Here is a 116959-nt window from a genome sequence, read left to right on the forward strand (position 1 = left end):
ATGTCACAGCTTCATGTACTTCCTAATTTTTTCCTCATGGGTTTTCTGGACATTGCTAGTGTTGGGCACCGCTATGTCAATCAGGTAGGCAGCCTTTTCCTTCTTGTCCACAAGGGTTATGTCCAGTCTGTTGTGCGGGATGGTCTTATCCGTTATTATGGCGCAGTCCCAGTACAGCTTGTGGTTTCGGATCTCTAGTACTGCCTGGTGTTCGTACTCGTAGAATGGTACACTTTCTTTGGTCAACTGGTATTTCCTAGCTAGCTTCTGATGTAATATCCTGGCTACGCAGTTGTGTCTACGAGCGAACTCAGTCTGGGTGATCACCTTGCATTCCCACTGATATGTGTTGGATCGTTTCTGAGGCCATGTAGCATCGTCGACGTGTGTCATCTGACATTCCCGGCTCCTTTGCGATGTATTTTCTTCTTATTATTATTATGATTATTATTATTATGGTTGTTGCTCTTATATTATTTCAGCCTGACTGGCGGATTCCACTCCGTGAGGGGTACTGCTACCAAATACACAGGGTGGTTGTAATGTCTGATGTTACTGTTGGTCGAGGAACTCTATGACTATCTACAGGTGTTCAGGATTGCGACTTTCTGGAGTTCCTTGTAGGTGTTCTCTGGGAGACTTGTTGCTGCTAGGCTGCTATGTAGGGTCTTTGGCACCATACCGGGGGTTGACATGATTATCGGGATGGTCGTTACTTCTTGCATATGCCACATCTTGACTTCATGTTTCAGGTTCGTGTACTTCCAATTTTTTCCTCATGGGTTTTCTGGACATTGCTAGAGTTGGGCGCCGCCATGTCAATCAGGTAGGTAGTGTTTTGCATTTTGTCCACAAATGTTATGTCCGGTCTGTTGTGCGGGATGGTCTTATCCGTTATTAAGGCCCGGTCCCAGTACAGCTTGTGGGTTTGGGTCTCTAATACTGCCTGGGGTTCGTACTTGTAGTATGGTACATTTTCTTTGGTCAAATTGTATTTCCTGGCTAGCTTCTGATGTATTATCCTGGCTACGTAGTCGTGTCTACGAGCGTACTCAGTCTGGGTGATCACCTTGCATCCCGCGGTGATGTGTTGGATCGTTTCTGAGGTCAGGTGGCATCGTCGACATGTGTCATCTGACATTCCGGGCTCCTTTGCGATGTATTTTGTATAGTTTCTAGTGTTCATTACCTGGTCTTCGGTGGCCAGCATGAATCGTTCAGTCTCAGGGAAGAGCGTCCCACTTGTGAGCCAAGAATTGGAAGCAATATTATCGATGTGAAGATTGATGGAGGTCATTGTAGTGTCTGCGGTGGAGTGTCTTCTTTGCCCATCTTTCCAGCTTCGTTTCTTGTGCCGTCTGGGCGGGAGGGGTCTCCTCGCTTAGGTTGAGTGGAATATATCACTTATCTATCTTCTTTAAGGCCTGGTGGAGGGGTGCTCTGTGTTGTTCTCGAAGTAATCCTTCAGGTAAACTATCATTGTTTTTTTATTACTCTATCAGGTCTATCAGTCCCCTTCCTCCCTCTTTCCGAGCTATCATTACTCTCGCCATTGCTGACTTCGGGTGGTGTTGGCGACTCTTGGTCATCATTGTCCTTGTCTTTCGCATGATATCTTCTAGCACGGTGTTAGTTCAATCTATCACCCCAAAGGAGTACTTTAGTACTGAAGCTGCATAGGTGTTTATGGCTTTAATTGTGTTCTCTCCGTTCAATTTTGCTTTCAGCAGGCTTCCGAGTCTCTGATGACATTTTTCGATCAGGCACCTCTTGATTTCCTTGTGCTCTAGTTGCCGAGCCTGCATCATCTCTAGGTATTTGTAGGTCTCTCCTTCTGTCATAGCTTGATCTCTTTACCAGTCAGCAGCTGGTAGTTTCGGCCGACTAATTTTCGCAGGTGAAATGCGGGGGACGTTGCATTTGTCTAGACCAAATTCCATCCTGATATCCTTGCTGAATTCTTTCGTGATCCGGAGTAGTTGCTGGAGTTGCTTCTCGGTTGCCACGTAGAGCTTGACGTTATCTGTGTAGATCAGGTGGGAGAGGGTATACAGGTTTTTCCTTCTTTCCTTGAGGTTATATCCATACTTGCTCTTGTTGAGCATGGTGGATAGCCAGTTGAGTGCTAGACAGAACCACAGTAGAGTCGGAGCATCTCCCGGAAAGATTCCTCTTCTGATGGGGATTAGTATGGTTCTGATGTTCTCGACTTTAATGGTGGTACTCCATTTCGCCATTGTTGCTCCTAGGAAGTTTGTCACTATCGGATTGACCTTGTAAAACTTCAGGGTCTCTCTCTACTAACCAGCTATGAGGTACGGAGTCGAAGGCCTTGCGGTAATCGATGTAGGCCGTGTATAGGTTGCGGTTATTCTTGTAGGCTTGCTCCATAACTGCGGTATCTATGGTTAATTGCTCCTTCCATTCTTTGCCCCTCTGCTTGCATCCTTTCTGCTGTTCAGTCATTATGTTCTGACTCTCTAAGTGGTCTGATATCCTCTTGTTTATGCAGCTGGTCAGGATCTTGTACATCGTTGTGAGGCAGGTGATTGGCCTGTATTTCGCCGGATTTCTTGTCTCTTTGTCTTTGGGCTTCAGATATGTGACTCCTTCAGTGAGAAAACTTCGGGATTGTCTCCAGGTGCTTTATTATTCCATTCCATTCCATTCCATTTCCATTTATTTACACGCACACAATTTTATGACGTAGCCCAGTCGTCAGGAGCGAGAGTGCATAGAACGCGTTCCTTGAGTGGACCGGGGTTCAAGCCCGTGACTACTAAATACGATAGATATTTGTATTGACGATTTATTGTAAACTCTACTGACTTGGTTGTCCTGCCGAAGTATAAACAGAAATTTTTTTTATTTATTTATTTACATTCTCATGATATAAACAATTTATATACAAGATTATATACAATTTTTTAGACATTATCATATATATATATATCCATTCTATATAATGGTAATCAAGCTACTGTGTGTGTTTGTGTGTGGGTTCTTATATCGGGGTGGCTCCTAGGCCTTAGCCCATATCCACCTTTGTACTCTGTTATGGTGCAGAAACTCTGCATAATGGGCCTGAAAAGTGTCAGTGTATGCGTGTTGTTTTGTTTGTGTCAGGCTATTATGCCACCAGGGTGCAGCCAACGTATGGGCAGCAGTTGCCTGGTGCCCTTCCCTAGCACCGGGCCTGGGTCAACAGTCCTCCGAAAATCTCTCACCCGCCAGAGGTAGGGCAATACTGGCGAGTGCCTGCAATCCCGCTCCCAGATTGCCCTTACCGAAGAGCCAGCAAAAAAAAATTTGACTGCTGGACGAAAAACTCGGGTTTCTGGGAGAAAAACGATGCCCGCTCTCATCAGACCAACTAACTGAGCAATTATGTGAAAAAAAAAAAAAAAAATGCACAAAAATTACTTGTGTCATTGACAGGTTTTGAACTGAGGTTTCCAACACTTGTATTTTTTTTTTTTTTTCACAAAGAGTTTTTCTTTCTAGCACAGTCTCTGTTTTATTTCTACATTACACTATAGATGGCGTTCTTATTTAATGACAGAAGCGTGTGTTTGGATTTGTAATGTATTGCGTTTAAGACTAATCGTTATTCTAATATTACTGAAATGTAACTTGGATAATGGAAGGAATAGATGAATCTTTAAATTCCACAGGTCAAATACCTAGTTTAGGTGATTGCGGGACGCTACTTTCTGGAAACGGAGAGTCACCTAATTCGACTGACGAAAAAAGATTATCTGGTTCAGTGGTTCCTTACAAGTACAAAGCGGTAAGAAAAGAATATTCCGAATACCTGTACGTTCTTTTTTGCTTACTGGACCAATTTAAACATCTGTACGCGGTATTGAAAATGTGTATGATACGGAGAGATTGTGGATTTAGCCCCCCCCCCCTCCACCCAAAAATGTAATGCTAAAATAAGTTAAATGTAGTATTTCATGACTAAAGTAATAATATCCACTTGGTATCGATGGTTCGACTGTTGGACCTGCTCAGATTATTACTATTATTAGGTATATGGTGCAAGGAAGACTAAGACTTACGCTGCACCAGCCATAAAAAAAAAAAAAAAAAAAAAAATTCCCGAGTTAATTTGAGAGAGAGAGACAGAGACAGACAGACAAAAGTCTACTTTTGTCTGTCTGTCTCTTTGGTGATTTCCTTCTAAGGAAATCACCAAAAAAGAGAAGAATGATGATATCTATCTCAGGACCCTGGGTGTGCCAAGATAGCTGACAAACTGAATGAGTAATTTGCATCTACATTCACACATAAGGAATTCTGTAGAGAACAGAAGCTTATTAAACTCCAGTGTGGAGCTTAATGATTTTGTAATAACTGAGAGCAAAGTGCAGGAGAACTTGAAGTTAAATATAAGACTGGCACCTGGGGTGGATGGGATCTATCCAGTTATATTAAAGGAGGCAGCAAAGGAACTAAGCAAAACCTTAGCCATAATTATGAGAACATCCTTGGACTTGGGGGAGGTCTCTCCACGGACTGGAGATGTGCAAATGTATCCCCAATTCACAAAGGGGGGGGGGGATCAAAGTCTTGTCTGACCAATTTAATTGGATACTATGATGTGGTCACAGGAATGGTGCAAAAAAATAATTTTGATATCATATACTTTGATCTTAGGAAAGCTTTTGATGCTGTTGCATACCGAATACTACTGTAAGATTAGAGCAGTATGGCATTAAAGGCAAATTGCTGTTATGGATAAAGGGAGGTTGATTGGGAGAAGACAGAGAGTGGTCTTCATGGACTAATGTTATTAGTGGTCCATGAGGGTTCAGTGTTGGGTCCATTGTTGTTTTCTGTATTTATTAATGATATTGATGAAGGTATATCAAGCTTAATGTCTAAGTTTGCAGACGATACGAAGGTTGGTAGGGTTGTTAATGACACTAATGACAGTATGCTACTGCAACATGATCTGAAAAAGTTGATCAGATGGGCTGAGAGGTGGCAACTGAAATTTAACATTGACAAATGTAAAGTACTGCATATGGGAAGCAGTAATCCCAGAGTGATGTATAAACTGTGTGGTACTATGCTCAGGGTGGTTGAAAATGAAAAGGACTTGGGAGTAATTGTGCAGGCAGCTATGAAGTTTTCTGAACAGTGCAGACATGCTGCAAGAGTAGCTCATGGTATCTTGTCAATGATATACAGGAATTTTTCTAGCAGGAATAAGGAGATTATTATTATTATTATCATTATTATTAGCCATATGGTGCAAGGAAGCCTGAGGCTTATGCTGCACCAGCCAAAAAAAAAATTCCCGAGTTACCCTGAGAGAGAGATTGACAGACAGAAGTAGAAAGGAATCACCAAGAAAGAGAAGAATGATGATATCCAGCTCAGGACCCTGGGTGTGCCAAGACCATACTTACCAGTGTGAGCCCATTATCCCCTTGTCAAGGCAGTGGTCAGGCACACCTTGAGTACTGTATGCAGGTCTGCAAACCTCATTTTAGAAAGGATGTAGAGATGCTGGAACGAGTACAGAGAAGGGCAACAAGATTAGTGAATGGAACAAAGGATTGCTCTTACGAGGAAAGGCTTAAGTTCTGAAATTACAGTTTCCGGAGACTAGATATCTGCTAGGTGATCTGATTGAGGAGGTGTATAAGACCGTGAATGGTTTAAGCAAGCTCAGTGCTGATGGGATTCTTCCTCTAGCCCAGATTAATTGCCTGAGGGGACATAAATTCAAATTGGGGAAAGACAGTTATAGAATAATGTGTGGAAATTTACCTTTAGCCAGCTGATTGCTGGAAAAAACTTCTGTCTGTTATAGAAGTTAGCAGCTTAAATAAATTTAAGGCAGAACTAGACAAACATTTGGAGTGGATGGATGACTGAAATGGGAAATTGTTGTTTTTTTTTTTTTTTTTGGCAGATGCTGTTTAAACTTGCTTTCTTGCATTATATGCTCTACTAATGCCAATGCTAACACGAGTAATTACAGACCTGTTAGTTTAATTTCTGTTATGGGGAAAATAATGGAATCACTGGTTAAAGAAGCATTGCTGGATCATCTAGCCAAAACTGCAGCAATAATTCACACACAGCATGGGTTTGTTAAGGGGAAGTCTTGTCTGACCAATTTGATTGGATATTATGATGTGGTGACAAAGGAACTGGATGCAAAAAATAATTTTGATATCATATACTTGGATTTCAGGAAAGCTTTTGATACTGTTGCACATGGAAGACTGCTGCACAAATTGGAGCAGTATGGCATTAAAGGCAAGTTGCTACAATGGATAAAAGAATGGTTGAGTGAGAGAAGATGCAGTCAGTCCTCGTATAACACGTGTTTACGCTACACGAATTGGATCATACACGATTTATAAATAGGGGAAGGATATCTTATATAACACGAACCGAATTTGCTTATGCACGATTCGCCTTTGTGTTTACAAGAAATGGCAGTCGAACGCAGAATCACCCCAACCGAACGCAACACGATAGGAATGAAGAGAAGATTCTGAAAATGTATTTGTGTTTTATTTCAGTGAAGGGGAAACACATTTCACCATAATAACGTGAAAACCAACACAATTCCAGCTATCGGTATTATCGCAAATGCAATTAGATGGAGTTTACTACCAGTTTATAACAGATTCCACTAGCAGAAATGCAACTGGAAATTGTTTTTATTGTTTTATGGTAGTAACCCCTAGAAATGTGCTTTAGTAAAATGTGAGGTGTTAATAGTGTATCTCTGCCTTTACGGTGTTGTTTATTCAGTTGCTACACGCGCGCGGCTTTGTTTATGTGTATCTAGCGTGCCTCCTCGTTTTGTAATTGTGCGTTATTCCCAAAAAATGAGTAAAATACTTAAAAGGTGTGAAAAGGAAGCGTCCTGGTGAAGATACTGCAGATTCAGAGAGAAAAAGAAAAGCAATATCGATAAACAGAGGCAGACTGGGTCAAAAAGTCTTACCCGGGAAAATTTGTAGTGGCCTCATACTAGCGTTTATGGCCAAAATCACACCGGCCTCCGGCCCACCGGGGTTTCCCCGGTAAGGCTTATGGCCAGTCCGCCTCTGTCGATAGAGAAAAAATATGAAATTGTGAAACGCTTTGAGCGAAATGAAAGACCATGTGATATTGCGCATGCTGCAGACCTAAATGAGGCAACGCCGAGAATTACAAAAAATGCGGAGAAAATAAAAACAAGTTCATAGCAGGAACAACTCAAAGTGTAATTAAAATCCATTAGATTAAGACACAAAGAATTAGAGATGGAACGGCTGTCATCTTTTTGGATAGAAAATCAAACAAAAAACAAGTTTGCTTACAATAGAAGTAAAAGCATTAGCAATGTTTTATTACGTAAGAGTCGTAATAAAATACTTACGTATTTTATTACGATTATTTATTGTGTTTGGTAATGTTTTGGTTACAAATGTGTGTTCAATCTTGGGTGGTCGGCACCTAATCCCATTTTTCCCATAGGGCCTGTTGTTTATATTGCACGATTTTGCATTACACAAGGGTTTCTAGGAACGCAACTATCGTGCTATACGAAGACTGACTGTACAGTGTTAATCAATAGACATTGCTCTTCATGGACTAATGTTATTATTGGAGTCCCCCAGGATTCAGTATTGGGCCCACTGTTGTTTTGTATATTTATCAATGATATTAATGAAGGTATATCAGGCTTAATGTCCAAGTTTGCAGATGATACAAAGGTCGGCATGGTTGTTAATGGCAGTATGCTACTGCAAAAGGATCTATAAAATTATGGGAGATGGGCTGAGAAGTGGCAACCAAAGTTTAACATTGACAAGTGCAAAGTACTGCATATGGGTATCAGTAACCCCAGATAATCTACCAACTGTGTGATACTACATCCAGGGTAGTGGAGAATGGAAAAGATCTGGGTGTAATTGTGCAGTCAGATATGAAGTTTTCTGAGCAGTGCAGACAGTTACCAGAGTAGGTCATGGGGTCTTGTCAGTGATATACAGCAATTTTTCTAGCAGGGATAAGGAGGTGATTATTCCCTTGTATAGGGCAATGATCAGGCCATATCTTGAGCACTGCATACAGGTATGGAAGCCTCATTTTAGAAAGAATGTAGTTGCTAGAATGAGTGCAGAGAAGGGCAACAAGATTGGTGAGGCGGACCAAGTCCTTTTACCAAGAAAGGCTTAAGTTCTGCAAATTGCAGCTTCTGGAGACTAGGATCACCTTCTCCCAGTCTCCAGAAGCTCCAAATCAGATCACCTCGTAGGTGATCTGATTGAGCTGTATAAGGCCTTGAATGGTTTGAGCAAGCTCAGTGCTGGTGGAATTCTTCCTCTTGGTGAGATTACGAACCTGAGGGGGCATAAATTCAAGTTGAGGAAGGGCAGTTGTAGAAAGATGTTCAGAAATTTGCTTTAGCCAAGTGGTTGATTACTGGAACAAACTTCCATCTGCCCTTGTGGAAGTTGATAGCTTAAATTAATTAATGGAAGAACTGAACAGACTTTTTGAGCAAATGGATGTGGTTAATGGGATATATATTTTTTTTTTGGTGATGCTGTATTAGCTTGCTTTCTTGCATCTTATGCCAATTGTAATATATTAGTTCATTGCAAGAGATAATGATATATCAAGTGCAGGCCAAATGGCATTTATTAAATAAGAATACATTCGTGCAATTTCACTTTTTGTTTTGTTTATTTATTTATTTTTTTAGTTTATTTTAATGATTATTATTATTATGGCAAGGTCTTAGAAACTGCAAGTGTCTGAGCTTACCTGGACCTTTGATAATACGTAATTACACTACCCGACAAAATTTTTTTTTCATCAAAACTCTGGAATGAAAGTTGGTTATTCTGAACAAAATTGATGTCCTGATTATGAAAATAAATTTCAATCTTTTACTTCTGTCATGTCTACATCAAAAAAAGATATACACATTTTTTAAATTCCTTGTTTTTATACAATATCAGCAAAAATGATTGTAATTATTACACGCAATATATGTTACTTAGATACGTTTCCCACTCAATGATTTCCTTTTATACTCTAGATTACTTTCCCCGTTTAAGGAACCAACAGTAATCTCCCATCGTGGCAGAGTCCCAGCAACTTTAGTATCGTTTTTCCATTGCAGATACGTCCTGGTGGAAGCGCTCTCCTTGTTCATCACTGACATCTCCTAAGTTTTTAGGAAAGAAATCCAGATGGGAATGAAGGAAATGCATTTTCAATAACATTTTGCACCCCATGTTCTTGTAACATTTTAGCAAGTTTGTCACCAGTTGCTCATACTTCTCTTTTCTCTTTCCGAGGAATCCGTGTACCACAGCCTTGAAAGATCTCCATACAGCCAGTTCAACATCATTCAGGTGTTTTTGAAATTCATCTTTTAGGAACTTTCTTTTTTGAGGACCTATGAAAATTCCTTCCTTCAGCTTTGCATGAGATAAATTTGGAAAAATTTTCAATAAATATGCGAATCCTCTGCTTTCTTTATCCAGTGCCTTAGTGAAATTCTTAATCAGTCCAAACTTGATGTGTAAAGGGGGGAAGAAAACCTTTTGTGGATCAACCAGTGGAAAATACTTTACATTGCTTTTGCTGGGAATATATTCATCTCTCTTGTCCCAGTGTTGTACGACGTAGTGTTTGGCTGTTGCATGACTATCCCACAAACACAAGAAACAACAGTATTTAGTGAAACCGCCACCCAACCCAACAAGTAGTCCAGTCACTTTGAGATCACCACAAATATTCCAACCATAGTCATTGTAATGTATAGCAGCAAGAATCTGGGACATACTATTGTAAGTTTCTTTCAGACCAACAGCATGAACAAGAGGAATTGATGGTAAAGTATTTCCGTTATGAAGCAATACTGCTTTCAAACTTAGCTTTGATGCATCAATGAACAAATGCCATTCAGAGGTATTGTGATCAATGTTCAGTTTGTGCATAGACCAATGACATCTTTGCAGACACGCATGTTGTTTTCCATTGCAGAATTTCTTGAAAACTCTTCATTTCGCTTACAGTGTATTGTAACGTTTGTACCTTTGGTAAGTAAGTTCCACTGTTGTAGTCTGGATCCGAGTAATTCAGCCTTCTCTTTGGGTAAGCCTAAGTCTCTGATCAAGTCGCATAATTCTTCTTGTTCAGTGTAGTGTGGGACCTTTTCTTTTTCTGGCTCGTAGTCCAAATCATGTGAAGTACATGGTTCCACGACATCTGGTAAAACTGTTTCTTCTGTGCCTTCATCACTACTTCCAATACTCCAAGATTTTGGTGGCACAGGTACTGGCAGTTCTTTACTGTGTGGCACTGGCCTAATTGCTGATGGGATATTTGATGCAGTGCTTGCTCTTTTTGGAAATACCTTTTATTTTTGTCATGCAGAAATAGCAGTCATCGAAATGATTCTTGGGTTCGTGCCACACCATAGGGACGGCAAAAAGTATAAGCTTGCCATATAACCACAGCCTTAAGTTCATTGTACAAGTAACACAACAGATATGTGGAGCCCAATTTTTTTCTTGGTCATCGATTTTGCAGCCGAAGTACAATGAACATGCAACTTTTGTGACGTATATTTTCTTCCTCTGAGTTTTTGGGGTTGAGTCCATAAATGTAGCAGAAGTCTGGGTGATTGATGCAAATTCTGTGCTTTGTCTTCTCCATTTTAACAATGCATTAACCTAAAAACAGTAAAAGCAATTGGTAAATTTGAACAGAAGCTGAATTCTTGTAGCATACTTTATCAAACACTATATATTGAACAGTTGAATGGCGTAATAAAATTAATAAAAATACTGACTTGTCTGGAAAAGTGCATCAAAATCAAGATATACTATATTGCAAGAACAGAATGATGTACTTGCTTAACTTTTAGCCAAATAAACAAAACCAACCAAAAGTTAATAAGTTTAAAAATTGTATTTCAAACAATAATATCTTTGTACAGAATCCAGTTATTTATCTATATCTTAAAACTGAGACGTGATAGGAAATTTTTATGATTGATTTTAAATTCTATACATAAAACTTGACCAGAAACAACCATTGATTTGCTGGAGGTAAAAATCATGTTGGTAGTGTTATAGTTGCTATTTTAGCATTATGCAGAAATTATTTTGAACCTTCATTTTTGGCTTCCAAGTTCGCCACAAAAATGTTGGCTTCAAGATCAGAATTACTTAATGTCATTTCCAAGTCAGAGCAACTGCTAATCTCAATGCCAAGTTAGGTTTGGAACTTTGACGAATCTTGAGCAGTGCAAGATTCAAGTGTTTATACTATAGTAATAAGAAATTAGTAATAGTAAATTTATTTAATTGGTGATATAAAGTTGTGATCATAAATATAGTTTGGATCAGTTAAGATCCCAACTGTATTTCTGATCACAGATTATATGTTAAATAAAAATATTTTCAAATTTTTCCACATTTTGTTTGGTATATTTATTTATTTTTAATTTATATTATTATTATAAAATAATTATTATTATTATTAAGGTACCTGGAATTGGATCTATCCAGTTATATTGGAGGAAGCAGCAGAGAAGGTGAACAAACCTTTTGTCATAGTAATAGTAATAGAGGCATGTGATGCAAGAAAGCAAGCATATGAGCTTATATAGCATCAGCCAAAAAAAAAAAAAAAAAAAAATTCACACAACCTCTAAATGTTTGTCCAGTTTATTTAAGCTATCAACTTCCACAGCGACAGATGGAAGTTTGTTCCAGCAATTAACCACCTGCTGGCTAAAGGCAAATTTCCACACATCTGTTCTACAACTGTCTTTCCTCAATTTGAATTTATGCCCCCTTAGGTTTGTAATCTGAGCAAGTGGAAGAATCCCATCAGAATTCAGTGTGCTCAACCCATTCAAGGCCTTATACACCTCAATCAGATCACCTTTCAGGTGCCTATTCTCCAGCCGCTGCAATTTGCAGAACTTAAGACTCTTGGTAAGAGAATCCCTTCATTCCCCTCACCAATCTTTTTGCCCTTCTCTCTACATGCTCAACAAAAATACATCCTTCCTAAAATGAGGCCTCCAGATCTGAACGCAGTACTCAAGGCGTGGCCTGACCATTGCCTTATACAAAGGGATAATCACCTCCTTTTCCCTGCTAGCAAAATTCCTGTATATCATTGACAAAACTCCATGACCTGCTCTTGCAGCATGTCTGCATTGCTTAGAAAACTTCATATCTGACTGCACAATTACTCCCAGGTCTTTTTCATTTTCTACCACCCTAAGTGTAGTACCACACAGTTTGTATGTTCCTCTGGGGTTATTTCTACCCATATGCAGTAATTTGCATTTGTCAATGTTAAACTTCAGTTGCCACTTCTCAGCCCATTTGCCCAAATTATCTAGATCCTGTTGCAGTAGCACACTGCCATTACTGTCATTAACAACCCTGCCAACCTTCGTATCATCTGCAAACTTCGACACTAAGCCTGGTATACCTTCATCAATATGATTGATAAATATACAAAACAACAGTGGGTCCAACACTGAACCCTGTGGAACTCCACCAATAACATTACTCCACGAAGAGCAGTGCCCATTGATTACCACCCTCTGTCTTCTCCCACTCAACCACCCTTTTATCCATTGTAGCAACTTACCCTTAATACCATTCTGCTCCAATTTGTACAGTAGTCTTCCATGCACAACAGTGTCAAAAGCTTTCCTGAAATCAAAGTATATGATATCAAAATTATTTTTTGTATCCAGTTCCTTTGTAACCACATCATAGTATTCAACCAGATTTGTCAGACATGACTTTCCTTTAACAAACCCATGCTGTGTCTGAATTATTGATGCAGTCTTGTCTAGATGATCCTGCAATGCATCTTTAACTAGTGACTCCATTATTTTACCTGGAACAGAAGTTAAAATAACTGGTCTGTAATTATTTGTGTCACCTTCGATTCCCCTTTGTGAATTGGGGATACATTGGCACATCTCCAGTCCGTGGAGACCTCCCCTGTGTCCAAGGATGCTCTCATAATTATGACTAAGGGTTTGCTTAGTTCCTTTGCTGCCTCTAATATAACTGGATAGATCCCATCCACCTCAGGTGATGAGAGTATCTTTGGATTCATGGGAAACCCCCTATAGATTGGAGATGTCCTCTCTCCTATTAACAAAGAGGGCTCAAAAGGCAAAGTCAATAATTACAGACCTGTTAGCTTAACTTCTGTTCCAAGGAAAATAATGGAGTTAGTGGCTAAAGAAATGATGGAAGACATTTAATTGACAGAAATACAGCATGATACTGCAACAAGACATAGAAAAATTGGGCTAATTCTATAAATTGTTTAATTAGGAACAGGGTGCACACTCCAGACAATCGGTGAGAAGAAAAGGAAGAAGCAGGATCGACCGACAGTGACTTGTGTCACTCACTGTTTTCCCCACTTCTCCTTGCCATATGTTGTGATGGGTGTGAAATGAGAAAATGGTTGTAATAATGAGGAGAAACTCATTTCCTGATGTAAATTTAGCACTGAGGTGTGGGGGTGGGGGAACTCATTTTCCAATTTAAAACAGCATCGGGGAGAACTCATTTCCTGATTTTACCTTTTTGTTTGTCACGTGATATTTTCCTGAAACGTACGGCCAGGAGGGAAGGGCAATTACGTCCTTCACTTCGACCATTCATTGGCCATGCCCAGCAGCACCCTGTTCTGAAGTTAGCCCTAGAAATGTTTAATAATTTGAAATTTGTATATATTTTAATTGCCACACTTTTCCAGCAAGAGAGTAGTGCTTTGTTCGTGGTGCTAAATTTTTTAGGAATATTTTTATTCAGACTTCCTTCAGAAAAGGATTGATTATGCAGACCATCCAGTTTTCAATCTCCGTTAATTGTAATGAATTTTTCCCCTTTTGGACATGAAACATGCTGCCCTTCAAAATATAATAATATGGATCAGCTGAATAGCTGTGAACTAGCATTAGTTGAGGCATATGATGCAAGAAAGCAAGCTTATACAGCATCAGCCCAAAAAAAAACAAAAAATCCTTCCCATTTCACCCATCCGGTCACTCCAAATGTTTGTCTAGTTCAGCCTTAAATTTATTTAAGATATCAACTTCCACAACAACAGATGGAAGTCTGTTCCAGCAATCAACCATCCGCTGGCTAAAGGCAAACTTCCACACATCTATTCTACAACTGTCTTCCCTCAGGTTCTTAATCTGAGGAAGCGGAAGTATCCCATCAGCATTGAGCCTACTCAAACCATTCAAGGCCTTATACACCTCAATCAGATCACCTCGCAGGTACCTAGTCTCCAGATGCTTCACATTGCAGAACCTAAGCCTTTCTTTGTAAACACATCCCTTTATTCCTCTCACCAATCTTGTTGCCCTTCTCTGTACTCGTTCTAGCAACTCTACATCCTTCCTAAAATGAGACCTCCAGACCTGTATACAGTACTCAAGGTGTGGCCTGACCATTGCCTTATACAAAGGAATAATCACTTCCTTATCTCTGCTAGCCAAATTCCTATACTAAACCAAAATGGATTCTGTGCTCTGACCTGAAGACAAACAGTGGTATTTTTGAAATGTTATATGCAAGTGTAATGTATGGATATGCTTAAGAGTTATCAAATTCTTTTTACTATTTTGCTCTATTATGCCTAAAGAAAAGTTAACCTTCTGTGGCTCATGTGGCAGCCTATATACATTTTTTTCTGAATATAGGATCATACCCTCCTTGTACCTCTTCCTGCCAGTTATTCTCCAATTGATAATGTGGTATTTTTCTGTTTTTGATTGGTGAAAATATTTACTTGCCTAGTATCTTAAATAGATTCTAGGAAAGTAAAATACTATCTGAGGAGTGAGAGAATAGATTGAATGAACAATGAGAAGACCCCTGCACAGTTTGCTATCTCAAATTGGGCTCACATTTTTCATAATAGGATATGTTACGTAAATCCTAATGAATAAATCATTTCTAATTCAGCAAAGCAAAAAAAAAAAAACCTAAAAATTAAAATTTATAATAAAAACAGAAACAGCATCTAAGAAATGCAATATAAGTAGTTGTGTTCCATTTAAGGATGTGAGTAATTTGGTTAATATATGAAATCTTGTATAGGGACTTAAAGATTCTATATTAACTTATCCTATTACAACAAATATTTGATGACAATAATTATGAACCTTCATTGTAATTGTTTAATTAGTTTTAGATAATACTCTGTGTTATGTTTAATTTTTATATTATTATTCTTTAATTATTATAAAAACATTACTTTTAGGGAGCAGCAAAAATCGGTGATGATTATACAGATGTAGCCATTACAGTGTTTGATGATTGTACTTTTATCATTATAACCCAGTTTCAGAAAATGGGAACTATGGTAAGTGCCTATTATTATAACTATTGGTTGAAGTGTGAGCATTCAGCAGAGTTGATTAAGAATATTTACTGATGATCTATGTATATTCATTGCTGATGCAGTGATTATTTTTTGATTATTGTTTGTTTTTTTTCAATTTTTACCATTTGCAAACCAGATTTTTTTTTTATTTACGAGAATGTGGTGAGTTTGGATATTCAGTAAATTTGATAACATGATATAAAAAACATTATAAATATCAGCACAGCTCTTGTGGTGAGTTTGGATATTCAGTAAATTTGATAACATGATATAAAAAACATTATAAATATCGGCACAGCTCTTCATTATTACCCTATTACACTTCCCAGCTTACGTAATACTCGACTTATAGAACTTTATGTAAGTTTTAGCCGGATGGTGCAAACTTAAAAAAATTGTGGAAATGTATTTTGCATCCCATAGGAATAAATGTCAGTATTGTGAAAATATAATGCGAACCCAATAACACATTTTTTTTTTTTTTTTGGTAATTCATTCCAAAGCCTCGGAAGTTGAAATTTTTGCTATATAACTAAGCTATTTATCTCTCTAAAAGATCATTTTTTTAATAGAAATTGCACTACACTTTCATCGTTATCATATGTTCCGTTATAACAATCAATTTTGAATGCCTTTGTGATATTTTTCTGAAACACATTTCTGGAGGTCACTACCATAAAACAATTTACGCTTTCCGGTTTTTTGGACTTTTCTATTAGCAGAATCTATTACAAAGGTAGTAAACTCGATCTTATTGCATTTGCAATAATACTGATAACTCAAATTCTGTGGGTTTTTACATTACGGTATTATGGTGAAATGAGTTCCCCTTCACTGAAATCTTCAATCATATAAAAAACAAATTTTCAGAATCTTCTCTTCATTCCTATTTACTTATTACAATGGTGAAGGGAAAGTGCAAGTGCTGGCAGTGCTAGGAAATGAAACAAAATTGATGATTTAGAAATGAAGATGAAAATGATTAAGAAATACAAAGCAGGACAAAGTTTGTCATCTATTGCATGGAATTAGGTCTCATTGCTTCAATAGTGGATACTATTTTAAGGAACAGCGCACATATAAAAGAACATGTTAAAGGATCAACACGTTTAAGATTAACAGTGATCACAAAAACAGCATTGAGGTGCTATATGGGTGGTAGATGACTCTCATCAACCAGTGAAATACCACCACTTTGCTTATTGGAGGCTTGAAGTGGTGGAACCCATGTTTAGTCTCTAGAGCTAAGTTCCGGCAACCCTTCCCTATCTCTTCCATCATGCAGTATGATTGATGACTTTTGAGGTTATGATGAACGTCGTGGCGAGATCCAATATTCCTTACATTTCGAGGGTACAGCTCTAAAACAGTGTTCGCAGGCCGGCCGCTAGTTAGTACACCGGACCGAACCTATTGGTAACTCTCTAGGAGGCTTCCGGATCAGCTAGTGTATAATCTTGCTACCTCTACTCTGCCAGATAGTAACTGGAGGGAGGCCGAGTAGTGTGTATGCTGGGAGCATTGTCGAGGCCACGTTATGTCAAGGATCTGGGTATATTCTTACCACGTGTACGCCATATCCAAAAATTTCATTACTTCATACAGCATGTCCCACCCACTTTTTCTTACTATCGAATACACCATGAATTGTCAAACTAATAGAGCAAGCTTATCTGCGAAAAGATCTAAACCTCCCAAGCACTTCCTAATTCATTTCACAAATATATGTGGTCTCAATTCTAATCTCAACGATGTCCATTTCCACTTGCAGTCTGCCAAACCCCATGTACTTTTTCTGACAGAATCTCAGTTAACGGTTGATTCAACCACTGCTAATCTCAGATGCCCAAATTATTCGCTGTATGATTCCTTTCGCCTCAAAGGTGGTACTTGTGCATATGTCCGTTCTGATATTCCCTGTCAGAGACTTGGCAATTTGGAATCTCCTCTCTTTGATCTTCTGTGGCTTAAAATCTCTCTACCTCATTGTGTCAAATTCATCTGTTGTCTCTACCGTTCTCCCAATTCCACTAATCACTTGGAGCTCTTTGACTTCCTCTCTTTGCAACTTGACTTTCTCCAGTCCAACTTTCCTAACAGCGAGGTAATTTTCCTTGGTGATTTTAATGTTCACAACTCCAGCTGGCTTCCGTTTTCTAGTCACACCGACCCAGCAGGTCGAGATGCTGAGGCTTTTGCAATTACTAATGATCTAGCACAGATTGTTCATTTACCTACAAGAATACCGGACAATCCTAATCATACAGCCAATACACTTGATCTTTTTCTCACAAACAACCCTTCTAAGTACACGGTCGAAGTGAGAGGTCCTTTAGGCACTTCAGATCACAACTTGGTGATTGCCTCTTCTCCAATGGAACCTTTATCTCATGGCTATTCCCAACCTCGTGTTGTTTGGCATTACAAGAATGCAAAATGGGATGACCTGCGAGATTTCTTTTCCTTGGTCGGATTACTGTTTCAAAACTTCTGATGTCAACGTTTGCTCAGATCGTGTCAGTGAAATTATTCTTGCAGGAATGGAATCCTTTATCCCACACTCCACTTTAAAATCTCGTCCTTTATCTAAACCTTGGTTTTCCAATAAATGTGCTAAGGCTGTTCAAGAGAAGAATGTCGCATATCGTAATTGGCTTGTTTCTAATTCTTCAGTTTCATTTTCTGCCTACACCAAAGCTCGCAACAATTGTAAAGCAGTTATTAATCAGTCCAAACTAGAGTTTGAGCAGGCTAAGAATAGAAAACTTGCTTCTTGCCCTAATGGTAGCCGAGCATTCTGGTCTCTGTCCAAACCAGATGGTTCTGTTGTCACTTCAGCCAAGGATAAAGCTGACCTGCTAGCATCCCATTTTTCTTCCAGCTCATGTATTAATGATCTTGGTAAAACACCTCCCACCATTCCCAACACGCTCCATTCAATGCCTCCTGTGGTCTTCCGTCAAAAGGATATCAGAAGGATTTTGACGAATCTGGATGCTAAGAAAGCTCCATGTCCCGATGGTATTTCTCCACTTGTTCTCAAAACCTGTGCTCCTGAACTTCTATTCTTTGCCGCCTTTTTTCACTTTCTTATTCCAAAGGTGTTTTTCCTTCTGCTTGGAAATTTGCTCATATCCAGCAGTTCCTAAAAAAGTGTGACAAATCCCTCCCATCCAATTATCGTCCCATTGCAATTACTTCTACTCTTTCTAAAGTAATGGAGAAATCAATTAACCGCCAACTCTTAAACTACCTAGAAACCTTCCGTCTGATCAACGATCACCAGTATGGATTCCATCAGTGTCGATCCACTGGTGATATTCTGGCTTATGTTACCCATTTATGGACTAATTCAATGGAAAGGTTCGGTGAAACACAAGTAGTTGCTCTTGACATCTCAAAGGCTTTTGGTCGTGTTTGGCATAAAGGTCTTCTAAACAAGCTTCCATCTTATGGTTTGCCAACTGTTTTTAGTAATTGGTTATCCAGTTTTCTCTCTGATCGCTCACTGAGAGCGATGGTAGATGGCTCTCTGTCTTCTGACTTCTCCACTAATGCTGGTGTCCCCCAAGGTTCATTTCTTTCCCCCACTCTTTTCCTCTTGTATATTAATGACCTTCTTCCATTGACTGGAAATCCTATCCATAGTTTTGCTGATGATAGCACATTGCATTCCACTTTCCATTTTGAGAAACCTTGTCCTGCTCAATCAGCTTCAACTTCTCAAAAATCTGCTACCAATTCGTTAAATGCTGATCTTCAGGTAATTCTCCAGTGGGGCAAAGACAACTTAGTTGATTTCAACCCTTCTAAAACTCAGTCTTGTCTTATATCTCGCAAAAAGGATTCTTCTGCTCCTGTGCCTATCTTTAGTGACACTCCGATTTCTAGGCAAAATGGTATATCTCTTTTGGGGATTACCCTGACTTCTAATCTCTCTTGGCACAAGCACATTACAAATATTGCTTCCTCTGCATCTAAAAAACTTGGTTTTCTCTTTCGCTCTCGCCGTTACTTTTCTTCCAAACAGCTGCTCACTCTGTATAAATCGCAAATCCGCCCTGCCATGGAATATTGTTCCCACATCTGGGGGTGGTGCCCCCAAAAGCTCTCTCAGGCTTCTTGATTCCATTCAGAAGAGGGCAGTTAGGTTAATTAATGATTCATCTCTAACAGAGTCTCTCCACTCGCTTTCTCACAGACATACTGTTTCTGCTGCATGCCTCTTCTACAGATACTTCCATGGGTACTGTTCTTCTGAATTGGCTTCTATAATTCCCGCTCTCTCTCTTTCAAAACAGTCCGAACACGTGCCGCCACCAGCCAACATCCATTTACCGTCCAACTTCAAACCCACAGAACCAACTTTTCATCTTCCTCGTTTATTCATTCAACTGCCGTTTTCTGGAACAACCTTCCTTCATACATATTTCCTGAAAATTACAATCTACAGAAGTTCAAGTCCAATGTCAACAAATATCTTCTTTCATCTTCTCAACCTCCAATCCAAGCACGGTACTAAGTACTATAGGTTCTAATACCTCTCGTGTTTGGGGTTCACATAAAAAAAATAATAAAAAATAAAAAATATATAGAAGATGGAAAAGCTATTAATAATATGGATAAAAATCAGATTCAGAAGCAAATGCCCATGAGTCCAATGGCCATTCAAGCAAAAGCAACAAGTATTTATGAAGATATTAAGGATAAGTATAGCGAACCCCAAGCCAAGTTTGTGGGAAGCAACAGGTGGTTTAATATTTTCAAGCATCGCGCTGGTTTCCAAAACATTAAAGTATGCAGTGAAGTCACCAAAAAACCCTCCTTCTCAAATCTCCACAGCCCTCAACTTCTGCAGTGGCATGCTCATCAGCTGGAGAGTTAATTCTAGCAACAATGCTCAAAGGGTAAAACTTGCTGACATTATGCCTGTCTCCTCTCTCTTTTTGTAATTTTTCCTGCATATGAGATAAAAAAATTTAATAAATAATTCTATTTACATGTTCATTGAACCTTTTCTTTTTTGCTTCAATCAAATTTGCTAGTGCTGCATAAGGGAAATTCCGACTTACATAGGGTTCTGCCGAACGCAACCCTTATGTAAGTCGTGGAGTTGCTGTATTTTTACTGAATACTGTAATTAATTTTTTCTATATATTGTACTTACTAGATTTGATAATAGAACTATTAAGTGCTCGATAATTCCTATATTCTATTATATTATGAAAACAACAGGGATTACCTTTATTTTAGATATAGGAAGCTTCTTGGGAAGCAACTTGAGAAGCTTCCTATATCTAAAATAAAGGTAATCCCTGTTGTTTTCATAATATTTTATACAATATTTTATACTGTAAAGTGGGAGTATAAAATATTGTCGTATATAATATACAGTTCCTATAGATTTTAAATATATCAATATAACAAGTTAGGTAATGTATGCAGTGCAATTTTTAAAAATTTTTTTTTTTTTTTTTTTTTTTTTTCAGTAACTAGATCATTTATTATTGAATTAGTGTTTAAATTAAAAAATGTATAAAAAAGTTTGTTCTGTAATCAGAAATCCAAAAAATCCAGATGTCTTAACCTTTTCAGCTGAATCCTGCCAGAAGGTCCAGTGGCCTTCATGGAATATGGTTTGGATAAAAGGCTTTGTCTCTAAAATACCTGCGTGATATGCTTTAACCCCTCATTTGTAGAAATGCTCAATGACACCTTCATAGCTCACACACACATCACTTTTTTGGAAAAAAAATTAATTATAAAAAAGAGAGGCTGCCCACGTACCTTGCAACAATAGGGTTTAAGGACAAAAAATACAGCATCAAAGGGGTTTTTGTGTTTTAGCAATCACTAAAACACCCATAAGGATGATACCAGATTATGTTGAAATACTAAAGAGAACAGCCCAAAAGTCTTCCACAGTGGCCATGCATGAGCATTGTTGTTGTTATTTGGTTTTTAGGAGCATTAGCAACTAAGGCCATATTGCTCCGGGGATATGCGGTGGTTATTCCCTGACCTTTCCGCATCCTTCGTATTTGGTGGGTCATGGACTCGAACCCCGGTCTAATCAAGAAGCGTGTGCTATGCACTGCTACTCCTGCCCACCTGGCTACGGAGGCGCCTGCTTGAGCATCAAGTCAAAAGAAGTCACAATCCAAATAGCAGCATTGCACACCAGTCACAGATGCTACATCATTCATGATGCTGAAACAGTATTCCCTTCAGAGGCACACATTGCTTAGGCTGTGTACTTCAAAGTCTGGATAAATATTCCAAGTAGTTGACCAGCTTCAGGGCAGAGTTAGAAAAGCAATTGCCACTTTTGCTTTCTAACTCTGTACTATAAAAGTATACAATATCCTGCAAACCTTGTCCCAGAATTCTCCATTGTAAAAAATCTTATTGATTCAAACTGTCTTCAGCTCTGGCCAAAAGATTTAGTATAGACCTTACAATATGGAAGTCCCACATTTCAAAGAGTAAATAACCGTGAATATCATCCTAGAAGCTGAACAATGGGCAACTTTAATTTCTCCAAAAGCCACCTTAAGATCAAAACCCAATATCAAGGAGTGACTTCAGATTTGGTAATGTAGCAGATGACCAGATGGCTGAACCATAAATCATTGCCAAATACAGAGAACAAAATCCTTCAAAACAAGTTTTTGATGTGACACATGCCACATTCATTTTAAAATTCCAATAACAAAAAAATCTCTAAAATTTAGTGACAATTATAGTGTATTGCTCTCTTGAATCTACACATTTCCTAGAAACTTTATCAAAGAACTCTGGACAAATTCCTGGTTAAGAACACAGATTTAAGATGAGTGGTGTGCAAGATAAACTAAAAATGAAATACTTAGCATTTTTGAATTGAACTGAGGTCCAAAACAAGACAGATAGTCCATTAAATCACACACACACACACACACACACACACACACACACACACACACACACACACACACACACACACACACACACACACACACACACACACACACACACACACACCTCTGGACAAACAAATTAAAAGCAAAAAACTTAAAATCATGGGAGCTCGAGAACTGAATCATCAGCACCAAATCATCAACATATGAAACGAAGTTACTATCTTGTGGAATACCCACAGAAAAGGATAACATATACCAGGGGTGGCCAACAAGTCGATCGCGGCTTTAATTTCGTTCGATCACAACGAATTTTAAATATATCTAAATGTTGTTATTATTATGCGCTCCACTGCATATGTCTAATACAAATCCGTTGAACCACTTGACTACTCTTGTTGCTGCGCAGCTGCTAGGCTTCTCTTATGAAAATTCACGCAGTTACGTTGTGGAGAGCATAGTGTATGTGTCGAATTCTTATTTAGCTTAATTAATATTAATAACTGGGCAGTACTTATATGTTAATTTAATACACTTTGATTTAAAATGAATACTACGAAAAATAGTAAAACGTATCATTTTCATTTCGAGTGGGAACTAGAATACTTTTTTGTAATGATAAAAGAAACATGTTATTGTTTCATTTGTAATGCTTCCGTGGCTATACCCAAAGTAGGAAATTTAGAAAGGCACTTCAGCGTTCCATGGTAAATACCAATCAGATTTTCCGCCTAATAGTGACCTTTGAAAAATAAATTTAAAGAACTTAAAATCCAGATTATTCGCACAACAAAATTTCTTCATGACACCTAGTTTACAATCTAAAGCAGTAACTGTAGCATCATTTAAAGTGGGTCATCTTCTTGGGGAAAAAATGCAAACCATTTTCTGATGGTCATCAAAGACGCATTTTTAGGAATAACAGATTCTCTTTTTGAAAATGTTAAGAACAAAAATTAAATTAAAAGTGCTCTTCAAGATCTGCAGTTATTTCGAAATACTGTGATGCGACAGATCGAAAAAATTAGTAAAAATGTGAGCGAACAATTGTGTGTCCTTTTCTTTACAACTGAATGAATCTGCAGACGTCAGTGATACAGCTCAGTGCCCGTTTTTTTTCGTATGGTTTTCGATGATTCTGCCACTAGCAAAGAACTGTTGGGTGTGGTTTCGTTGATTCGTTAAAAGAAAGGACTACAGGTCTTGATATATTTAACACATTTAAAAATTTTATTGAAAAAATTAAATTACCACTATTTAAGCTTGTATCAGTAACAACAGATGGAGCTAAAGCAATGACAGGGCATCTTAACGCATTCATCGCATTGTGCCAAAAGGATGATGAATTTCCAATTTTTTTGAGTTACCACTGTATCATCCACCAACAAGTGTTAGCCAGCAAAAGATTAAATACTAAAAGTATTATGGACATAGCTTTCAAAATCGTGAATTCCATCAGAGGACAGTGTCTCCCAAGGAGACTTCAAAATGCAATTCAATATAAAAGAACCAGATCTGATATTACACACAGATGTGAGGTGGCTGAGTCGGAGTTTCTACAGAGATTTCGAAATTTGCTGAATGAAATAAAAAAAATTGTTGATCAAAGGGGAGATGATTTTCAGCAGCTACAAGATACTGAGTGGTTGTGTGATCTGGCTTTCTTGGAAGATTTTAGCAGTAAATTAAGTGATCTGAATTTGGAATTACAAGGAAAAAATAAAAATGTGGGTGACATGATTAGTGGTATTTCTGCATATAAATATCAATTTTTGGCAATGGCTAAGGATCTCAAAGAAAAAAAAATTTGATCACTTTTCAATTATGCAAGATCATTATCAGCAGCTACATTGTTCAATATATTTCTTATCCATTTAATGTCGACTTAGATACAAAAAAAATTGCAGAGATTTTTTACATGAAGAAAATATTACTTGAAAATGAAATTATTACATTGCAAAACGATATCTTCCTCAAAGCCAGATCATCAGAAAAGGACTTTTGGAAATATGTTTGCAGAGAGAAGTACCCAAATGTCAAAAAAATGCAGTGAACATTTAAATTCCTGTTTTGGTCCACATATCTGGGAATCGGCCTTTTTGTATTTGAAACAAACCAAGATGAAGAATCACTCTACTCTTACGGACTTGCATGCAGAAAATTCTTTATGATTGGCCGTATCACAGTATATCCCCGATTTTGAAAGCTTGGTAGATGACATGAAGACACATACTTCACATAAATTAAAAATTTAAATACATATGAATTTAAAATAAGAATTTTGAATTGTATTTAATTTTAAAATTTATAAACAATGTTTTTCAATATGTGTTGATTAACTTTTTTAACCATGTGCAATGAAATTCTTGAGATGGTAATCACGGCACATTTTGAAGAAAAAAAGTAGCTCGCATCACAAATTCAGTTGGTCACCCCTGACATATACTAACCAAATCATTAGAGAACATCAAAAACACTCCAACAGAATATCCTTCAACAGTGACAAAACTGCACGAGCAATCCCAAAACAAAACTGCAATAGATAACAAAGAGGGAACACGAACAAAGTTAAATGTACATCAGAACAAGTTGATGTTCTGTGTGATGGTCCATTCCCGCATTCCAAACCAGGTGGATTCACTATTAAACCATTTATGCAAGATGACGAAATCTCTGTTCGCTTTATACATAATTCCTTCCAATAGCCTCCTTGAGCTATATACATAAACTTGATCATTTTTATGATTAAATATTTAAGAGACAAAAATTTCCTCATATATGAAGAGAAGCAGTCTGTGGATGTTTTCTGTGTAATATAACAGTAACAATTTTCTTTAGGGATTAACATCTTCCTTATTCTCATACGTAAAGCATACATCCCCAGATCTACTTAAATTAAACTTGATGTAGTTTTTGTTTATACTGGAATTAAGGGGTTTAATTTTTTTTAGGTATTTCATCACTCAGCTTTAATCTTATATTTGCCAACATTGTATAGTCTTTAGTCAAATATTTTTAAATTTAATTATACAGTAGAATGTCGGTTATCCGGAATAATTTGAAAGGCTGATTTTTCTTCTTCTTTTTATTAATTGTAGTATTTGAGACAAATGTTTATTATGCTACGAATTTATATTTGTTTTTTTTACGTCGTATATCTGGTGAAATGGTGGATGGGCTTTCTCAGAAACCATGAGTGATAGAGTTTAGTCATTCACTTCCGTGAACCCAATTTTCCATGACATATTTTGTTCTCTTCATTTCATATTATGTTTAGTTTAGCTCCAGATTCGGTAAGAATAATATCAGCCCGAAACTGTGCGATTTATTATTTTTCTTTGTAAAATGTCAACGAAAAAAGCAGCACTTAAAATAGGCAGAAAACTAGAAAGAATGTGATATAATCAAATTGATATTATTAAGGAACTTGAGAGATTTATCAGCAAAAAAAGGTCACAATAAACAAAACAAAAAAAACGAACAATATTTAAAAAAATTACTTTAAATTTTTTTTTCCACATAAAATTTGCAGTAAAATACCTATCCAAATATATGTATATGTAAATATGCGAATTTTTATGTATAAGTTATTATTATTATTTTAATTAAATAAATTCATTTTTTCATGCTGTTTAAAGCCTTTTTTCTCTAAAAAACCTTAATACATTATAACATAATTTATTCAATTTTACCTTATGTTTGATTATCTGGAAAATTTTGCTATACGGAAAAAAAAGGTGTGACATTAATTATTCTGGATAACTGACGCTCTACTGTATATCTGATGCACTAAGTGGTTGGTTTTTACATACTTTATTATATCTTTAGGTTGGCTTGGTATAATGTGTCAGAATTGCACCTTATTAAGTTCAACCTTAAAAGACAGGAGGAATTTGCTGTATTTGTAACATGGTTTAGTATTCCCTTATTTCATAAAACTAAGTGGTCTGTTTTAAAAATGGAAGTTTTCAGTGCCTCTAACAAGATGCTGATGATGGGTATTAATACTACACTGGTGTGCAAAACTTAAGGACCAACACTATTTCTAAAGGTTACAACCACAAAATCTTTACTTAAGGTACTTTTTACTGATGAGAGTAGATTCAGTCTCAGGAGCGATTCTGGATGTCAGCTAATCTGGCGAGGTTGGCACACAGTATCATACTGCAAACATCACTGAAAGGGATCAATATGCCAGTCGAGGTATTCTTGTCTGGGGAGGCGTTATCTTGGATGGACGTACACAACTCCAGATACTGAAAGGCGGTACTGTAACCAGTGCACACTACTGTACTGAGGTAATCCTTCCCCATGTGTGTGTTTCGATGTGCCATTGGCCCCAAGTTCATGTTTATGGATGATAATGCCACACCCCATCACACTGCAGCTGTTGATATGCTTTTGGAAAGTGAAGACATTGTTTGTGTGGATTGGCCTGCCCGTTCCGCCGATCTCAGTCCCATCGAACACACGTGGGATGTTCTGGGGAGACGCCTAGCAGCACGTCCACACCCACCAGAAAATGTGACAGAGGAATGGACGATGTTACCGCAAGAACTTATCAAAGTCGACTTTGCCATGATACAGATGCAGTGATGCATCTGTATCATGGCAGCCAGTGCTATGCTGCCATTTTTGAATAAAGTCCCTCTGTACTGTTTTGTTTCTGTTGTTGTGTCAGTGTTGTTTCCTTCATTTCTGTACCTGTGAGAAGCTACAGGTGAAAACCTGGCTGGTCCTTAAATTTTGCACACCAGTGTAGTTCTATTATATTAGAGCCATCAGTGTTGTAAAATTTTTTAAACAAACTGATTAGAGTGTAAATTTGTTCTCTCTTTATTTCAGTTGCAAATATGTACAGAAAGACCCAAAGACTCTCCAGAAGTTGTATATGATGTGAAAACACTTCTTGGAAAAGATGAAGTAAGGGGCTGCTCCAATATTTTATTTTAATCAGATAGACAATAGAACTGAAATCTTAGCTTTGTCATATTACAAATTAATCAGATTAAGTAGTTAATTCAATAACTTTTAATATTGACAAATTAGCTGCCATCTAAACTTGCATTCAGTTGTGTACAACTGTTGTTTGGAAGTATAGTAGAACCTTGTAAATCCTGCAATGCTGGTACTTAACCTTTGTTGGATTTTTGAAACTTAACATTGTAGGGGAACTGATAGTAACAAAGCACACAGTTGATGAATGGTTATGCAATGTTCTGATGGCACAATGATTGCCACTATGACAATCATAGTGTATCACTTGCTTCAGTAAACTTTTCTGAGCAGTGAATAAAAAAGCTGAACTTTATTTCACAATAGCAGTCTGGGATCCTTTTTTTTTTTTTTTTTTTTTTGGTAGTTGTTGGCGTCTGTGGCCATAGTGCACCTCCCAAGGTTTTTGCAGTACTTTGATCCAAGCCCGAGGCGGGATTCGAACCCGCAACCTTTGGGTTGCCAGGCAAGCACTTTACCCACCTGGCTAGCCCGGTCGGCATCTGGGATCCCAGACTTCTTTTATGAAAGTCACCGAAGAGTGCCCTGCTAGTTTATGTTGATATACTGATGCTATTGGTACATTAGCAGGACAGTTTTTTGACAAATCTTAGTATTCTAGACCCACTACGAGGGTCTAGAATACTAAGATTTGTCAAAAAAAAAAAAAAAAACTGCTGCACCTAACATTGTTGGCAACTGTAAATGGGAGTGGTTATTTGGCAGTTAAAATGGCAATTGTAAATTATTTTAATGAAGGGCAACTCTGTCAGTGTTTCCCAATATCAATAAACATGCACAATGATATATGATAACCAAACTCCATAGTATATCTTTCGTTGGTTGTTCTTATCATGTCTGACAGATGTTCTCATTGAAACTGGACATCATATAAATTTTAAGGCAAGATAAAACTTAGATTGTGATGTGTGGGGAACTCGTGATGCTGTTTCATCAGGTATTGGAAGGTTTGCCAAGCTAAGTGATACACTACAATTCCAAAGCTCACAATTGAAAAAGAGTTTGATTAACATTAGGAAGCTAATGTTAATTAGGAAGCATGGTCAGATATAATTTACACAAAAGCCAAAGCAACAACACTTAAGCCTGTCCCTCCTCCAGCTTACCCTCTGTAACTATCACATCAGTTCATCATATATTATGATTGAAATATAATTTTAAGTTTTCTTGTGTAAAAAACATATTCATAGATTATAAATTCTTTGCTTTGTGTAAAATTTCCAGCAGTTCACTTTTAATCATTTTTTCGAAAGCAATCTGTTTTCTTTTTTTAGAAAACTAATCATCTCCTCTCTTGCAATTTTGTGGATGGGGGACTGTTAAGTCCCAAAACAGACTGCCATAGGAATATTATCATTTTTAAAAAAATGATAACGTAATCTTTTAGTGGTATCATTTAAACGTGGCATAATACCAAAGCATCTGATAATAATATATCCAGTAATTTGATGGCATACACCTAATAATTTTGAAGGCTGCCAGGTAGTGTATTGAACCATTAAAGTTAATTATGAGGGCATCTTTGGATTGGAGAAGTTTCAATGTATCACTAATACATAAAGGCAGTTCTAAGAGTGAAGTTGGTAATTACAGACCAGTTAGTCTGACTTCAGTGGTAGGGAAAATCTTAGAAGCAATGATTAAGAGTGCAGTCCAGGGACATTTAATATTCTGAATAACACACAACATTGTTTTGTTAAGGGAAAATCACATTCAACTAACTTAGTAAGCTATTTTGAGTTACTCCTGGGCTGGATGTAGGGAACAATTTTAACAAAATTTATTTGGAATTTAGCAAGCCATTTGACTCAGTTGCTCATGAAAGGTTACCCTATAAGATGGAATATGTTGGGATTACTGAAAAATTCTAAGGTGGATTGCTGGGTGGCTGCAAGGCAGAGGGTTGTGATTAATGGATATTCTTCAGATTGGTGTAAAGTCAGAAATGGGGTCCCCCAAGGATTAGTTCTTGGATCGTTTCTGGTTTTCATAAACAACATCAATGATGGGATAGAAGGCTTGATGTCAAAATTTGCAGATGACAAGATTGGTAGAGTGGTTAATGATCAGTGCCAAGCAGTGCTCCTTCAGAATGACTTGAAAAGGCTGCAAAAATGGTCAGAAAAGTGGCAGCTATGTTTTAATGCAGCAAAATGCTAGGTCTTACTTGTGGAATATGAACCCCAAAATAAATTATAACTTGGTGGGGTTAAATTAAAAACAGTAGAGGAAGAAAGGGATCTAGGAGTTATATGAGCAGATATAAAGTTTTCTGAGCAGTGTAAACAGGCAACCATGAAAGCCCATGGTGTCCTGTTGATAATTTATCAAACATTACTCTGTAGAGATATGGAGGTCATAGTAAGACCATATTTGGAATACTGTGTTCAAGTATGGAGACCTCATCTGAAAAAATACACTGAGCTTCTTGAAAGAGTCCAAAAGCAAGCAGCTTACACAGTGAGATCAGCAAAAGGGCAACCATGCAAGGAAAGACTGATTATGTGGGCTACAGAGCTTTGCAACCAGGCACCTTAGAGTTGACCTGATTTGAGGTTTATAAGGCTCTGATTCACTGTTATAGAGAATTGGGGGTGTAACTTCATATTACAATGGAAGAGGATTAGATTGTAAGTTTTCTTTTAGCCAGCAAGTTATTGATTGCTGTAGTTGCTTTTGCAGGTAGTTGAGGCTGACAGTTTGAATAAATTCAAACCTATGTGAGGAGGGAAGTAAATAATTTGTAGTAGTAGTAGTAGTAGTGTATGAGCTTACGCAGCATCAACCAGAAAAAAAAAAAAAAAAAAAATCACACCATTCCCTCCAAATGCCTGTCCAGTTCCTCCTTAAATTTATTCAACCTATCAACTTCCACGGCAGATGGAAGTTTGTTCCAGCAATTAACCACCCGCTGGCTAAAGGCAAATTTCCGCACATCTATTCTACATCTGTCTTTTCTTAATTTGAATTTATGCCCCCTTAGGTTCGTAATCTGAACAAGTGGAAGGATCCCATCAGAATTCAACGTGCTCAACCCATTCAAGGCCTTATACACCTCAATCAGATCACCGTGCAGGTGCCTAGTCTCCAGCCACTGCAATTTGCAGAACTTAAACCTCTCTTGGTAAGAGAATCCCTTCATTCCCCTCACCAATCTTGTTGCCCTTCTCTGTACACGCTCAAGTAAATCTACATCCTTCCTAAAATGAGGCTTCCAGACCTGTACGCATACTCAAGGAGTGGCCTGACCATTGCCTTATACAGAGGGACAATCACCTCCTTCTCCCTGCTAGCAAAATTCCTATATATCATTGACAAAACCCCATGACCTGCCCTGGCAGCCTGTCTGCATTGCTCAGAAAACTTCATATCTGACTGCACAATTACTCCTAGGTCTTTTTCATTTTCTACCACCTTAAGCATAGTACCACACAGTTGGTACGTTTCTCTGGGGTTACTTCTACCCATATGCAGTACTTTGCATTTGTCAAACTTCAGTTGCCACTTCTTAGCCCATCTGCCCAAATTATCTAGATCCCGTTGCAGTAGCACACTGCCATTAACAACCCTGCCAACCTTTGTATCATCTGCAAACTTCGACATTAAGCCTGATATACCTTCATCAATATCATTGATAAATATACAAAACAACAGTGGACCTAACACCGAACCCTGTGGGACTCCACTTATAACATTAGTCCACGAAGAGCAGCACCCATTGATTACCACCCTCTGTCTTCTCCCACTTAACCATCCTTTTATCCATTGTAGCAACTTACCCTTAATACCATTCTGCTCCAATTTGTACAATAGTCTTCCATGCGCAACAGTGTCAAAAGCTTTCCTGAAATCCAAATATATGATATCAAAATTATTTTTTGCATCCAGTTCCTTTGTAACCACATCATAATATCTTATCAAATTTGTCAGACAAGACTTTCCCTTAACAAACCCATGCTGTGTCTGAATTATTGCTGCAGTCTTGTCTAGATGATCCTGCAATGCATCTTTAACCAGTGACTCCATTATTTTACCCGGAACAGAAGTTAAACTGGTCTGTAATTACTCGTGTCACCCTTCGATCCCCCTTTGTGAATTGGGGATACATTTGCACATCTCCAGTCCATGGGAACCTCCGCTGAGTCCAAGGATGCTCTCATAATTATGGCTAAGGGTTTGCTTAGTTGCTTTGCCGCCTCCTTTAATATAACTGGATAGATCCCATCCACCCCAGGTGCTTTTCTTATGTTTAACTTCAACAATTTCTCCTCCACTTTGCTTTCAGTTATTACAAAATCATTAAGTATCCTGCTACAATTTGATAACCTTCTGCCATTTTCAAATCTTAATAATTCCTCATGTGTGAATGTAGATGCAAAATACTCATTCAGTTTATTTGCTATCTGAGCAGGATCATCAACACTCAAATCATCGATGTCAAGTGGACCAATCAGATTCATCCCCTTCCTTTTAGAGTTTATATAAGTAAAGAAATCCTTGCTGTTTTTCTTAGCATCTTTTGCCAAGGATTTCTCGTAATCTGCCTTCGCCTGCCTAACCTCCTTTGTGACCTGATTACAGACTAGCTTATATCTGCCATAGGCTTCTGAGTCACTTGATAATTTATATGCATCTCATGCATTTTTCTTCTCTGTCACGAGTCTCATTAGTTCATTTGATACCCATTTAGGCCTAAACCTGTATTTTCTTATCTACTTTTTTTTTTCGGCCACTGCAGCAAAGGTCCGTGGCTTCCTTGCACTATATGGCTATTGCTATATCAAGTTCACATAGCTATTACCATTAAGACCACTACATTTAATAAACAGTTTACCATGTATCACAGAAACATGTGAAAGAGATAGTGTGAGCACACAAACAAGCAGTTCCTTCTAATTTTCATCACATCTGTCTTGAGTTGATTGCACAAGTGATCTGTGCTCATTACAGCTATTATATTCACAAAAGCACAAGAATATATATTTCCGTCAGAAGAATATTTGCAGTTCACTTATTACTGTGTGATTTAGTTTCATATGAGAAGGTGAGGTGAGATCTGTGAAATTTTTTTAATGAAAAATATAGTTTTATTCTTTGTATTTATAAGGTACCACCACCACTACCATTGGTGATGTTTTATATATATTCAGGCAGTTCTACATAAAATAGATGATGGTTCAGATTAGTACTAAGAGTATTCTTGGAAATATCAATCAGTTACCCCTCCACTGATAAATTTCATATATTTTCAAACTATTGTTGAAGCCTCAAGAAGAAAGAGAGAAGAAGAAGATGAATTTCACAAAGAAGAATTTCAAGAAGAAAGAGAGAAGAAGAAGATGAATTTCACAAAGAATGGCCTACAAAGTAGCATATTTTATATATAATAAATGGCTGGCTCTTGTGTAACCATTTATTTTTATAGCCAGACTCTCAGTTTGAGTTTGGCTTAACTATAAGATAAATTTTAGTATTATTATTGGTAAAGTGTGCAAGGAAGCAAGCTTATACAGAATTCTAAAAGACATTTCTTGGCTAAAGCCTCAGAGTAACCCAGGCATAAGTAAACTCCTTTATACAAAATTAGTCAAAAAAACTTTTACCCACCCCTTTTAATATTTCCATTCCAGTCCTTTAAATTTATTTTTAGCACTTGTCTATAAATTAAATGTGGTTAACAGACTGAGAATAGTGTTTCGTGTACATGTAGTGGGTGTAATTGGTTATTTACTATGTTGATCATAATTGTTTCATCTACAGAGAAAATGACCTTGTCAAGCAGTATTTAATTGAAAACTTTTAACATTTGTAAGTAGAATGACATGGCTACATATTCAGATTAAGAAATGTTGGAAATAATTGTGTTAGCAAATGCAACAGAAATGCCAGAGCAATAATGTGCACTTATGCTTGCCCAGCAGGCACGCAGACAGCTGATACAGGCAACATTTATACAAGTAGTGATATCTAAGGAAACAGTTCTGCACTAGAACCTTGCTAAAATCAGTCATGATGACATTGGGGGTGCTTTCACATGTTCTTCCCCACTGCAATTCGTAAGATGCCATCCAGCAGTATTGTGCATAATGCATCAGTACTGAAAATCTTGCATCACCATGCTTCTCAGCCATACCATATTTTTCAGCAACAGGCTTCACCCAAAAAATGGACTCTCTCCTGACCACTTGGCTATGTAGGCTTTTTAAAATACCAAATTTTGATATGGGGCTCACTCTCTCATCACTGAAAAAAAAAAAGTTCTCTCAACTAAATATTTCACTGAACCATCTTATTCTCTTAATGCTCATCATCTAAATAATTGATGATAATAATAGAAGATAATTGCTTGGATATACAGCAGGCCCCCGTTATAACGCGGTTCGCTATACGCTGATTCGCTATAACGCTGTTCTTATATTATAACCCGTATCTGGCTATAACGCTGTCACAGATCACTATAACGCTCTTTTACAGATTACATTTTTGACATAACGCAATCGTTTCATTTGATGGAGTCGATAGCTTGAAAATGAATAGCAAAACAGCATTAAAACGTTTCCCACGCCGACTTGAGAAGTTTTCCCACGCTCAGTGAAATTTTCTCGCACGCTAATTTAGTTTCAGTACAGTGACTTGTTACGTAGTTCCGAGATCAACATTTTAAAAAATGACCAAGTATATTGCTTGTATATGCATTTATCCGAAGTCTAGTCATCACTCAGTAGAGTATTAGACATCGTGCGTAACGGAAAGTTTACTTAAATATTGTATCGTAATTAATTCAACCAACGCAGTTACATTTTCGAAGAGCTAATAATGACTGATAGGAATGAAAAAGCAACAACGTCTGGGCGCAGTACGAAGACTATAAATGTAAGAAAAAGACTGAATTTGAAAATTAAATTAGACGTTTTGAAGCGAATCGATTCCGGTCAACGACAAACGGATGTGTGCCATAATTTAGGGCTTGCAACTTTAACTGTAAGAACAATTATAAAAAAATAAAGAATTAATTTTTGCAGCGGGAAAGATAGCTGTTCCACTGCAAGCAACTAGGACTAGGCCGGCTATTAGGATTGAAATGGAAAGACTAATTTTATTGAAGATAATATTCCAATGCAGAATTCAGTTAAGTTAAATATTAAAAAGAGAGAGAGATAGAGAGAGATTAGCCAATATGATGATCTGAAGAAAACTCGCCTAAAAAAAAAAAAAAAGTGGAACCATTTAAAACTGGTAAGGGCTGGTTGAATAGATTTAAAATCCAGGGAGAAGCCGCAAGTGCAGATCATGGAGCCGAAACTTTCAAAAAAGAACTTTTGTTAAAATTATTGAAGAGGGGTATTATGTGTTATACTTCTCAAGTTTTTAACATAGCTGAAGCAGGACTTTTGTGGAAACGAATGCCTAAAAGAAGTTTCGTATTGAAAGAAGAAAAAAACATGCCAGGTTTCAAAGCGGCGAAGGATCGGTTGACTTTACTGTTGGTTGTAACGCTGCGGGGGATTTAAAATTAATACCCCTCTTAGTTTATTTGGAAGAGGGCCAAAGTTCAACTCAAAATCCACACATTTTTCATGATTAAATTCATCAATTAAATTAAATTCATTATTTTAATTGGAATTTAAATTTACTTTTGATACGCAAGTAGTTACCACATAATTATACGTATGCAATGCAGAATATTTTATATGTGCAAATATTTGAATATTAAATATTTTGACCGACATTTGTGCATCTTTTCATTACTGTTTATTATTCATTAGGAAATATCTTATGGCACCGACCGCAGCTCATAAATACGTATGTTACCTTATGGGAAAGCGGAGCTCGCTTAGCGCGGATTCACTTAGCGCCCTGTTTTTCCGGAACGAATGATCAGCGTTAAGCGGGGGTCACCTGTACTTGAAATCATTACACTTTTAAATATATCAGGATAAATGTTTTATGAAAATCAGTCATTGCATTTAATCATTCAATGGATGTTTTACTAAAAATATAACTTTTTTAAGTTAAATGCCAGTTAAAAAGTACACATGTATTTTTAACAGGTTGAAACTCAAGCAGTAGCAAGATACATGGCAGAAAGGCTTCAGACTCCACCCAGTAATCTGCTTATTAGTTTGGCATTGAAGAACTATGAAAAATCAACTGTAAGACAAGTTGGAGATTTAGTGACCAAAATTTATTTTGAAATTAAATAAAAATACTTAATCCTTATGATTCAGTGCTGTGTATGCGCTAAATCATGTGGATGTCCCGTGTGTAAATCATTTGTTAAATAAAAATAATTTAACTTTTGTAAAGATGGTATTCATTTAAACAAAGAAGGTGCAGGGTTGTTTGCATGCAGTTGAGGACATGTTAAGGCTTAGACGGTTCAGGTAAGTCGATGGTCAATTTAGGTTAGTTGTGTGGACAAAATTACACCGGTATCCTCTCTGGGCGTGCCTGTATGAACATTTAATTACCCTAGATACTGAAAGGGAAACTAATAGGTGCAGAAGCCACAGCAGTCTCAGACCACATCAAACACTTTTTAGTAATTGGCTTGTGATGCTGGTAAAGACTGAAAGTGGGAATGGCTGATATAATATTGTAGTTTACACATTTGGGTGATCAGTTTCAAGTGTCTGCAAGGAAGAATGGGTCAGCATAAAGATCTTGCCAACTTTGAATATGGAATGGTTTTATGGCAAGACGTGCAGGTGCCAGTATCTCTGCAACAGCCAACATAGTTAAGGGCTCCCATTCTGTGGTGATAAGTCTACCACAATTGACTCAGCAGCAATTGAACAACCAAAAGGTCACATGTGGGGCAGCCCATGTGTGGTCAATGCCCATGGTGAGTATTATGTCTCATTTTGTAACAGCAGTGGCCCAGATAACCACTCAGTATAAATAGGAACAACAAGACCAATATCTGCATGGATTAATATAGTGCTTAGTGTCTGGCAGCACCTGCGGTTTTTTTTTTTGGGGGGGGGGTAGGAAAACCCCCAGAATATCTAAATTGGGGGTTAGTAACCCCCCAAATTAGATATTCCAGGTTTTTGGGTGCTTTTAAAAGATACAGATTGATTAAGTCATATACTTGCCTTAATCACTGTGTGAGATAAAGTGTAGCTTTATCTCAACACAGTGATTAAATTTTATTTTTATTTTTTGCAACGGAATCGTTTCCTTGGTTTTCGGCTGTTTTCTTGGCCCCTTCAAAAATAAAATCAGCTTCACTGTATGGAGAAATTGTAGTATCACCAGTTTTATTTTAAAAAAATTTTTACATACAATCAGCTATAGATTCATTCTCAAATAATACAATTCTTATATTCAATGTATGTTAAATGTAATTTATTCAGTGGAAAATTTAGCATATGCAGGAGACTAAATGTCATCAAAGCTGTGAGGGCAGCCAAAAATAATAAAAGCAGCCATTTTATAGTATAATTTATTTGTTTTACAGATAAAACAGTTTTAGGATCTGTCATATTAAAAAAAACTAAATTATATATTAATATTGATATACACAAGTAAAATAACTGTATAGATATAATAAAAATCCAATTTAACTCTACATTTCTATTTACACATTAAGATTAGGTAGACAAAATATATGGTAATTTTGTTATTTTTACTAACAAACTTATTTTAACTGAATTATTATTCATGTTATTCAGTACCTTACTTTATATTTAAAACAGCAAGTGGTGATAAACAATCTTGTAAAAATGATCACTCGGTTTCAGTGGTACATTCAGAAATATTACAATTATTTCTGTGTTCGGTAACAGTGATTGCAAACCAAAACCTCTACATTAAATGGTACACATACATATATGGACAAAAACTTTTTTTTCTTTAAAAAAATTAAAAACTGAGCAATCTAAATGATTCACAATCAGTACTATGTATAAATCAAATTTGTTATGTATTTATATGCATCATACCTATTTAAGATGTGCTTAAATAATATTTTTGTATTAAATATTAATTTTTGCCTTGCTAATTTTAAACACAAAAAGATAGTTTTGGTTTTGTTTATTTTTATTTTTTTTGTTAAGTTAAATATCAGCTACTTATTCTACAGCTTCAGAATTATTCACAATTGTTTAAACTTATACAGTGATTTTAACAAGCTATGAGCCTCAACGTACAGTAGACTGTTGAAATAACGGAACATTCGAAAGCATTCACGTCTTTCCCCTCACCCCGTGTATGTGTATAGTGAAAATGAAATTAAAATGTTCATCAGTGATGGCAAAGAAATATAATATATACAAGATTTTCCATGTATTGTAAAATTTGTAAAAAGTTTTTAAAGTGGTAGGAAATGCATTATAATCAGACATTTGCAAACAAAAAAAATAGTTCTTTTCTAATATCAGTCCAACATCTCCTGACTGGTCGTGAATCACTAAATGCAAAACTGCATGTGCATGCCTTATATTACTCCTAACTGTATGATGATTTATGACAGACTTTCTTGCTCCTCACCAATATTTATGCTCTGAGACATGAAGATAAACAAATACAAAACAAGGAGTCTTATATCACTTTTTTCTTTTTTTTTTTTTTTTTTTTTTGTGAGGAAGTTTGTCTCTGCTGATGTCACCAGGCCTCTTTCTTGTTCATATAGGTCTTTTTTTTAAAGGATGGATTATGGACCGCTAAGTTGGGTCTTAACAGTATGGGAATATTGGTTGGTTGGTTTGTTTTTTTTCCTCCCTTTGGGAATGGCATATCATGCACAGTTGTGACCTGTCTCTTCATGGCATGTACTGGAAAGCAGCTTTGCTGGTGACTGTTGCTTCCTGGTAGCAAAGTGACCAGAAACACAACACATGCAAAGCTAACACTACACTCATTTCTGGACATTTTACAGAGTTCTCTATCAGCACAGTGTCCCATGCAGTAGTTGAATCAGTGTTTAGGGGCTGCATTACACAAGACACCACACACACATCCACATTGGACATTTTGTTTTCAACAACCTGAAACCATATGGGATTGCTTTGAAAAATTGTCTGTCACTTACTGTTGATAAATCTTCTGTTATGGTAGGTCTAAAAATGCAAGAGTATTAAAAGAGGAGACCAACCACTTGGTGGTAATAGGCTATCCTTGTCATTTCATTAACTTGTATACTGAAAAAGAGGGCTACATGCCTTCCTGCTAAAGTGGATAAATATTTAGTGGACATTTACTACTACCTAGAAAGAAGCACTAAGAAATATAGAATGTTTCAATTAATGCATGCCAGTGGAGTAAAAAAGATTTTGAAGCATGTATGTACGTACGTATTGGGCTGCTTTTGAGTAAATGTTTAACCAGACTAGTAGAACAGTGGCAACTCATATTTATTTAAAAACAAGGTTAGAAGCAGTGAGGAAAGCCATATGAGCACTTTTCAGGATTATCAAATGAAAAAGTACATGTGATCACAAGTAAGTGGCTATGACTCCTATCCAAATCCAGTTTGTGTTCCAAAAAAAGTTTTGAAAGATGGCAAATTAATTAACTTGCAAATTGAAAAATGTCCTGCGAAAGCAATCCTAAACAAGCTCAGGATTCTATCTTTTACTTTTGCAGAAAGTCTATTTATGTTCCTCCCTTCTGGTTTTAATACAGTAATTTGTTTATTTCTTTTAAATGTTATGCCAATATTTGAAAATCCAAAGAAGCAGTAATGAGTAACAAACTAAGAGCAATCACAATTCAGACTCGGAGCAGGAATGGGAGGGAAGTTTGGAAGGTTTTCAATTAATAAAAATAGTGGTGATAACTATTCATTGCATGGGTTAAAAAAAAAAAAAAAACAACCCTATACAGCATAAAACCAATTTTACTAAAAGCAGTTAAAAAAAAAAAAATGTTCTAAAAAAAATTTTCCTGGCTAAAGAGCTTACAAGTGAAATTTCAGTATTTGGCAGGATTACTGTTGTCGGTATGATAGATGAAATTATGACTGATACAAATGCAAATATTCACATCAAACAACGCTATAAAGGTATGCAAGAGGCTGAGATGTGAAATTATGGTTTTACTTGGACTCCTATACCTTCTAGGTAAAAAGAAAGCCCGTCCTGCCGACATCATTGAACTATGGCCAAGTTCTGGAACAGGCACCAACATTATAAGGTCATGTATGAGCAACAAACAGGTTTCAGTTTCTCTTGTAGGCAGTGTGATTTGGCAACAGATACACATGAAATGGGAGGGTTGGTTGTGATATGTTTGCTATTGGAGTAATTCAACAGTAATTGCAAAAATTCATCACATTGATGGAAAATGAGCTCTTTAGAGGATGGTGTAGTTTTATACAGTATATTCCAAATATGGAATTAAGATTTTTGCATTGTGATGCCAAAACCTTTTTTACAAGTAATTTGGGAATATACTTGGAAAAAACCTGAAGTCCCTTTACAGGGTTTCAGATTCATCAGTAGAAATGATATGAAGAAACTACTCAAACACGAGGTTCCAACATAAATCTCACGACTGATAACCAGTATACCAGGTATACTTTGGAAGTTTCACTTGTGGAAAAGAAGACAGCCTACATCAGCACCTTGAGAAAAATGAACAATAAAAATTATTTCAAGTAAAAAAATTTGTTTATTTACGCTGCACCGATCTCAACCCCTTCCAGTGGTCAGTGTGACATCACGTTTTGATTCTTATTACTACATCTGTTCACCTTTATTCAATTTATTCATTATGCTGCACCGATCCCAGCCCCTTCCACACCTTGAGAAAAATGAACAATAAAAATTATTTCAAGTAAAAAAATTTGTTTATTTACGTTGCACTGATTCCAGTGGTCAGTGTGACATCAAGTTTTGATTCTTAGTACTACATCTGTTCACCTTTATTCAATTTATTCATTATGCTACACCAAACAGGTTTTGAAAGAATCCCAGCCCCTTCCAGTGGTCAGTGTGACATCACGTTTTGATTCCTAGTACTAGATCTGTTCACCTTTACTCCTTTATTCACCTTTTGATTCCTAGTAGTAGATGTGTTCACCTTTATTCAGCCATTCTTATCATTTCAGAGACTTTCCCAGACACCCTGTAGTTGTATAAATGTAACTTGTAAGCAGCATAGTAAGAAATTTCCTTTGTTTTTATATTTTTTGTGTTTTTATATCTCTAAAATGTCATATTCAGTTAATTCGTATAGAACAGGTATTTTTAATTAACTGTAATAGTACATTCTAGAAGTAACTTTAATTTTTTTTAGAAATTATTAGCGATGGATAAATTTTTAGTAAAACGAAATCAGAAGAGGCAAATTGATAACAACGAGCATGGATAAAATGACAAAACAAAAACGAGCAACCATCAAAATCAAAAAAGAAGAAAACATGTAAATATGATGATTATTTGGCGATGTGATTTTCATATACTGGTAACCAAGATTATCCTCAACCTTTGTTTGGCATGTGGTTTAAAATTGTCGAATGAATCAATGGTGCCAAGTAAATTTATGTTCAAAACTGTGGATTATTTTAAAAGACTGCTGGCCTCTACTAGAAAACAAGGTACAGAATTTTACAATATGGCTAAAATATCTGATAAAGTGCAAGAAGCCAGCTATTTAGTAGCCGAACTGGTGGCAAAAAAAAAAAAATCTCATTTGATTGCAGAAAGTCTGATTTTACCAGCATGTCAGGTAATCATGAAAAGTATTTTGGTAGAGGAAGTTGGAAAAAAAATAATAGCAGTACCACTCTCGAACAGCACAATTAGCAGACATATAAAAGAAATGTCTGATGATATTGAAAAATAAGTTGGGCAACATAATAATTTTGGGCGACTGCATTGCAAGTAGATAATTCTACAGATTTTAGGGGTAAATCCCAATTAATAGCATTTGTCAGGTTATTAATCTTTCTATCACACAATTATTATTATTATTATTTTTATTTTTTTTTTGTAAAAAACTAACTGAAAGAACAACCGGCCAAGATATTTTCAAAGTAATGGATAATTATTTACAAAAGTGTGGTACATTATGGAAGTTGTGTGTTGGCATTTGTACCAACGGTGCTCCCACAATGACAGGAGTGTAAGATCCCAAATCTTACAAATATAAATAAAAGGAATACTTTCATATTAATTAGTTAGAAAAAAATTTTATAACAAAATTTTCTAATTCTTCTTTGTAGTTAGCTACAAAGAATTTAAGATAGGGCAAGCTAAGTGCTCTTTCATCTAAATCTGCACAGATATTCATCTGGAGCAGATTGCTGATTAGTTATGCCAATGTGAGCAAGTACAGAACAATTGTAATGTGACAATGGATGGCAAGTTTGATCTCTAAAAATAATGGTTCGGAATGCAGGCAAGATATGTTGGGGAAGGAATAAAGTCACTGTTTAAAATTATCCATTAATCCTGGTATGTGCATGAGTAGAGTAATGGAAGATAACTTAAGTTTCAGGTACATACAATGAAACTGGCCCTAGAATGCATTTGGGAAACAGAAGGGAGTCTGTTTCTGACTACGAGCATAACAAACCGGATTAAGAGAAAGTACAGTTAGGGGAAAGTTCCAGAAGGAAGTGGCTCTGCAACCTTTGTACTTCGGGGGAAGGATTCCCAGCCATACAGCACACGGCTGAAACAAAGATTTGAGATGAAGGATGAATTAGGATAGAGATGCTGGAGGAGAAGGTGATTGCAATTGGTTAAGAAGAAGGCAGTAGAATGGAAACAAAAAGCAGGAGCACAAGGAGAAAGGAGTGTCGTAGCAGAAAAATTTTGGTTTTGTGAATGTCTGAAAAATAATGGTCATGAAGTATGCCTGTGTTTTGATGCAAAGGTTGGGGAAAAAAAAGATGAGAAGTTTGTCTGATGAACGGCCTGCTGAATGCTTAAGAAGTTCAAGCCTCATCATAATAAGAAAATAAAATGGATGCAAACCATTGCCCGTCGATTTCTCAAAAGGAGAATCTAGGAAAGGAATGCCTGAAAAATCTGTAAGCTAGGTACAAGGAAGATGGCCGTGTAGAAAGATCAGAAGTGGAGGACCATCTGACTGGTGGCTGCTGAAGTAAAGAAAAGTAAGTCCCCCGACAATAGTTTTGTTAATGGTTAGGATTTGCTCAGAACTAATAATTATTAACATTATTTATTTTTTTTGGGTGATGCTGCATAAGCTTGCTTTCTTGCATCACATGCCACTATTACTACTACTACTACTATTGTTATTGACAGATAGCTTGGCATAGGCCAAGAGCACAAGCACATAGTAAGAAACTTGGTTAGATAGAGAAAGAGAGAGAAATACTATCTATCTCTGATATAAAGGCATTGTGTAGAATATATGTTATATGCTCGGGATTACGTATAAGTGCTCTAGGGAGAATATATATATCCCTAAGTTGTATATGTTTGTGAAAGAAAAAAAATAAATGGGTAGATATTTGATTGATAATTGGCTAGAGGAGTAGTATTTTGTAAGGCTAAAAGGATTGTTTTCAGAGTTGTATAGTCTGAGACTGTTAGAGGAAATGTGTTGTGTACAAAAAAATTTGAAAGAATATTTTTAGATTAATTAAAAAAAATGTATGATGAATATGTATAAAGGATGTAGAAGGAAAACTTTTATTGATCCTGAAGTTAACATTAATTAAAAGTAGTGTTGTAAAATTTTCAGAAGGAAGGTGGTGATAATGTTTCTTAACCTTAAAGATGTGTACATTTTGTTGATATTGAAATAAACATTTGCTAATGTTTATAAATTCAAATAAGTGCCTCATTATTCTAAGAGAAATGTACACTGCCCTCAAAAAAAAAAATTTCATTATGTCCTAATCTATTCAGGGGAAATAAAAATATCCTCAGTACCCAGAATTTTCTGTGACAGAAAGAATAAATAAAGCAGTCAGGTAGCTTGTGAGATTTGGAGGAGTGAGGTACCAGTTGTGTTTAAATTGAGATAATACACAACTACCTAAATTGGGTTCCAAAGTACCCAATATAACGACATATAACCATATAAATAAATAAAATAAATAGTAAGAATCCTGGTTCTCACAGGAGCACTAAAAGGATTTGTAAACTTAGTAAAACAACGCAATTCAGATATTATTACAACACACTGTTTTATATACAGAAAAGTTCTAGTAGCGAAGACAGTCATATTCGATTTAAAACTTGTACTTGATCAAGCGGTTAAATCAGTCAATTATATCAAAACTAGACCACAAAAAAATATGCATTTTCGGAAAATTATGCGAGAATCTGATCATTTCTCTTTAATAATGCAATCAGGTTCGGTGGCTATCGAAAGGAAATGTATCTATGCATATGGACGAGCTGCTTGAAGAAATGTTCATGTTTTTTTCACGGGAGCAATCAGAATTTTGTGATTATTTAAGGGATGAAATTTGGTACTGTAATTTAGCTTTTCTAGCAGATTTATTCGCACAGTTTAATGCAGTGTTTCTCAAAGGGTGTGCCGCGAAATCTTTAAAAAAAACTAGCGTCGTTTTTATTTTAACATCATTGTCCGAATATACGTACAATACTATTAATAAGAATAAAGTGGAAGGCCTCCGTAGCCGAGTGGGCAGGAGCGGGAGTGCAGTAGCACATGCTCTTTGAGTAGACCGGGGTTCAAGCCCCTGACTGCTGAATACGGTCGATCTGCCAACCCGCACTGGACCAGCATGGCAGATTATGGTCCATTTCCCTCAACATGAATTGTTGAGGAGGCTTCCATCCTGCAGTGGGTTGATAATGGCTGCACTTTACTTTTTTTTTTACATGAAGGATCTTTTTATGACAAATTGAAATTGACATATCCGAATACAGGGGCGTCTGCATTCAGGCGCCAACACTATTTGAATAAAGACCAATTATCTGTTGCCCGCAGACCACGTGAATCAGACTGACGCGATACTGTATAAGTGTGCAACGCCCCTGAATTACATCAGAAGGTAAAAATACGGGATCCCGTCTCTAGTTCTCTGGGAGTTGTATGCTTAGGCATGCGGCGTATTATGTGTTTATATATATCGTGTTAATATTGTCATATTAAACTGTGTTTGTGTTGTAAAGTAAATAATTTAGGGTTAGGAGATTTCTTAAGGTAATTTAAATGTATATAAAAATTAAAAATTCTACAAAACCGTTTTTTGTTTATTAGAAAAAACTGAAAATGGATATACGAAAATTTTTAAATAAAAACAAAACTTGATGTCGGCGACGGTAGTTCTGCAGCAGATACAAATATATCCATTGAAAATAGTGATAATATGAACAATACCAGCGCCGATGAATCTCAGCCAAAAAGATCGAAAATTAGTACAAGAAAATATAATGAAGATTACTTAAATTTTGGTTTTACGTGGACAGAGGACATAAATTTCCCCTTACCTTTATGTGTTGTATGTGGACATAAAAAAGCAAACAGTGCAATGGTTCCTAGCAAGCTAAAAACGCCATATGGAAAAAGTTCATCAAAATTTGATGTCTTAAAAACAAAAGGTATTTTGAACGATTAATGAAAATTAGTGCAGGTCATCTGAATACCGGTGGTATTCAGATGACCTGCGAGTTGCTCTGTCTGAAATAAGACCTGATATAGCAGAAATAACAAAACATCGTCAATCACATATTTCACATTGACTAATTTTTTAAATAAAAATTCATTTGATCTCTATCAAATATTTGAATAATTTAAAGCTTTGTTGAAGGCATACATATTTTCTTTTTGTAATTATTTATTTAATTATTTTTATATTTTATTTTGGTTGTAAGAATTGTTTGCATAACACAGATATAAGTATAAATAAAAAAATTGTTAATATTATTTTTCGTTCTATTTATTTAATTTAGAAATTTCTTCTTCTATGACTACGTAGGTGTGCCACGAGAGTAAAAAGATTGAGAAACACTGGTTTAATGAATTAAATATCAGTATGCAGGGCCTGTATGAACAGTTACTCACTTCTACTGATAAGTTGTTTGCCTTTAAAGAAAAGTTGAGTATATGGAAAAAATATGTAAATGAAAAAAATTTAGAAATGTTTCCCTTGACTGCCAAAACGAATTATACTAAAATAATTAGTGTAATAAGCGAAACATTAAAGCTGTTAAAGACAAAAATTGAGCATTACTTTCCATCCTTTGATACCAAAAAATATGTGGGGGTAGAGACCTATTTGCAACAAGGAACCTTCCAACAGTAGAACTTACCTGCAAGAGGAAGAAGAATTGGCTGAGATCCATAGTGACCAGTCGCTGGAAATTCACTTTAATAACACTAATATTAGCAAATTTTGAATCAAAATGAATATCCACAAATTTTCGAAAAGGCAATTAGAATTTTATTGCTGTTTTCCACTTCCTACTTGTGCGAACAGGGTTTCCCGCTTTAAATGAAATTAAACAAAAAAATATATTAAAAACCTGTCCTTCCATCAAACCCAACCATCTCACTGATTAAAATGTTATAATTGTATATGTATTTTTTATATTTATATAATTATGTTAATTTTTTACATATATTTTTTTTTAATTTCATACAATTCATGCATGTTCAAAAAAGAACATTAAAGCAACAAATAATAAATGTATTATTAAATATATCCAACAGAAATAACTTTCAATTTGTGTGTGTGTATAAATTTTATTTATAGATATTTATAATATATATTACAAATATATATTATATATATAATATGTATGAGTACAATAGTGATTGTAGTGTGCCACAAAATGTTAGCGTCTTTAAAAGTGCGGCGCAACAACGAAAAGGTTGAGAAACACTGGACTAGAACATGACAAAAAGGTGGTAGTATCGGCACAGTAAACTAGATGTGTGACATAATCTATAGCACATACTAAAAGAAGGTGACCACCAACAACATTCTTTTGTCTGATGAACATAAAGAATAAATGCTCAGATATTATTCAACAACAAATAAAGGCAATGAAAAACTTCTCAAGAAGAATGTTTTTAAAAAATTTATCATTCCAATTACTAAAAGGTCACATGATTGAAAGATTACAGCCTCCCTGGCCCTCTGAAAAAAAAAAAAAAAATTGCCGAACCATAAAAAGGAAGGACCTGGAAAATAGTAGTGGTGAAAGTCAGGAAGGATACAATGAAATGAAAAAGATGCAATTTGTATGTAAAAAAAATATGCCAAAATACTATCATCTATGGAATATATGAGGAAAATGATTCATCTTCCTAACTTTTGTAAATATTTTACTTTATTATATATCTCATTGCTGTGTTTATTTTTGCATGCCAGTAGTCACTGACATAAAAATAAAGAATAGCATTACAGTGTGCATAAAAAAAAATTTATAACCAATATATCAAGATAAAGAATTAAAAAAACAAACAAAAAAAATTAAAATAGCATTACAGAGTGCATCAAAAAAAGTCAAGTTAGGTAATGTACATATTGCGTTACATTCCAGGCATATATATATTTTTTTTATCAAATAACATACCTTGATGGTTAAAAACCTCTATACTGTATTCAAGAGTGTAAGTGCTGAAATTTTACAACAAAAGAATCAGAGTTGCTGTTCCAAATTGATTACGACACTTCTGGCTAGGGTGAGGGTACCATAACTGGTTTTAAAAGCTTCCCAGAGACCACCAAAACATGCTGAAAACTTGTATATTCATCCAAATTTTTCTTCTCAAACAATACTGAAACATTTACAGGTATCTGCAGGTGGTGAGGACTGTCAACTTGGAATCCAAATAATGTATTCAGTATATCAAAATAAAGAATAAAAGTGCAGAAAAATAATAAAAAAAACCCTCCAGATTTCATGTTATTCCCTGGCGCATAACAGTATATCTGTTGTCAGGAAATAACAGAACATACACTGAAAATTGGGTGTCAATCTGACATTTCCTTGTCAAGTACTGGTCAAACATCTGAAACATACTTCCATTTATAGAGCTTGAAATTTTACAGAAAAAAAATTCAGAATTCTTACTGATCCAATTTTAATGAAATTTGGGTGGGTTTGACAAATCGTTTTAAAACCCTACTATAAAATTTCATTGAAATTCAGGACATACAAAAACAGACTTGGTGAAGATAGTAGATGCTTTACACATTTGTTAACATGCCTAAAGAGCATTACAAAGTGCACTGAAAAATGATGGCACCTATACAAAACCACTGCAGTTAGAACAGCAGTTAAAATCACTGTCCTTCTGCACTTGGACAAAAAAAAAAAAAAAAAAAAAAAAAAAAGACAGTAACAATACCAAAACAAAGAACAGTATGACAAAATGCACAAAAAAATGAAATAACTGAAAAATGCTAAGAGAAATTCATTTCTGTATTCAGTATCACAAAATAAAGAATAGTAGTGCATAAAAATTAATTTTTAAAATGTTCTTGTAGTGGTATATCAAAATATTGAGCAGCAGTACAGTATGCACAAAAAATAAGTAATTCATTCTTTTATGGAATATATTAGAATACAGAGAATTGAAAAGTTCATTTTGTAAAATTTATTATAAGCATTTTTAATGTTTTTTTTAAATGTTTAAGAATTAATTTTTAATAATTCTGATACTTTATATATTTATATGAATATTTGGAGGTTTCTAAGTTCGGTTTACTGGTTAAAATTAAAAAAATATATTTTTTTATTTGTTTTCATATTTGAAATAAAGAATAGTATTTACTGAGAGCATTATTTTAAATTATTTCATGTTTTTTTTAGGATTATTTTAAGGAAAGCCCAATGTGCAACAGGCTTTTTAAAAAAAAAAATCTTTTACATAAAGATTTTGTAATTCTGTTTACTGGTAAAAAAAAAAAAATGATTTATTCTTCTATCTGATATATCAAAATTAAGAACAAAATTTAAAAAGTATACAAATTGCATTTTTTTCTCTCATAAATTGAGTGGTAAGCAACATCCAATGCCAAACCTCCATGTGATTTTTTTCAGGTGCCTAATGGAGAATTAAACAGATTTATAAAAATATCTTTTATTTTCTAAGAGCTCCTCTAAAAGTAGGAGCTGTTATTAGGTTCATCAGTATATCATACAGAACAGCCATACCTTCCAGAGCCAACAGAGTACATTATAAACCACTTTAGCTTAAATCTGCTACAAAATAATTTATTTTACAATTAATATTTATCATAATAGATTTTTGAAGACCTTTTTTACTTGTTATTTAAACTTTTCTATATTGTTACAAGCTTGTCCTTCTTATACCAGATAAAATATACACAACATAGGATTTATGTATCAAAATATTAAATTTTTTATACATCATTCTGGTATAAGAAGTACAACTTATACTTCTTATGCCAGATAAAATATACAACTTGAAATGATTTATAAAAATATGAAACATTTATATTTCAAGTAAAAATTCAAATATGAATAGCTTAAAAATATCTCTCTTCCCCCTTCCTACTGATATTTTTATTATTTTAAGGATGAATGGTCTATAACATGCTAATAACAAATTATCCAAAGAATAATGATCTGAGTTTATACTTGGAAAAATTTTTCCCTTCTCTCATAATGTATATCCATAGTGATCAATCCATTTCAATCCTTCTTTTGTTTTTCCTGTAAAAAACAAAGAATAAGAACATTATATACACTTTATGGCTTTTAATATCTTTCATAAATGCTACCACTTATGAAATTATGATATTAAGCAAATTGATTTTTCCCATCAGAATTAATGTATAAACTGGAATTGTTCTTTCAGACATAATCAACGTTCCATTATAATAAATGAATGCACAGAAGCATTGCTACATTGAATAACTTTTAACATAAAAGTACAATCTTTTTATCTGTCAAAATGTAACATCAGAAATGATAGTAGAAACTATGTACTTCCTAAGCACATTTAACAAATTTATTAAAAGTGCTGGCTTGAGGCACCTTTATATGAACTTTTTATGTATTATGGGCACCATATTTGCAGACAACCACCAATCTGGATACTGAGGCAAAGATGGGATGCTATGTAGTGATATGGGGTCTTTGGGGTCAAAAAACTTAGCATCACAGCTAGTACTAGCCATACAGTACAAAAAATCCCTAGGACAAAAAATAATGAACTATTATTATTACATTTCATCTCTCATTTAGGTACCAATCCAGCTGACCCTTGAATTTCCCCCAAGCCATTGCTACCCCGGAGATAACTTATTCCAGTAATTAATACCTTGCTGGTTAAGAAAAATCTTCTTTTTCTATTTTTTCATTTATAACTATAAAGATCTGATCTATATTCATTTGACTCCACAGAAGTTTATTGATCTTAGTCAGATCCTCCTCTAAGGTACATAGTTACCAAGCTCTGTAGCCCACATTATTCAGCATTTCCTCTTGTGGGAACCATTTTCCAATCTCACCAGGCATGCTCCCATCTCTGGACCTTTTCAAGACGTTTGGTTTTTTTTTTTTTTTTTTAGGTGAGACCATGCATAAACATGGTATATTCCACATGCAATCTCATAATTTCAAGGTCTCACATTGCTTTCTGGCTATGACAAAAGTATTTTATACCAGCAACAAATGAACGTAAGGATAATAAGCATATATACAGTTCCTAATGGGATGGTGGTGCTAACATTAACTGAGGGCTGACTGTACCTTGTAAAATTCATTCTCCATGAATGGGCTTAATCATGGCTTAGTTTAGTATTCTATGCAATAAAATTTATTTAAAGTAAAAAAATTTACTGCATACAGCCTTTTAAATATGATCTCTGTTCAGTATTAGAAGCTTCCCTAAGTAATTCTCATAGGAAATAGATGTATACATTCTAACAGCAGGGATATTTTATGGAATTTTTCAAAGACTACAACTGCAAAGATTTACAGCAGCAATAGTCCAAATGATAACACAGTTTGGTCATTTACTGTGATAAAGACCTCAAAGATGGATAGACTAATTGATTTTTTATATCTCTCTCTCTCTCTCTCTCTCTCTCTCTCTCTCTCTCTCTCTCTCTCTCTCTCTCTCTCTCTCTCTCAAGTTACAATGAATAACTGCTATGTTGAAGTGTTCAAATGCAAAACATCACAGTGATCAAGAAAGCACAGTGGTCATTCATTGTGTGGAGCTCTGATCATAATATCAATCTCACAAATACACAGGTTGTTGGATTCGTTGCGTATTTCTATTACAGAAAATGACCTGAACCACTCCTAAACAAGCATAGTACAGTTAGTCCTCGTATAACATGTGTTTACAATACACGAATTCGATCATACACGATTTAATTTATAGATAGGGGAACGATATCTTATATAACACGAACCGAATTCGCTTATGCACGATTTGCCTTTGTGTTTACAAGAAATGGCAGTCGAATGCAGGATCACCCCAACCGAACGCAACACGATAGGAATGAAGAGAAGATTCTGAAAATGTATTTATGTTTTTTATATCAGTGAAGGGGAAACACATTTCACCATAATAACATAAAAACCAACACAATTTCAGCTATCGGTATAATCGCAAATGCAATTAGATCGAGTTTACTACCAAATTCCAATAGCAGCAATGCAACTGGAAATTGTTTTTATTGTTTTATGGTAGTAACCCCTATAAATGTGCTTTAGTAAAATGTGAGGTGTTAGTAGTGTATCTCTGCCTTTACGGTGTTGTTTATTCAGTTGCTACACATGCGCAGCTTTGTTTATGTGTATCAAGCGTGCCTCCTCGTTTTGTAATTGTGCTTTATTCCCTAAAAATGAGTAAAATACTTAATTAAAAGGTGTGAAAAGGAAGCGTCCTGGTGAAGACACTGCAGATTCAGAGAGAAAAAGAAAAGCAATATCGATATACAGAGGCGGACTGGGTCAAAAATTCTTACCAGGGAAAATTTATAGTGTCCTCGTACTATGGTTTATGGCCAAAATCACACCGGCCTCCGGCCCACTGGGGTTTCCCCGGTAAGGCTTATGGCCAGTCCGCCTCTGTCGATAGAGAAAAAATATGAAATTGTGAAACGCTTTGGGCGAAATGAAAGACCATGTGATATTACACGTGCTACAGACCTAAATGAGGCAACGCCGAGAATTACAAAGAATGCAGAGAAAATAAAAACAACTTTCATAGCAGGAACAACTCAGTGTAATTAAAATCCATTAGATTAAGACACAAGGAATTGGAAGAGATGGAACGGCTGTCATCTGTTTGGATAGAAACTAAAAAAAAAAAAAAAAAAAGTTTGCTTACGATAGAAGCAAACGCATTAGCAATATTTATTACGTAATAGTCGTAATAAAATACATAAGTATTTTATTACGACTATTTATTGTGTTTGGTAATGTTTTGGTTACAAATGTGTGTTCAATCTTGGGTGGTCGGCACCTAACCCTATTTTTCCCATAGGGCCTGTTGTTTATATTGCACGATTTTGCATTGCCCGAGGGTTTCTAGGAACACAACTATCGTGCTATACAAGGACTGATTGTAATTCTACAGGGCGATTATAAAATAACTTTTTGGTTTTAGGTGCTATCTTTCAAATAACTTGTTAAATAGAGTTGAACACATTTGAATACTCTTATAGTAGGCATGCACTCAAGGTATCAAATATTAGATTTGCATAACTGCATACTTTGAGTATATTTTTATCTGAAAATTGTTATTCTATGGTTGGTTTTTCTGTTTTCTGAATAAAAAAAAACTCAAATTTCCACAGGGAAAAACTGTGTGCAACATGTTGTGGATGTTAGTGGTGCTCATACTGGATGAATACAGCAAGGTCTATATCAATAACAGTAACCCTTTGTTCCACTCACTAATTTCATGTTTTTTGTGATTTTATGCCATTTCATAAATTTTTTCTAATTAATAGCCATTCTCCACCTGGTGTGGTATAAACTTTAATTACACAAATTAACATTTAATAGTGCCTTAACTCTCAAGTGCCTTAACTTCCAAAATTCCAAATCTTTCAATTACTTTGAATAGTATTAAGCCTCAGATCCTAGAAGTCATTTAACAATCGCCATGTATATTCATTAGAAATCAAGATTTATCTACACATCTAGTCTTTGAAATGGTCATTACCAGAAATTAAAGAAGTTAACCACACAGGGTGCTTTGCATAAATTTATGATTACATAAAAACAGCTACCAGAATTAGCATTAGCAGAGGCATACGATGCAAGAAAGAAAGCTTATATAGCATCAGCAAAAAAAAAAAAAAACCTTCCTGTTTCACTTATCCATTCACTTCAAAAGTCTGTCTAGTTTAGCCTTGAATTTATTTAAACTGTCAACTTCCACAACGACAAATGGAAGTTTGTTCCAGCAATCAACCATATGCTGGCTAAAGACAAATTTCCGCACATTTATTCTACAACTGTCTTTCCTCAATTTGAATTTATGCACCCTCGGGTGCAAATCTGAGCAAGAGGAAGAATCCCATCAGCTTGCCCAAACCATTCAAGGCCTTATACACCTCAATCAGATCACCTCACAGGTGCCTAGTCTCTAGATGCTGCAATTTGCAGAACTTAAGCCTTTCTTGGTAATAGTAACCCTTTGTTCCACTCACTAATTTCATTGCCTGTACTTGTTCTAGCAGCTCTACATGTTCTAGCAGCTCTACTCTTGCAGCCTGTCTGCAATGCTCAGAAAACTTCACATATAACTGCACAATTACCTCCAGGTCTTTTTCATTTTTCCACCACCCTGAGTGTAGTACCACCCAGTTGGTATGTTACTCTGGGGTTACTGCTACCCATATGCAGTATTTGCATTTGTCAATGTTAAACTTCAGTTGCCACTTCTCAGCCCATCTGCCCAAATTTTCTAGATCCTTTTGGAGTAGCATACTGTCATTACTGTCATTAACAACCCTGCCGACCTTTGTATCATCTACAAACTTGGACATTAAGCCTAATATACCTTCATTAATATCATTGATAAATATACAAAACAACAATGGGCCCAATACTGAACCCTGGGAGACTCCAATAATAACATTAATCCATGAAGAGCAGTGTCCATTGATTACCACTCTATGTCTTCTCCCACCCAACCATCCCTTTATCCATAGCAGCAACTTGCCTTAATGTCATACTGCTCCAACCTGTACAACAATATCAAAAGCTTTCCTAAAATCCAAGTATATGATATCAAAATTATTTTTTGCATCCAGTTCCTCTGTGACCACATCATGGGTATCTGATCAAACTGGTCAGACAAGTTTTCCCCTTAGTTTTCTGTAGTCATAGGTCGGTAGTATCCAATTTATTAGTTGCATTCATCACAATTCCTAACCACAGGAGGGGGAGGGCTTTCTACAGAAACAGCTGAAGAACACAGTGATTATTTGTGGTACTAATCCACTATTTTATCAAAGTATACATATACAGAATTTAGCAGGACAGTCTTAATTATATGTAGCAGAGTCCAAAAGTTTCAAAACTTCCGAAAGAGACATATATTTGTATTATGTCACCATTTGTATGTAGGGCATCATTTTTTGCAGACAGATGCACACAGGTACTATGTCCTGTAGTAGTGAAGATGTTCTAATATTTCATCTGAGAAACTGTGCTAATGGTAGTTTGAATTATAATATCACAGTCAATCAATAAATTATACTTATATGAAAGTATTAGGAAAATGATACTTGTTAAAAATATCAGAAAAAAAATGTAGGCGAGACTGTCATGTAAATATTAGTAATAGATAGTGATATGAGTAGAAAATATTCTCTGAAAATTCACCAAAAGACTATTCTCAAATTTTCCATTATTAGATTGAAATGAATTGGAATTTAAATTATATACCTTTAGGTGAATATTCCAAACCAATCCAACCATCATAGTTTAAGTCTTCAAGCAGTGAGAGTATGTAACTGTAATTAATTTCTCCAGACACATCTGGTTCTTGTCTGTGAGGAGCTTGAGAAATCTGAATATGGCCTGTACAAATGAATAAAATGTTTAATTCTTACGAATTGCAAATTATTTAGAGAATCATACACAGTGGGTCATTTATATTTAACATATTTTTTTATATTTCTAAGGAGTAATTATTGAAAAAAGAAAAAAATATTTAAATAAGAAAAATAAATAAGAAAATACGAAGAGGAGGAATAAAATTCATAGACTAGGGCCACTGATACGATAATCAGAGAAAACCCAACGACCATGATGGATATTAGTTTCAATATTAGTTTAGAGAAAAACAGAAGACTGAAGAAAATTAGAAGAGTAATAAATAAGGAGAATAAAGAAGAAACTATTATACAGGGTGTTTCAGTTAAACGTTTCAGAACTTCTAAGAGGGGTAGGGTACATCCTGACAACTCGAAATCATATAGCAATGTGGGGTCGGAAATGCTTTCCTGAAGCGGTGTTGTACACAGAAGCACCATAAAGAAAAGATACCGTAAGTGAGAAATCGTTTTAATAATACATGAAAAGAAGCAAAAGGTACATGGATTAAAGTAAGTGTTCGAAGTTTCTTCCACGGGCTACAATGCACGCTTCACATCTCCGACGCATGGACATCCGAACATTCTGGAATACTCCAGGCGAATTTCTTCGGCAGCTACTGCGATTCTTGCAACCAGCAGCATTGTCCACAGGGGTGTCATAAACTAGCGATTTCATATGACCCCAGAAATAAAAATCAAGACATGATAGGTCGGGTGACCGAGCAGGCCAATGCACGGGACCACCACGTCCGATCCACTGTTGACGAAATGTGACATCCAGGTAGTTACGAACATCTCCGCTATAATGGGCAGGGGCTCCATCGTGTTGGAACCACATTGTCTGTTGCGTCGATGCAGAAATCTGTTCATCTCTCAAAAGTTGTGGCAATACTTGCTGCAGAAAGATCAAGTAGATAGGTCCGGTTAGACGACACGGTAACAGGTAAGGTCCGATGAGGTGATCTCCCATAATACCGGCCCATACATTGACCGAAAATCGAATCTGTGCTGCACGACGTCGTATTGCATGCGGGTTCTCGACCGCCCAGATATGGTCGTTATGCGTGTTGAAAATCCCTTCCCTTGTGAAGGATGCCTCATCGGAAAACAACACTTCAGCAGGAAAAGGGGATTTGTAGCACATTTTCCAAGGTACCACTGTGCGAAAGCAATACGAGGTGCATAATCTTCCGGTTGCTGTGTCTGGACACGCTGCACGTGAAACGGATGCATGTCTTGTTCTCGGAGAATCCTCCAGACGCTGCAATGGGAAACCCCGACTGCGTTTGCTAGACTTTGTGTACTCGTTCTTGGATTCCCCTGTACATGCTGCAGCACATTATGTTCGACGGCTGGAGTCCGTGCTGTTCTTACCCTGTCCCTGTCAGCTCTTTCAAATGAACCTCTCTCAGCTAACCTCTGGTGCAGTCTTGCAAAGAAATTATGACTGGGAATACGCCTCGTCAGATATCGTTCCGAGTACAAACGCTGTGCGGCTGGCCCACTACAATTTGCAGCCCCGTACGCCAAATGCATATCGGCTAACTCTGCGTTCGTGTAATCATCCATCCTACTAACTTGGCGTTCTTGTTCAAGAAATTCGAAATTCGCCTGGAGTATTCCAGAATGTTCGGATGTCCATGCGTCGGAGATGTGAGGCGTGCATTGTAGCCCGTGGAAGAAACTTCGAACACTTACTTTAATCCATGTACCTTTTGCTTCTTTTCATGTATTATTAAAACGATTTCTCACTTACGGTCTCTTTTCTTTATGGTGCTTCTGTGTACAACACCGCTTCAGGAAAGCATTTCCGACCCCACATTGCTATATGATTTCGAGTTGTCAGGATGTACCCTACCCCTCTTAGAAGTTCTGAAACGTTTAACTGAAACACCCTGTATAAAGATCAAAGTAATAGAAGAGTGAGAAAAAAAAAACATCCCCCCTACACTTTTTACATTAGTATTGGCTTTAATTTCCTCAACTCAAGATATATTACTATATTTCTGGGAACATTGATAATAATAAAACAAATAAAATTATAGTCATTATAATATTAATTAATAATTTTAATTAATCATAATATTAAAATTATAAAATAATTGTTAAACTATATGGAGTGAGAAGTACAGAATCCTCCTAATTATAGTTAATACAAGGGTTGTAATACTCACAAAATAATTTCTGAAGTGAAATCTTTTTTTGCAACACACTGCCCACTATTTTTAAACAAATGACATCTCCAAAAGGTTAACCTGTTAACTGCACTAGTTTCAAACAAATGTCTTTGTTTGAAAGTAGTGCAGAATTTATTCTCCTGTGAATAAAAACTTTGCACTACTTTGAAGCAGTTTACAACTACTTTGCACTACAAAGCAGTTTAAATCCAAATGGCCATAAAGCAAACATCATGGCTGGCCATTTGGAGGGAGTGCATGATTGATGTGCAGAATATTCACCTGGAAATAGTAATTTCAAGTACATGATGATTTACAGTTCTTGCAAGTTGCCTTTCAGGGACACAATCTAAAAGATTGTGTCCCTGATGGGAGCAAATAATTTCCAGGGACTGTCCACGTAAATTTGGATATTCTGGTAACCTTACTGTCCATGCAATTTGTAGCAGGTGACCTCTCACTGGCAGAGATTTCAGCTTCTCATTCAGGGAATCTTTCTCAAATTCTAGTTTCTTATTTTTATGGACTGTGAAAACTTGAATTCCTGCATTAAACACTCTGCTTCCAGCCTCTTAATTTTGATTTGTTTCAGCTAATCTTTTCAAAAAACAGTTGCTGTTTTCTATGGCAATATTTAAAAGGGCATCTTATATGAAGGCAAGATTTTGCTTCAGAAACAGTGCCACCATTTTGTGCAATCTGAAGAAGCATGTCATTTAAAATTTTATTTCTGTTTTTTTCACTCCATTTCTCTCTATATAAAGCATTTTTCTTTTCTGGAGCTGATTTTAGAAGTTTTAAAGCTGGGACAGCTTTGGGTATCAAATCTGTATAACTAAATTGGTGAATACTGCAGAATAGTACAACATAATGAAGTTAAGAAACAATCCATAAAATTCTGAGAATATAAGATTATAATTTTTTTTTTTTTTAATAATTTTATCCTTATTTTCCATATAGTAAGCCATTTCTGCTTCATGTCATCATTTTTAGGAAAATGATAGCATTTAACATTCATATGATTACTCCAATACTGACAGTATTGGAACAACCCTACATTGCACAATTTGACATTATAGACTCAAATATATTGCAAATTATCTTAAACAAGCAAATAGTGTTATTCCTGGTTACTGAGAACTGACTGTAAGCTATATAGCTAGTGGGTGACATCGCAGCAGAGCAGTAGGTAAGGCAACATGCATCCCCCCCAATGTAGCTAACAGTGTCTAGTTAGTACATGCACAGTAGTTTCTGTGTGGTGTGGTTCATTTATAAGTTACACTGTTTTAAAAGGAGGCACCTTTGAAAATGCACTTCAAACAACATGCAGTTATTGAGTTTCTAACTACCAAAAAAGTTAGAACTGCAGAATCCAGGCATCAGCACCATGATACAAAACATAAAAGATAGTCCAAGGAATTTCATCATAAAACATCTCCACATCAAAACAAATCTTAAAGTTCAAAATACAACAATTAGCTGACAAAATGATGTTGACTGTTTTTTAGGACTCTGTGGGTGTTTTCCAAAAATTCTGCATGTTTATTTCTGCAGGTTATCCATGCAGAATTTTTGGAAAAGGAACCACAATCAATTCAGTGCAGTTCACCAAGACACTGAACAAGCCAAAAAAGAAAATGTTGTTTAACATGACAATGTGCAACATTGGCAAAAATTTCATCACTGGGATTTGAAGTTTTTTTACAACCTCACTATAGTCCAGATTTAGCCCCAAGCAAACTTTTTTGTTCCCAAAATTTAAAGAATATCTTCAAGGCAACAGATATGCCTTTATGATGAGGGAGTTAAAGTAGCTATGTAGAGATGGTTGACCTCACAGCCTTAAGAATTTTACTTGAATGACATCTAAAAACATAAGTGATAGATGAAATGCATTGAGTTAAGTGTTGCAGATGCAAAACTTTTTTTTCTAGTGAGCAACTTGTATTTTTACCTATGAACACATTTTTTCCTTTTTAATTTATCTATACTACTTCAAAAGTTATGCAATGAGGTATTACATTTTAGCCCACCCTCAATACATCATCACACACTGGTAATACATAAAACAGTTTTATGTATTGCCAATGAGTGTTTAACTTGAGACTGTATTGTGAAAAGTATTGTGAAATACACAATGCTGAAGGTGAGTTTCAGTATCAAAACTCACTGCCCTTTAATATTTGGCACTACAGTCATGTGACATGTATGCCGGGTGATCATTTAATTTGCAGACTGGTGCAAGACTTTATGTTTACTGTGCAAACTTTCCTAACTGCCACTAGAGGCACTCTCCCTGATCGCTACTGAGCAGACTGTTAGTGCATGCCAGTATTTGTCAAACTAGTGTTGTGTGAAGAGAGGTTTTTAGCTGTGTGTCACTGACGATCATTTTGAAGCAAGTATCATGTCAGACATACAGACTGAACAGCAATATGTGATTCGTTATTGTGTCAGATGGGGCTTAAATACATTGGAAACAGTTAAAGAGATGAATGAAGCATATAGTATTGAGTGTCTTGGTAGGATGGGCATATTTAAATGGCACAAGTGATTCAGTGAAGGCATGTCTGTTGCAGATGACCCAAGACCTGGTCAGCCTTCCTCCTCAACAACTGAGAAAATCGCAAAAGCCCAGGAAATCTTGGATGAAGACAAGCAAATTACACTTCATGAATTAGCTGAAAGATCACCTGAAAATATCAGCAATCTGTGCCCGCTAGATTCCACACAATTTGACTCCAGAACAAAAACAGCAAAGAGCAGACTTGTGCAAAGAAATACTTGATCGTTTTGAAACACAGAGTCAAAACTTCTTAAGTCGAATAGTGACTTGCGATGAAACTTGGATTTTTCACTATGAACCAGAGACAAAACAAGCCGAGCGAGTGGAAGTATTCTGATTCACTAAGACCTAAGAAATTTTGAGCTTCTCATTCAGCTGACAAACAAATGGTTGTTGTGTTTTTTGACATAAAAGGCATTCTTGTTACACATTTTGTGCCTTGTGGAACAACTATGAAAAAGGAGGCATACTCTGAGGTTCTCAGAGTCAAACCTTTCCATGTTGTTCATGAGAAACATCAAGAACTTTCAAGAACATTCTCCATCAAGACAATGCCAGGCCCCATATGGCTAATATTGTGCAGCCAGTGATCACTGCCATAGGCATTAGCAGTAGTAGAGGCATACGATGCAAGAAAGCAAGCTGCAGCATCAGCCAAAAAAAAAAAAAAAAACCTCCCATTTCATCCCTCCATTTTTTTCCAAATGCCTGTCCAGCTCAGCCTTAAATTTATTTGGGCTATTAGCTTCCACAACAAAAGATGGAAGCCTGTTCCACCAATCAACTACCCACTGGCTAAAGGCAAATTTCCACACATCTATTCTACAACTATCTTTCCTCAATTTGAAACTGTGCCCTCTAAGGTTCTTAGCCTGAGCAAGATGAAGAATCCCATCATCATTCAGCTTGCTCAACCCATTCAAGGCCTTATATACCTCAATCAGATCACCTCGCAGGTGCCTACTCTCCAGGTGCTGCAATTTGCAGAACTTAAGCCTTTCTTAGTAAGAGCACCCCTTTGTTCCCTCACTAATCTTGCTGCCCTTTGTACTCGTTCTAGCAACTCTACATCCTTCCTACAATGAGGCCTCCAGACCTGTACACAGTACTCTAGGTGTGGCCTGACCATTGCCTTGTATAACGGGCAGCAGTGCGTAGCACACGCTTCTTGATTAGACCGGGGTTCGAGCCCGTCACCACCAAATACGGAGGATGCGGAAAGGTCAGGGAATGACACCGCATATCCCGGAGCAATATGGCCTTAGTTGCTAATGCTCCTAAAAACCAAATAACAACAACTGTATAACGGGATTATCACCTCCCTGTCCCTGCTAGCAAAATTCCTATATATCACTGACAAGACTCCATGACCTGCCCTGGCAGCCCGTCTGCACTGCTCAACAAACTTCATATTTGGCTGCACAATTACCCCCAGGTCTTTTTCACTTTCCACTTCCCTGAGGTACCACAGTTCTGCCACATCCTCCTTATTCAATGGACTTAGCCCTGTGGGATTTCTTTCTGTTTCCAAATCTGAAAAGCAAACATTTCGTGTCTGACAATGATGCTCATAGAGTCACAATGGAATCACTTCCCAGTCTTTCGAAAAATAGCTTGCAAGAAGCATTTAATGCATGGGTACGACGGTAGTGAAAATGTGTAAAATTCAAGGGAGAGTATTTCAAGAAGGAAAAATCCACAGAACATTCAGACGATGACAATTAAGATAAGATCTTTCACCAGTCTACAAATTAACTGATCACCCCTCATAGTTGAGATGAGTAAACATAACCTTTTCAACCAGAGGACAAGTTGATAATTGCAACAATTAACCTTGAAGGATTTATCCATTAGTATTATTTGTTCTGTAATCTTATGGTAACCATCACTCTTTCTGTTTTAATATTTTTTGCAACATTATTTACTTTTATAATGTTAAACTTTATTTATCACAATACTAAAATCATAGTGTGGGGGAAGAGTCAGTCAGTTAGTCAATCTCTCTCTCTCTCTCTCTATAGGAATACTCAGTCAGACCATGATTAGAATAGGAGATATTTGTCCTACAAATTCTGTGTTTGGGCATGCTTGTCTATACAAGATGGCAAAGCATTTTCAATATTTCTTGATAATTTACTAACGGAACATATAAAAAATCTGAAATAACCATATAAGAAATTATATAAAACAAGAAATATTAGGCATTCAGTAAAAATTTAAACATTAAATATATATTAAAAATTACTCACCTACATATGGCATCAGATCTTTAATGTTGTTTGTCAGATTACCAGTAATCATTTGCAGGTGAAAAATATCCTACAATAAGTAGAAAACTACTTATAAACTTGACAAAAAAAATTTGTCAAGTTTATTTGAACAAAATATATATAAATGATAATCAGATATACAAACATAGCAAATAATTATGATATTACTTCAGTATTCAGGCCTTCAAACTATTTAATAAAATATAATAATGTTATATGAACATACAAGGTGTGGCGTAGCTACCATGTAGGCAAGCAAGGCAATTACCTCCGGGCCCTTTAATAATGTTATATGAACATACAAGGTGTGGCGTAGCTACCATGTAGGCAAGCAAGGCAATTACCTCCGGGCCCTTTAGGGGCCCGACGTCTTTGGCTGTCTCCTGTTTTTGCAATTTTCATTAATTAAGTAGGGGCCCAAACATGTTCTTTGCCTCCGGGCCTGAAAAAGTGTAGCTATACTACTGGGTGTGGCAATAAAGTTCCCAGACTGCTGCTGTTGCAGTCCAGTTCGATGAATTTGAAAATAAATGAGAGTGGTATGTTGTAGTTTAAACGATCTCCAACTTCCAACAGATGGTGGTACAGAGATTGTTCAGTAGGCTAACAGTTTGCAAGTAACACCAGGATTGTTAGTAGTATGTCACATTAGTATGTGACATTATGTCACAATTTTGCAATGGAGCAATGAACAAATATCAAATTTTGCTTTAAACTGGTTAAATCTGCAAAAGAAATGCATAAAATGTTAAAATCTATTCATGGTGATGGAACGTTAAGTCATACTAGTATGTCTGAATGGTAGAAGCAGTTCAAAGATGGACATGAGGATGTTCACAATGACCCAAGAAGTGGACGACTATCTAACTCTCAAAACGAGGACAGAATTGCAAAAATTCAGGAAATTGTGACAAGAGATCATCGTTTGACCCCTCAGAATGATGGCTGATGAGTTGGATATGAATAAGGATATGATTTGTCAAATCTGCATAAAGATTTAGGGAAAAGGAAGATCTGTGCAAAATTTGTGATGGACAGCCTCATAGATGAGCAGAAGCAACAAAGAGTGTCATCACGGAAAGACTTCATCCAGACTTGTCAAGACAATCTTAATTACCTCGACTGCATTGTCACTGAAGATGAGCATAAGGTGTTTCAGTACGACCAAGGGACAAAGCATCAGAGCATACAGTGGACTTCAAAATCATCACCAAGGCCCAAAACATTTTGTTTACAGAAGTCCAGGATCAAGACAATGCCGATCGTGTTTTTCAACAAACAGGTTTAATTCACAAGGAATTTTTAGTTGAAGTGGAGAGAATCAATGCTGTGTTCTACATACAGGTACTTCAAAAACTAATGAAGCACATTTCCTGGGTGAGACTGTAATTTTGAGAGAAAGGCAACTGACCCTTGTTGCATGACAATACCCTGCCCATTCTGGACTTGTTTTGAAGACATTTCTGATAAAATATGGCATTGTACAGATTTGATTTGATTTGGTAGTTGTTGGCGCATCGGCTTCTGTGGCCATATTGCACCTCCCAAGGTTTTTTGCAGTACTTTGATCCAAGCCCGAGGCAGGAATCGAACCCGCGACCTTTGGGTTGCCGGGCAAGTACTTTACCCACTCGGTTAGCCTGGTCGGCGCATTGTACAGATCAATCATCAATCCTTTTCTCCCAGTCTAGCACCGGAAGACTTTTCCCTCTTTCCTAAGGTGAAAACTGCCCTCAAAGGAAAGAGATTACATTTTTCTATATGATGGCATATAGAAAAACATAACCACCGAACTGAACATCATCTCTTTGGATACCTTTGTTGAATCTTTTCAGATACTTTTAGAATGGTGTAACAAATGCATTCAATTAGGTGGTGTTATTTTTATTGCATTAGTCCAGGAACTTTATTGCCACACCTCATATAATATATTCATCACCTAAAAATTACCTGATTCTTTTTTTTAAGCACATGTATAGCTGTAAACATCTGACTCAAAAAACTGGAGATTTGGTAATTGTAAGCAAGAGAAAACAGATATTCCATACAAAACAGGCAAAAAAACAGAAGCCTTTTTTGCAAAAAGCAATACTTCACAAAAAAAAAAAGATTTTTTTTTGGAAAAAGGCAGGAGATTTTAAGTCCACATTGCACTAGAAATTAAAATTCACTGACAACGTATATTTTATATTAAAATACAGCTATAGATAGAATTTTTTACCATTAATGCTTTCAAGCATCAGCCACTGTTGTCAGATTTAGGTTTGAAAAAGCTGAAATTTACTGGAATTCATGTATAGAAATTGACAAAACTGAATTAAATGATAAATAAATAGACATAGAAAATACTACTAATACATAAAATAATAAAAGTTTTTTTTCACTAATTATTTTTATGAATTTCTTAAAAATTTCCAATTTGATTTTGGCAATAATTTCACTCTATGTTAGTCAATTAGGCCAATATAAGAACAAATTAATATTTAAAAACATTTAGGTACCATAAAGTTTTCACTGTGACAACCTTTAAAAAATTCACTCCACAGAGCCTGAAATCCTGGAAACTTCATTACCATGAACCTACACACATTCAACAAACTTACTAATGAAACAGTTAATGACTAGGGGAATATAGGAGAAATTATCAAAGTTTGCAGGTAATTTGAAGGTTTCAAGGATATTTAGTTATAAGAACCAGGCTATGTTTCGTCAAAATGAATTGAACTCATTACAAATATGGTCAAAAAAATTACAACTAAAGTTTAATCCTGTTAAATGTAAGATCTAACAAAGAACAGAAACCCAGGAGTAACTTAAACTTACAGAGTAGGAAGGGAGGAGTTAAAAGATTGTTCAGCACAAAAAATACTTAGCAGTTACAATACAATCAAACATGAAGTTTACCATGTAGCGTAAACATGCAATCAGGAAAATACGTGGTGTCTAATCAATGATGTATAGGAGCTTTGTAAGTAGGAACTGGGATGTCATTATTCCTCTATACATGATGATGATGATGATGATGGAAAGCCATGCCTGAAATACTGTATCCGGGTACAGAGGTTTCATTACTAATAACTGTTCCTATGAGGAATGGCTCAGGTGTGGATTGAAAAGTTTAGCAGTCCATACACTGGGGATAGGGAATAATGAAGAATATTCTCATTGGTAGGAAAGAAAAGAACCAATAAATATAAAATCTTACACTGTAACAAAAGGCTGAGGCTCGCAAAGTTTACCTTTGAGTAGCAAGGGGTAACTCACTGAAATAAATTACTTCCTGAGGTGGCTAAGGAAGAGGATTGGGTACATTAAAGATGTATTTGGATGGTCATTTTTTGGTGATGTGGAAAGTACAAATGACATTTTTTTTTATTTGGCCATTCTAATGCCAACACTGAATTTGTCCCCTCTCCTCCTGCAGAAAAAATCTGGCAGATAAAAGTTCAGCAATCATAGTAGCCAGTCTTTTAGAAATGAATCATTCTAAAGATCTTTGTTGTGAAAGTATAATGGGTTTCATCACTTGTCACTCATTTGGAGAGGTTTCGTTCTTAATGCTGTCAGAGACAGAAGGAAATTTTAATGGTTTCTTCAAATGAAACTGCAGTTAGTCAATCTCATGTGTGGGGGGAGACAGAGTACCCCTCAAATTTCAGACAAGTTATACCTGGTTTTTCAGTCCACGGAATATGGAAATTGGCTATGAACGCACACTTACACAGACATAACATACAAGACTGACTGGACTCACATGTGGGACCATAAGAATTCACTGGGATGCATATAAATTATCAAGCGACTCAGAAGCCTATGGCAGATATAAGCTAGTCTGTAATCAGGTCACAAAGGAGGTTAGGCAGGCGAAGGCAGATTACAAGAAATCTTTGGCAAAGGATGCTAAGAAAAACAGCAAGGATTTCTTTACTTATATAAACTCTAAAAGGAAGGGGGTGAATCTGATTGGTCCACTTTACGACGATGGTTCGACTGTTGATGATCCTGCTCAGATAGCAAACAAGCTGAATGAGTATTTTGCATCTACATTCACACATGAGAAGTTATTAAGGTTTGAAAATAGCAGAAGATTATCAAATTGTAGCAGGGTGCTTAATGATTTTGTAATAACCGAGAGCAAAGTGGAGGAGAAATTGTTGAAGTTAAACATAAAGGCACCTGGGGTGGATGAGACCTATCCATTTATATTAAAGGAGGTGGCAAAGCAACTAAGCAAACTCTTAGCCATAATTATGAGAGCATCCTTGGACTCAGGGGAGGTCCCCATGGACTGGAGATGTGCAAATGTATCCCCAATTCACAAAGGGGGGATCGAAGGGTGACACGAGTAATTACAGACCAGTTAGTTTAACTTCTGTTCCGGGTAAAATAATGGAGTCACTGGTTAAAGATGCATTGCAGGATCATCTAGACAAGACTGCAGCAATAATTCAGACACAGCATGGGTTTGTTAAGGGAAAGTCTTGTCTGACAAATTTGATAGGATATTATGATGTGATTACAAAGGAACTGGATGCAAAAAATAATTTTGATATCATATATTTGGATTTCAGGAAAGCTTTTGACACTGTTGTGCATATAAGACTATTGTACAAATTGGAGCAGAATGGATATTAAGGGTAATTTGCTACAATGGATAAAAGGATGGTTGAGTGGGAGAAGACAGAGGGTGGTAATTAATGGGTGCTGCTCTTCGTGGACTAATGTTATTAGTGGAGTCCCATGGGGTTCGATGTTGGGTCCACTGTTGTTTTGTATATTTATCAATGATATTGATGAAGGTATATCAGGCTTAGTGTCAAAGTTTTCAGATGATACAAAGGTTGGCAGAGTTGTTAATGACAGTAATGGCAGTGTGCTACTGCAACAGGATCTAGAAAATTTGGGCAGATGGGCTAAGAAGTGGCAACTGAAGTTTAACCTTGACAAATGCAAAGTACTGCATATGGGTAGAAGTAACCCCAGAGAAATGTACCAACTGTGTGGTACTACACTTAAGATGGTAGAAAATGAAAAAGACCTGGGAGTAATTGTGCAGTCAGATATGAAGTTTTCTGAGCAATGCAGACAGGCTGCCAGGGCAGGTCATGGGGTTTTGTCAATGATATATAGGAATTTTGCTAGCAGGGAAAAGGAGGTGATTGTCCCTCTGTATAAGGCAATGGTCAGGCCACGCCTTGAATACTGCGTACAGGTCTGGAGGCCTCATTTTAAGAAGGATGTAGATTTGCTTGAGCGTGTACAGAGAAGGGCAACAAGATAGGTGAGGGGAATGAAGGGATCCTCTTACCAAGAGAGGCTTAAGTTCTGCAAATTGCAGTGGCTGGAGACTAGGCACCAGCATAGTGATCTGATTGAGGTGTATAAGGCCTTGAATGGGTTGAGCACGCTGAATTCTGATGGAATCCTTCCACTTGTTCAGATTACGAACCTAAGGGGGCATAAATTCAAATTAAGAAAAGACAGATGTAGAATAGATGTGCAGAAATTTGCCTTTAGCCAGCAGGTGGTTAATTGCTGGAACAAACTTCCATCTGTCATTGTGGAAGTTGATAGGTTAAATAAATTTAAGGAGGAACTGAACAGGCATTTGGAGGGAATGGTGTGATTTTTTTTTTTTTTTTTTTTTTTTTGGCTGATGCTGCATAAGCTCATAAACTTGCTTTCTTGCATCACATGCCACTACTACTACTGCTGCACTACAACCATCACAGCACACCATAGAACTCCCAAAGCAACCACTGGAAAATGGATTTTACTTGCAAAAAAAACCACTCTATCCATTTAATGCATGCTTAATCCACACTTAATGACTCTATCCATTTAATGCATGCTTAATCCACTCTGCAGCCATGCTTCCTGCAAAGCTTTCCACAGTGTTGGAATAGATGACAGCTGCATGTCCATAAGCTGTGTTGACTTTCATACAAAAAAAACACTTTTGTACTTTTTACCTTTTTATTTCTTTTTTTTTTTTAAATAAAATCAGTTTATTTTTATTTTATAATTACTGATGATACTTTTACATTAAACTCACAAGAGGAAATAACTTTTCCATTGAGAAAAATGCAGTTTATTAATGTAAAATTTATAATTCAAAAAAAAAAAACTTTATAATAGAACAACTTTAACACAATTTCAAAAATATCAGTAAAATATGACAAAAATATCTAATTACAAATCTTTTAAATCTACAAATAAGCAAGATTGACTTGTAGAACTTTAAACTGCAAGCTGGACTTCCCTAACTGATTCACATAAAGCAAATAGAAAAATGAATGTCATCATTAATAATATTTAATAAAGAATGAAATAGAAAAACTTACCAACTGAAGCTTAAGATTTGGACTGTTAACCTGCTTAATATACTGAACAGCTAGAATGAAAAGAACCATATCAAATATAAAAAGCAATGATTACAATTAACTAATTAAAATAACAAGTAATCGGTATACAATGAAATGCTTTAAACCTAGAACATAGAAAAAATAAATAAATTAAAAAAAAGACAAAGGCTCTTTTCTACAAATATTTCCATCCTTGTAATCTCAAGACCTCTCATTTTCTTTTTTAATATAAATATAAAACATTTTTAATTTACATTTGCATAATTTTATAATCATCAATGCATCTTATTGTTCCAGGAATATATTCCAAATTTTACCACAAATGAACAACAGAATAAAAAATGAAATTATAAATCCCCCGCCCGAACTTCCTGGCACAGTCCAATTGTTTATTCAAATCTGAGCATATAAAGCAAAATACATCCTTGACAACAGTCTTTTGGATGAAACATGAAAAATTTTAAATCAAAATATAATCCACATTAACTTATTAACAATGATACCCAGTAATAAAAGTAAATTAAAAGCCTTATTTTACAATATAAAAGGAGTCTGTAAAGAAAACAATACTCAATAATCAGAAATCAATAATCAAAATAATCAATAAATTAATTCCAAATGGTCTTAAAAACGTTCAAGCAACAGGCCTATATAAATAAAAAAAAAAAAATTAAACCAAATGAGAACATAATTTAAAGTTATAAAATAAAACATACCATATTTATACACACAATCATCACACATTTTGTACTGATTTTGCAGTATGAAAATATAAGTGCAAAAGTAATGTGTGAAATTTTTAAAAAACTATTATAGCATGTTGTTGGATGTCCAGTATATCCCTGCTATCTTAGCATATTAGCATATACACAAATGTTTATATTCAGTGTATAGAGAAGGGATGCTGACCTATCAATTTTAATTACCATGGAAAAATTGAGAAGGTCTGTAAGGTGAAGGAGATAACCTGAAATAAATTGATTAACATAAAAATAATAACAATGATAGCGATGTTACCTAAAGTAGTGGGTCCTAGGGCTTTAACTACTTCTTCAAAGGGTCAGCAGCCAAAACTGTAGGAGCCACCACAATAAGCAGGGTCTCTGTTTCTGTTATGATGTATACATGGGAAATGTATAAATCATAGCCAACCCGATAGAGACCAAAAAGAAAGGAATAAAATTTTAACTTTCAAATAAAATAAAAAAATTAGCTAAAATAATGCCAATAAAACTTTATTGAAGCAAAAAGAATAAAAATTTTGAAATCAAAATGATCAATACATTACAAAAATTAAAAAAGTAACTGTAGATTACAGGATCAAGTCAGGTTAAAGCCAACTTACTGTGTGTTTGGACCGGAATTGGTGAAATAGCTATTAGCTTATTTTTATGTTAATCAATTTTTTTTATTTTAATCAAACACACATTGATGACAGTCTGTGTCTTTACTACCATACCCCGGAGGCGTAAGTGATGGCAGGGATGAAAACTGCCTTATAGAAGAGCACCAGGATGTACTTTTTGAGGCCCCAGTCCCGCCAGGTTACCCTAGTCACTAGGGCAGTGTAGTTTGTGATCTTCTTACATAGGTTGACAAGATGCGGTAGGAAAGGTAGATTTTTATCAATGACTAGTCCAAGGTATTTCATTTGGGCTTGCAGTTTTATGGTAGTGCCATGGATCTTTATCTGCGGCGGTCTGGTTGGTGCAAGCATGCCCCTCAGTAAGACAGAGCAGGTCTTAGCAGGCGAGATGTTCAGTTGGTTATGAGTAGCCCATTCTTGTAGCACTGTCAGCACACGATTTGCATAGCTCTCTAAGAGAGACCTGGAGTCTGCCCCCAGCATCACGATCAAGTCATCCACATACGCTTTTGATTAGACTTCTCCAAGGTCGATGTTTAAGAAGTCATCCAGGATGTAGTTCCAGAGCAGAGGCCCTAGAACGGAACCCTGTGGGCAGCCTTGATATATGTCTTGAAATGTGACTGTAGGGAGGTCTTCACCATGATGTTTCTATCTGAAAGATAGCTACTGATGCAGTTATATAGGTTCTCCGGGATGTTGGCTCATCTCAGTCAACCCAGGACACTCGGCCACCATAAGGCGTCGAATGCCCCGGCGAAGTCCATGGATATTGCCAAGAAGTATTTATTGTTGTAGTTTGTGGCTGTGGCTATAATAGTTCCCAGTGCATCAACAGTTGATTTTCCTGGCTTGGAACCAAATTGGTTTGGAGCAGCCAGCCCTGCGGTTCTGTAGTGGGTTTCTAATCTCTGGCAAAGGAGCTGCTCAAACACTTTGCTCAGGACAGACAACAGAGCAACAGGCCCATAGGGTTCTGGTGGTTTGGATGGATTCTTGAGTATTAGGTGGACTAATGCAGTTTTCCAATCTGTTGGGAATGCCCCACATTTCAGGCAGTGGTTAAAGAGGTTTAGAATGATCAGGTTCATACTCAATGACTTTTTTGGCAATTTCTGGCTCAATTAGGTCTTTTCAGGGAGATTTCTTATTCCTGATTTTGTAGGTTGCAGCAGTGAGTTCCTGTATAGTGAAGGGTGGTTCCACCACTGTGGTGTGGTGTGATACTGGGCATTTTCGCTCTCCAGTTGAAGTTGTTTGGTGGTGCCTGGATGGTGGGTACCATGCAAGATGGGTCCATTGGTGTGTTACACCAAGTATTTGGACTCGTCCGACCAGCACACTCATTTCCAACCTCTGTGTCCAACAAGCTCAAGCTTGTTGTTAACACCACAGCATTCACCTCGACAACGATCAGCAGTGAAAAGAGGGTATCTCTTGGGTTTTCTGCTGTCAAACTCCATATGTCTGAATGTGCAGCACAGTCAGTTGGGATATTGTTGTTGCAATCCCCACATCATATTACAATGTCAACTGTAAAAAAGTGACCTACTGTTGATCCCAAACAATGTGTTGCAACCTTTGCTTACCACAAACGTCCTCATTGCATAATCCTTTACAGTTCTGTCGGTGAGAGGTGGTTTGACCTGACACTATTCTTTGTACACCTTAACCACAGTGGGCCATGAGCAACCAAAAAAAAATACGGCGTTTCTAATATGGAAAAGATGCACAAGCTCCCACAATCACGTCCTTTTGAAACTCTGTGATATCTTTACTATATCCCATAACTACTACTTTATCACTTTGGCTTGCTTATGACCAGATGCAAATTATCATGCTCTAGTGTACCAAGCTGTTCGGCTTTTTATAATGTGAGCTACGGGGCACAGTTCATTACAAATGGAGTGGTCATAATTTAGTGATCATTAAGTTTACATGGGTGCATATTTTCATGCATTATGGTTATAAGTCAAGTGCTATTTAACTATTGTTGTTGGCTTTTCCTTTTTTCCCCCCGAGTAAAATGCAAGAGAGTTTTAACTCTTCTCTGTTTAACACTGAAAAAAGCTTAAAATGAGGCTTACAGCCACCCCCATTGTACTAATGCCCATAAAAAGAAAAAAAGCAAATAGATGTCAAATTTCATAATCTATGCAGCAGCAGTGCATGACAGCTTGGAAGAAAAGAACGAACAGTAAAGAACTGAAAAAGTGCTAAAGGTTATCAATGGAGAGAAAGTAGCAGCAATGATCCCTTTATATTGCCAGAGAGAGAGAGAGAGAGAGAGAGAGAGAGAGAGAGGGGTTTTCTGGTATCAAAAACAGGAGAGCCCTGAAGGAAATAGCGACTTATTTTTCTCAAAATTTCAATGGCTCAAGCGAATTATTCAAAGTTGCAAGTTCTCTACCCAGAAATAAACAGGATTATTTTCCAAACAAATCTTTGAATGAATCATATGAACTAATTAGTGCTCACTCTCTTGCTTATGTGTCTGACGAAAGAGTGAGCACATTCGGAATATTTAGCATGCCTTTTGGCCTCCCCTACTCGCATTGGCTTTCCTATGAAGCTGTTTGGCTTTTTATACTGCAAACTGTGTGGTATAATCCATTATGGGTGGGGTGGTCGTAATTCAGTGATCACTGAGTGTATATGGGATGATCATTATAAAGAAATTGAAACTGAGATAAGATCAAGAAGTTGAGATGCTAATGTGCCACTCGAACTGCCATCTATTCTTCAGTTTCTTTTAGTTGTATTCTTATTTAACTGTTGCTTTGTGTCAATTGTTTGTGTTGCCTTGTGAATGCTCTGATTTGTTCTTGTATAATTTTTCACTGCATAAGGGCCACCATTATTCAAATCTATTGGGGCAGGTTAATTAGCATATCTGTCAGGTTGGCAATGTGTTGATTTATTTAATGTTCAAAATGTAATGATTCCCCACCTACTGTTGGCCTTGTGGCCTACTGACAAGATGAGGCACAATGGTTGGCATATTTTATTTTAGTTTCACTGGTTGGTTGCATTGTTGTAGATGGTTTTCTCCTCCATTTATAGTGATATTTCATATAAATGCAAAACAATTCAGTTATTCCTTAAAAGGCTACTTTTACACACTGTGCTACACTTCTCGTAATTAAAGTCTATTTGAATATCCTACTGCATAGATCACTTCCAGTATTTCATTCCTTAGTTCAACAATAACATTTAATAATCTTAGGACACCTACCTTTATGGAAGTCATTAAGAAAATAAAGTGGCTTTGCAACGGGAGCAATAGGTTCAATCAGTGCCATAATGCCATCCTACAGAAATAATAAAGTTTGATAATCTATGCAGCATGTTACATTTCATGCATGTTCAATTTTTATTTCTTAAATTAACTGAATTTCTTCTCTTTCTATGTTCTATGATTAATAGATGTGAAAAGTAAATAAATAATTATCTTATTACCAACTAATTAACTGCTTACAGCATCAGCCAAAAAAAAAAAAAACTTCCCAAGTCACCTGTCCAACTCTTCTAATAATTTGTCTAGTTCCTCCTTAAATTTATTCAAACTAGCCCCTTCTGCAACACCAGATGGAAGTTTGTTCCAACAACCAACTACGCACTGGTTTAAAAAGCAAATTTCTGCACATCTCTCCTGCCGCCTCCGCAGCCAGGTGGACAGGAGCAGCAGTGTATAGCACACGCTTCTTGATTAGACTGGGGTTCGAGCCCGTGACCACCAAACACGGAGGATGTGGAAAGGTCAGGGAATGACCACCGCATATCCCCGGAGCAATATGGCCTTAGTTGCTAATGCTCCTAAAAACCAAATAACAACAACATCTCTCCTGCAACCATCCTTCCTCAATTTAATTTATGCTCCCCTCATGTATATCATCTGGGCAGGAGGAAGGATTCATCCCATCAGTATTATGCTTACTCAATCCATTCAAGGCCTTAAAATACCTCAGATCACCTCACAAGTGCCTAGACTCCAGACACTAAAATTTGCACAACTGAAGCCTTTCTTAGTAAGAGTATCCTTTTGTTCTCTCTCACTAATCTCATTGCCCTTCTCTGGACCTGTTCCAATAGATCAACATTCTTTCTAAAATGAGGCTTCAGACCTGTATGCAGTATTCAAGATATGGGTTAAATCATTGCCTTATACAATGGGATAATCACCTCCTTATCCCTACTACCAAAATTCCAGTATATCATTGACAAACCTGTATGAGCTGCCATGGTTGCCTGTCTGCACTTCTGTGATCTGGAGAGAAATTACAAGGTCACTAATATGAAAAACAATAATATGATGGAGACAAACATTTGAAATGTTCTACTCATGACTTTCACAGCTTTCAACATGACTCTCATCCCATTATTATTCTTGAAAGTTATGTATAAATATCACCACATATCTGCAGTACAGTGACCCCCCGCTTAACGCTGATAATTTGTTCCGTAAAAACAGAGCACTAAGTGAATCCGCGCTAAGCGAGCGCCGCATTCCCATAAGGTAACATATGTCTTTGTGAGTTGCTGTCGGTGCCATAGGATATTTCCTAATCAATAATAAACGGTAGTGAAAAGATGCACAAATGTCGGTCAAAATATTTAATATTCAAATATTTGTACATATAAAATATTCTGCATTACATACGTATATAATTATGTGGTAACTACTTACGTATCAAAATTAAACTTAAAATTCCAATTAAAATCATGAATTTAATTGATCTAAATTGATTTTGGGTTGAACTTTGACCCTCTTCCAAATAAACTAAAAGGGGTATTAATTTTAAATCCCCCGCAGTTTTACCACCCTACAATAAAGTCAACCGATCCTTCGCCGCTTTGAAACCTGGCATGTTTTTTTCTTCTTTCAATATGAAACTTCTTTTAGGCATTCGTTTCCACAAAAGTCTTGCTTCATCTATGTTAAAAACTTGTTGAGAAGTATAACACATAATATCCCTCTTCAATAATTTTAACAAGTTCTTTTTTGAAAGTTTCGGCTCCTTCTGCACTTGCGGCTTCCCCTTGGATTTTAAATCTATTCAACCTTACTAGTTTTAAATGGTTCCACATTTTATTTTTTTTTAGGTGAGTTTTCTTCAGATCATCATATTGGCTAATCTCTCTCTCTCTCTCTTTTTTTTTTTTTTTTTTAATAATATTTAACTTAACTGAATTCTGCATTGGATATTATCTTCAATAAAATTAGTTAAAGTCTTTCCATTTCAATCCTAATAGCCGGCCTAGCCCTAGTTGCTTGCAGTGGAACAGCTATCTTTCCCGCTGCTAAAATTAATTTTTTTTTTTTTATAATTGTCCTTACAGTTAAACTTGCAAGTCCTAAATTATGGCACACATCCGCTTGTCTTTGACTGGAATCGATTCGCTTCAAAACGTTTAAATTTAATTTTCAAATTCAGTCTTTTTCTTACATTTATAGTCTTTGTACTGCGCTCAGACGTTGCTTTTTCATTCTTATTGGCCATTATTAACTCTTCGAAAATGTAACTGCGTTGGTTGCATTAATTATGATACAAGGTTCAAGTAAACTGTCCGTTTCGCATGATGTCTAATACAGTACTGAGTGATGACTAGACTTCAGATAAATGCATATAACGCAAATATTACAAGCAATATACTTGATCATTTTTTAAAATGTTGATCTCGGAACTACATAACAAGTCACTGTACTGCAATTAAATTAGCGTGCGAGAAAATTTCACTGAGCATGGGAAATTTCTCAAGTCTGTGTGGGAAACGTTTTAATTCTGTTTTGCTATTCATTTTCAAGCTATCGACTCCATCAAATGAAACGATTTCATTAAATATGCCAAAAATGCAATCTGTAAAAGAGCGTTATAGTGATCTGTGTCAGCGTTATAGTCAGATACGGGTTATAATATAAGAACATCATTATAGCGAATCAGCGTAAAGCGAACCACGTTATAACAGGGGCCTACTGTATATATAATTGTATATCAAGTTAAGCACTGCCATGTAACTGTTTTAGTTTACTGGTAGAAGTTGTTAGTAATACATATTAACAGCACCTTGAAATGATTCCACATCACCTATTGTGTTAAATGATGTGTTCAGTATTTTGAAATAATAAAAAATTTAAAAGCTTGCCTCATTCAATCTAGAGTCCATTTCATGATACTGATAAAAACAGCTTTGTACTAAAATGGTATTCAGTAAATGTTATTTGCTGTGTAATGACAAGTAACATTTAACTTTGCCATGAAAATTAATCACAATTCCACATGAAGTTGCATTTCTTATTTTTTATTTTTTGGATAAAATACTACTCTTTTGTAGGTAAATCATTATTCTTTGATTCAAAAGTCTTTGAAATTTATGTTTTTTTAATGCATTATAAAGCACTATGCTTAATTCTGAAAAAATCTAGTATGCAGATGCCATCAAAGTTAAAAACATACAGGTAACACAAGGATTCTCAATGGGGGCGAAAAAAATCATAGGTATTACAAAGGTTTGTGGCCCTCCATAGTTCAACCCTACCCAGCAACATCTTATTCCTTAATATTTAATTTCTTTCATTGGGTTTTCTTTTCCCCTGAGACAACTGATTTTTAACATATAGATATATTATATTAGGAGTGAATGAGAAATTTTTATAAAAGGAAGATAGTGGGCATGATTTAATTCCTTTGTTTTTCATGGGCATTAAATGCCTAAGTGCTTTCAGAGGTAATGTCTTCACAATTTGTTTGCATTTGAACTTTTCCGACAGCTGTGACCTTGGCAGTGGTGTGGTGGGCATGGTTTATTCTTTAGTTTCATTGGTCAATATATGAGGCATGGATGGGATGAGGAAATTTTTTTCAGTCTATTGCCTCTATTTTCTAAGCAACAATTAGTATTGATTTAGTTTCCTTGTGGAAGTTGTTTATTTTTGATCCACAGTGCTTTTGTAAGTGACATGGGCTATGAGAGTTAAATAAAAATAGTTTATATTTTATTATTTAATTCTTTGTAGTTATTCAACCCATCATCAATCATGTAAGTGCTGAAAAGAAAAAGTGTCCACAGTATCTGGATGAATATCTAGCTTGTGGTTTTATTGAAAGCCCATTCAACTCAAGACAGCCTATGTGTCTTATGTGTAATAGTTCTTTTTCAAATGAGGCTATGAAACCATCAAGACTTTTAGATCACTTAAAAAGGAAACATACTGATAAAGTTGGTAAATATATTGAATATTTTAAAAATTTAAAACAGAATTTTGAGCAACGTAACACTGTTACTTCCTTATTTAAAAAAAACATACAAACAAATGATGATGGAATGATTGCGTCTTATAAAATTGCAGAAATCATTGCAAAAACTGGTAGTGCTCAACAGTTGCTGAGACTGTTGTATGGCCCACATTAGAGACTGTAATTTCAAAGGGGAAGGATTTTGATGCTTCAATTCGAACACTAATCATTGAAGAGCAGCTAACTGACAAACTAAAAAACAAGAATTTTTATTCAGATTGATGAATCCACAGTTACTGATAATAAGGTCCCTCTAATGGCATATGTTCATTATTTCAATAATGATTGTAAACTGCAATAAGAGATGTTGTTTGTAAAATTTATAAAACTTGACTGTACTGAAGCATCCATTTTTGCTGCTGTTAAAACATGGTTTGATGAAAAACAAGTACCATTGGAAAATTTGGTATCCTGTGCCACTGATGGTGCTAACTTCATGGTTGGAAGACAAATGTTTTATAGCCCACCTAAAAGAAGTATGTCCCGAAGTTCTTTAAATACTCTGCATTGTGCATCAACATCATCTGGTTGCAAAAAATATTAGTCCAGTTCTTTATCAATCTCAGTATAGTTATTAAAACTATCAATAAAATAAAGTCACATAGCAAATATGACAGCCTTTTCAGAAAATTTTGTGTTGATAATAGAGAACAGTATGTGGGGTTTCTTTTACATACAGAAGTCATATGGCTTTCTAAAGGAAACCATCTAACAAAGTTTGTAAACTTTTTTGACACGATAATTAGTTTTTTAGAAAGTGAAGGAGATCAGAAAACAATAAAACATATACTATATGGCTTGGATTTTTCAAAAACTTAATGAAGTATCACTTCAACTTCACAGGAAATTAATTATAGTGATAGACTGCAAACGCGTATTAAAAGCCTTCACTTGAAAAACTGGAAATATTTGAAAGCAATTTAATGAGGAAACAATTTCATGGTATGCAAGAGTTAGCTGAAATCAATGAATCTTTCATCGAGAATGAGCTTAAAAATTATTCAGATCATTTGTGTTCTTTAAAAGGTGAAATGAAAAATAGATTTTCAGATTTATTTTCTTTTGAAGTGAAGCCATAGATATTAGATCCAATTGGATGCGATGCCAGGTCTGCTAGTGAAGAAATTCAAGAACTCATTGAATTAAAACATAACGAAGAATGTAAATAGAAATTCGAAAAGGGTGGAATGGCTGAGTCGTGGGGATCAAAAAAAACCTAAACTTCTTTATCGAACTATGTGGCCTAGCCAAAGTACTTCTTTGTTTTCCAATATCTTATATGGTTGAAAGTGGTTTTAGTTCAGTAAATAAAATATTAACAAAGGAAAGAAACAGAATTGATATATGTTCAAGAGGATACATTAGAATTAAACTTACTAACATCATACCGAACACTGAACTTTAAGCTAAGAAGCATCAGGCTCAGGGATGTCATTGAATAAAAAGAGTAAGTATAAAGTATTTTCTTGTTTAAAAATTTCATGGGGGGCGATTAGGAAAAAAAATTGTCTAAAAAAGCCCTTTAGAGAACAATAATTAAAAAAAAGGTTGAGAAACACTGATGTAACATATAAAAGACTATCTTTTTACATAGTTTACAATGATTATCACACATTTATTCACTTAATCATTATAAACTGTATGGAGCTGGAATGATTCACAAGGAAGAAATGTGAAAGAGCAGTCAAGCAGTGTGACCTAAACAAATTTTAAACAGGATATAACACTAGAGGCCTGCAGAACGTGTCAAAATGATTGCAGTAATGACGGTGGCATGTTCCCATGCACAGAATCTAGGGCTATTTTGGCTAACAAACGTATTGGATACTGTCAAGTCTAGGCAGTAGAAGACAGACATACAGACCTCAACAGACATACACTATGTATGCAATAACAGAAAGAAATTCCTGCCTACAGTGGATCAAGCATCACTGGAACTGGATACCAGAGGAATGAAAAAGAATCATCTGGTTTGACCAATCTCAATTACAACTGCTCTATACAGGAGTGAGGGCCAAGGTAATAAGAAAAAACAACAAGCCAATGACTCATCATACTTCATTAAGGTACCGTAGGTTGAGAGGAAGAGGTGTTATGGAATGGAACTTCATTAAAAGACCATCCCCTGACAACCATAGACTAAAATCTGGAGAGGGAAACATACTTATAAAGGTCATTGTAGACAAGGCACATCCTTTCAATGGTGCCTCTCTAACCCTCCTGTGATTGTGATAATTTTCTGATGCCATCAGACCTGCATTATGCAAGAATTATTCCAACATTATAATGACTTATCCCCTATCAATTCACTGTAACTGCAGAGTCATGAATTTCAACCCTAAAATGCATTTATGAGATGACATTAAAAGCTATCAAATATATACACCTGTTTCTGTCCACTATCCAGGAATCGCAAGGCATAATCCAGTCTGAATGCAACTGAACAGACCACAGGACTATTACAATCGTGTTATGAAGTCTGTGTCAAAGTTACAGTTGTTTATATGTGAATGGCGGCTCTAAACATTACTGTGGTATTCCTACTAAATTTCCACTGAGTACTTATAAAATAATAATGAAATAATACCTCTGAAAGCTGAATAGATGCATTCTTCAAGTTCTCAATGTAAACTGTTTCCACTTCTGTATCTTTAAGATACTTTGAGAGAAGACTAGCAATAATGTGTATTCTGAAACATTACCAAAAACAGATATTAATCAGTTCACATTTTTTAAACATTTTTTTTATAAATCATATAATTAATCCTTTAGTCATTATGTAACAACAAAAAATAAAATTTGGTTGAATGATATTAAACAGAAAAAAAAAGATTCAGCGATTTTAGTTGTGTGAACAAGTACTTAATATTTCTAATTTTAGTAGTTAAATCTGTTGGTAAATACTAAATTCTATATAGGGTTTTATGAAATATTTATGCAACCTGCAATATTTATGAAAAAGATGCACTATTCAATTCATAAAGCTATATACCAAATACAGTACACACAAGGTATGATTAAAAAGTTCAGAGATAACTAATATATGGGAAATGAAGCTTACAGGCTCTCCAAATGGATCTCCTCTGAAGTAGTCTCCCTGACACCATATGCACAGATTCTAATGCTTTTGCAACTTCTGGTAGCATTCCTGATAGGCTTCTTTTGGAATTGCTAATAGTTCTTGTGTCATGTTCTGAATAATTCCCCTCAGTCATTGAAAATCTGTAACGTTTCAAAGGGGACTTTTAAGCTTGGAAAAAAAAAATAAACCACAGGGAACTAAATCTGGTTAGCATGGAATATAGGAAACTACAGTGATGGAGTACTGCAAGAAATTCTTCAAAGAAAAGTATTATGTGTGCAGAGGCATTTCCCTGAAACCCACTTCTCTAGCTGTTTTCTCTAAACAGCATCACACAAATTGCATTAAACAGTTTCCATAGAAGTGTTTTGTAGTATTTCTGGTTCACCATTTAACCATACAGCACAAATCCATAATGAACAATGCCATGCAAGTAAAAAATATGATAAGCAAGGTCTTCACATTTGATCAAGATTGTCTTCTTACTTTTTTGGGCCATGGAGAAGATAAAGTTTACCACTCAGAGGACTGGGCCTTTCTTTCCAGGTTAGCCATACACCTACAATGATGGAAGAAAGAAAGTGTGGGTTAACAGCAGCACACTGATAAAGATCCTGATATGTACAAACTTTCTGCTCTCTCATTGTCAGTGAAGATGACCCACTCAGCTGAAATGCACTGCTTTCTCAAATCTTGTGTTAAAATTGATTTACATATCCCAGCAACTTTGTGAATAGTTAAATGTCAATCACTCCTGATCAGATCATGAACACAAGTGACTGAATCATTGGCTTTTAATGTTAATTTTTTTTTTTTTTTTTTTTTTTTTTTTTTTGATTTGGTAGTTGTTGGCGCATCGGCTTCTGTGGCCATATTGCACCTCCCAAGGTTTTTGCAGTACTTTGATCCAAGCCCGAGGCGGGAATCGAACCCGCGACCTTTGGGTTGCCGGGCAGGTACTTTACCCACTCGGCTAGCCCGGTCGGCTTTTTAATGTTAAAGGGCAGCCAGAGAGAGGATTATCTTTAGTGACAACTGGACCTCTTAACCTTTGCAAACCACAGAAAAGTCTCTGAAAAGTCTCATAGAATCTTCTCCGAAAGCTGTTTTTAACATTCTGTGGTATCCTGTTGCACTTTCCCTAGTTTGAAATAAAATTTGATGCAAATTTGCTGCTTGGTAAATTACTCCTTTTAAAATGCAAATAAACACATAATATATCTTCTGTTCAGTGTATGCTAATTCACACTGACTGCAGATAAATGTGTGATTTATGCATTACTAAGTCTGGTGAATCACTGAACAACAAGTTGCAACCCAGTATGATTCTACAATTTCAAAATACAAAGTCAGTTCCCAAACTTTTTTATCATACCTTTATATATTAAATGTGAGATGCATGTGGCATATCAGTTTTGTAAAACAAGAATGAATATAAATATATTCATTCTTGTTTAAATTTATTTATATTTATATTCATTCCATAACAGACATTCAAAGATGAGCAAAGTTACAAATTGATATAAGAAGTTAAAAGAACATAGAGGGTTATTAGTATTAATCAGACCAAACAATGCGAAGAAGTGAACTTATTCTGCATCAGCCAAAAATTTCACATTCATGTTAAGGCAGTCCTACATGCACATACTTTAAGATTCAAGATTGCAGTTAACACCTATTTGTCACTGAAGCAATTAAGCAACCTTAGCTGTCGGTCAAGAATGCTTTCTTCAACCAAGGAACATTAACATATCCCATCATACATTTCAATGTATATATAGGTACCCACATCAGTAGTAGATATTCACTTGCTGTTCATAAAATGTCTGTAGAAATGAAAGATTTGGATCTTCTGTATGTTTTGTTGTCTAGAAAAATGATACTTTTAAAAATTAAAAAATCAAAATGGAGCAAGAATTGGTTACTGAAAAGGACTCAGTTATGTCAAGTGAATTTGTTGTGTGAATTAAGTGAATCAATATATTGGCACAACTTCATACATATTGACAAAAATTATTGTTTATTACTGTTATCTTTGGCATCTCCATTAATAAAAAAGGCACAGTAATGAGAAAAGCCATTTCACCTCAAAAACTTAATTTTTGACACAGATACTCAGCTACAGGAACTGGCTATGAAGACCTAGATATCTGCCCATGCATTGCAATATTTTGCTCAGTATATTCCAGTGTGGTTTCACCTAAGCACTGTTGTCAAGAAACTCGAGACCTTCATTGGAAATGTTGACTGATTATAAATAATAAAACTGGTACTGCTATTTGGAAATGCTTTCTCATACCAATTCCTAGAAACTTTGTAACTGGTGCAATTTTCCCACTTTTACGTTACTGGAATTTTTTATTTATTTATTTTTTTCCATCTCCAAACTGGTGGTAATGATATGAGAGCAAAATGTCAATGAACTTCTTTTGCAAAATGCTAATTTTGATCTTTATAGTGAGAGTTTTAAATAGTAAAAGGTACTTTAGAGTTATGGAATATTAGTCAAGCATAGACACATTTAGCACTTCTTTGGCAGGAAATCATCTTATTTGAGAGGAGGTTGTTATACTGTATTTAACTGTTCACTTGGTACAATTTACAACAGTATAACAATTTAATGTTTTATTATATCAATATATTCTGCATTAAACATCATACCAGCAACAATACATCACCAAAATCAATGTGTGAGCTTCGATATGTGATACAAATGAAATTGTCATATGGTATCTTTTATCATCACCTACTAAATCACTGCTAGTAGAACTTGGATAGAAATTTCAATATATCAATATACTGGTTGCGATATATGATTTTCTATTACCATATGATGTATATATTGATGTATTATTATTATTACAGTAGAACATGATAGTTCGAACTTATTGGGACCGGGGTAGTTCAGACTTCCGATTTGTTCAGATTTTCGAATTTATCAAAAATACTGTTCTGGTAACTAAAAAAAAAAAAGGTTTAGTAAGTTTAGAAATAAAAACACTAAGTTGTACTTATGTGTTTTTATTCATAAGTAATTGTTTGTTGTTTGTTATTTGGTTTTTAGGAGCATTAGCAACTACGGCCATATTGCTCTGGGATATGCAGTGGTCATTCCCTGACCTTACCGCATCCTTCGTATTTGGTGGTGACGGGCTCGAACCCCGGTCTAATCAAGAAGCGTGTGCTATGCACTGCTGCTCCTTCTCACCTGGCTACGGAGGTGCCTTCATAAGTAATGAAAGAAAATGGAACTTTTGGCCACAATGACACATGTATAGGCCTTTAATGAAAATAATTACTTATTGTTTGCTGCACCATTTTCAAACATTTCTTTGCTGTAAGATCTCTCTCTTTTCAGCAAGTGTAGTTGAGTTGGACAGCATTCAGTTTGTTGATCGTTTGTCGATTAAGCATTCAGTTTGTTGACTGTTTGTCGATTAAGCATTCAGTTTGTTGACTGTTTGTCGATTAAGCATTCAGTTTTTTTGTTGATTTTCACATGTCATTTAATTTTTTTAATTGGTAAGGTAATAAAAGTGTAAATTTGTGCTTTATATCTTCACTTTTATAGCCTGTGGATAACATTCCTCCGATTTTCCCTTATTAGAATTGGCATTTAACAGAATCAAAATTCAATTTGAAATCTGATCACAATAACTGGCACTTACTGTAATTATTTTATGGCACCAGCATAAAAAAATAAATAAATGCTGGCTTGTTCGGATTACTTATGCTTCGAATTAATGACGTTTGGATTTTAGACACTCTACTATATATATATTTTTTAATCTTTTGCCATCCTACTTTCCAACCACCGCAAACTCAATGCCTTCAGCATAGCAGAATTTAACTCCTGCAGTCTCAATAGGACGTGTTGGGTGCGAAAGTGATTATCAAAGTGAGGCAGATTTTATTACTTGTTAATTGAGAACTAGTAATAAAATCTGACAACAATTGTAAAGAACCTACATGAAAAGATTTCAGAACTTTCTGATACTTCTTTCAAGCCACTTGTGCCACAAAAACTTCAATGAAATTTCCCAGACACAAGTCTTTGAGAAATTGCCACTAATATGTTTCTGCCTGCACTAATAAGTTAATTAGTAAAGAAAGCATGAACTTAAAGTATGTGCATGTAGGGCTGCCATTAGAATATGAAACTTGGGAGGCACCTACCACTTTTCCACAATATACATTTTCATCAGGTTCTGTGTGCCGTTGAATTTCTCATAATTTCAAATATCTGTGTAGCAGAAATTAATCAAATTCACAAAAAAATTACTCACTACTAGAATGGCAGCAATTTACCTTACCTTATGTAATTAAATTAACTAATAACATGAGGGAAATGGAAGGTAATAAAGATTTATTGTTTTAATATTTCAAATGTATTTAAAAATTATGAAGTTCTAAGCATAAAAAAAATTATGATACACACAACTTTAGGAAACTTGTCACCAGTGCAGAAGTGTGCAAATTAGCTAACATTTTCATTCATCTTCCTTGCCAATTGAAGGGAAAACCAGCATTCAGCAATTCACATCTAGATTATGGTAATTTACTTTACCAAATATACAGAAAGTAACCTTTTCACTGAACATAAAATTTTTAATTATATTCACTGAGTGAAAAGAAGTCAAAAATTAACACAAAATGCATACTGTATTCTTTTTCATCAGCTGTAATAATTGCACTAGTATAAAAATTGTGATGTGCTTCATTTCATTAGCTTGAATATTTTTTCTTGTGTGTGTTTAGTATTTTAAGTTTTACAGTGCATTAGTATTTTTGGCCATAGTTAGCCAAATTTCATTAGGTTAACACAATAGAACAGTGTGTTAGCTAATGGAATGTGCTGTCAAAAAAGTATACCACTAGTTTATTATGCCCTGAATCTTAAAGTATCATGATAGCTGGTTCAAACTTTCTTTCAGCTGTAAAGATTGTGTTCAACTCTTCTTCCACTTCTACTAAATTTTTTATGTGTCCACTTTGATCAAGTAAGGGGACTCACCTGCTTCACTCCTCAGATAGTGCCTGCTTTAATCCATCTATGAATTAAGTCCTAAACCTCTCTTGTCATCCATTTTTCTTTTGTAGAACTTCTCCACTGAAATAAAGGCATTTGCAGCCAGATAAATCCATTGAATTACTTCCCATAATGAGTTCATATCTAATAGTTTATAATCATCTCTCCAGATCTCAAATTTTCCTTTGACTTCAGAAATCTCTACCTATTATAATAATAATATTACTATTACTTGCTATTGGGAAGTAATTCCAAATTCCTCTGACAATCCCTCCTATGCCCAGAAGGGGTTGACAAGTTTTCAAATATTTGATATTTAGTCCAATTTGAATAATTAGTGAGAACCAGGTCGAGGCTATTAGAACACCTCCTACTTTCTCTGACATGTCAAAAACTGTTTCAGTAGGCACTATTGCTAGTCAATAATTCCCAATCCACATGAAGTAGTTTGAAGTTGCCTAATGGGTAAGTGTTCATATTAGTTTGCATCACTATCCATTTATAATATGTAATACACATGGGCTTATAAGTTTGTCTTGGGTGGCCCTAATATGACAGGTTTTATTTATATATATATAACTAACACTGTGATAGTGTAACATTCTGACAAGTTATCTTTAGTTTGAGAAAATAAATGCTACTCTGCTTTCTATTTTTATGTATTTAGTGTCTGGGAACACTACTGTCCCTCTGCCCAACATTAGGCCAATTAAGTTAGCAAGACAAAAATGAATATCAATAGCTTTTGATCAATTGTTAACTTACTTTTTACATCCTAAAGCTTTGGCATATTTTACACTTATAGCAATACTGCTTTGAAATTCATCTTCATAATGAGGTTTTGCTGCAAATCCAAATTCACCTGCTTTCATATCACCTAGAAAGATAAAAGAATACAGATTTCCACATCAGTATATCACACGCACACAAAAAAACCAAAAAAAAAAAACCACAATATTCTTGATGCCTTTAAAAACATCCATATAACAGATTTAAAACTAATAATAAAGAAACAAGTAATATATTGGCAATGGCAATATTCATTAAAAATGGATGTAATTAGTACCCTTTCAGCGAGCAAATGAAAAGCCATAGTAAATTATGAAATTAAATACTTACAAGGCAACTATTGCAAAATATACCTAATTTTTTTAAATTCTTTATGAACACTAAGATACTACTTTTATGAATGATACATGAGAAATGAACTGCATAATTCTGAGCATATGGCTATGAATAATATGGCTTTCAATAAAGAGTGGTTACATTTATTATACTGAGTAAATTCAATAACTTTACTTTGATTCCAACATAATCCACAACCTTCAGCTGTAATTTAAACAAGAAGTTTGATATCATGCTGGTTTTTTTTTTTTTTTTTAGATTTTACATCAAGACAACTAAAGCCACAAGGTATCAGTATATAGTATATTGTGTCATTAATGGTCAGTTCACCTGTTTTGTGCAATTTCTAGAGGTAAAAACTATGCAACTTATGCCCAAGACAGGCTAACATGGTCATAGTGTAAAAAAAATGCCCATAAAAATTCTTCCTGCTTAGACTTGAACCATAACTTTTCCAAAGGGTGTAGGACAGCGATCATAACCACTGTACTAGTCACAAGGCAGTGACTCTGTTTTATTATACAAGGTGTCCCAAAAATCACTGCGTATTTTGATGATATCCAGTGAATTTAAAATTAATGACTTAACCCCTTCCTGAAACATTTTTTTCCTGAAAATGTGCCATAACAGATCAACTTTTTTTTATTTTACAGATTAAAAGTATGCATCATGCAAATACTCATTGTATAATTTTTTGTTTTTTATAAATTTTTTTAGTAGAAAATACATGGGAGTAATTAACCCATTTGGGCTATCCAGAGTTACCTTGTGTATGCCAAAAAGCTTGCAAATTATACAGATTTTTTTAATAAATTAGCACTTGAGCTAAAAGAAAGGAACAGAAAAACACTCTTCACTACTCATTATATAAATAAATTTAAAAAATCAAGTGGAACGCAAAAGCAGTAACCTCCCACCACAAGCAATAATTGTGAACTAACTACATTCTGACACACGGCCACCGCAAGTGGATAGTTGAGGTAAGCATCGCTTACGGGCAGCAGTTCAAGAGGGTGCCGAAATATTTTTCGATATAATTTTCTAATTGGTTAACACTTATCAGTATTCAGCATTTAGGATGGCAAATTTTATTTTGCTCACTGGCAACACATAGGAACGCATGCTACTGTTCTGATATTGCTGTATAAGTAAATATAAGTAAAATGAAAGCCAGCTGTAAGAAAATCCCAAGATTTATCTGGCTAATGCAAAATTAGCAAGATAAATACCCGAGAAAATACGTTTGAATCCCAAATTTGGAGGTATTATTGTATCCCGAGATATTTCGTGTAGTTCCAAATAACTTTTAAAACTAAAAATGAGATATCTCAGGATAATCCATGAAGGGGTTAATAGCATGATTACAAGTTTACTTTTATACAATATCCAAGTTTGAAACAGAAAAAAAATTACATACAAAGGTCAAGAATTTAATTATTGCTTTCCACAGGTGCCCATCACCACAGGTGCCCTTTCCACAGCATCCCTGCAAATTTCAATCGCTCAGCCACATTGCATGCAGAACACATTTGCAAGCATTTCGGCAGTAATTTCCTGTACTGCCTCCTGAATGCATCGTCTAAGATCAGGTAAATCTTGAATCTTCTTGCGATAAATCTTTGATTTTATGAAAACCACAAGCAAAAAAATCCAAAGGAGTTAAATCCGGAGAACATGCTACCCAAGGTCTAGGTCCTCCATGCCAGATCCACCGATTCAGAAAGCACCTGTTGAGGTATTCCTGGACAGTTCGAGCATAATGACATGGTGCCCCATCCTGCTCAAACACTACACTTGATACAATGCCATCATCAAGAAGTTGGGATTGAAGGAACTGCTGAAACATATGAAGGAACACAGTTCCTGTGACTGTTGCTTCTGCAAAAAAACTAAGGTCCAAAATTTTTTGACTTCGTCATCCCAAGCCAACATTTACTTTAGGGAAGTCTCTTTGCCATTCTGTGAACTCAGATGTTTTTGGGAAGCCCAGACACGAACATTTTTGCAACTGATATTACCACAAGTGTGAAAAGTCACCTCACCACTGAACAAGATGTGGTGCATTAAGCTGTTTTTTGGATTTGATCGACAAGTTCTGCACACATTGCTGCCCGGTGTGGAAAATATTCTTTGTGCAGGTCATGCAATGCTTGGAAGTGGTAGGGCTTTTTCATCAGTGTCGAACGCAAGATTCTGTGAACTGTCTTGGGTTCAGTCTTTGAGATTCCTCCCTAAGTGATAAATTTGGGTCCTCTTCGAACATTTCTTGAATTGATTCAATGCTTTCACATGCTGTCGTTAGGCATCCACATCTCTCCTCGTCACGCACAGACCCAGTTCTTTTAAACTTATTCACCAGTGTATGAATCGCATTAGCATTAGCATTAGTAGAGGCATATGATGCAAGAAAGCAAGCTTATTCAGCATCAGCCAAAAAAAAAAAAAAAAAAAAAACCCTCTCCCATTTCACCCCTCCGTTCGTTCGAAATACCTGTCCAGTTGAGCTTTAAATTTGTTTAGGCTATCAACTTCAACAACAAGTGATGGAAGTCGGTTCCACCAACCAACCACCCGCTGGCCAAAGGCAAATTTCCGCACATCTATCCGACATCCGTCCTTCCTCAATTTGAATTTATGCCCTCTGAGGTGATTATTCTGAGAAAGATGAAGAATCCCATTGGCATTGAGCATGCTCAAACCATTCAAAGCCTTATACACCTCTATCAGATCACCTCGCCGGTGCCTAGTCTCCAGACTCTGTAATTTGCAAAATTTAAGCCTTTCTTCGTAAGAGCAACCCTTTGTTCCATTTACTAATCTTGTTGCCCTTCTCTGTACCTGTTCCAGCAGCTCTACATCCTTCTTGAAATGAGGCCTCCAGACCTGTATACAGTACTCAAGATGTGGCCTAACCATTGCCTTATACAAGGGAATAATCACCTCCTTATCCCTGCTAGAAAAATTCCTGTATATCATTGACAAGACACCATGAGCTACTCTTGCAGCTCGTCTGCACTGCTCAGAGAACTTCATATCTGCCTGCACAATTACCCCCAGGTCCTTTTCATTCTCCACCACTGTCAGTGTAGTACCGCAGAGTTGATACATTGCTCTGGGGTTACTGTTACCCATATGTAGTACTTTACATTTGTCAATGTTAAACTTCATTTGCCACCTCTCAGCCAATCTGTTCAACCTTTCCAGATCCTGTTGCAGCAGCATAGCGTCAGTAGTGTCCTTAACGACCCTGCCAACCTTTGTATCATCTGCAAACTTAGACATTAAACTTGATATCCCATCATCAATATCATTCATAAACACCGAAAACAACAATGGACCCAACACTGAACCTTGAAGAACTCCACTAATAACATTAGTCCACGTTGAGCAGTGTCCATTGATTACCACTCTCTGTCTTCTGCCACTCAACCATCCCCTTATCCATAGCAGCAATTTGCCTCCAATGCCACACTGCTCCAATTTGTGCAGCAGTCTTCCATGTGCAACAGTATCAAAAGCCTTTCTAAGATCCAAATATATAATATCAAAGTTATTCCCTGCATCCAGTTCTTTTGTGACTACATCATAGTATCCAATCAAATTGGTCAGGCAAGACCTGCCCTTAACAAAACCATGCTGCGTCTGAGCTATAACTGAATTCTTGTCTAGATGATCCTGCAGTGCTTTAACCAGTGCCTCCATTAATTTACCTGGAACAGAAGTTAAACTAACAGGTCTATAATTACTTGTGTCAGCCTTTGATCCTCCTTTGTGAATTGGGGTTACATTTGCACATCTCCAGTCTATGGGTACCTCCCCTGAGTCCAAAGAAGCTCTCATAATTATGGCTAGGGGTTTGCATACTTCCTTTGCTGCCTCCTTTAATATAACTGGATAGATCCCATCCACCCCAGGTGCCTTTTTTATGTTTATCCTCAACAATCTCTCCTCCACTTTCCTCTCAGTTATTACAAAATCATCCAGCTCACTGGCAATGTTTACTTTACCTACATCATTCTCCTTCCTGAATAACTCCTCATGCGTGAATGTAGATGCAAAATACTCGTTTAGATTGTTAGCCACCTGAGCAGGATCCTCAACTGTTGAACCATCAATATCCAGTGGACCAATCTGATTCATCCCTTTCCTTCTCGAGTTCAAGTATGTAAAGAACTCCTTTCTGTTTTCTTTGCATCCTTTGCCAAGGATTTTTCGTAGTCTGCCTTTGCCTGCCTAATCTTCTTTGTGACTTGGTTACAGACCAACTTATATCTATCATAGGCTTCCATGTCACCCATTAATTTGTATGTATCCCATGCATTTTTCTTCTCTGCCACATGTCTCATTAGTCCATCTGACAACCATTTAGGCCTAAACCTTGAACAATATTTCTTAGTTGGTATGTAAAGCCTGGTAGCCACCAAGATTAGTTCCTTGAATGCTTCCCATTTTGAGTTTGCTGTTGGTAACATCATCAGTTGGTCCCACTGTATAGAATTTAAATACTGTCTCAGACTATCATAGTCGCCTTTACGAAAACAAAAACCCTTCCCTTTACCTCTGATGGTAGTTACCTCCTTGAGTAAATCCCACTTCAACACACTGTGATCACTGCCACCTAGTGGTTCATTTATCTGCAGGTTCTTAATGCATGAAGAATCACTACTGATAATCAGATCAAGAGTATTGCTCCCTCTTGTTGCCTCACGAACATGCTGATGTAGAAAACAATCATCCAATAAATCCACAAAAGCCTTGCTAGTGTGCGAGTGACCAACCCACAAATTCCAGTCAATATCTGGGAAATTAAAATCCCCCATTATAAGACTCTCTGATTTACTGGCCCACTCTATTTCCCTGTACAATATATTATTATACTCATCAGAGTCATTAGGCCTATAGCACACTCCTACTCTCAATTTTGATTTCCCTATGCTTATGTCACACCAAACTGACTCGACACTGCCCTGTCCATCGATGTCAACTGGCTTCACTTCCTTTGACTTTATGTGTTTCTTAATTAATAGCATAACCCCTCCTCCCCTCCTGTCCTGTCTATCCTTTCTATATACATTGTATTCCCCAAATTCCAGTTCCGCATTACTTATATCTGTGTGACACCACGTCTCTGATATCCCAACAATATCTGCCTTTGATGTTTTGAGCAATACCTCAAATTCATCAAATTTATTTACCAAACTCCTAGCATTGGTGTACACGCAGGTATACATGCACCTGTTTCTATTCTTAGCTACCCTAACACAACCCATGTGTTTACTTGTAACGCAATGACTACCAGCAGTCTCTGAAATATCCTGCATCTTGTTTTTCAGACTTCTGCTCATTTGAATAGAAGCAGTGCAAGAATCACTTCCACCTCTGCCAGTGGCTACTGTTAATCTATTAGTCCTTGTATCCCCCCCAACTAGCAGTTTTCCGACCCACCTAACACTGCCTCGACAGCATCAGCAAAAATTCTTGCACCCTTTCTATTTAAGTGTATCCCATCCCTGTAGAAGCAATCTCTCCTGTTAACAAGTACAGTCCAGGCTGAAAAAAATTCTACCCCTTGAGCCTTGCACAATCCCTCCAGGGCCGAATTGATAGACAAGGCTCTCATCATATACTCCCTCCTATCGTGTCTGGGCAGAATTGCAGACACTTTCAAGTTCAACCCTAATTCACGGCTTTTTTTCAACAGTGACCTGTACTTGCTAAGTAATTCCGCCGGTCTCCTACTCTTAATATCATTAGTGCCAACGTGTACAACTATATCACCTTTTGTGCCCTTAAAAGATGATATCTACAGACAATATGCATTGTCTGTAGGACTATGAAATCTACTTGAAAATCTTTCCCTAATTTCACAAAACTTCATTCCTTTGATGCGGAATGTTACAACAAAAATTCGCTCTTGAACATTCATCATGAATTATGGGTCTGAAAAGAAAACATTAAAAAATTAATAAAAATTGTTTGTTTGTTGTTTGTTATTTGGTTTTTAGGAGTATTAGCAACTAAGGCCATATTGCTCCGGAGATATGTGGTAGTCATTCCCTGACCTTTTCGCATCCTCCGTATTTGGTGGTCACAGGCTCGAACCCTGGTCTAATCAAGAAGCGTGTGCTACGCACTGCTGCTCCCGCTCACCTGGCTATGGAGGCGCCAATAAAAATTATAATAACATCTCTAAACATTACAGATACTTATGTTTTATGTAAAAATGAATAAACATACTTGTCATAATGAAATTTATCTGAAAATCACTGTTTCACCAAAATACAGTGACTTTTGGGATACCCTGTACAGAATGAGCTATTTAAGTGGAAATAATACATTATACAGTACTGATATTAATTTCTGTTGTGATAAGGAACTTTTTGCAGCAAATTTCATTTCTTCATCCTAGATTTCAAAAGCTCTGCTTCTCCCTTTAGCATTAGCCTTAGTAGAGGCATATGTGCAAGAAAGAAAGAAAGCTTATACAGCATTAGCCAAAAAAAAGCCTCCCATTTCATCCATCCATTCACTCCAAAAGTTTGCCCAGTTCTTCCTTGAATTTATTTAAGCAATCAACTTCCACAATGACAGATGGAAGTTTCTTCCAGTAATCAACCACCCGCTGGCTAAAGGAAAATTTCCACACATCTATTCTACAACTCTTTCCTCAATTTGAATTTACGTCCCCTCAGGTGCGTAATCTGAGCAAGAGGAAAAATCCCATCAGCACTAAGCTTGCTCAAACCATTCAAGGCCTTATACACTTCAATGAGATCACCTTGTAGGTGCCTAGTCTCCAGACCTGCAATTTGCAGAACTTAAGCCTTTCTTGGTAAGAGCAACCCTTTGTTCCCCTCACCAATTTCAATGATGGACATCACAAAGGCAAACAGCATTCATTTCATTCAATTCTAAAAATAGTAAGTAAAAGACACCAACTTCACGAGCTGTGAACTCATGTTAGTTTACTGGGTATTAAGCTGCAGCCACATTAGCATTAACAGAGGCATATGACGCAAGAAAGGCAAGCTTATACAGCATCAACCAAAAAAAAAAATCCCATTTCACATATCCATTTGCTCTAAATGTTTGTTCAGTTCTTCTCTGAATTTATTTAAGTTATCAATTTCCACAACGACAGATGGAAGTTTGTTCCAGCAATCAACTACCCATTGGCTAAAGGCAAATTTCCGCACGTCTATTCTACAAGCGTCTTTCCTTATATATATTTAAGTGATGCATGTCATTTAATTCACTTTGGGTTACAAGATGGAGCTTGCTTTGATCTAGATGCTCATATTCTGGTTCAGAGATTGTAAAAACTGTTTCCATTGGGTCATCTGTGTTTTCCTGCTCTAATGACCAGTTTTTTGGAGGAAAGGTACAGGGACTGTTCACAATTTTTCATGTGGAACTGTACTGCTTGCTATTTCTAGCTGAGCTGCAGAATTTAAGAACAAACCAAGCTGCATCACAAAGCCACTGTACAGTCACTCATGCACAGGGCAGTCAGTCAAATTTATGCCTGTTCAGTTTCACCTACATAGCACTGGACATGACATGCACGGAACAGTATGCTGCTCTCAAGTTTTGTTTCCATCTCAAGAAAACATCAGCTAAAGTGCTGCTTTAGAACCGATGCTTCCATATAGCACAGTGCACAGGTGATTTTTAATGTTTAAAGATGGATGTGATTCAATCACAAATATCAGCAGTCCTGGAGCTCCAACCACTGTTGTAACCACAGAAACCATAAATATTGTTCCAGTAATCATAAGAGATCATTGTATAACAGTAAGGTAACTGGCAGCGATGTTAAGAATATCAGTAGGAAGCACACTTGGTATATGACACGTATTTGTACACGCTGGGTTCCATGACTACCCAACACCTGAGCAACAGAAGTTTGCATGGATGGTTACTGAAGATGGTGAAGATCTGCATAGAGTGATAATGGCAGGTAAGACATGGCTTCATCGTTTCAATTCAGAGAGTAAGCAACAAAGCTCTGTTTGGAAGTCTACATCACTGCCAACACAGAAAAAAGCAAATTGTGGCTTCTGCAGAAAACGTTATGGTCATCTCGTTTTTTTTACTGTCAAGGAATAGTTTACCAGCATGTTGTGCCACGTCACACTGTTATGGAACCTTACTATGGAACTGTACTACACACTTTGTGGGATCACATTTATCACAAATGACCACAACTGCCCACAGGTGGGTGAATGCTGCATCACAACAATGCAAGATTGCTCATACTGTCATCAAGTACTTAGCATTAATGTCAAACGTATTCCTCATCTACCCTACCTGCCTTCCTCACCTGACCTTGCAACCTGCAATTTATTTTTTTTCCAAAGTTAAAGAAGGCACTGTGACAAAAACATTTCCAGTCATCAGAAGGATTTGTAAAGACATCAAAGGTGATTCTCAAATGTATGTCAAACAATGGCTTCCATCATGTTTTTGAAGGATGGCAGAAATGTTCGAGTAAGTGCATTTTATCAAATGGGGACTACTTTGAAAAGGCCTAACAAATGTATATTTAATAAAAGTATGTTATGAAAAAAATTATGATCATTCTTTATTGAACAGCCCTTTGACTTTTTCACTATGACTAACTGGTCTAATGGCTGATGGGATATTCTGATACTCAATTTTTTTCTGTCTTTCTCTTTCAGTCCTTATTTTGAGTCATGCAAAAAGGAAGACATTGACATGACTGGTAGGCTGGCTCCCTGCACACACACCATGGGGGACAAAGAATGGCAGTGATACTTTGCAGTTTTATTTTTTAATACCTCCTCTGAGATGCAAAGCACAATCAATGTAGCATATATGAGTCTACTTCTTGTACTGACACCCAATTTGCAGCCAAAGTAAAGTTCATGCACTTTCTTTAATAGGGACATTACACTGCTTGTGAAATTTAACTGTATAACCACTACACACATACCAAAAGTTATCTGATATACTGTGTGACATTTTAATTTTCATGTTTTTTCATTTTCAATTGCAACTGACACCAAAAACTATAAAACAGAGCACAATTTCATTAATATGTAACAAATAACATTAACTCACACACTTTAACTTAACTCTAACTGATCAACCTGTCTGGGAAGTTTGCATTATATATCCATCTATCATACAGTGGCAGAATAATCTATAAACTGCCAGACTGATCACTGCATTACTTGCAACTCTAAAACTTCTAAATCTGCAGTCCAACTATTGTGAAGAACAGATAGACCAAAAACTAAGTATGTGAAAACTAAAATATGAAATATCTTGCAAAGTGAGAGCAAGAGGAAAAAAGGTGGACTGCACATTTGAAATCAATGTTAAAAATACATTTAAGTCCAGCACATTTCTAAATTTTTTTTATTGTTGTTCAGTGTAATAAGCTGATTGGTAACCAATAAAAGTGCAATTAATTATAATAATAAATAATGTATGTAAAGTAATCAGTAAGCACTATCATTAGATAAACTTAAAAATTATCAACAAGTAACTTTTAACAACAAAAATTATTATTATTATTAACAAGGCTGAGGTCATCATGAGTTTAGTCATGAATATAAAGAGATGTTTTTTTTTTCAGTTTCAAATTTAAAGTAACAGTTTTCGAAGCTTTATCGTGTTAACAATTTTATTAGATCATACAGGCCCTATCTTCTTAAAAAACAAATTACTTCAAAGGGCTGAAAAATATTATTATTATTATTATTATTAGCATATGGTGTAAGGAAGCCTGAGGCTTATGCTGCACCAGCTAAAAAAAAAATTTCTGAATTACCCTGAGAGAGAGAACAAGAATCAGAAGAGAATCGCCATCAAAGAGAAGAATGATGATATCCAGCTCAGGACCCTGGGTGTGCCAAGCCAGATGTGAGCCCCTGGGGTATAATATACAATTGCAATAATATCTTTTGAGGTTAATTACTTCCTCTCTCTCTTGGCCCCCCTCCCCCACCACATCACCTGCTATATTGCAGTAGAAAATAATTTTCGTCCAATGTTTTCCCTGTTAAAACAATCAAAATAATGTATGACACAAAATGGAGTTTTCAATAGTTACCTTATTTGTAGTAATTTTTTCCTGTATGACAAAATTTGTTAAAGTATACTACAAAAATATATCTGGTTATAAGCAGCCAATTTAGCTTCCAACTTCTTAAATCAGAAGCAGCTAATTTAGCTTCCAACTTCTTAAATTGGAAGCAGCCAATTTTAGGGTTGGGACCATGTGCTTTAGTGTCAAAACAACTAGGTTCCTAGGACAATGACATATCATGTTTGTAAACTTCCTGCCAAGGCCAATTTGTTTGCAAGATAAAAAAGACCAGGTGACTCACACCTACCATAAAAGGTCTCTAACTCCCCTAAAATCAAATGGATTTTAACCTGGTTCCTTCTTGAGAGTAACAAATCAATTCAACCCAAGCAAGTCCATAATTTTAAGAAAAGGCTACTGTCATTTCAAGTAATTAATTTATTTTCAGAAATTCAAGCAGAAAAATAACACTAACTCATTGCTTTATTTTCTTTTGAATGGAACAATAATATTTATATTTTTGAATGGAATCGCCAAAAAAATATAAATGTCATTGTTCCATATAAATGTCTTTTATTAACATATTTGATAATGAAACTGTTTCACTCACATATGAATTCATTAATGCTTTAAATTTAATGCTGCAAATTTGCTTTAAAAAAAACACTAATTTCCTCATGTTCTTTTTCTACAAGCTTCATGAGCAATGGCTCATAAACTTTGCAAAACAATTCATTACATGGCACCATTAAAAAGTAATGATCCAGTCTAACAAACATGAATGATGGTATTTACTTGGTTTATGAACTTTGAAATTTATGCAAATAAATATCTTTTATAACCCCGCCCCACCATATTATACATATATTAAAATCAAGAAATTCTGAAATATCAATAATAAATATTGAATGAATGTTAAAGTTTATTTATGTTAAGTATTTTTCACAAATTTCAATTTCAGGCCTGCAAAAAAAAAATAATAAATTACACTGTCATGAAAAATCACGTAAATAAAACAATGCCATGGGAAATAATTTTACAGGTAAGAAAATATCATAATTTAATAAAACCATTGCATTGATCAACCCAACCATCACATTCACCGGCAAAATTCCAGATTTTGTACAAATTTCGTAATTATGTGCGAATTAAAAACTAGTACTAAACTAACAATTCTTAGATCATCGATAATCAAATTCAGATAATAAAACAGGAGAAAACCACTGATTCTATTTGTACATCTTGGAAAAATTAAAAACAATGATACAAGAATAATATACACGCTCGTAAAAATAAAATAATGCTATTTGCAGATATATTCGATTTTACTACATACAATATGTGATGGGAGATATGAATAGGATACTCGTAGGCAATGTCAGATTTTGGTACTTTGGAGCCCAGGCACCCATATTTTTAGACGCACTAAAAATAAGAGGCCTTTGGAGCAACAGAATTGATTGTTTAGGGGACCACCGCGATCTTGTGGCCACAAACAACTGCTTCTCTGCGGCTCGATAAATTCGGGTTTGCTCATTGGCGTTTCAATTAAAATGGTGTGTGTGAGGAGAGGGGGGCAACGAAGGGAAAAACTTAAAGGGCATGCCTTCCCACCCCCCCATGATACTGACTGAGTCCCTACACTATGTCCGGTCCAGGGAAAGGGAACCCTCATGGCCAGCCATCATAGACGCCTCATGTGTATGTGTGCGTATGAGGTGTGCCGGAAGGAGTAAATTATTCCTCAGCATTCTATTACAATGTTCTCTTCCACACCACTTTTTCTTTACCTGGAAAAGAATTTAGAAGGACAGTTTCGACTCCTGCCTTTTCTTGAGCAGCATGTAGTACATCTTCTGAGTAATCGTATGGAAACTGGAATTCAACTGCTTTAAATCCACAGTCTTTCGCTGCTTGGAATCGATCTGCAAAATTGTCATATTCCATGAACATCGTAGAGATATTTGCAGCAAATTTTAGCGGCATTTTGTCGTTAATATTTAATATTGTAGAACGTGATGATTGAGAAAGACTTGCACTCGTAACTGAAAAAAATCGTGATGAAATCTTCCCTCTGGTGTGTGAAGCACGTGACAATTTGTAGTAAACGTTTCCGCTGATAATTCCAGTCGTACTACATCTTAAATTTATCCAACTAAAAATAATGAACTTCTTCATGTGGTATATTTGCATACTAAGAATCTGTATAAGTAATTCACTGGCAGTTAAACTTCACTAATATCACCGATTCAAAACGAAATCCGCCTTTTTGAAGGAAATTTCTACCTGCTTCTAACGTAATCGCGTCAACGCACCCTCATTCGGTTGCTATTCGTACGCCTTCGCGGTAGCCCAGTGGTTACAATCACCTTTCCCCTCCCCCACGGGTGGAAAAGGCCTGAGTTCCAATCCGATAAATAAAGATCACTCCTATCAGCTCTTGAAGCGCTGATGGGATCAAAGTCTAACTTTTATTGCAGTCAGTGCAACACTTAATAATTGGTCCTGCATTTTTTGTAGTGGCGTACATGCATACATGACTCCGCGTATCTCACATTAATTATTAACAATTAATTTTTTGAAAATTACAAAAGAGTTAACTCAATATTTCTTCATGGGGTGACTTCTATGCTCAATTCTCCAGCACCGATTTTAAAAATACATGAATGATCCGACGCCGAGGGATCATAGTCGAAAGCCCCAACCCGACCCCAGTTCCATCAAACCCTCCACGAAAAATAAGTAATTTATTTTCATCGCGCGCATTTTTTATGTAGCAGTTGATTACATGATATATTTTACCAGCGTCTATTTTTAAATACGTAATACGGTTTCCGAAAAGTAAGGTAACACATTTTTTTTATATAATAATGGTGAAAGGGAATGAGATGAAACGCGGTGGACAGATAGGCCCATTAATAACGTCCAAAAAGACCACCAGTGCAGTGTTGCGGTACTGTCGCCTCACAGCAGATTCCAGTTACAAAATGGCGGCTACCGTGCGAGTGTGGTCCAAAACAGGTGTTCGTGATGTTATTCGCTTTTTGCAAGCAAAAATATCTTCACCATTGACATTCATCGTGAACTGGTTGCTGTGTATGGCGAAAAGGTGATGACAAAGAAGCAGGTGTGTTTTTGGTGCAATGAATTTAAAACGGGCTGTGTTGACATTGAAGATCGGCATCGGGCGGGCAGGCCTTCATTGAGCAAGACAGAAGACAACGTTTCGCGCATTAAGGGCATCGGTCTTGAAAAGAGGCGAGTGAAACTGCGTGAAATTGCACAATAGTGAACGTGAGTAAGTCGACTGTTCACGATGTCCTTGGCTTTCGAAAGGTGTGCTGCCGCTGGGTAACAATAGTCAGAGGAGGACAAAGCAAAACGCATGGGGATGTCTGGGGGAACCTGTTGTGATACAGCGACGAAGGAGAGGATTTTCTCGCTCGCATAGTCACAGCAGACGAAACGTGGGTTCATCACTTTACCCCGGAGAGAAAACAAGACTCCATGACCTGGAAATCCAGGTCATGGAGTCTTGTTTGCTCTTGCCTCAATCCACAATCTCCTGGAAACAGTTTTGAAATATTTGCGCACAGGAGTGCGCAAATATTTCAAAACTGTTCCCGGTGTACGAAAAGTCATGGCTACAGTGTTCTGGGATCGCCAAGGCGTTCTGTTGGTGGATTTCTTTCCGAAGGGAGGAACAATCAATGCACAGCTTTACTTTGCAACGCTGGAAAAACAGAAAGCCAACATTCGACGCAAACGACCAGGACTTCTGACAAGCGGCGTGATTTTATTGCACGACAACACAATTCCATACACTGCCCACACCACTCGTAAGTGGTTGCCCCGTAATCGTTGGGAAATTCTATCACATACCCCCCCCCCACAGCCCAGACTTAGCGCTTTCAGACTTCCCTTTGTTCGGCCCTCTGAAAAAACACCTTTCGGGAAAGCATTTCACCACTAATGAGGAAGTTCATGAGGCGGTGCGATGTTGGTTACTGCGTGTGGGCACGGACTTCTTCAGTACTAGTATTGATAAACTGATCCATCGTTGGGACAAGTGCATCAATAAAACTGGAGACTTTGTGGAGAAGTTGTGCATGTTCACTTATTTCTTGGTGTGTTATTTTTTTTCTTTCGATGATGGTAATTATTACCATCATCGAAAGAAAATGTGTTACCTTACTTTTCGGAAATCCCTCGTATCTAATGTCTTCAGCCACTCGAGGTTTCGTAGAGGGTTTAATGGATCTGGGGTCGGTTGGGGCTTTCGACTACGATCCCGGAGCATTGGATCATTCATGTACTAAGAGGATTGAACACGTTTAATAATTTTAAAGAAGTTTTTATGTATTTTAAATCCTTTTAAAATCGGTGCTGGAGAGTTGCGCATAGACGTCACCCTATGAAGAAATATTGAGGTAATTCGTTTGTAATTTTCAAATATGAATAAAACATAGGATAAATTGAGCTATTGTTGTTCTTAGATTTATAATTAACAATTAATGTATTTTCTTAATGACTGTAAAACTGAAAACGTACTTATATTATTTGTATTAAAACATCGTTAAGCTGGGGAGAGGGAAGCAAACGAATTATAAGTTGTAGTTGGTTATTCTAGGCTAGCAGATATACAAGTCCAACTCTATTACTAATGAAATTAAGTCCCGTATCCTGAGTGGAAACAGATTTTTCTATGCACATGAAAAACTTATGAAGTCCAGAATATTTATTGAACAGACATTTAAAATTAAGAATATACAAAAGTCTCATTAGACTAGTTGTGACATACGGTTGTGAAGCTTGGACATTAACGAGTAAAGATAAGCAGTTGTTGAGCTGGAATTTTACGAAAAGTTTTTGGGCCCGTACAAAACGTTAATGGATCCTGGAGGATCAGAATTAACCATGAACTTAACCATCTTATTCAGGGTGCGGACATCGCCTGGTTGGGACATGTTATGAAAAGGCAGCAGAACAACTAAAAGTATAATGAAATGGAAACCTACCGATAGGAGGGCAAGAGGAAGACCGCGGAAAAGACGAATGGATGATGTACAAGAGGACTTAAAGATCATGTGAATAAGGAGTTGGAGAAGTTTGACTTCTGGGAAGGCTTACTGGTGAAAAATCATTGATAAGGTTAAGACCCACCCTGTGTTATAACGCCAGAAGAAATTGGTTATTCTAGGCGTATCATCAACTTAGGCCATATTACGCGTATATATATATATATATATAATTAAATTAAAACGACAGTAACTGTAAATAAGTAAATAATATTTATGAGTCAAATAATATTTATGAGTCAATGCAGTTGCAAGCAATCATGCAAAGCACCCATAATGTCTATAATATTACAGATAATAGAAAGAATAAGCAAATAAATCCAACAATAATACCATCAGGGACCTAAGATAACGCAAAAAAAAAAAAAAAAAAAAAAAAAAAATTATCGCTTTTTACCGACAATCTAGATGACGTCAACTGGGGCCAACCACCCAGAATGAAGGCAAAAAACGACAAGAGGTTCTCTGTTTCTGTGATGATTAATATATGCTAAGTAATTTAAATCTAAACCAAATGTAAACCACTATAGGCCTAAAGTAAATCGAATATAAAACGAAAGATGATAATAAAAATATTAGAATCAAAGGTAGGAAATATAAGTAAAATATAAATGTAAGCATATATTAATCATCGTTGACCCGACAGAGAACGTAATTTAATGATTAAAATAAGATTAAATATATAATACATACTACATATTGACCGTATCTAGGACATAATGTAATAGTCGTCAAAATAATATGTGGTGCCCCCTATGTGATGGATACGGTAAAAATAATTAATTAAATTAAATTAAATTAAATTAAATTAAATTAAATTTAGTGCCATGTATATATGTAAATAGGATACACTTTGCATTCTTGGTGTCTTACGGCGTAGAAAACTTGTACCCACCGGCTTGCAAATTACAGTGTATCATTTTTTTTTTTTTTTTTTTTTTTTTTTTTAAATATATAGTTAATATAGTTAAATTTATTTAAATTTACTTAAGTTCACGCTGAGATAACATGCAAATTCAGCTCAGGGTCCTACTATAGGAACGGGTTTGCGATCCCGGGCATACCCGAGCCACAACTTATATCTTGTAATGTCTTTAAACTGTCCTACACTCTTTATTTTTATTTCTCCGAAATTATTAGGGCAATCCGAGGACGTAGGAGAAACTATTTCTTATCTATACCACTATTTTTCGCCTTTGTGGAGTTCAGGTTCTATTATTCCTACTCCTTTAGTTTTTCTTCTTACTATCTGCATGTTTCTCAATGCGTTAATTTAATTTAATTAATTATTTTTACCGTATCCATCACATAGGGGGCACCACATATTATTTTGACGACTATTACATTATGTCCTAGATACGGTCAATATGTAGTATGTATTATATATTTAATCTTATTTTAATCATTAAATTACGTTCTCTGTCGGGTCAACGATGATTAATATATGCTTACATTTATATTTTACTTATATTTCCTACCTTTGATTCTAATATTTTTATTATCATCTTTCGTTTTATATTCGATTTACTTTAGGCCTATAGTGGTTTACATTTGGTTTAGATTTAAATTACTTAGCATATATTAATCATCACAGAAACAGAGAACCTCTTGTCGTTTTTTGCCTTCATTCTGGGTGGTTGGCCCCAGTTGACGTCATCTAGATTGTCGGTAAAAAGCGATAATTTTTTTTTTTTTTTTTTTTTTTTTTTTGCGTTATCTTAGGTCCCTGATGGTATTATTGTTGGATTTATTTGCTTATTCTTTCTATTATCTGTAATATTATATATATATATATATATATATGTTTGTTAATTGTGTGCGTGTTCAATTTCCATGTGAAATTGAAAGCATTTTGGACTTGGAACTCCAACAGACTGTCATGGTCAGCACAGTAGTTACGATCACTAACCTTTCACACACCGTTCAGTAGAAGACTTGGATTTGAATCTCGTCAGTCTTACAACTTTTTATAGCCATTTTTATGAACCTTTTCATATAACCCTGGCCAAGGTAGTCAGCCTCAGTCAGCCTCAGTCAGAGTTGCATGTTGATTCCAATCTATAAACTTGACTTTTCATCCATTGTGCCATGCAGTCAGCGCTTAGTGTTATGCATGTCCCGATTTTAAAACTAGTGCATCGCAAAATATATGGTCTGCGCGGGTTGCACAGTAGTATCGTCACCGTCCTCCCCACACCGTGTGGAAAAGGCCCAGGTTCGAATCCCGTTGATGACGCGAGGAACTTTAATGGGCTTTTTTCACTCCGTGGCTGAGTTAGTCGGTCTCAGGCGTAGATAGCAAGGTTTTTCTCCCCAGAAACTGGGGTTTTTTTGTCCAGAAAAACAGGCAAATCGACCATAGAACACACGCAATTTACAGATACAAATACGGGTTAATGTATTCAATTACGGGCAACCCTAAAATAATAATTTGAATTTGAAAAAAAAATCACAAAATATAGTTTCACATTGACTTTTAAACATATCCGTTTTTCGTAATATTCGACTTTTCTGCATTGCTTTATTTATGCATCTTCCTGAGTATCTAAGAATATTCTTATAAACATTGAATGGCCATATACTTTACTATATAATAAGAATGTTATGAGTGTTAAGTAATAATTTCTGGCTTTTCGAATTTATCAAATGTTAAAAAAGTAAACTGTAAATATAAACGTGAACAACAAGAATTTAATTTTATTTTGAAATTAGCCTAATTAGTGGTAATAAACTGTTTCTTGCGACATCCCTTTTCCAGGGAGAACCAATGAGATCCGTGACTTTCAGAATTTTGTTTTGAGCCCTAGTCCAAAAAGGATGTAATACCCTGGATTACTTACATATTCCCATTGGAAGATGCAAGCAGAGGAAATGGGACTGTTAATAACTCTAGGTATAACGCCATGCGCAAAGCGTGAAACACTGCACCTAGTACACTGGAGATGAACACCCAAATACGAACTAACGAAAGCAGCGATTGACGTATGGCATCCACCTTATCCACCACATTTCAGCTTCAGCAGCATTAACTGGTGAAACTCATGTTATAGTGTCCAGAGCAAAACTCCAGCACTACTTTTCTTCTAATTCTTGTAATGATGATCTTGGTAAATCAACTGTTGCCATGCCCAATTCACTTCACTCAGTCCCTCTCGTGATCTTTTGATAGCAGGATGTTAGAATTCTGAACAATCTTGAAGCCAAGAAAACTAAAGGTGCTGGTGGTATTTTTACACTTGTTCTCCAGACCTATACTCTTGAGCTTGCTACTGTTCTGTCATCTTTTTACTTTCTATTACACTGTTCTTTTTCCTTCTGCTTGCTACTGTTCTATGTTATCTTTTTACTTTCTATTACTGCTGTTTTTCATTCTGCTTTGAAATTTGCTTATATCCAGCCAATTCCTAAAACGAGCGACAGACATTCCTTTCCAATAATCGTCTCATTGCACATAAACCGCCAACTCTAAAATCTCGAAACCATCTGAACTTTTAAATTTAAATTAAAATTATACATTATATTGCATGGTTTTCTTCTTTCGGAAACTCGGATTTTTGTTGAATAAATAGGCAAATCGACCACAGAATACATGCAATTTACAGGCACAGTATAATGATGCTTTGTAGCTTTAATTTCTTTGGTGTTAAACACACAGATATAAACGCGAAAATCTTTAAAAGATATCGTAACCTTTCGTAACATCCCAGAATTCTCCACCAATTCCACGAAAAGATTTAATCATTTCGCGGAATTGGCAGAAAATTCTGGGATGTCCCTCGTGCCATCTTTGGTACCAATGTCAATTCTGGCTCTAGACAATGCTGCTCTACCTGCACTGATGGAATTTTGTTGTCAAGGTTCATATGTTTCAAAAGGACAATGTTTCTTCCGTGCCCTCATCAGTAACACAGTTGGTAGAACAGCAGTACTCACCACATAGGATGGAAAAGACCTGGGTTCGAGTACCATCAATGATGTGTGGAATTTTTATTGGCCTTTTTCACAACGTGGCAGAGTTAGTCGGTCTCAGTCGACGGTAGATGGTTTTTTCTCTCGTAAACTCGATTTTTTGGTCCAGCAAACAGAAAATCGACCATAAAACACACGCAATTTACAGAGTATATACTAGGAAAGTTTTGCAATATGACGCAACAATGAATCACAGGAAGCTGCTTGTTGTTGCATGTTGAGACATGTTCATACGTGCATAGTAGCCGCCGCGCCAAGTCGATGGGCTCAGTTATTCATTAGTAGCGAGAGTGTAAAGTGCTTGCGATGGCATCGTGGTCACGAAATGAGATAAGGACAGTTTTGCGGTATAATTTCGTGCGTGGTTTAACCATAGACCAGTGCTTAGAAGAAATGACTCTTGCACTAGATGATGATTGTCCACATCGTACAACGATATTCAGGTGGTATAGAGAATTCCAAAGGGAAAATTTCACTCTGGAGGATTCTGAGAGGCCGGGAAGGCCACGAACGTCAGTTACGGAGGAAAACGTTACTGCTGTGAGGAAAATGCTTGATGAAAACAGGCGAGTGACCTACCAACAGATAGAGGATACTTTGGGCCTAAATGCACCAGCAATTCGTTCGATTCTGCAAGATCATTTGCACGTGAAGAAACTTTGTTCTCTCTGGGTGCCGCATCAACTGACTGAAGAGCAGATGACACGACGTGTGACTTGGTGCCGGGAGATGTTAAAAAAGTTTGATAAGGGACAATCTCGGTATGTGAACAACATCGTGACAGGTGACGAGACTTGGCTGTACTATTACGATCTGCCGACCAAGGCTCAAAACAAAGTTTGGGTCTTTGATGATGACGACACACCCGTAATTGTCAGAAAATCCCGATCTGTAAAGAAGAAAATGTTAGCTGTATTTTTCAAATCGAGTGGAATTGTGGAACGTGTCGTTTTGGACACGCAGAAGACAGTCACAGCTAAGTGGTATACTGAACAATGCCTGCCTAAAGTCATTGGATCTATGAAGAACCTGCGGCCAAAGTCAAGAATGGACACCTGGTACCTCCATCACGATAATGCTCCAGCTAACCGCGCCAAAGCCTGCACCGAATATTTGACCACGACAGGACTGAAACTTCTCGAGCACCCTCCCTACAGCCCAGACCTTGCTCCCTGCGACTTTGCACTGTTCCCGCGTGTGAAAATGAAGCTAAAAGGGAGGCGGTTTTCCAGTGATGAGGACTTTCTACGGGCTTGGGACAACGAGTGTGCTTTACTCCCTAGTGAAACTTGGCAGAACTGGTTTAAAGATTGGTTTCGGAGGATGGAGAGGTGTATTGAATGTAGAGGAAATTACTTTGATAAAATTAAATAAACAAAGCTGTATTGCAAAACTTTCCTAGTAACCTTTAAATATATATATATATACACGGAGCAATGTGGCCTTAGTCACTGACGCGCCCAAACCCTACAACAACAGCTTCTTCCATAACTTTTTGGCACACTGTGGCCATAGTTACCGATGCATCTAATAAATCCCTAAACCAACAGCAACAATAAACCATAACTTCTCCGATTTTTCCAATACACGCATGACTTGAAAGCAACGTGTTATCACTGGAAAGGTCTGCTCAGAGATCTGGTCTTAACCCACAAAGCTCAGGTGGGAACAATTTGAAAAGCACAGGTGCGAAATCGACCATGGCACTCAAGTTGCGCTAAATGACTTTCTGTGGGAAGAATAGCGAAAATTTTCAATTGTGGTTTGTAAAAACTGGCATAAGTTGACTTTTTAGGCTATCTGCCATATTGAAAAGTCTGAGCAGTAGCAAGGTGGTATAATCACCGTCCTCCCCACACGGATGGAAAGAGCCCGCGTTCGAATCCCGTCGATGATGCGAGGGGCTTTAATGGGCTTTTTTCACTCCGTGGCTGAGTTAGTCGGTCTCAGGCGTAGATAGCAAAGTTTTTTTCCCCCAGAACCTGGGGTTTTTTCGTTCAGCAAAACAGGAAAATCGACCTGAGAATACACGCAATATACAGACAGAAATACGGGTTAGTGTATTAAATTACGGGTAATCCTAATATAATAATTTTTCTTTTGTGCCATATTTAATGTAAAATGAGGGTTCACACCAATGCTGTGCTGCAGGGGGCTCGCGAAGGTTCGACAGAACCGGTTGATAAAGAAATTCTGGGTTCAGGGAATCCATTGTTGAATGCTAGATTCAGATATTTTTGTCAGGAAGAGATATAAAAAATGCAAATAAATATTTTTTTTTGTTTTTTTTAACTGTTGAATGCTAGATTCAGATATTTTTGTCAGGAAGAGATATAAAAAATGCAAATAAATAATTTTTTTTGCTCGTCAAGTAGTTTTTTTCAAAAATTAGCGAACAAATTGATCAAAAAAAGTAGCTTACCACTCGCCTATACCCAAAAAATGATAAATTTCTCTTTTAATTCACCCATATGAATGTCTTTTAGTGTCCCACTACTTTTGATGCTCTCGAGGACAATACATTGTAATTACCGTGCTACAGCGAGGGCCGAATCGAATCAATAATGCCAGGAATTTGCATGGCCTTTTTCACAACGAGCTTAGTTAGTCGGTCTCAGACGAAGAATGCGTGGTTTTTCCTCCCGGTAAAACCGGATTTTTCGTCCACCAAACGGCAAACTAACCAAAGACACATGCAATTACAGACACAATACATTGCCATAGTGCATAACACTTTGATAACAGTGCATAACAAGAAAAATCAATCTTTCCTCACAAAGCCATGTACACTGAGTGGACAGAAATTATGGGATACCTACCTACTACTAGGCCCACCTTTCTCCCGGATCAGGGCAGTCACACAGCGAGGCACTGAGTCCGCTAGTTCACGAAAGCATTCCATAGGTATTTCCATCCAAACTTGCTGCACCGCTGTCCATAATTTCCTCGCATTCCTGGGTGGAGGATCCAAAGCTCAAACGGACCTTTCGACAGCATCTCAAAGATGCTCCACAGGATTCATGTCCGGTGAATAGGGAGGCCATTCCATGGTGGTAAAATCTGCGGAATGCTCTTCGAACCATGTTCTACTCACCACGGCTCTGTGGGGTGGCGCATTGTCCTGCTCGAAGGGTTCATTGCCCTGTTAGTGCACGATGACCATGAAGGGACGCAGATGGCCTGCAAGGATGGACAAAGATTATTGAAGCGTATTTCTCTGGTGAGGCCACCATTTAGAGAGTAAGGCAGCTGTTTCTTGTGTCACGACAATACCCCGCCCATTTCGCACTTGTTGTGAAGACGAACATGACATTATACTGTTCAACCATCCACCCTACTCTCCCTATCTAGCAACGGCAGACTTCTTTTTCGTTCCCAAGATGAAAACTGCCCTCAAAGGAAAGAGATTGCAGGATGTGGAGGACATAAAGAAAAAGTAACTGCCGAACTGAACAGCATCTCTTTGGATGCCTTCCATGACTCTTTTCAGAAACTTTTGGAAGGTGTAATAAGAGCATTCAGTCAGGTGGTGATTACTTTGAATAAAAATAAAATCGATTTTAAAAGAGCTCCTTCACTTTGTGTTTTTAATGCACCATTCCGAAAACTTTATTGCAGCACCTCGATGTTAAATTGTATGTTTGCTGGACGAAAAACACGCGTTTAGACTGAATAATTCAGCCAAATTGTAAGAAAGGCCCATAAAAATTCCTAGCATCATTGAAGGGATTCGAACTAAGATCTTTTCCACCTAGTGGGGTGAGAACTGTTATTATATCGAGTGTGCTAGGGCGAAGTCACTCATGATAGATAGAATTACAGTACTGTAGTAAAACTTTATTGCAAACATTCACGTATGACCATCATCCGAAGAAAATGGCTCAAGCCAGTGATTAACAAACCAATAGGTTACAATGCAAACATGGATCGCCATTAGATAAGCTAAGGATCGAGATAATATATTTTTATTTTACTTATATTTTATGTTACATTTCAGAAAATACAGATAAATAATATTTAATAAAACATTACTAATAAAATATTATTAATAAAATAAAGCACGAAACAACAGTGATTCGCCTATCCGTCTACAGAAATTCTCTCTACTATAGTGCTACGGTGTCATAACACACAGCTACTACTTCGATTTTTATTTGTTAAATCATATTCGCTGGGATTAATACACAATCGTAACGGACACATACGTTTTTCATTATGGTGAAGCAAGGATTTGATTTTTGCTTCATTTAATCTTATTTACACACAGACACACACTGGTGTTCAAAGAAAGTGCATCACATAGGAATTTCACATTTGTAACCCTTTTTCGTGATGGTATGTTACATTAATGACTAGCATCACAAATAGAAATATAAACAAAAGATATTTATTAATAGTTAAGGCAAAGCTAAGTAATATTTGACAGGTGCTCTTAAAATATTCCAAAATGAGCATTTGCAACCTTTATACAACAGTTTTGGTAAACACGACAATTATGGCTGAAATATTATCAGAAGTCCTCCGTTTCCTTCAGTTTATCATTTTAAATGGAAAACAAAATGAAAACTTCACCAGGTGCAAACTAATATTTAGTTGAACTGCCTCTGGTCCTGATGACAACAGCACACCGTCGAGGCATTGATAAGATCAATTTCTGAAGATAATCAACTAATAGTTCGTGGTTCCAAACACGAATTATGAAGCTAACGAAGGGCCTTGGGATTCTTCCTGGCAACTGCAGATTCCATATGATACCAACAGTTCTCTATAGGATTCAGGTCCCAGCTGTTTCCTGGCCAGCTAAGAGTTGTAATGGACCGTTCTTTCAACCATTTTTTCACCTCTAATATTTGCCCAATGACAAGGAGAAGAGTCGTCCTGAAAGATGCAGTTACTTGGCAGGTTGAAATGGTCTCTAACGGTTGGCAGCAATTTGCCTTCCAATATAACCAGGTATCCATTGGCATTTCCGTAACCTTTTATAAACTGCAGGTGACCTACTCCGCAATACGAAATGCACACAGTATCATTTGGCTGGTAGGGAATTTCACTGCAGACATCATACTGTCTGGATTCTTCACTACATCTGCGGCGAATCGTTTGTTTCCCATCAGAGCCATGCAGGTTGAATTTCTTCTCATTCGAGAAAATAACTGACTTCCACTGCTCCGGGGTCCATTGACATGCTCCTTACACCAAATTAATCGGGGCTTTTTCATTTTTTGTGTGAGGAGGGGCTTTTTCTTAGGACGACAGGCTACAAGTCCATTTTTGAAGAGGCGTCTTCTGACTGTTACTGCACTTGCTACCACTCCTGTATGTTCTTCCCATTCTCTTTTCAGCTCAGACGAAGAAGCTTTACTGGTTCAGCAGAACCAGTATTCTTGAGTTTGGAAAGAAATCTACTCACTGTCGACTGATTACAAGACACTCTATAAGCAATATGACGGGAAGAACATTCTTCCTCAAGTAAAGCAACAATAGCACTCTTTCTTCGTGGCATCAACTACACGTAACTCGCCATCCTGACACAAGCAAGGAATGACTGCAACTTTTGCAGAGCGTGCTTATATAGCTGAAAGTAACAACTGATGCAATGTTACGTCATCACCTACGCATGTCAATCTTATCTGATGCAACCTGTAAGAAATATTGCCATATACTTACGTTATTCGGACGACAATTACAATTTTAAGGGGTGATGCACTTTCTTTGAACACCAGTGTATTTCTGTTATTGATAGAGCAGTGTATTGTAAATTTTATGTCGCAATGGGTTGTTCAATTCTAGGGGAAAGTCGCTAGGATCGGCTATAGGAAGAATGTCAATATCTTGGGGAGGAAGCAATAAAAAAACTGCCATATTAGGATTACCCAAAAACAATCTCACCTACCCATGTGTATAATGTCCCTAAATTGCGTGTGTTCTCTGGTCGCTTTGTCTGTTTTTCTGGACAAGAAATCTGAGTTTCCAATATGGGAAATTTAGCTATCCTCGCCTGAGACCATAAAAGTTCTTCGCTTCATCGAAAGGATTCGAACACGGGACTTTTCAATCCGGTTTAGGGAGAGTGGTATTATAACCTCTGTACCCAAGGACTACGCAGAAAGCAGGGGGGAAAATCATATTAGGGTTATGATTATCCAAGATAAAACTCGTCCATCCATGTGTATTATATGGTTAAATTACGTGTGTTCTCTGGTTAGTTTGAATGGTTGAAGAACGAAAAATTTGAGTTTCCGAGAGTATAAACCCTGTTATCTTCCCTGAGACTCAATGAAATTCAACCAGAGTGAAAAAAAATTAAAAAAAAAAAAAGTCCATAAATGGTCTTCGTGTCATTAATGGTTTCCGAAGCTGGGCCTGCCTTTTAAATCGGTGTGGGGTGGATGGATTATAACCGTCCTACGTACATCGGTATAAAATATTATAACAACAGCACTACCTGCCAGAACTGGGAAGGAAGCTGAAGCATATCAAGAATTTTAGCTACTAGTTTGACTTAGACTTTGACAACACAATTAAACTCTGTTAATAAATGTCAAACCTATACTCGCTGTTTACATTAGACGGTGACAATGGAGGTAATTGTTCTTATAAAAAAATAAGAAAAAAACCTTTCTCCTTTATGGGATTTTTTCCGCCCCATGACGGGTACTGGTACTAGATGCATGGCGTGGTTGGTTGTGTCCAGTTACTATTATTATTGTTACTATTGGTCGAGAACCTCACTTATCCTACAAGTGTTCGCGATTGCGTCTTTCTGGAGTTCCATGTAAACGTTCTCTGGGAGGCCTATTGTTGGTAGGTTCTTATGGAGGCTCTTTGGCACCATGCCGGTGGCTGACTAGATGATCAGGATGGTCATTACTTGTTCCATATGCCATACGTCTTTGGCTTCCTGCCTATGTCTGAGTACCTCCTGATCATTTCCTCGTATATTTCTAGGTCAATGAAGTAGGTAGCCATTTCCTTCTTGTCGATGAGGGTTATGTCTGGTCTGTTGAGCGGGATCGTCTTGTCCGTCATCATGGCACAGTCCCAGTATACTCTGTGAGTAGGGATCTCTAGTACGACCTGAGGCTCGTACTTGTAATATGATAAACTTTATTTTAAACATTATCCTAGCCACCTGCTCGTGTCTGCGTGTGTACTCTGTCTGGGTGATCACCCTGCATCCTGCGGCGATGTGCTGGATTGTTTCTGGGGCCAGGTGGCATTATCGACATGTGCCATCTGTTATTCCGGGATCCTTAGCGATCCTGTAGTTCCTAGTGTTTATTACCTAGTCTTGGATGACGCGCATGAATCCTTTGTTCTCGGCGAAGAGCCTTCCGTTCGTGAGCCAAGAATTGGAAGCCATCCTTATCTATGGAGGTCACTGTAGTGTCTGCCATGGAGTGTCTTCTTCGCCCATCTTTCTGTCTATGTTTCTTCTGTCTGTGTCAGTGCGGTCTCCTTGTTGAGGCTGATAGCTGCGTGCCGTTTGTCTATCTTTCTTAGGGCTTGCTAGATTGGGCTGTGTTTTCCTGGAAGTAATCGCACAGGTTCTTAATAGCCTTCTTCTCTTGTTCAATGAGTTAGTTATGACTGTATTATTATTATCATATTATTAGTAGTAGTAGTAGTATTGGAAAGCGATAGAAGAAAGCAAGTTTATACTGAATCGGCCAAAAAAAAAAAATAAATAAAATAATAATAATAACAAACACTTCCCATTTCATCTGCCCAAACCCTCTAACTGGTTCTTAGTATTAGTATTAGCAATGGCCACATGGTGCAAGAAAGCCTATGGCTTATGCTGCACCAGCTTAAAAATAAATTTAAAAAAATAATAACAATAATAATAATAAAATAACAAAAGAGTTAATAAAATAAAATAATAAGAAGAAATTTTTAAAAAAATAATAATAATAATTAATAAGAGATTATCCAGCTGACCTTTGAATTTCCCAAAACTCAGCCTCTAGCACCCATGTAGGTAACTTATTACAGTAATTTATGACTCACTGGCTAAAATAAAACTTCCTGCAATCCAGTCTAAACAGCTCCACCGTAACTTGAAATTATGGCCCCTTGTTCTAGAATCGTTTATAACCGTGAAAATTTCGTCCTCATTCATTTTGCTTATGCCTCTCAGAGCCTTAAACATCTCAATCAAGTCCCCTCTAAGGTGCCTAGTTTCCAAGCTCTGCAACCTACATATTCGAAGTCTTTCCACATATGAACGCCCTTTTGCCGATCTCATCAGGCGAGTTACCTGTCTTTCGATCCTTTCAAGAAGCACAAATTCTTCCTTGAATTTGTTCAAACTACCGACCTCTACAATACCAAATGGAAGTTTGTTCCAATGATCAGCCACCCACTGACAGAAGGTAGATTTACACACATCCAACCTGCAACGATCATTCCTCAACTTCAATTTATGTCCCCTCGTGTGTTTAGTCTGAAGAGGAAGGATTCCATTAGCACTGAGCTTGCTCAATCCATTCAAGGCTTTAAACAACTCCTCGCAGATGCCTAGTCTCCAGATGCTGCAATTTTTAAAACGGAAGCTTTTTCTTATTAGAGGACCCTTTTGTTCTCCTCATTAATCTTGTTGTTCTCTGCACACGTTCCAGCAGATCTACGTCCTTCTTAAAATGAGGCTTTCAGACCAGTATATAGTACTCAAGATGTGGCCTAAGCATTGCCTTATACAATGGGATAATCACCTGGTTATCCCTTCTGGTAAAATTCCTGTATATCATTGACAAAACCTCATGAGCTGTCCCGGCAGCTGGACTGAACTGTTCAGAGAATTTCATATCTGAGTGCACAATTACCCCTAGGTCTTTTTCATTCTTCACTGTCCTGAATGTGGTATCACATAGCTGGCACGTTAATCTGGGTTTACTGCTCCCCATATGAAGTACCTTGCAATTGCCAATATTCAACTTGAATTGCACTTCTCAGCCCATCTGCCTAATTTGTCTAGATCTTGTTGCTGTAGCATACTGTGATCAATTACCCTGCCAACCTTCGTACCATGTGCAAACTTAGACATTAAGCCTGATGTTCCTTCATAAATATCAATAATAGAAAACAACAATGGGTTTAATGGTTTCTTCTTGGATTAATGTCATTAATCCAAGAAGAGCAATGCCCATTGACAACCACTCTCGTGTCTTCTCCCACTCAAACACCCCTTTGCCCATAGCAGCAATTCGCCCTTAATGCAACACTGCTCAAATTTGTATAGTGGTTTTTACGTGAAATAGTATCAAAAACTTTTCTGAAATCTAAGTATATGATGTCAAAATTATTTTTTGCATCCAGTTCCTTTGTTACTCTCTCAACTTATCCAATTCAGATTGCCCACACAAGTTCGCCCCTTAATAAATAATGCGGTAACTGCGGTATAACAGCATTCCTATCTAGATGGTCCTGTATTACTTCTTTAACCAGCGACTCCATTATTTTCTTGGAACAGAAGTCAATCTAACAGGTCTGTAATTACTCATGTTTTCATTTGATCACTCTTTGTGAATTGGGGATATATTCGTACATCTCCAGTCCATAGGAACTTTCTCTGAATCCAGAGATGATTCCATAATCATGCAAGTAAGGTTTGCTTACCTCTTTTGCTGCGTCGATTAATATAACTGGATAGATTTAATTCATGCCAGGTTCCTTTTTTTCCGTTTAGCTTCAACAATTTCTCCTCCACCTTTTCCTCAGTTATTACAAAATTATGCTACTTCCCGCCAGAATTTGACTCACTTCCAGCATCCCCATCCCTAAAAAATTCCTCGTGTGTAAATGTTGATGATTAAAAATACCCATTTAGCTTGTCTGCAACCTGATTCACTCATTCATATCAACAGTTATTACAACCATATCTAGTGTACCAATGTGATTCAACCCCTTCTTTCTACAGTTCACATAGGTAGAAAAGCTCTTGCTGCTTTTCTTCGCATTCTTTGCCAGAGACTTCTCGTAATCTGTCTTAGCTTGTGTAACCTCCTTTGTGACTTGACTGCAGACTAGTTTATATCTACTACAGGCATCTGTATTACCCGATAATTTATATGCATCCCACGCCTTATTCTTCGCTGCCACAAGTCTCATCCGTTCATCTGACATCCACTTAGGTCTATGCCCCGAACTGTATCTCTTAATTGGTATAAAAGCCTAGTAGCTTCTATAATAACATCGCTCAATGCTTCTCCTTTAGAATTTGCTGTTGGTAACTTCATCAGTTGGCCCTACTGCATAGAATTTAAAAATTGTCCGAGACCGCTCTATTCACCTTTACGAAAGCAAAAACCCTTTCCCTTGCCTTTTACAGTAGTTACTGCTGTAAGTAAATCCACAACAATGCTTTGTAATCACTGCCACCTAGTGGGTTTTTTATCTGTAGATATTTAATGAGCGAAGGGCACTGCTGATAATCAGATCAAGAGTATTGCTTCCTCTTGTTGCCTAACATGATGCTGTAGAAGACAGTCATCCAACAAATCCACAAACTGCTAGTGTTTGAGTGACCATTCCACAAGTTCCAGTGAATATCTGAAAAGTAAAAAACCCCCATTATAAGACATTCTGATTTACTGGCTCACTCAATGTCTGCACAGCTCTTCGTTATACTCATCACAGTCATTAGGACTGCAACACATCCCTACCATCATTTTAGCTTTCCCAGTGCTTATGTCACGCCAAATTGACTTAACATTGCACTGGTTGCCCATGTCCACTAGATATGGGTGGCCAGTGCAATGGTTATGTAATGAGAGCTCCCACTGTTGGCCATAGACAACTTGAAAAGACTGCTTCCATGCTTTAAGGCTAGATGACACCGTTTGGAAGTTTAACATACTTTTCTATATGGCCAAAAAAAAAAAAAAAAAAATTGGGGATCTGTTTTATAATAAAAGTTTAGTTTCTGTTATATGTTTCTATACTTTTCCAGGGAAAGTAAAATAAAAGTGCACCACAGCTTTTTGCTTATCATATATATATAAATAGGACGTCCGTAATCCACAACAATAAACGCACTTTAGTCTCCTACTGAAAAGCTGACAATGATCCTGTCTAATTTAAAAGTGGGTGTCCACTTGCAACAGAGCGGTCATATAAAATTTTAAGTGCAATGCTTTTAACCCTTACACATTTGGTGAGACATACAGACTAGAAGACTGTCTGGAGGAACACAACACCGCCGTTAGGGAAATGGGCTAAGATAACTCAGCCTTAACCGGGCGCCCGCAGAGGCGTGGGGTAAACCATCATTTCAGCTTTACTGACGAAAGAAGGGGAAGACGTTAAACAGGGACTGCAATGTCATATGGCTCTGTACACTTCTAGTCTGTCTGCACCTGAATGTCCGGGTCAAGTTTGAACAGCCGTAATATTTTTTGCTAATCTTCAACAAAGCAAACCCACTAGCGCATAAATGGCAGGTTGGACTACTTACACTACTCCATTTGTGACCCATTCTCAAATGCATCTAAACTTTTGTAAACCGTACCCAACAAATTTGTAATTGCTGACATACGCTTCATAAGCATAACAATAGGAAAATACCTGTTGGCACGTTGCTTAACCATGATCTGGCGTTACCAATGACCTTGCAACTCAACCCTTACCAATTACGGGCTCTCTATAGTAATTTTTATAACTGCAAAATAGTGGCAAAATATTTAGCAACTTCTTTTTAAATTTATTAAAATTACTTCTTTCTATTACATATTTTGCACAGTCTCCTTTTTTAAGAGGATGACCCATTAAATGTCTATCTTGTTGTTTTAGTCAGACATTTTTAAATGTTCTATTCATTTGGAAAAATCGTGTTTAAAGTATAGGGCATGAAGACAGGAGTGCCCTTTGGCGAATCATGCAATCGGCGTCTCCTCCCCAAATCCCAAGAGCAGATATAGGCTAAGATTTTTGACACCCTAGGCGGCTGGCTAATTGGCATATATGGACGGGCTGCAATTGATTGAAGAGGAGTTCTTCTACATGTAATGAATCAAAAATCATGTCCTCACAGCTTTGAAGAATGATAAAAGTAATGAGAATATTAAAAGACTAAATTATTTAAAGATAATTAGAAAATGAATAAGGGAGATAGCTCTATGAAAAGAGACGAACTCTTGTTAGCAACATACACTGGCTATAAACGAAAATGTTTGCGAATTTGACTACCATACCTTCAGATTACAGAACAGTAACTTTCCAGTATTTCGCTGTTACCATTAATCACGAGGCAAAGAACAAAATGGCCACTGCTGAACAAAAGATGCTA

The 116959-nt window shown here is 36.5% G+C and overlaps 2 protein-coding genes across 3 annotated transcripts; one reads left to right on the forward strand and one right to left on the reverse strand.

The window, feature by feature from the left end:
- The first annotated feature begins 3550 nt into the window (after nucleotides 1–3550).
- LOC150086091 (proteasome assembly chaperone 3-like) lies at nucleotides 3551–35609 on the forward strand. Its single transcript, XM_090373701.1, has 4 exons — nucleotides 3551–3790; nucleotides 15307–15408; nucleotides 27174–27251; nucleotides 35396–35609. The coding sequence occupies exons 1-4, from the start codon at nucleotides 3641–3643 to the stop codon at nucleotides 35546–35548; spliced, it is 483 nt and encodes a 160-aa protein (XP_090229827.1). The 5' UTR covers nucleotides 3551–3640; the 3' UTR covers nucleotides 35549–35609.
- A 13159-nt stretch (nucleotides 35610–48768) lies between these two features.
- On the reverse strand, nucleotides 48769–97612 carry Gip (hydroxypyruvate isomerase-like protein Gip). 2 transcript variants are annotated; one of them, XM_090373702.1, is made up of 8 exons: nucleotides 97417–97612; nucleotides 85210–85321; nucleotides 78921–79023; nucleotides 72274–72349; nucleotides 67652–67701; nucleotides 61287–61356; nucleotides 54140–54274; nucleotides 48769–48931 (listed from the first exon to the last, which is right to left on the reverse strand). In XM_090373702.1, exons 1-8 carry the CDS (start codon nucleotides 97610–97612, stop codon nucleotides 48879–48881), a joined length of 795 nt encoding a protein of 264 aa, XP_090229828.1. In that variant the 3' UTR covers nucleotides 48769–48878. The 2 variants fall into 2 exon arrangements, with proteins under 2 accessions (XP_090229828.1, XP_090229829.1); XM_090373703.1 differs by lacking the exon at nucleotides 54140–54274.
- Nucleotides 97613–116959: the final 19347 nt, after the last annotated feature.

This window comes from Mastigoproctus giganteus, chromosome 5, assembly GCF_048544385.1.
Source record: "Mastigoproctus giganteus isolate SK-2022 chromosome 5, ASM4854438v1, whole genome shotgun sequence".
NCBI classification, from domain to species: Eukaryota; Metazoa; Arthropoda; class Arachnida; order Uropygi; family Thelyphonidae; genus Mastigoproctus; species Mastigoproctus giganteus.

Bases quoted from the DNA above. Each gene is read 5' to 3' on its own strand.
- LOC150086091 (XM_090373701.1), top strand. From the start codon at position 3,641: ATGGAAGGAATAGATGAATCTTTAAATTCCACAGGTCAAATACCTAGT. The intron at 3,791-15,306 runs GTAAGAAAAGAA...CATTACTTTTAG, and splicing joins TTCCTTACAAGTACAAAGCG to GGAGCAGCAAAAATCGGTGA. The intron at 15,409-27,173 runs GTAAGTGCCTAT...TCTTTATTTCAG, and splicing joins TTCAGAAAATGGGAACTATG to TTGCAAATATGTACAGAAAG.
- Gip (XM_090373702.1), bottom strand. From the start codon at position 97,612: ATGCCGCTAAAATTTGCTGCAAATATCTCTACGATGTTCATGGAATAT. The intron at 79,024-85,209 runs GTAAGTTAACAA...GTAATGTTTCAG, and splicing joins AAAGCTTTAGGATGTAAAAA to AATACACATTATTGCTAGTC. The intron at 67,702-72,273 runs GTAGGTGTCCTA...TTTTCATTCTAG, and splicing joins TCTTAATGACTTCCATAAAG to CTGTTCAGTATATTAAGCAG.